A 129,784-nucleotide genomic window follows, 5' to 3' on the forward strand; every position below is an offset into this window, starting at 1 on the left:
AGTGAAGACCTTCCAGTAGCTTTGAATCTATTGCTGAATCAACAAGGACAATTGTCCTTTGTTATAACTTATTCAATTAAGCTATTAAACCTAAGGTTTATTTTATGAGTGATTAAAGAAGGGGCTACATAACTGCTGCTGCAGCTATTATGCATCTTCAGTTGACTCTCCTTCAACTTCCTTGAGATCTGTTCTCTTTTTGTCACCATTGAATGGGAGCGCCTGAGATTTTAGCTTTTTTAACTCGATAGTAGCTAGAAAAGGATTATTTTAACACTTGAACATTTAAACCCATTTTTCAAATTTCTAACTTTCAGTAATAAAAAAATAATTACATTCCACACACTCCTAGAATCATAGAGTACTTTGGTTTGGAAGGGAACTTAAAGATCATCTAGTCCACCTGCCGTGCAATGAGAAGGGACATCTTCAACTAGATCAGGCTGCTCACACCCCTGTCCAGCCTGGCCTTGAATGTTTCCAGGGATGGGGCATCTACCACCTCCCTGGGCAACATGTTCCAGCATTTCACCACCCTCATCGTAAAAAAAAATATTCCTTTTATCTAGTCTAAATCTCCTCTTGTTTAGTTTAAAACCATTACCCCTTGTTCTACTGCATCAGGCCCTACTAAGAAGTTTGTCCCCAGCTTTGTTATAAGCCCCCTTTAAGTACTGGAAGGCTGCTGTAAGGTCCCCCCGGAGCCTTCTCTTCTCCAGGCTGAACAGCCCCAACCCTCTCAGCCTGTGCTCATAGGAGAGGTGCTGCAGCCCTCGATCATTTTTGTGGCCCTCCTCTGGACCCGCTCCAACAGGTCCATGTCTTCCCTGTGCTGAGGGCTCCAGAGCTGGACACAGCACTCCAGGTGGGGTCTCACCAGAGCAGAGTAGAGGGGCAAGAATCACCTCCTTCAACCTGTTGGCCAGGTTTCTGTTGATGCAGCCCAGGATTCAGTTGGTTTTCTGGGCTATGAGCACACATTGCTGGCTCATGTCCAGCTTTTCATCCACCAGGACCCCCAAGTCCTTCTCCACAGGGCTGCTCTCATTCCCTTCATCCCCCAGCCTGTATTAATACTGGGGGTTTCCCCAACCCAGGTGGCAGGACCTTGCACTTGGCCTTGTTGAACTGCATGAAGTTCACATGGGCCTGCTTCTTGAGCTTGTCCAGATCCCTCTGGATGGCGTCATGTCCCTCAGGCATGTCAATGACACCAACCAGCTTGGTGTCATTAATCTTCATCTAATTTAATTTCTTGAATTTTAATTTATTCAGCTATTATTTATTATAATTCAAAGATATTGACTGTGCTTTTTGTCCATAAAGAACAGTTCCCTTTCTCTTAAAATATGATAGCATCGTGCGTATTTGCGAAAGGAACTTAAGCTGCATTCTAAACTGGATTCTTTTGGATAAACATAGATTTGGGATTTCTGCAAATGGAATAAAACTGTACCTGAAAATATAGTTTTGTGTGAGAACACAAGCTGAGCTAGAAAAATATTTTTTACAACTGATGGGAATTAAACTTTAATTAAATAAATCAGAGAAGGAATTGCTAACTGTAATGCACATTAAATTAGCAAAGCATTTGACAAGGATACATAATATTCTGGACCATCTTTGCAATTTACAACTATCTAAATTGTCGTTTCATTATTCAGAGGGCTTAGCAAGGTAAAGACAAGTGACACAGGAGCAGAAAGCTGAAGGAAAAATGTGTAACGGTGAAAGGAGAGAGAAGTGAGTAGGCAGCAGCGAAGGAAGGAAGGAGGCCTGCACCAATTCAGCTGACTACACAGCAGTTTGAAAAAAGTATGTTCAAGCTGTGAAAGGCAGCTTGCTATTGGCATCATAAGTGGCCTTTAAAGACACAAGGGAGAAAGCAGAAAAGCTGTCGTGCATCATCCCTTGCAGTACAGAGTCACGCCTGCTGCTGGGGTCAGCCCAGCTGGCAGTGGCAGCTGCCTCGTGGCAAAGAGGTGCTGCTGTGTCTGGTGCCTCTGCCCCTGGAGGCTGGCAAAAAGAGCTGTGCCACGGCCATGAGGGGCTTCCCTTTCATTGAATGCAAAGTTACTTTCTCCTAAGTTTCACCAGGCTCATGCAGGTGGGGTTTTTTTGTTTTTAAGCTTACAGTGAAAATAGGTCATTGCAGGAAACAGCTATTATGTCGACTCCTGAGACATTATTTTTGGATACCAAAACTCTCAGAGTTTTCAAAAGGCAGCTGAGAGAAGAGCTGGTGCTGCAGTGTGATCAACTTTGTCATTGTCAGAGCTTTCTTCTTATCAACGTCTTTGATAACCTTATTTACAAAGTAGTAGTAAAAGTTAATGTTCAGCGTATGGTTTGAATTTCAGTACTGTCAAAACATTACTTTTTTTTAGCAGACTTGCAGCTACTTTTCAAGTGTTAACATGAAAGATCCAAGGCAAGTGCCAGAAAGCGGATAATCAAAACGCGTATCAAAACGTCTTTTGTAGGCTCCACAAAGGCAGGCGCAGCAATGGCAGACAGTGGTGGATGCAGAGGTGACCAGAGCAGCTCTCGCTGCCCGTCTCTGGAGTCCTCCTCGAGCAGGTCAGCCAGCTCCGCCACCCACCACCCTGTCCCGCTTGCTTTGGGGCAGTGGCTGCCCCTTATCATGTGTTTCTGGTGTCCTGCACCATGGGACTGTTAGAGAATGCAACTGTGCTACATCTAGAGTTTTGGAGGGAGACAAGGCAGGTAAGCAAACTTTAGCTACAGCACTTTCACTGAGGTGCATTATCCCTCTTATCTCTAAGCTATATTAAACCTAAGGACTTCTCTGCCTTATCTGCTGCCAAATAAAAAGGGAGTCCAGATATTCTGGCAAGGTTTATAGGTAAGCTGTAGGATAAATTCTAAAGAAATACAGGCAAAAAAAAAGCTAGAAACAGCATGTACTAGCCCCTTCTTGATTAAGTTGCTTTACTGGATAAAATGGTTTATTTCAGGTCATTCCATCTTTTCTCTGTCTCTTGGACAGCAGAGTTGCAAGCAGTGGTAGTTTTAAATGCCGCCCTCCTCCTTCCACTGAATTAGCAGAAAGGCAACATGTCTGTCAGGCAAGTACAATAGAAGAAATTGCTAAAGTGGTTTTGAAATGTTCAACGAGATTGCAGAACCTGGAATGGCAATGCTTCCACAGGTCCCTTAGCCCTGCCTTCCTGCTTCACTCAAATAAATTCATACTTTTTAGTCTGCTCCTGCATGTTGTGCACAGTGATCGTACCAGGTCTTTGCTACCTGTCTACATCCATTTTTAGCAGCTGAGCGGTACCTTTCTGTTTTGAGTTGGGTTTTCAAGTGGGAGACAATCTTATGAGAAGCTGCAGCAACCTGAAAGTGCAGTAAGTTAGTTAGCAGTCATGAGATGCTGCTCTGAAGAAATGTAATCCCCACAATTTAAATATTCAAAACACGACCCTGCAGTTTTGATCTGAAAACAATCTTTCAATTTAGATTGTTCTTCCATCCAGAAAGCGGCACAATTTTGGTCCCAAGGGAGGGCCACGGTTTTATGTTAGCAGAGATACAAGCAAGGCAGAAAGAAACAAAGCCAAATATTTTACCACACTATTTCTCATTGGGTTTTTAATAAGTCTCCATAGATTTGTTATAGTATGGATGCTGGAATCACCCATATATTTAGCCAGTCCTATAAACCTATTCAAGGAAACAGAATAGACCAGATGTAACTCTTCATACCTTTTGCACTTGGTTGCCTGATAGTAAATAGAAATTGCCACCTATTGTTATCTGATTATATAAACCAAGCCTGATAGTACTGCTAGGCACTGCTTTAAAGCTGAGATATTCAAGGTCACAAATCCACCATTTACTTATGCAGTCTGTCAAGTGTAGAGGCATATTTACGGGAAAGTGTGGGAGGAAGTTAGTGCATTTCCCATGATCTCTCAGACTGTCGGTCAAGGAGCTTTGAACACAAAATTAATTTGATTTTATTTTTAATTCCATTCATTTCTGCCACTGTAGAAATGTTTGTTTCTCAGATAAGCTTTGGAAACAAGCAGTCATACCAAGGGGAAGACATGAGGAGCTTGCATTTGTTTGAGGCCATTGGCCTCCCAGGCTCCCTGTCATTCGCACCAACGGAGGTGTGCAAAGAATTAACTCTAGTTCAAATTTCCATCGTACTTCACAGGATTTTCTTTTGGTAATAAAACCTAGAAGTTGCTTATCCACAAATATCTTTATGTCCTGGAAAAAGCAGATGCACCTTCTTACTGATTATGGATAAAATGTTATGATAAGCATCTCTGGAGGGTTTTTTGTAAGAAGAATAAGATTGATAGTCAACTTTTAAATGGAAAGAGCTTGCTGAGTCAGACCAGCTTTGATGCCAAGTTCTGTAATGGAAGTAGGAGATACTATCATTTCCAAAGTATTACTACTTTATTCCTTAATTGACAGTACCATTCACATGAGTGAAATCCATCTTCCGCATTGGGGCTATGTAATGATTCAGGATGTGGTTTTGTCAGGACAGTGGAGTAGGAGTTACGGAAGCAAAGGGCTTTTTGCATACTTGAAGTAAAATGTAAATATCCAACTGACCTAAAGCAAAGAAGGTACTCGCTCATACTGCAGAGCATGTTCACTCTGGGAAAAGAAGGAAAGTGTCATTGATTTAATTTCAACTAAAAATATTTAACTAATCAATAGTTAATAGTTAATTACCTTCCACTTAAAGCACTGTAGGAGACACTGGAATGAAACAGCATTTAGCTATATCCAGTATAGAGTGATCTAATATAATAGCCTTCAGCCGTATACAGTATCCAGCTGTATACTGGGATTTTTTTAATTTCAGTGTGCAACTTGGGAGAAGTGGGTGACAACTCCAGCAATGTAATTTCCCTTTCATTACTTGATCTTTGAATATATTCTTTTTTTCAGTTACTATCCTATTCTATCTTAAACACACAAGCAAGTATTGGGATCAGCTCCAAAATGCCGATCTGTAATTAGTAGCAATGTCAAGTTTCAGCCACCATTTATATGGGATCACCCAAGAATAATCAGTACTAGCACGCTCAGAGACAGCTATGGGCGCTGTCCTGCAAAAGCAGCTATTTCAGTTCCAGCCACGGTCTTGACTGTTAAATTCAGCTGCCTGCTTTAACTGTGAAAAAAAAAAAAAAAAAAAGATTTTCAGGTACAAGCTGGAGCAGAGTATCTACCCTGTGAAAGTAACATTTTTTTTTTCTGGTAATGGAGCTGGGCCAACAACAGCAAAAATCAGTTTTTTGTTTAAGATGTTGCTGTAAATGGAGGTGTAAAGTGCTGGGTATATAAATTTCTAAATAGCTAATGAAGTGTGCTTGCAAGAGCAGGTAAGAAGGGGCTGGAGTCTCCCTTGGCATGCTGTTCTTGGCAAGGCACAGACAGGACTCCATGACTCAGCTTCCTTGCTCTACTGGAAAGACAGGACAAGTCCTTGACAGAGCCAAAATGTTATTCTCCCTGTGCCTAGATGGCTCCAAAGACAGATTCAGTCTGGCGATACATGCAAGCTTCTGCCCAGACCACAGTCCTCTCTCCCTGCCTGCTTACACAGGAGATGGAGTACTGTCAGCATTGTGTTGTATAACGGGCACCATGTTTTTCCCGTACAGCTACTGCCAAGGCAAAATCGCTACTTATCCATAGACCAAAACTGTAACTCAGGGATCTTCGTGTCCCTTAGACTGCTTAAACTGCTTGCTGAAAGTGAAATACGTCGTCTGTATGGACACAGGCATTTATGACTGACTGGTGATACCAAGTCTTCAGGGAGAAACATTGCACAAGCAGATGGTAGCTGCCTTCAGTTGCCTTTAACGAGGAGATGAAGGGACCAGCTGGAGTCCCTCTAGTGCTCAAAAAGCAAAGGCAGCCACTCACTGAAATTTCCCTGAGCCACCCAGTTTCCAGCAAAATGATTTTTAGTGTCTGTTCTGCAGTGCAGAGTTCCAGCCAGGAGCTACAGCCCAGCGTGCAGAAAGGCAAGAAGAGGTTTTATCAGCAGGGGCTGATACTGTTGTCTGACTGGCCACGAGCAGAGAAGTTGATTGCCATATAGTTGTATGAGAGAGAGACATCTAATTCAGGAATTAGTTCTTGGCCAGGCACCCCACTGACAACCATAAAGTGCTGATGGGGCTTCTACACCAAAATGTGCAGTAGTTCAAAAGTAGCCAGCGTGTGCCTTATGCAATCCAAATTCCCTTAGTGTAGGGTGACTTGCTGCTCTTTTCAGACTGAAGAATAAACAGCAGCCTAATTTTTTTATACGTTACCCAGGAATCTCAAAATTTCTGATAGTTTAATGCTGTTTAGAAATTGTTATGCTACATATGAACAATTGGTTGCTACTTCATTGAAGCTGGCATTGCTTGTAATTCAAGCACCAGGTTATTTCAAGTATATTCTTTAAAAAAAGGGACGTTTTCTCCTTTTAATTTGGACAGCCCCTGCTCTGCACCAAGCATCATGTGTGCCAGGGCCAGCCTAGGAGCAAATCCTAGTCCCTTTCCTTTCTGCTTGCAGTCCTTCTAATGACTGCAGCAGTGTTTTGGCCTCCACTGAAGTACAGATTTTTAAAGTAATAGAATGGATGATTTTGGGAAATGGCTGGCAGCAGTTCACATGTATGTGTGCAAGGACATTGAGCAGTTCTTGCCGGTTTGGAAATACTGCCAGCGTCTGCTTGACTGCTGTCTGAAGAGCATACTTCTGCTCCACTCTTTTGGAAGCTGTGAAGCAGGGGCTGGAGAAGCTTTGCTGCAGTTCTGTGCTCTTCTGTAAGCCTCTCTGTAGTGTGTGAACATCATCACTTGCATAACCAATGCCCAGTTGACCACCAGATGGCCTTCACAGAAGCGAGAAGATAAGGTCAAGATTTTTATTTCCGATTTGTGGGTAGACACTGTTTCCCATCCTGCATAATCAGATTCTCTGTGGCCTTGCTGATTTCCTAAGGCATACTGTAATTGATGAGTAGAAAATTGCTTATTTTATTATTCTCAAAGCACTAAAAAGGTAAGCAACAGTCCTCAGTATCCTTCTTGTTCAGAGGCAGAATAGACACGAGTTGTTAATCGCACAAGTTCTCCATTCACTCCCAACAGGTACTGCAGGGTAGCAGTGTCTCCAGCTGGCTCAGGAGGGCTTAGTTTGCAACAAAGCAGCTAATATCTGTGTGTTGTACCCACAACACCATGGAGTGTAAAATGTGCTGCAAAACAGGCTGGAGAAGCTGAGTAGCAGAGGGGTTACTTCAACAGTGAGTTTTATGCTGCAGTGGTTAAACTGCTGCAGCAGTAGCTAACCTAAAGAGCTGCTTAGTTAGATCTGCACTGTTGTGTCATCATGGCAGTGGTGCCTGCCCAAATGGCAAGGGCAGGAATAAAACCAGCTCATCTAAGTCACTGTCAGGAAACTTATCACTGAGCTGTGCAACATTCAGCATTGGTAATGATAATGATGCTACACCCCAACATTTACTTCTGCTGTAGGTGGAAAATAGGAGCGTAGGACTGCACTGGAAGGAGTTGTGTCTGGTTTCAAGGAACTGGACACTGAAAAACATTCCTAGGTGGTTCCAGTCCCAGTTAGAAGTTCCGTTTCTGTGCCAGATTGGCACAAGGCTCCCACTCCTCCTCCCAATGGTCCCTTCAGGTCTAGAGAATTGCAAATCCTTCTCTGCTGCCATCTCACTTTTGCCTGTGCTGCAGCTCAAGGCCATCACTCTGTGTGTGCGTGTATGTGAGTGTGCAGTACTGCCCCCACAGCGGTGCCAGGTACCCTGGTTGAATAGATGTGCTATTTCATCCGTCGGTTTGCTCAACGGCTATTTCTTTCTTCCTCATTCCAGGTGAGGCAAAGGGTGCTTGTGGCTCTGTGTTTGTGTCACACAGTGCGTCCCAGTGTGCTACTGGGAGAGATACATGGCATTCTGGTTGTGTTCATTCAGCAGATGTGGTGAAAACAGGAACATGCTTGGGGTACCTGAAACTATTCTTGTCTTTTTCATCAATGCTGATGGGTTAGCAGTTTCTTCAAAGCCTTTAGAGTTTCACAGCAAAGGGCAGACTTGAAAACACAGTAAAAAATTAGAACCAGTTGTTCAGCTTCAAATCAGATGGCAGGAATAGTCTTCAGCTCCTCTTCCAGGTGCAAGGAAAAGTCAGACCAAAATACTCATGGATTTTGTCTTCCAGCATCATCAGAGGCTTCTGAAATGCTCTTGTATGTCCTTACATGTCCAGTGGGTTACATCTTTCGTAAAGTAAATCACCCATTTCTGGCCATTGCCAGAAATATGCCACTTTACACAGAGTGCAAATGAGTAGCAGTACTTCTGAACATGTACATACACACATATTCACATCAATTCATGACGATTACTGTATTGTTATACACTTCTGTGCCTTTTCATTCCCCCATTTTCAATCTCTACAGACTGTGATAATGCTGCTTTCTAAATTAAACACTACTTCACTCAATTCCTTAATGCATTTTAGAAAATTAATCACAAAAACATTAAATGCTTCCTTCAGAATTAGTTGACATTTGTTATAGCTGTGGAAACTCCTCAAGATTCATAAAAACAGAAGTAGCAAGCCACAGGGACCAAACTGAAGCAGAGCTGTTTCTCGCAGCATCCTGGCTGGGGGAGGTTTGCCATTCCATGGAAGGGAGGAGTTTCAATTTTACAGGTGCAGAAATATGTTAAAGAATTATACCTTTGTCACAGGACTTCAGAGAGTTGTAGACCTAGTGAGCAGTGGAATGTGTGTGCATGCAGAAAGCTACCGGTCAGGCTCTAGCAAGGCAGTCATGGGTGGTGGTCTCATTGAATATAGCCCCCAAAGAAAGCAGGGGCAGTGGTCTGCAGAACCAGGAGGAGAGTAAGAAAGCTGTGCACCCTGCTCTCAGAATACCGCCATCACAGCAAAGGAGAGGGTCATGGTGTATCTCATGAGACAAGGTGTTTTTACAGCATTCCTTACCACACAGGTTGAGATGTCAAACCCAAATGACGCCTATTGAATCAATGAAAGTGGGAGTCCTGAGCAAGAGCTATGGCAGTGGCTGGATTCACAGGTCAAATCTGCGTAATTCTTTTCCGTCACTAATTGTTGCCTCGTAGGGTGCAATCAAGCTTTGGGTGAATAAAACCAAGAACAGGGTCTTTACTTGACTAAAACAATCACGTGATTTTTGCTAGGTGACAGATCAAAACCATGGTAGGTATTTATGTTTTTTTCCAGCTCAACTTAGAGCCCTGTTTTGGCACAAAATCAGGACATAGCTCATTCAGATCTCTGGGCAGCCAGGAAATTCCACCTTGGTTTCTGACCCAGCCACAGTTTCCATTTCTTTTCCTTCCCCAAGGCAAATTTCAGATAGCATGTCATGGGCAGACCCTTGGGCCCCACAAGACAGCGTTTAGCTCAGTGTGGAAACCACTGGGGATTGCTGGGTGACCAGTGCTGCTAAATAGTCCTTGGGAACTAGGGCAGAAAGAAGAACTGAGGAGCAAACGAGGAGTCTGCGCGGCTCACGTTCACACTGGCGTACACGAGCCCGTTCTCAGTTGCAGTAGCTGTAGTTGTTCTTGCTAACAAGTCTCAGCTGAAACTGTCTGGTTTTACAGCTGATAAAGGTGGTTTGTGCAATGTGACATAGTTGAAACATAACATGTTTGCATAATTTGTTTCCTCATTTTTAGTGTACTATATGTTTTGTGAAATCAATCCCTTACAAAACTCCATTATATAAGGCTGTTTTAAAACACTCTTAAGCTCTGTGAAAAAAATCTCTCTTAATTACATGATCAATTTCTTCCTTTAGTGTGCTTTTTTTGCGCACCACATACCTTTCTTTCTACCACATTATCTTCACAGGATGGTAAAGAATAGCACTATTTACTGTTCTAGGATTACAATTCCATAAATAAAATATATAGTGAGAATTACCATGTCTAAATAGGATTAGCATTATTTTTCTACTTATTTTTATGTGGATTATTTTTATGTAATTTATTCTCACCCACCCTTTCTGTAGCAGCAAAACAGCTTTAAGGTCCTCCCTCTCTTCTCCCTTTCTCCTGCCTGCTGAACATTTTCTTAACATAGAAGTTACTGAATAAAGCCAGAGGCCAGGTCATGGATCTGAACCTTTTATATTTTTTTATCTGGAGCCATAAACTTAAAAGTCCATATGTCTCTTTCATCCTTTCCTTGTGCTTCCCACCAGGAAACATGCACTAAATGGGGCAGTTCAGGTGGGGAAATGTGCCCTTCCCGAGGCTGAATTCCCAGGAGGGGGTTTATGAGCTGTGCCTGGAGCGTGCTGCTGGTGGGGCCACACGCATCCCCGGCCGCACAGAGAGCTGGGCTGTAAGCAGTGGGAAGGGGGTCCTTGCTAGGCCTTGGCCCCAGCTGTGGGGATGGACATGTTAGGGAGTGTGGCTTGAAGCCTTCACCTCATTTTAAATCCAGGCTGGTGGGAATCCTTTTAGAGGACAGCAAGCAGGAACATTCTCTGGAGATAAGGACCGCAGCTAGCTCCCGTCTCACCAAATCAAACCGAAAAGCCCCAAGGAGCGGGTGCCTTTGCCTTTCGCACTTACACACCACTGGCCACCTCCCTGAAAGGGGTGTATGGGAGGGTCAGACCCCACACTGAACTTTGTGCAAGGCCCAGACTAAAGGGGCTATTGGGAGATGCCAGGCGTTTTCGTTCAGAGGACCCCTGCAAGAGCTGGTTTTGCAAGTGTGATACATGAGCAAAAGTACTAGTTTGACTGTTCGGAGAGGAGTAGTCCCAGAAATAGAAGTACAGATGCCATGGGAATACTGCTGCTTCCAGGGGTAGGTGGCAGCTGAGAGAAATCTTGAGGGCACCTACCTAGAGCCATCATTGATAGTTTTGTTAGACAGCCTCGCTATGTTCCCAGACAAGCCTGAGACATCTTAGACAAAAACTTTGTTAAAAATCCCCATTAAAATAGAGAAGGAAACTATTTTGCTTTCTCAACACTCAAAAGTTTTAAATGAGCTGGCTGAGGACCTTGGGATTTCTAGGATGACTTTTAAATAATTCTTTAGACAAAGAGGAATCTCTACTGCTATGCCAACGTTTACAATCAGAAGACAGCATGACCTAGATGATTTCAACTGCTATTTCTCGTTCTGACATTCATTCTGAGTAAAATATTTCAGATGGGGTACAATACGAAAATAGAGGTGAGAATTAATGGATTTATAATTATTACTATTTATTAAAGACCTTAAATGGATACTTTCATATTTGAAATAGATTGCTAGATAAAGATAGGATAAATTTGGATAACACTGGGGATACATTGTACTTAGACTTCTGGTAAGAATTTTACTAGATCTTACATAATATTTTGAATAATAAATAAGAATGCCACAAAATTACCATAGGACATCTTAAAAATAAGATGGATGAATAGTGTTCAGTCATGGCTATAAGCAGGTAGCCACGAGCAAGCATATGTGCTTCTAGAGTGGTCAGCTGGTAACTGCTTCTTGGCCGTTGACTTACTGCCAGTAACAAATAAGATTTACAATAACAGCAATGTTGGGCTTAAAAGCCATACAGAACAAGGTGTTTCTCTGGATAAACTGGGAATAAGCTAAACAATGTAGGTCTTAACCTGAAGTTTATTACACAGATACATGCTCTGGATGCAATTTAGAATAAGAACGAGGGGAAGAAAGCCTCCTGAGTCTCTGAAAGCAGCAGCTCTGTAAAGGATTGGAAAGGTGATTTGAGCTGCTTGGGTAATAAGCTTCTGCTTGACAGGGTAGTGTCCGCTGCGGTCCTTGGATGTATACACAGAGGTAGCTCAAATAGCAACGGCATGATGATATTTGTGTTTGGCACTGGAGAGAACACTAATGGAATACTGTGTCCAGTTTTGTCTTCCACAGTTCAAGAACGATATTGGCAAACTGAAACAGGTTCAGAGAAGACTTATGAGAACAATTAAGAAGCTGGAAAATATTTATTATGCACGGAAGATTCTGGATCTAGGAGCTAGTCAGCTATTTTATAAAAAGAAAGTTAAAGGTGACTGATTTGCAGACCTTAAGAGCTTACAAGGGAGGAAAGCTTTGGTGATAGTTCTCTGCAGTCGGAAAAATGGATCTAGAAATTTACAGGATTTAATAGTGAGACTCTCATTAAAATTTATGGTAGCAATTTATAAAACTATTATTTTTGGGTGGGTTTTTTTTTTTCCTTACAACTACACTTAAATGAGAGTTAATATGGAGGAGTGCTGCTCAAGAGTCATCCCTGTTGGCCTCTGGAGCTATGAATCTGACAAAAATGCTAAGAATATCTCAAACAATACAGGAGTTAAAATTGCATGATCAGTCACGCACTCGTAAGTACAAGCATAAGGTCAGGGTCTTAACTAAAATCAATTCTTTACACTGCTTTGAATGTTGAGAACATTGTTCTAAACTGCTCACAGGTACACAGAAAACAGGCACCTTGCAGCACACCAGCTGTCATGAGAGATAGAAGAAGGTTCCAGTGTTTGAGACTAAAATGAAAAAGGAATCTGATATTGGAAGTGAGAAAGGTCGGTTGGGCAAATAACATGGGTAAGGTGTGGAGCAATGAGAGTAGCAGAGAAGCCCAGTAACTTTCTGCCATGCAAGGAGGACTGAGAAGAGTGGCGTTTCACACAAACACGAGGGTGAAATCAATCCTAAAAGGAAAATGAGTGAAGTAGGGGTTTGTGTTAGGCTCACTTTTTATGCAGGTATCCTCATTAACGTGAGAGTAAGGGAAACTGCAAATGGTATCAAAGTGTAAGTAACTGCCCTGGAGGAAATAGAAGAGACAAAAAAAGCTGTAGGTGATAACAACATGAGCATAGAATAACATTGTAAGATTTGGGGTGAAAATATGTAAATTAACTCACTGAGGCAGAGGAAAAGATGGAAATAATCCCAAGGAAGAAAAATAGTACAGAGCAGCTATGCTGAAAGATAAGAAATGCGCAACGATGGGAGCACAGAGCCAGTGAAATGAGTCTGCAGTGTGGTATGGTGGCATAAAAGATGGCATTTGTTCTGGATTTCAGATGTAAAAACGCAAGCTTGGAACCTGGGCTTTACCTGTAGGAAAGTCTGTTGCCAGTTCCCAGGTACAGCATCAGGTGAAATTGCTCTGCTATTGTTCTGCTTTCCTGGGAACAGAAATACACGCCCTGCAAGCTGATTTATCAATAATACAAGGCAATTTTGGAGCCATTAAAATGAGTTCGAGCTGGACCCAGATGTGGGTTGAAGTATTTTTGGATCGGAATTTAGCTGGGGTATTTTTATATTTCACTGGCTTTAGCTGCACAGGCCTCTGTGCTGCCCCTAAATTGTTTGCAGCTGCTGAAGCAGAGAGATGCATCCGCGCTGGCGCTGAACCAGTAGCAGACAGTTTACACAGCCATCGACTGGACACCTGCAAGATGCAAGCGTCCTGGAAATAAAAAGATGTGGCATGCTTGTTGCACTGAGTTAACAACTACAGTTCACTCTCGTTACGTACCTACCCTTTAGACTAGCTAAGGAAACATGCTTGTAACTGCAGCGTGCAATTAGCAGCTGCCCAGAGGCAGTATGAAATAATCGGGCCTCTGTTTTCTCAAATTCTGTAGCAGCTAGGATATTCCATTAACAGTAATATTTTCATGGTCTTGCTACTCATTCAGCAATTTTCCTGTAACTATTAGGTTCTGTTAGTATTAGTTTAATAAATCCTGGTATTTTATTATCCAAGCAGTGCTAACCACTGGAAGAAAATAACAAGGGAAAATAAAATTATTTTGTCGTCTTTTTGCCATTGTTATGGAGGTGAAATTCTGTTTTGCTATTGCTGATTAACCTTTAAATGGGGGAAAAATCAGGCCTATACAAGCACTCTCCATTTTTAAATACAATATGCTGAATGTAGGTGTTCGCTGACAAGCAGGGGAGTCTTTCATAGTGAAGCCAAGTTTTACCACTGGGGAATATTTCTAATTGCCTTTCTGACAGTCATTCACAAACCTCTTATTAATGTAATGAGTGACTTGTCCAAAACCAGAAATCCATGAAAAGAAATGTAATTCTATGCCTTTGAGGATTTGGAGATTTCACAGTTCGGTCTTGCCCTAATTTGAGTGGAAACCCAAAACGTTTTGAGTCCCACGTGTCAGCACTGAAGGCATCCTTACCCTTGACTAATGCTGTCTGCATGGCAGACTCTGCTAAAGCCTTCGGTCCTGGAAGTCCCCAAAATTTTTGCCTGCCAGGGATCTGTATGCCAGGCAGAATAGCTTCCCTGGCATCTTTTCCCCAGGGAAGAGAGCTGCCAAGTGACTGGGAAGTGGGACTGGCAAAAAACCTGATGAAGAGATCTTGCTTCCTTGCTTTCTAAATTTCACTGACATGGGCACACATTTGCAAAGCATTTCAGGTTCAGTTAATTCAGCAACTTGTAGCAAAAAGAGAGCTTTGTCTGTTCTGCCCTCCCCTCCAGTGTTTCTAATCTTGCCAGAAGATGGATAAAATTACTGATTACCAACTTTCATTAGAAAATGTCAAAGAGAAAAATTCATAGCCTAATTTTTAAAAGGTAATGACTGCAGACTTTCCCACTGGAATTCTCAGACACCAATAAATTAGGTTATTTTCCTGTTTCAGTATCTTCCAAAATAGGCCAAATTCAACTGTGGAGGAAATAACTGTATTTATTGCAGGAGAACTCAGGTTCACGGGAGGTCAGTGTTTCTTTCCAGGACAGTCTTGTGTCATTGTTGTTGTCATCATCGTCATCAATTTATTATTATTATTATTATTGTTGTTGTTGTTATTTCTCTTAATTCTGTATGGCAATCCCACTATGCTAGGTAATATAAGAAAGTACTTAAGAAAAAACACCTCCTACTTCAAAGAAGGTAGATCCCAAAAAGACAAGAGCAGAGCAAGGAAAGGAAGGGAAGGAAGAGGAAGGGAAATTGTTCTTGCATAGGATCAGGTGTATAGACCTTATCGGTCCTTATTGATCATCTCCCAACTTTCCTGCACTGCCACTCAAGTTTAAAACGCAAATGTTTTTGATGGCATCCACCTGCACCTCGGAGTGCCAAGTCATGGAGGCAGCATGTCAGTGCTCTGCTGCTGCATTTCCAAGTGCATTCCCAGGCAGCCAATTACAGCAGACAAGATAGGTACCAAAGGAAAAAAATAAATATTCGTCAGCCACCACCTCGTTACAGATTCCAGGCGCCTGTCTCCTGTCAGAATCACTGAAAGCTTTCTGCAAATGCATAAGTGCATAAATTATGTCTGCATGATTACAGCTACCATTGCTCCTGGAGCAGCATCGTGCCTCTTGCTAGCTTGCTTTTTAAGTGTAATAATTAAAGGCATAAGTGAGGATTGTGCAAAATTTAGAGATACTGAAACTAGAATATAGACTTTTACAATCTTAACTGTTCTGCCATCCTCCACATTTCTTGGCAGATAATCCTATTTTTCCAATTGTTTCCATTCATCTGTTTACTAGACCTGGAACCGACTGGATTCAGGAAGAAGCAAGATCCTTGTTTTGCCTAAGAGTGCAGACCCAATTTCTTACTTGCACAGTCAGGTAAATGTAGCAGTCACATAAATGTTGAGACTTAGATATGTTAAAAAATAGAAAATTCGAAGAATAATATCCTATACTTATGAGGTTCTATACTTCAATTTAACTTATTTATTAGGTATCATCCGTAATTAGCATAAGGGTACATGCTCTGCTTGACTATTTTATCACCAAATTTATGTGGATACTGTGTTTTTATAATAGGAATACTATGTTTTTGTTTTGTTGTTGTTGTTAAAGCCCGTATGTAACAGTATGATTTGTACTGAACAGTGGCTGTGGTGTGTACACCTCCCCTCTCCCACCGGGCAGAAGGTGGGACAGAGGACATTTTGGACCGTGCTTTCTACCACAGCCTTTAATTGCTACTATTTTGTGCTTAGAGGTAGGTTAGAAAGATTATTTATTTATGAGCCTGATAAAAGAAACTGAGATCAAAGGGTTGATTTTTTTTTTCTTTTTAGTGACATTGCTGTAACTAACTAAATTACCTGGGAATGCAAAGATAACAGATACAGAAAATGGATTAGAAATGTTACCAGAGTACTTTAATGAATTTATAAACAAAATAAGCATTTCAGCAACACACTGATCGTCCCTTACAAAGTCATGCACAACAGTGAGTGCACAGTGCAACGTACAGGAGGAGGGAGGGCTTACAACAGTGACCAGCTTCCATTAAGGAGTAAAAACCTGACAGCTGAAGGTGTTTGCCTCAGCTTCACCATTGATGAGTCTTGATAATGTCAGTGGTTTCTCATGAAACTTCAGGTTTCTCAGGTCGTTTTAGGGGACAGCAGAAGGGAAAATCTTTCCATTATAGCTTGTTGGTTTAAATATAATCCCAGTCGCTAGTGACCAGAACCATCACTGCTGGCACACACAGCCAACACTGGCAGCCTGGCTCTGATGAGATCTATGTCCAGATCCCAGAGATCACTTTGACTGGCTTTACTTGCACTAGCAAGGAAGGATTGCAGCTGGAAACTCATCTTCCTTTCCAGTTCTGGAGGGCAGTATGATCACGCACGCACAGTGCTTTTGCTATTTCTTTTCTGGGGACAGATAACTGGCCTTCAGTCCAGCAGTCCAAGGCTCTGAGGGACACCTTGCTGCCTCACTGAAGGGGAATTGCTGGTGCAATAGAAGTGAGAGGAAGAAGTCCATTGTGCAAGAAATCTGGCTATAAAGAATAATACCACAGACCTCTGCAGAATGAGTAAAAACACACTTTCTGTGCCAAAATTCAAATGCCAGTTAGCATTTTGTCTTAAAAGTTGAAATTTAGGAAATACTGACCAATTCCAACAGGTTCCAACTATTATTAAATGAAATGGAAAATAGTTGGCTTCCATCAGCACTTAAAAGGAATTTGGGTGCCCATTAAAGCTACTGCTTGCTTCAGCTCCTACGTCCAGTGGCGACACATGTGGTTTCCCCCATGACCTTTTAACTCTGTGGCTCCTTATAACCATCACCCTTACAGACTGGGTATTCCACAGTAATGCAGTAGGAATACAACGGTACCTCAGTTCTGCCAGTTCCCAGGTGCTTTCACGTAGCTCTTAAAAGCCTGGCACCTTCAGCAGCAAAGCCCTGCTTTGTAAAATCTGGGTTGCTGTTTTTCTGGCAGAGCTGAGAAAGTTGTCGGCAGCCGAGCTGCACAGGAGAGCACCTTATTGTTCTGCTTGTCAAATACAATGCCAGGATCATTGCCTGCACGCTTCAGTGCACTCCTCACAAATTATAGCTGTACCTGCACGCGGGTTTAATTAGGTATGTTTGTGTACAGGGGAGCTGAAACATTTCTGTACACACAGCTCTGGCTGTACCTATTCCCAGTGCTCTGATGTGGAAAGAAAGAGTAAAAGGATTCCTTTTCACAAGAGAGAGCAGAAGAGCCAGAAAGGAAACCTATGCTTAAAGCTGGGCAGTGCTTCCCATTATAATATCTCCAGCGCAGGCTGAAAGACCCAGGGCAGCAGCAGGGGCCTGAGACGTGCACAGGCGGTGGGGAGGGCAGGAGAGGAGTGCCAGCGGCCGCGGGAGCCTAGGGCAGGTGCAGGGCCAGAGAGAGAATGGGAACAGAAGCAATGAGCCTGAATCTGGCTACAATGGTCTTTCTTCTTGGTTTTTGTTGTTGTTGGTGGTGTTAGGTTTTGGGTTTGTTTGTTGTTTTTTTTTAAATAAAAGAATGGAACCACAAATGAATATTTATATGGTTTTCTGGTAACTGAAGCCATTTATCTGGTTTTCTGCTAACCGAAGCCTTTAATTTTACTCTTGAGCTGAGAAGTAAGAAGAAAAACTTTTCAGAATGAAAATTTGAACCTTTAGATTTCAAAGGTGTTGAGATGAAATTTTAGATTATTGGGGGCAGTTATTTGGGGCATGATGAGAGCACAGAATCCAACCTAATTCAGCTGTATTCTTGTGTGATCACCCGAGACTGAATTCTCTATTACACTTACCTGTGCTAACAAAATTTCATCCAGCCTAGCTCTTTTTTTTTTCTTCTTTTGTTTAAAAATTAAAGTTTGTGGTACAACTGTGCTTATGCTGTGGTCTAGATAGGATGTCCATGTCCATGCCTGGCTCTAATGTTACTTCTCATAAATCTGCGCTCCATTCATTTTTTTATTTAAAGTGATTTCTGATCCAAAATCATTTTAGATGTCGAAGAAAAGGTTTTATAAAAATGACATATTACATGACTGAAGATTTGATTTTGGTAAAGACAGACAGGTTTAAAAAGTGTCACCTAGCACTTTGGTCAGATTAGACAAATCTTACCAGAAGATCCATGAAGTGAGGGATACTTATAATCTATAAGGCAGGATCTACCCTTCTGCTTTTAAGGTCTTTATGCCTCTTCTATTTATGAATTATTTGAATAAATGAGATATCAGCCAACAGATATTGTCTTCAGTTCCTTACCAGCTGAGCAAGATCACCATTTGTCAGCCAGACTGAAAATGTGAAGAGAATGAAGAAACAGATGTTGGAGCAAGGTGGTGATTATTATGGCCAGCAGGAGGACAGGCTACAGATACACTATAAAAGCCCAAACCCTGCATTTCCATCATCATACTGTACTTTGACTCAGTCTTCCCTGCAGCTTGAGCTGCCACACAGCTTTTTGTAGAGAGGGTTTGTCCTGTTAGAAAGAGAGGGTGGTGACCTTCCAGGCTGGAATTGCAGATGATTGCCTTCTGAAAGGCAGTAGAACTGTCCTTAGTTTCAGCTGTCAAAAAGAAAAAGTCATGCACATCAGTTATTATATATGTAGGTATATACAGTGCTGAAGCCATCTCTGGTCCTACTTCATTTCAGTGTTACAAACAGGTTACAATATACAAAATACTATTTTATTGCATGTTACATTGTATTTTACAAAATACCTAGGAGATATTTTACATTAGAGGTAGATGTTGTTTACCTTTAATAAGGTGTATGACAAAGTAAGGTGCATGATTGTGTAAAACAGACATGGAAAAGAAATGTATTTTTTCATTAAGTATTTCTATACACAAAATTAGTGGTGACAGAATTGAATGAATAAAGTTGTTTTAATGCTCTCCCAAGAATAGTTCCCCTTTCCTTTGGTTTCCTTTCTCTCCTCTTTTCACTGATAGTAGGTTTTGTCCCTGCTCTCTGTCTTCTAGTTCGGAGCATAGGCCCCCCTGCAGAGAAAAGAAGGATGAGAAGAGTTTTGCCATTGATTTTGAAAGGGACTTTGACTCCAGATCGCCTGTCTGGCCATTGCTACACAAGAGTAAGGGCCAAAAGACAAAGTCTAGGAGCTTTTATGGAAATTCAGGGCTTTATTTTAAATGCACTCAGGTGCAGTGTTTCACAACAAATTTCCAAGGGTCCAGCCAGGCAACACAAATCAGAAGTACGGTCTCACAGCCGGTCTGACCACTTCGCCTGAGACTGAAAATGATGAGGATTTCCTTCGAGCGGTGCTGATCCCAACAAGTGCATCAGGCCTTTGAGGTTAAATGTAGCCCTTGTGAAAGCCAGTCATTAATGTCACTGGAGTTGTACCGAGGAAGTATTTAGGCCAATGTGCTTAGAAAAATTTGTGGTGTGGAAGTACAAAATGCCAAGCACAGTTGAAAGGTTCTGGGGCATGTGTGCGCAGATGGGTATAAAGATGTGATTGCTTTCTGCTCTGTTGGGTATTTGTTTTTTTATTTTATTAAAATTTTTGGAGTAATGATTTATTCTATACATTGTGTAGTGCTGTTTTTCATCTTTATTCCCTCAACTATTCCAAACCCAAGGTCCACCAGTTTTGGGTGAATTGAGAAGGGACAGGTTTCAGGTCACTAAATTGGGAAACAAAATGAAACTGGAAAGCCTGTAGAAGAAAACCACCAGGAGAAAATCCTAAAAGACTGCTATTATCAGAGGACTGAAGAACAAATACAGAAAAAATATGCCTGTGTTTCCTGTTTACCTGAGTGAAACAGTGACTGTGACCTACATAAGCTGTGGGCGCGATACACTACAAGGTCTGTTATCTAGGCACCATAGCACCGGCTTCGGGTCTCCTGAGGGGACACTTTGGATTGTCCACAGCAAGTCAGTCTGGAAGCTTTCATTTATAGGTGCCAGAATGCTATTAATATGGGCGGATTTTCCTGTGTTGCTCTGTAATGGGATCAAAATCTTTCCCATCACTATGTGTAGACCATAGTAATTTGTGTGTGTGCATGAATATTAACTTTCACAGAGCACAATTTCCTTACCGAGAAGTCTGTCCTTGAAAATGCTGAACTATTCTAAGGTAAATTCAAGGTGATCCCACACCCCTTCTTTTATGTAAGAGCAGAAACTATACCGAAAATGCAGATCATGTGCATCAATGGAGGCATCTCAGAGAGACTAAGTCAGTGATACATTTTACTATTCGTTTTGGTCTCTAGGAGGTCTTTGCAAAACCCTTTAATGAAAACATTATTTGGGATATTTGTGCTGGATGCAAAGGTGAAATAGAGTCCTTCCCTGTGTTACTGTCAGCAGAGGAAAAAGCTGTGATGGAGTTCATAGCAGACTTGGACCAGCTGATGTAAACTGCGCTGCCTCCACCGACTTCCATACAGCTGAAGTTGTTAAAGCTCAGTAAAAATCTGCCCCAGTAGTTCTGGCCCTTACCCAAATCTGTCTCTTATTAGCAAGTGAGTTTCAGGAAATACCTTCATCCATCTTGTGCCCCTCTTCCTACCTAACCTTCTTCCAGAGCAGGACATCCTTCAGCAGAATACATTTCACTAGGTTCATTCCCCTAGGATTTATAAATGTTGAAGTCACACAGGCAGAGCATCGTATTTGCTGTATCTGCTTCATTTAAACTCTGTATGAACTGTGTTTCCCTGCACAGAAAGAAATAGCTTGCAAGTACCTAACAATACCCAGGACGGTACAAAAGATGGTACTGAGTAATGAACACAGCACAGCTCAGACATCCAGTGTAGCCTTGACAAAAGCCTCCTGCCGTCTGCACCCTACAGAGCCAAACTCCAAATTACCTCTTGGTGCAACAGTCTTGATTATCCCTGCCAAATTGGGGAGGAAGCAACACTACAAGCTAGTTTGGCAGCAGGACCCGCTTATCAGGGTTTCCCAGTCCCAAGACTGGTACTTGCCTTCCCTCTCTTCAGCACTGTCTCCAGTGATGTCTCTCGAGATGGAGTGGGCACTGAGGAAGAGAGCTGCTAGCAGGCTGGAAATTGCTGTACAGACTGCAGGGATTAGTTAAACCCCCATGGAGCAAAGAGGGACCAACAGAGAGTGTTTCTGCACCCTGTGCCTAAAATCCACCTAGGAGCAGGGTGCTGGAGCTCGGATGCCTGCCTCTGGGGCTGCTCGGGGCTTTATTCAGGGACTGTCCCATAACCAACAGTGACACCATTGCAACCAACGGTGACTTAAAACCTGTGTGGCAGAGCCGATACCGGGCCATCCCTGAAGCAGAAGCCTGGGGGAGACGCTGATGAGAGGGGAGGGGGGCTGTGGATGGCTTACTTGCACTTCAGTACTGACTGGTACCTTTGCCCCAAGCCTGATTTTGGGTCTGGTCCTTGCCCAGCAGTGTCCAAAACGCAGGCTCCACCAGAGGGCACAGCCACCCTGCAGAAGTGGGGAGCTGGGGCAGCGGCAGAGGCAGCAGCAGCAGCAGGAGGATGCTCCTGGGAGCAGAAGTGCCCCAGCAGTTAGCAGTTAGCCTTCCAAGCTCGCCTGCATCCTAAAAGGAGCTGGGGTTCCCCTTTAAAAACGTATTGGTCCCTGACACTTTCAAAAGAGGCGCAGCATCTGCTTTTGGCACCAGAGCACGTGTTTGCCTCGTCTGGGCAGGGGAAAGGAAGGCAGCACAACCAGAATGCTGCTTTTTTTGCAGTGTTACGTTTGATACACGCATCAGGTAGGCTTCCTGAGGTAGCAGCTGAGGGTTACCACTTCTTCCTGCTGATATGGTACTAGATCCAGGGGTAAATGATAAGAGGTCAGGATTTATGAGAGAGATCAGAATTTGCCCCTCATTCTTTGTTTGCAAAAACCTCCCTCGAATTTGGGGGTAACCTGGTGGCCACTGTGCTTCAACGATTTATCTTCTTGCATTGCAAAAAACAGAAAAACGATCAGCTCTAATCTGTAAGATGATAATTTTCTGTAGCTGTTGTGCCTAGCCCACGTGTGAGCCTTGGGGCTGAGGCAGGGGGCACAAAGACCTTTCGTCTCAGACCTGGGACAGCTCTGCCTCTTTCCCTTCAATTAGCCTGTGCAGAATTTCACAGGGGCCAAAGCAGAGGAAGAGCATCAATCCCTTTAGGCCAGCATGTGCAGGGAAACTGATATTCACCCTTCATGGGGGTAAAATCAGGAGATGTGCCCTCCTCGTGTGAGGGATTGCTCAGGGAGCTCTTCTTCTTATAATGCTTCACAATATTTATTTTAGCTCTGCGTTCTCCCCGGTCAGGGCTTGCTCTCCACAGCATAATTAAAAGCAAACTTGAGTTTTCTCTATTTGTCTCAGTAGATCATCATTCAAAGTGCAATCCTTGCATTATACAACATGACAGTAATTAACACCTAGCTACAGAGCTATGGCATATAGATCTTTCTTCACTGATGACCACAAATGGCAAAGTTTTTATACTATTAACGGTATGAATATGATACATTTTAATTTAGTGGACAATGTATGTAGCAGATAAGCAACATAATATTTATGCTTTGTAGGTAAAATTAACACTTCCCTTCTAACGGTCTCCAAACTTTTAACACTCAATAATGAATTTAGTCTCATTGTATCTGCTGTGCTGGGAGAGTTGTTAGTTTTGCTCTTCAGAGAAAAACTGAAGCAGAGAAGAGACTTTAGAAGCATCTTGGAAACTCTGTCACTGACCCATTTGAATATATTGATATATTAGTATAACCATAAATTATATTTTTGCATGTCTGCTTCCGGGGCCTGACTGAAGTCCAACAAATATTCTGTTGATTCTTGTAATGAAGAATAAGCACTTTGACCTTTGGAGTCCAAGCCATGAGTTTCTGGTGACACAAGTTACACATATGTAGAGCAACTGATGAAATTTTCTGTCTTCTGGGTGCTGGTTTGAACAGATGAGGTGGTTGAATAAGAAATGCCTCGATTCACTGTCCTTCCTAAGGAAGCTAGTGAAGAGCCCTGGATGCAAATGCAAAGAATCTTCCTTTGGTCAGGTCCTTATGGTGATCGGTGGTCATATCTGACCTCTGCATATTCAAACTTTCATTTGATAATCATTTCCATTTCATTTCCAGGCATGCTGGAAAACTCACGTCTCGTCTTCAGATTGTCCTGGGGAAGGGAGAAGGAAAAGGAGTATGGTGGTATATTTCTGTATCTTCCTATGGAAAGGTTATTCTTATCCCTGAAAATATCAGCATCTGCACCTTTAAAGATGCTGAAAAATAATCATAGTTCCAGATTTCATCACCCTTTTTTTTCATATTCAATAATACTTCAACATTATGTTCACATCCTACCTTATGTCCATGTGACAATTTACGGCTTAAGCCCTAATACCAGAAGAACTCTGAAACCCATAATTTCCAAACAGGATTACTTCAAATGGAGCCCTTTCCCACCTCAGGCACAAATCAACCAAGCCAAGCAAACTTGAACTTGTCTCTTTCTGGTCAGAATAGCTGTCCTAGGGCTAAGCTGTTTCAAGCACTCTGCTCATATTAGTGAGAAGTTGTTTCTGTGTAAGCTTGCACTGCTGCAGACTTATCCTTGGACAACACCTGGCTGTAGCGATATGCATTTCCCAGTTTACAGATTGGTAGATAGATGACCACAGAAGCAATAAAACAAGATAAAACCAAGAAGATAGCTGAAACTGAGAAACAACCTGTCTGCTCAGGAATATAAAACCCAAAGAGAATCAACATTTCACATTTTAGCACCTTTGCCATACTTAGCAGGTATCTTTTCTTCCCCTGCCCATCCCGCAGCCCCCCAGGCTAAGTGCCCTGTTGAAAGAGTTGGCCCCTGCAACCCGCTGGCTCACTTGGCCCCTTTGGGAGAGAGTGCAAGGGGGCATCCCAAATCCAGCTCCACCACCAGCCACAGTACTCAGCCCCACTATGAGCCAGATGTGACCCTTCAGGGAGCCAGTGCAATTCACTAGGCAAGCTATTTACTTACTTTTTTTTTTTTCCCCCTAAGGTGCCTTGCCTACCCACTGTAGTGAGCTGAGTGAGCTGATGGAGGGGTCAGGAGAGTGCCAGAGGTTTGGAAGCAGTGGGTGCATGACCAGAAGGAGAGCAGCGAGCAGAAACAGCCCTTCCATGGCAACCAGGCTCAGCCTTTCCACCCAGGCGGTCTCTGCCTGCTAGCGTGACAATTGGCTGGAGCAAAGAGAGCAGGATGACCTGTTATTTTGGAACACTCCCCAAATAGCATTCATCCTTCAAACAACTGGCAACCTCGAGAAGAGTCATTCCTGTGGCTCCTCGGTCGGAATGCGAACAGCTTGTGGCACACAGGCATGGCCATGTATCCCAAGTGCAGGTGTCCGCTTCCGTGGGTAGGTGGCTAGGGTATCCATCCAGCACATCCCTGGGGCCAGCAGACAGGACATGGGATTTAGGGGAACAGCTGCTGGAGGCCAGGAAGAATACTGGAGGACATGTCACATGGCAGTACCAGACACCCGTCTCTCTGAAAATGAGTCGAGACTGAAGTAACTAAAGTTAGAGTCCTCAGAGCTCCAGCTACACTGATAAAACTGCCTGGGAGATGGGGTGCTCCTAGGCTTGAGCAGCAGTGGCAGAGCCTGCCCTACCTCTGAAACAGTTACAGCAGGTTGGATATACAGCTGGGTACAAAATCTTCCCCTTGGCCCCGCTGAATTCCTACAAAAATCCTGGCGGTTTCATTATCATCTTAATTTGTTCTTATTTCTTCATGTATTTAATCTAATGCTAACATAGAATACCTTTTTTATGCCAACAAAAAGCACTTCTGAGGCCAAAAAATACCCGTGTGTCCAGATGTTCAGAGATGTGTTTAAAAATTAAAGCCAGCCCTTTAAAAACAGATTCTCTGTGCAACTACTTTTCCATACAACTTTACTTTCTTGTACTCTAAAGTGCATGCAACTCTAAATTGCAAAGTAAAGTTCTTTTATAGGCTATTTTTGCACAGATTCCAGATGGCACAGAGCAAGTGACATTGCTATGTAAAGCTAAAGATTTTAGAGGAGGTGACTATAAAGATTTACTCAGCTTTTATACCTCCTTCCTTACTGACTGCAGGACTGGTCCAACTGATGCAGTGAAAGAAGAAGAGAAAAGCTCAGCAATCATTTCCCATTTTCAGTTTTGAAGAATCAGCCTAGGCACTCGTTTTTTTTTGTGGTGGTTCCCCCCCACCCCCCAATCCCTGAAATAGAATACAATCAATATTTGTATGGCTAAATGTCACATTGTTACATGGAAGAGTGAGACCTTCTTTTTCCCCTTTCTAATCAGTGAGCCTTTGTGCATACCTGTATGATCTCAGCAGCAGGAAGGAGAATATGCAGCGTAATTGACTGAGTCCCACCCTCCAGTCCTGCATTTTAATAACCTCTGCATAGCATTTGTGTAGCACATTCACATTTGATTTAATGACAGTGGTAAGTAATAGTAATCTTAACTGTAATAGTTAAGCAATAATTAACAGGAATTAATCCTGTTATTGCCATCCTACTGAAGAGCCCAAGTGATGGCTTTCATCTATGAATGGGCAGCTAGTGGGCTGAGCACTATTTCCAAATCCCATCACTGACTCCACTGCCTCAGACAGCAAGCGTGCTACTGCATCTCATCCCTGCTGAGGTCAGCAGGACTTTCCAGGGCCACTACAAGATACAGCACAAAACCCTGTAGCAGAATCACTATCTGTATGTACTGCAAGCTGTGACAGTTGAAATAAAGCCTATGAGCCATTTGGCAATACCACTGTTGCATTATCAGTTTTTTAGGGAAGGGAGTGAACTGACTTGTTCAGGAGAGAGAGCAATATCAGTTGGTGCTGGCCCTGGAAGCAGCTAAACCTGCACAGAGCACAAGCAGGTGAAGAGTCAAGGCTTGCTTGATGACACTTTCCTAATTGGAGTTGGCAGGTAAGCTCCGCTCTAGAGGCTGAAACTGTGAAGACAAAAACCCAACCACAAGATTTTCAGGGTGCCCAGTATTTTGCTCTGCAGCCACTTCATCGAAGTGCTTGCCAGCTTTTCGCTTGCTTTCCAAGATAATGAAATATGCAGAAACAGGCTTGCAAGAAATTCAAAGTATAAAAAAAGCACAGAAAGTTAAGGTTGAAGTAGACACAATTACCATTCGTTATCTTTGTACCTCTCCACTCATCACCCAAAATATACACATACCCACCCATAAACAGACAGCTGTAATAACAACACTAATCACTTGAAGCAATGCTTTCTGCTTCTGTGGCTCTTTATACTGCAACATGAAATTAAATTAGTCTTCAGAACATGATTGCACAGACCCCATTATTTCAACCACCTTTTCCATTTTTAAACCTAATTCAATTAAAACGCAATATGCAGGAATGTCAAGCAAATACATGGATTGACATCAAACATCATAAAAGGCAGTTCCTATTCCAACTTCTACTATAGACCTTTAGCATGACCTCGGCATGCAAACTTAGGTGATTCAGTGAAGGCATCCAGCTCCAAACTGATGTGCCCATGTTTGAACTTTTTGTCTTTCACTTCTCTCTCACCTCCTTCCCTTTAAAACAGATTATTTTTGTTGGCCTTTCAGCAATGAAAGTCGATTTATTTTCTCTCAGATATACTGGTATTGTCCAGCCCAAGTTTGTAGGGAAGGAAGTATGCTGTTGGTGTCGTGCTCTCCCCAGCTTGTAGGGGTGAAACACTCCATGGGTCTACAGATGTACTGGCAGATAATGTGGAAGAAACCTCGTGTCTTCTGCCTGTGAATGAATACCACCTGGGATATGCTTAGAACTGCTACTACTGTACGCAAAGATGGCAAATTCCAGTTCTGTGATTCCAGGCTGTAATGAGGGAAGTCTTGCTGTTGGATTATATTTTATGCGCAAGACTTCATGTGCTTCGAAACCACGGAGATTTTCCACTTCTTTCCACAAACCATGGCCTAGAGCTTCAGCATGAATTGGAAAATGTTTCTGCTTCTTATTCTCAGAAAATACTGAGAGGGGCTGAGGAGGTGAACCACGTGAAAGCAAATATGTAATTACCCCACTTACAACCACAGTGAGCTTTTATGAAGCCAATCTAAGGCACAGACCTGACGATGAGGAGGGGCAGATTTCTGTCTGAGCTAACCACAAGAGCTGCACCCTGAAGCTGCTGCCTGGACCCTGCAGCGCACTCTGCACCTTGCTGCTGCCTGTCATTTCTGTTGTAATGCCATAAGCCGCATTCAAAATCCTGCAGCGCACTCTGCACCTTGCTGCTGCCTGTAATTTCTGTTGTAATGCCATAAGCCGCATTCAAAATATTGCAGAAGACTTAGATCTAGGTGGTTTTAGAGCACATGGGTGATTTTTAAGTGCGCCATCAAGCTGAAGTCCCAGGTCACTGTAGCACAATAGAACGGGAGTACATTGCGTCATGGGTTATTTTGTGGACCTGAAAGATAACACAATAATTCTGCTGTAAATTCCCTTATGACACTTTAATTCTCATTAGTGCTTACTACTGATTTATTATGAGCTGAGACTTATTGAGTACAACAGTGTGTTTATAGGGTTTGTTTAGGCTTACCACGGCATCTGTCCAAGCAACTTCCCAGCTGTCCGTGTTTGAGTCCAGGCATAACGCAGTGGCACTGACTAACGTCATTTGCAGGCCTGACTTGCCAGGTAGACTTGGGCTGCCCATAAACATCCCCTGGCTATTTTTTGTTTGTTCCCTGGCACTTGAAACCTTTCTTTTTGTTAGGACCAGTCAGGACTGGCTAGTAGTCCGAGGGAGGCCCCTTATTCATTCTTGGTACAACTCCCATTACCGTATCCAAGGGCACCACCCAACTGTTTCTAGATTATGGTGTATATAGGAGAAACCAGTTTTCCATGGCTTCCATTATTTGTATGTTGCTTTGCTTTCAAGTATGGCAAAATCACAGAGAGATTAAATCCTTTAATGCATTAATTGATACAGCTGGGAAAAAAGCTTTCCAGCACAAGGCCTCCTTCAAGTTTTTGTTTGTTTTAGTTATTGATGTTATGTTTAAATCACAGTGCCAACTCTCATTGCCACTTACTATACCTTATATTGATTGTCAGCAATATAGCATCTAATTTCCCAGCAGCTGGTAAGGGTTTAGTTGAGACTTAGCTATACATCAGTACGACAAACTATTCAAAATTACTCCTTACAGCAATAGAAGCCTAATGGTTTTTGCAATAAATAAACACTGTGACAGGGATGAAAAAGTATTTGCTTAGTAACAGGAATGATAATGGTAAGGTGCCCAACCTGATTAGATAGTTCTTTGTAAATCCTGAATGAATCTGCTTGCATTATTCAACCAAAGGGTCTTGGGTAAAATGGAAAGGGTATTAACATATATCTGGTAGAAAAAGGCAGTATTTAGCTGCTACGCCTTCTATACAGCCTTAGGAGAGATGCTAAATAAGGGGAATAAAAAGTAATGCTCAGTAACTCATATTACTGAATGAGATGGGCACCACATAGGAAAAAAAGATACAAAAGTACACATGAATGACGCAGAGGGACTAAGGCTGTATTCCCTGTCTCTTGAAACCATAGCATTCTCCCTGCATCCTTTCTCCTGAAAGGTATTTGCAACTTTCACTTCAAGTTCCTTCTTTTATGTGAGAATTAATTACTTCAAAAATGGCTACATAAAAGTTATTTCTGCTTAAAATATACTATATGTTTACTGTTCTTGACTGGAACTCATATAAACAACTAGAAGCAGGGTTTACAAACTCCTCAAGGCCAAGAAGATTTTATATGTTCTTCCACTGTCCAGGCAGATTTTGTCGGTGACCCCAAGCTTCATATTAACTTGCAAGTATTAACTTGCAGATAGTTACATGCTAGGGGCAATTTTCAAGTATTCATGTCCCCCATGAGACCAGGACGGGAAGGTGATGCCTTGCAGATTGATTAACCTATGTAGAAGTCCTGTGAGCTACAGAAAACCTGGAGAAATCCCTGGTGAGCTTTTGAGACTCATATTAATCCCAGTAGGATTTTAGCGTTTAGAGGCTGTTACTGTATTTTCTGAAACTGTTACAGCTGATTTTCAAGGGACTTAACTTCTGTGTGATGCCTTGCACGGTCAGCATTCCTGAATGAGCATTGAATGCCACACAGATGCTTTGGGAGTCTGGAAGGCAGCTGAGCTCACAGGGTAGATACTTCCAGACAGAAACCCTGGGCACAATAGTCAACCTCATCTGAAGTGCCGTGGCTGTCCTAACCCTAGAAAAGCGCTTGCCATAGGATTTTATAACCTTCAGCTTTATCCTGTCCACCTCACCAGCTCTGGCACCAACTTCAGGAAGCCACCAGTGTAAGGGAGCAGGTCTCAGACCTTCTGGCTAATCAGCTGCTTCCAGGATTTCTAAAATCCATTTATGCACTCTGGAAACCTTGCATTTGGGGCATCTCTGTTCTCTGAGGAAAACTGTTTTCTGGAAGAAACAAACTCCCAGGCCATAAATTTCAACCCACCAGGTACTCATGAAATAATCAGATGGGATAAGCCATTAAACCACCCAAGTTTCTAATAAAAAATAATTTGGATTGCAGAAAAAGGGATATCGATTCCCCCCACCCCCCCAAATTAAAACTTCTGGTAACAACTCCACTTTTAAGATAGAAAAAAATGTTATGCCGCCTCTCAATGGAAGTAAATGTACCATACACACAAATATTCTCTCAAAATCGGGGTCCAGATTTCCTTGTTTATTTCCTAGTCATTTTTGTCTAAAGAGCATTGACATACACCAGCAGCTGTGGTATCACATGTTAATTTCTCCACATCTCTGTATTAAAGATGTTGTTCAGATGGATGAGCAATATCATCTGAAGCCTTTAATGGAGCAAGTTCTGACACACACTGTGGTGAAAGCACCACCAGGAGATATTTCAGCTGGAGGCGGCACATTGGTGTAAAATCGGCACGTAAACATCGGCAGAGGAACAGGGGATGTGGGCCACCTGCCGTAGGGCAGCATTTATCCTCCAGCATGATGGCATGGAGCAATCCCATGGCTCTGAGCTCAAATATTGCAGCTGCGAGGAGCCCTTCACCTTGTGCTACATCCAGCCACACAATGTCATCTATGACCGTGTTGAAGGTTTCTCCATCGATCTTCCCCCCATCTGCCTTTGGGTCCCTGTCCACTGCAACTGCCTGCCGGTGGGGATTTGGAAGACTAACACATGCTTTTAGGAGCAAATCTTTTGGAGCAGGAGTGCACATGAAGTCGGCTTTGCCCAAACGCCACTCCACCAGCAAGTTCAGTGGCCATGCAAAGCAGTTCTGCAAACCCATGCAGCTCTCCGAGCTTCTCCATGTGGAAAGCAAGGTTAGGGCTGTTTCACTTTCCCTTCATCTTGTCTATACGGACAGCAGTCTCTTTGAGAAAAGGACTATGGGACCTTGATCTGTTGCGGGCCTCTGACTAAAATAGTAATAAATAATAATTTAGCACCACCTTACAGTTTCAGTGTGAGCAGCATGATGGTTGGTGTTTTGCCTAAAACCCCCAGTCAGATGACAATGTGAGAAACTCAGCCCTCATTAGGAAAAATGAAAAGTTCTAATTGGCAGGGGAAAAGAAGAGGAAAGCTGAAAAACACGACTCTGAAGAACATGACAGTCAAAATGCAAGCAGGGGCATTGCACTGGTTAGCTGTTGATGTCCCACAGCTTGAGGGCTCTATTGTTTGTTTTTTCCTCAGTGCTTAGGTTCAACGACATAAAGCACTTCCATGTCAATGAGAACTGAAGTCCACTAGAATCAAGAGCGTGCTGACCTGTGCCAGATCTGCTCACTTATGGCTGGCTTTCTTGACACAAAAGCCCTTTTGCTCCAGCCTTCAGGCCGCAAACTCAGTGGGGGCTGGGACCGCTATTTTAGCCCAGCTCGCACTTTAAAGCACGTCCAGGGTGCTGCCGGAGTCGGAAGAGCTCAGCTGGAGACATCAGCATGTGGCAGATGAGACGGGAAGGCAAAATTAAGGACACGTAAACACCGTGTGCCCCGGCTGCGAGAAAAGCCGAGCGAATGGTCGTTCCCGCGGGGTCTCTGCCCCATGCTCCACTTGCCCCATCCATGCAATACACTTCACGGCGTGTCCGTGCGCAGTGGGGAGCCTGGGGCTGCCCCTCTGCCGAGCACTGCCCCCCGCACGGGGACACCCGGGTGCAGCCCCGCACTCGCAGCAGGTGCATATGGAATTTAAATGCAAAAAGGACGGGCCGGGGAAGGGGGGGGGGGGGTGGGGGCTTGGGGGTGCAGCGTATGCTTTTGCTTTGCTGGCTAAACCTCAGCGGGTGCTGCTGTATTTCCCGGGTGGCCGTGGCGGGCGCGCAGGGCACTGCGGTAGGGATTCAACACAGGGGTGGGGGCTTCCTATTTCTGTAGTTATTTCTGACGGCCCGGGGCGGGGCGTGGTGGCTGTTCCTCCGTGCCAGGCCGCAGCGCAGCCCCGGTGCGAAGCGGCGGGGGGTGTGCGAGGGGCGTGCGAGGGGCGACGGCGAGGGGCGGGTGTCCCGGGCAGCGGCGGCGGGCGGGCACTAAGACCGCACCGCCCCCGGGCGCTGCGCGGCGGCCGCAGAAGAGGAGGAGACCGGCGGGCCCGGGAGGAGAGGCGCGGAGGGGAGCGGAGCTATGCTAAACCCGGGGTATCGCTGAGACGGGGCGGGCCAGGCCAGGCCAGAGGCGGGGGCTCTCCGGCGGCGGGCGCGCAGGGGCCCGGCTCCCGAGGCGGCGGCAGGCAGCATTTCGGCGCGGGGAGCGGCTCCGCAGCCACCGGGCCAATGAACATGTCAGTGTTGACTTTGCAGGAATACGAATTCGAGAAGCAGTTCAACGAGCATGCGGCCATCCAGTGGATGCAGGAGAACTGGTGAGTGCCGCCCCCGGGCCCCGCCGCCCGCCCGGGTCGGCGCTGAGCCCATCCGGGTGCGCGCCCGGCCGGCGCGGTACGGCGCGGTGCGGTGCGGCTCTGCGCCGCCGTGCGCAGGCACACGGGCGCTGCCGCCGGCGCTACCTGCGCGCCCGGGCGGGGGCCGCCCCGCCGCCTGCCCGCCGGGTTATGCAAGGCCGGGGCACCCGCCCGGCGGCGCGGTGCGGGCCCCGAGCCGCGCCGCCGCCCCCGCTCGCCGAGCCCTGGTCCCCCGGCGCGGAGCCGCACACGTGCCCCGGCGCTGCCCTCGGCCTCCCTCCTTCCCTCCCGCCCCCCCGCGCAGCGCGCCCGTTAACACAAGTTGCGCGTTTGCCTGCGCTCCCCGCGGAGCCCCTTTTCCTCCCCGCTCCCCTCCCCCAGCTCCTAATAAAACTTCATTAGCTGCCCATGCGGCTATTAACTTTCCCGGCGTGTGCTTGCGGCCGGGAAGCCGGGCCGAGCGGTGCAGCGCGGTGCCGGGGGGCTGTGGGGAGACCCGGCGGGGCGGCCCGGGCTGCGGCGAGCCGGAGCTTCGCCGACACGCAGGCACACGGCCTGGGCCGGCAGCAGGGGTGGAGGGAGCGTTCCCTGGGCTGCCCTCGGGGTCGGGATCCCCCTCTCCATCATGCCCACCCATACCTTCCTCCCAGCTTCGTCCACCTGCATGGGCCTTGTGTTCACACCTCGGGTTGCTGCTGTGCTGTCCCCAGCTGCACTGTCCCTAGCCGCCCTCAGCTGGTGCCTAGGCTTGTCATTCCTGCTGCTCCCGTGGTCTCTCTTCCCAGCTGGCCCCTGAGTTTCCTATTGCCTGCATGTCCTTGGCGGTGCTGCCTGCTCTCTCAGGCTCCTTCATCACTGTATCCCAAGTGAGGTCCTTCCCCATGCCACCCTCATGTGACGATGGCAGGATAGGACCGTCTGCGGGTCCAAGCTTTGGTGCCTCCATTTGCAAGGCAGAATGGTTGGCAATCCTAGGTAGATCTCAACCAGGGACTTGCTAGAACCCTCTAGTAACTCACCTGGAGATCTTTCAGGGCCGTGTAATTAAAATGACCGTTTAAATGTGTGTCTGTCTCTCTCCATTCTCCTGCAGGTGAGCTCATTAGCTCTTGAGGGGTGCCTAGTGTAACTCATGTTTCAGGAGAAGGGAGACTATATAGATGTTCTTGGGCTGGGAGTGGTGGATGCTTCCCATTTTGTCCATGTTCCAGAAGAAAATTGGCATCAGAGTAGGACAAACTGGTAAGAGAGGGTGATACCTGAGTGTATATAATAGGCAAATAACCCAGGACAAATGCAGTTTAAAGAACACGATTAGGAACCAGGACTCCTGTATCATCTTCTTGGTTTTCCTGTGCTTCATGACATGACCTTGGGAATATTACATAATCTCTCCTAGGTCTCAGTTTCCCCAGCAGGGAAAGACCCAGGGGATGGGGGATAATAATGCTGAAATGCCCTCATGAGGCACTTTGATGACTTGGGTAACATTGGCTGAGTGCCTTGAAGATGTCAGGTACTATATAAATGCTAAGCAGTGTTATTAAAGTCTCCCTGGCAGTCTCATGGGCTGCAGAGGTCACCAGCTGGGGCTCCTGTAATGCCAGGCTTCCACTTCCCAGGTTCAGAGGAGGAGACCGTCAGTTTTACACTGCTACTGTACAGCTGAAGAGACACAGTGATCTGTGCACACATGCTTTTCTGTAAAGTTTCACCTTCTTTAAGGGAACTGATGAATTAATACCTTTGATTCACATGAAATTGAAGGAGAACAATCTGCTTGTGGCCCAGGAACATTTTGGGAAGTGAAATGGAGCAGTACCCACTGAGATCTGTGTTGTGGCAGGCATTTCCTGAAAACGCTGCTGAAAACCTGAAACTGTGAAGAGTCAAATTGTGCATTTTTATCTTCAGGAAATTCACTGTCCTGTTCCAGCACTTGAATCTTGTGAGGGAGCTTGACTGGTAAAATACGGCAGCTAAGGGCCACACAAGGCTTTTCTACTTCATATCAGGGTGACATGATCGGTTTGGTTACACAGACATCAGTGGCAGTATGTGGCTTCTCAGCTTGGTAGGCGTAGCCTTAATGTACACATTATTAACGTAAGAGCATCCTAAGATGAGGTTGTTAAGTAGTAGTTTGTAGGGATAAACATGGTTGTTCATTCTTTGGACATGAAGATGGACTAAGTGGACTTGCTTCAGGAAAGACTGTGGCAAGATTTTTATACTGTAATCTCTAAATTAGGATGCAATACTATTATAGTGCTTAAGATGGAGGTAAACAAAGTCTATAGGTGTGGCATTTGTTGTTTTACTTCATCTCGGAAATATTTCTTGATACCTTACAAGGCCAGCAAAAACAGATGCTGTAGGGTGTTAGGAGGGATGAGTTGGCTCTAAGGAGTTGACCCTGTCTTGGATTTTGAGGAGCGTCTTTGGAGTCTGACTAGGTTGCATATGAAGATGTAGCTCAGTTTCAGGAAGGCCATGAATCCCTTTACATACCCTCTGGGTTCTGAGCTGGTTAAATCACTGACAAGCCCTTTTAATTATAACTGTGTAAGCCTAAAGCTGGAAAAGCTTGAACACAAAGCCTAGGGGTAGTGGCATACCCCTAGGTACCAGTATGGTTGGTCTGGATGGATCATGGTGCAAGAAATGAAGTGGCTGGTTCTGTTCAGCCAAGGCTTGCCCCTCCTTTGCCTCTGTCCTCTGAGCCTCCTCCAAGTTCCATCGCTCTCTGGGGTAAGTGCATGTCCTCTGCCCTCTCCAGTCCCTGGCACCCAGGCTTTTCTCCAACACACCATGGTCCTAGGGTTTGTTTTCTCACTGCCATCTGCCCCTGGAAGTCATCCCTCTGAGGCTGGCATGAATGGAGCCCATCTGACGGTGGAGTGGTCTAACAGCAGTGAACAGGGTCCTCCTCGCTTCAGCCCAGATGTTCCTGCTTCACTTCAGGGAGGCCCCCATCCTGCAGTGTGCATTGCGCTGGGACCTCGTTAGAGCCTGGGCCTAGATTAGCAGTGCTGTAAAGAGGCTACTCTTCTGACACAGAGGAAAAATGAATAGTCTGTTCCCTGATAGTTACGAACTTATGGGTTTATGCCTCCCTGAATGCTTGGCTTTATGTGTGTGCGTGCCCTTATGGTATAGGCCCCAGGCTGCCTGGGCCTGCTGCAGGGAGGCACGAGTGGCAGGGCGAGGTGGCAGGCTGCGGGGGCGGCCTGCTGGTCTCTGGAGGGTGAGAGCCACCAGCGAGTTGCCTTCCCTACACATGCTGTGACAACTCTGCTGGAGGTCAGGGAACCAGCAGGCCCGCTGACTCTCGTGAAACTCCTTTATGTCCCAGAAAAGCGGTCGTTAATGTACCTTTTTGTATAGTGCCATCAGGTAGCTCTTAAGATAGTCTATCTTATCTTAAAGCGATACTCTCTCTTATCATGTTCTGACTACCGGAGGTTTGATTTCAGTGTGATAAGTCAAATGTGTTTTAAAATAAATGCTTAAAATGATTTCTCAAATGAAACCCTCCCGGGGCTGCTCCCAAACTTCTTCAAAGAGGGAAGCAGTAAACAATGTGCAGAGGATTTTTTTCCCTCCTTAAATTGCTGCGTGAGAATTAATGCAGCTCGAGTCCTTTCGCTCTTGTGAATAAATACACTATTATTTTTGCAGAAAATTCACGGTTCGGTCAGACGTACAGCAGAAAGGGTTGCAGCGCCGAGATCCCGCTTCCCAGCTGCAGCCGGTGAGGGAGCGAAGACCGGCAGGTGCTGGGGGAAGGCGGGCGCGCGGGCTGGCGGGGCCGTTCCCGCCGCGCTGCAGGCGCCGGGTCCGGGCATCGGCGCGAGGTGACAGTTGTTCCTGTTATAATTGCCTGGCCAATAATAATTATCTTCAGATGTCTGCTGACGGGGGCTCGCCAATGGGGAGGCAGGAGGCCTGTGCTGACTGCGCCGGGATTATCTGGGCGAGCTGACGTCACGCCAGGGCTCGCCCAAAATCCCAGAAACTTTCCCCGCGCTGCCCCGCCGGCTGCTGCCGAGGTCCGCGCCGCTGCCGCCCGCTCCCTGCTGCCTCCCCGCCCCCCCCCCCCCCCCGCTCCCTGCTGCCTCCCCGGCTTCTGTCCCTGCGGCGCGGCGGTTTAACCCTTGCCGGCCGCGCCGTGCCGGCGGGCAGCCCCGGGGGCCGGGCGCAGCGGCTGCAGGCAGCGCTGGGTCCCCAAGGCGCGGCGGGAGCTCCTGCACGAGCGCGCAGCGAAGCGCCGTGTAAGGGCAGCTGGGCGTTTTTCGGTTTTCAAGGGCTCTGTAAACTCAAACTCGACTCTGAAACTGACTTTGCGAACCTTAGATGGGTATAAATGTTTTGTGTGTTTGACAAAAAAAGCCCCAAACATCCTGGTGCAGTAAGTTATTTTTAACCTTTTGTTACTGAAACTTTTATGTGGCGAGAGGCAGGAACGACAGCCAGTGCTGAAAGACATCTATCCCTTGGTGTGGTTCTCTTTCCAGTCAAAGCTGGAGATGGATATGGAAGAGCAGAGGGTCAGCTCAATGGATCTGGAAATGCACTTGCCTTTTAATAATTCACACAAGCACCACTGACCTAGACAGGTTTGTTTCCTAAATTTGCTGAATTCCCAAGCTTCCCTCACCCCCTTAAGCCGCTCTTACCTCATGCAGAAATTAAGAGTGAGCAGCTGTGTGTGAACCTCTCCAGGCATATGTGTGTGGCAGCCAAAACCTGATGTAAATTACTTTTTGGTTTTTGTTGTGGCTGGCTTTTTTTTTTCTTCCCCTCCTGAGCTCTTGCTAAATGCCAGCGAGGTATGTGGAGGGGACACTGCAGTCACCCTGTCCTCTCTGCTGCAGCAAGGACTCAAAGCGAGCATGTATGCGTTGCTCTTTGCCACAGAGAGACTGTTTAACTCGAGCAGAATTCAGTCAGTCCAAGAATTTAGCCTACCTCCACGTTCCATCCCCCAGAGGGGCTTTTTGCTGCTCTCTGGTGCAAACTGGCCATAAAGCTGCCAGGGCCACTGGTGCATGGCAGCTGTAGTGCTGCAGAGATTAGAGGGTACCTGCTCCTTTGCCTTTCCTCCATCCCATGGGCGTTTTTGAGCACAAGGCCTGTGTATTGGAGCATCACAGAGCTTTAGCTCCTTGAAAGTACAAGGATGGAGTCTATGGGGAGTAAAAGTACATGTCCTTTCAGAGTTCAGGTATTTTCTGTCTCTGTGTGTGGTTGGAAAAAAAAACAAAAGGAAAAAAGAAAAAGATGGTGGCACAAAAATTTATTCTTATCCTGAAGATAAATACATCTGTGTCTTCTGGATTCAGCCCACCATTGCCACACAGGCTTTGGCCTTTTGCTTACTCTGTCCCTAGAGTATGAACACATCTCTCATCATGTTGCTTCATTAATTTTTAAGCCTCTGAGAGTGAAGACATCTCTTCTGCTTTGTGAAACACCATGTGCCTGTGGGAATAATAAACTTGTAAGAATGGAGCAAGAAGTGATTTAGGAGCTTGCCATCATTTTCAACAGTGAATATGGACATTCAGCAGCGTTTTGATTTGGGATGAGATACAGGATGCTGGATTATTTTGGCACTTTTGTAAAAGTAGGTCATCAACTAGGCATATATTGTGAAAGCAGGGGAGTTTGTGCATGCGCAGGCTGAGTGGCAAATGGTGGCATGAACCCCTGGAGTCGGGGTGCATTTTTGTGGAGGGGCAAAGGATCAATGGGAAGAAGCTGATTTCCCCTAGGATTGGGGTGCGGAGTGCCCAGCTGTCTCCTTCCTCCTCTAAATGCCCTGGCCCTGTTGAATCACAGGAAGTTTTTGCCTTGGAAGGTGGTATGTTCACCTCTGTGGTTATTTCTGCTAACTTGTAGATAACAAGCACCTATGCAGAGACAGACAGGCAGACTGCTCTGGTTAAATCCACACAAAGCTGATGGGAGGAGGCAGCCAGCATGCTGGTCCAACTTCCCAGTCTGCCAAGCTTCACAAAGATGCAGTGTTGGGGTGGCATGTGGTGGATATCCTTCCTGTTATGTGGTAGTGTCTATACTTGATCAGTCCTGGCAAAAGTACAACCTGAAATCAACTTCCACGGGCCCCTCTGCACCCCCGGTGAAGGCAGCCTGAGCGCAAAGTACGTCTTTGGCCAAGGTAATTGCCCTGTGTCAAGAAGACAGCAGTTCGTGTGATGGCATGTGAGATATTGTTGGCTGTTTAGCTGTCAGGTTGCACATGCTTCTGGGCTCTTCCTAGGCACCACAGCGGCATTCCTTTCATGGTTGCCAATTTTTTAGCATACCTTGATGATGAGCTACTGTTATTTAGGTTGGTGCATTTTTTCCTCCTGTTAGTTTTTCTGAGGCAGACACTACATATGTATATATGTTGCAACACAGAAATCCTTAAAAAATGTATTCTTTAAAAGCAGTGAATAAAATTTATGTGGGAACAGCTTCCATATTCTCCTCCCTCAGACGGGCACAGTCTGGTTGTCTGTAACCTGGTAAGAGAAGCACTGTAGACAGGCTGAAATCATTTGTTAGATCCTGGTCTTTTAGTGAACTCTGTGCCTTTTATTACTATTAATTGCTGTTAATTATATTGCCTTTTAACGGGGCTCAGAATAATCAGGAGATGCTGCTTGTAACTCACTGCACGATTAGGGGTCTTGATTACTCCCATTTTCTGCAACACCTAACACAGCTGGCCTTTTCCCTGACCCCCCCTGCTGAAAACACAGTGAGCATTCATGTCCAGTGCATTTACTGCTCCTTAAAGAGTTAAACGTGGCCATGTTCCCATTGGTCTCAGCGGAGAAAGGTCTGGCTTTTTTTGAGGGTATTTAACTCTCAAATTTATGTGCTGTGTTTGCCATCAGTCTCTTCTCCACAGCCATCCACAGTGGTACTGGGAATAAAAGGATGTTTTGTAGGCTTTTTTCCCTTTATGTCATTGTGCAACCTCTGCCCCTTGCTCAGGAGTCTATCCCAAGCCCTTTTCACTTGACTTTGATCTGCTGACTCTTAGCAATAAATATGGAGACAAAAAGGGGGAACAATTTGTAAGGGAGAGGCTGTAGTACTTCGGTCTTCATGACTGTGTTAGCAGGCTGGTACCCTGGTGCGTTGGGGGTCCAGGGAGGAGGCACAGACTGATGAGGAATGCAGAGAACCTTTTCCGCAAAGGTGTTGTCAGTACAGAGCTGGAGATGTTGAAGGCTGCACAGTTGGTGTTTCTTTTTTTGCTTCGAGGGTAAATTTTTATTAGTGTTTATGGAGCTTTCCACAGCTTTGAGAATGATTTTGTAGTACAGAGCCCACTGGGACTGCAGAAGACAAGATGATGTAAAACACTTCTTGGAAAGCTTAATCAAGAGAGAGTTTAGATGCTTTTCCTTTTAATGGGTATGGGCAGAGGTTAAAACATTATTATTTTAAAATGTAAATTAGCATCAGCTAAAATGTAAAACTTTTAACTGACTCAGACTATATCAGCACGTGAGTTACCAGTGTAGTGACGTTACCCGCACTCTGCTACCCAGTACTTTTTTTCTTGGCAACCATTTTGTCAGCCCACTTGAGCCTTGTCCTGGGTTGGAGTAGAAGGTTTTGTGTTTACTCTGTGTCTACACAGCACTGAGCACTGTGGTGACCCGTCCCTGACTGAAGCATCCCATACTGTTGCTACTACAAGCCATGCTGCTCCTGCTCATGTCACAGGATCGCATCCTGTGGTGCTGGGTTTGTTGTGGGAGGCTGGTGCAGCCTGGTGGGGTGCTCTGTGGGGACACCCAGCTTAGCATTAAGCAAGCCAGCAGCAGAACAGGAAACAGCAGGGCTGTGATTGCTCCCAGGCTAATTCAAGGAGAAAATTCTATCAGTTCGTGTGCAGTGTTTGCTAATGTGGTTATTGCTGCTTACAGATCCAAAGTAGCAACAGTACCCGATCCTGCCTTTCACTGTGTGTCTTGTACTATGTGTTCCATTGCAAACTTTCAATTGCAAGTCTTGTTGATTTTTGTGAGGACATCTTACATGTTGATTGCTATGAGTCTTACTTACGGGCTAGGAGCAAAGTGGAAGGACTCCAAAACCGACATGACTTCAGTTTGGCTAGCGAATGGACCCAGATCCTGCAGAGCAGACATGCCATGAAATGATGGGCAGATCTTGCATCTGCTGACCTTGACCTCCTGTGGGAAGAGCTGGTATTTGGAGTGGGGAAGAAGAGGGGGTGATGCGCGTCAACGGTTTACCTCACATCAAGGGACTTTGTGCTCTGCAGGGTACATGTACTGGTTTATGTGCTACATGGCATGCAGGGGAATGGTGATCAGTACAACTCTGAGGATGTGGGGAGCCTGACTTCAAACTGAATGCAGCCATAGCCACCTTGCACGAGTCAGGCATCAGTCAGGTGCAGTTCTTTGAAAAGTGCCCGAGTCCCATGAGTTCGATGGAAATCAGGGACCCGTGTCATCTCTGAAAATTGCTCTTTGTGCCTCAGTTCCTCATCTCTAAAATGGGGAATGACTCCCTTCTGGCGATATTTGAAGGTGGTTTTTTTACCATGTCACAAAGGGGATCCTGAGGTGGTAATACTCGTATGAGTAACTACATTAAAACAGTACAGAAAACATCATGGTCTTACATCATAAGTTAAAAAATCATACAGTATTACTGTGCAGCTTTACACTTGTACTGGCACTGAAAAATAGTTTATTCTTGTCCAGGATGTGGGGCAAAGTTTGTCTCCTTGATTGTGGTAACTGAGGAGTAAGAAGAGCAGCTGTAATATCGGAAGCAAGGCAGTTTATTGTTGGTATCATGGGATTAAACTGCAAAAGTCCAGACCATTCTTATTTGCAAAGTTATGGAAGGAACTGTCCTTCACATAGTCCAATAAAACTTCAGACTGTTAACATCTGATGATGATAACTTTTAAATAGAATTTTACCATTTGTTGGTAATTAGTTTCAGCATATGAAGCCTGCAAACTGAGCAAAAAAATTAATGGGACATCATCCGTGATTATGAGCTCCTCAAATCGAGTATGTTGGTTTTGATATCTGATGGCCTCAGTAATCCCTGAACATAAAACTTAAGGCCAGTCAAGAGCATTAGTAAGGGCAAATGTGTTGAGCCATCAACAGTATAAATACACCTGGAAAGACCAATCCCCAACCCCTCTCTCAGGTGTGGACGTGCACCTGGCCCTTGTGCATGGGCATCTCCATGCTCATGGGCAACTGACCCAAACACAGAAAAACCCACTGGTTATTTCACTGTGTTTTCTAGATAAAACCTGAAGCTGTGAGGGTGTGCTAAGTGGAACTGCTGATGAGAATGCACAGCATTGATAGCAGACTCCAGATGAAACAGGTTAACAGGTGGAATTATTTCAAGATGCTTAATGTTGTCTATTTTGTGATGGCGTTGCCCTGATACATTTTTTCATAAGATACTGGTTTTGGCCACTGTCTGAAACAAGATGCTGACCTAATTCAACTTTTGATCTGACCTGATCGCTTCTGTGTGCTTAAATACCCATTTTTAATCACATGCCTGATGAAGAAAACACTATTTTTGGTACCAGTCATGCCAGAACTGTCTGGAAGTGACATTCCCTCTTGCAATGGCTCTGCGTATACAGACCATCAGTTTATTTTGTTAAATCATTATTTCTTGTTTCAGAACTCTGTAAATACTGTGGAGTTAAATTATTTTAAAATCATAGTTGGATTGGCAATTCATGCTGAAAATACACAGCAATCCTACGTACTGCAGCGTTTCTAGGGGTCTGATGATAGGCGAGATTCTCCCCGTGCGAGGCACTGCCCATGGATGCTGTGAAAAACTCTTGTCTTGCTCCTAATAGCTTGTGGGTTTACTTTAAGACTAGTAGTACTCCGGGCAGACAAAACCAGTTTTATTTTTGAAAAGGTTTAAACTGTTGCTTGGACTAAGAGAGCCAGATCCATGCAGCCATATTGCCACCATCTCTGTGACCTGGTGGGGGTTTTGCATCTGTCCCAGCACAGGAGGGACAGCTCCAGACAGCCAAACAGTATGGTAAAAGTAATATTATAGTACTGAAAGGAATCCTCAATTAATGTGTCCTTGTTCACTGACTTCTAATATCACATCTGATTTTTTTTTATTTTTTTTTAACAATTTCCCATCACCTTTCCAGCATTTTCGAAGAGCTCCCCTCCTACATCAGTGCTTACATCATGGGAAAAATTTCAGAATTTAGGTTGAAAGATAGAATCAACACCAGGTGTTCCTATTGCAAGACTTAGATCTAGGCTGTCACAAGGCTGTTGTACCCAGGATGCTTGTGCTTGTTAGGAAATTAAAGAAAATGTTTTACTGAAAAACATTTTGAAAACTCGGCCCTAGATGTTTATAAGAGGTGGTCCTTGTGTAATGGTACCCCTGTATAAAGATGGTAGGTAGAGTGCATGCCTTTCCCAGATTCCTCCACATCGGTCCTTTGATCCTGCTTGGGAGGTTTGCATGTCCGGGATCCTGGTATTTGCTGGTCACATACAGTTTATATTACTGCTCACTCGTTCAGTCCTTTGAGCACCCTGCAGGCACTGGTGATGGGACTCATCTGACCACATATAGGCACCTGCTATGTAAGGTGTCTGAGTCATCTCATCCTGAAATAGGGAGCTGAGAGAGTTAAGTTGCATCCTAAAACCACTCCCTTCTCTGCATCAATACAGTGAGACTCCACGGAGTGAATCGAGACTCCAGGGAGCTAATCGTACCATAGTTTTTCCAATCATCCTTCTTCCTTTCTCCCCCACCATGCATTTTCTTCTTTTTCCAGAATCTATTTGATTTTTCCTTTTTATCGCCCTTTCCCCTTCCCTCTTTCATTTTCTCTAGGTTATTTTCCCGTTTAGGAACAGGCAAGCCAGCAGCGCAGGTGGCTGGGGAAGCCCTGGATGCTTACGCAAAGCAGCCTGTGCAGTGGGAGACAGCTGATGCGTGTGGGCTGATGGAGCTGGGCGGCGCGGGCCTGGCCCTGAGCTGTCTCTGCATGAACAGGAAAAGTACTGCATTGGGGTAGTCCTGCAGCCACCTTCCCATGAAGTGGCTTGGTCCTTGATTTCTGGAATGGGGCAATAACAAAAGAAGAGTGCTTGCTTGTAGCTTTCCTTGGCCCCTGTCATATCCTGGTACAAAAGGGGCCTCTCTTTTAAAAGCCAGTTTCCAGTCACTAGCTGGAAAAATCCTAAACAAACCAACCTCAGGCTTTCCAAATGCTCTTTTTTGCCTTAGTGGTCGCTGTGACTTCAGCGGTTGTGTCACGGAGCATCTTCTCTAATGAAATGCTGGTGGCTTCAGAGTGGGTGTGCGCCGTATGTAAGATACTGAGGGTGGTCCTCTGGTTTACCTTGAACTCTTGCAAGTATGGTGAGCAGTTTTGAATTGCAGCAATTAAAATGGCATATACAATTGAGGGAAGCTTTTGACATACCACAAGTGTCTTGCCTAAACTTTTTACTATTATGTTCCAGCATTTTGTCTTCATAGGCTGTGTCCTGATGACCTTAGTTACGGTCCATATTTATTGCTGGCGGAGAGTTAGGCCCCTTTCCATTAAACTTGATTGTGTTGGATCTGTTTACAGGGGATGTGAATTTAGCTTCAGACATCTTTAACCCATTTGCCTTATTTAACTTTTCAAGAATGAGTCTTGACTCTGGAATTTCAAATAGTTCTTGTGTTGTTAAAATAGCTGTATATCTTGAAAGAGGGACACTTGTGTTCACTGTATTACCATGGAGAGTTACAGCATTTTAGTATCTTTTTGCGCTTTGCTAAGGTCTAGACTGAATCCCACAGTCACATTCTTGGTGAGTTAGATGATGTAATAACAGAAACCTTTTTAATGTAACATTTCTAACATCAGGAGGGATACCTTGAAAGTGGTGGTTTTGCACAGCTATCAGGGCTGCTCTGAGACCTGCCCAAAGCCATTGCAACTGGAATTCTTGCCAGATTAGAATGACCAATTCCACTGACTTTCAGCTGAGGTCTCTGCTCTTAGCTCCCAAGTCCTATACAACATTAAAAGAACGACAGACTTTGGAGAGCTTCCCGCTGCAGGTACAGTAAGCTGAAGTGTGTCAGACATAAGCTTTGTACCATCGCGTGTTTTCCCTGGCTGCTGGGTGAAATTCTGCCCCTTGAATGTCAGCCAGCCTGTGAGGCAACAGGGATGGCCTCCCTGTCCACCCGGGTTGCACAAGGGGGTGATCTCAAGGTGGGTTGCCATGGGTTTGCTGGCACTGGAGTAGCTTCCCAGTGCTGAACTTATGCCCCGTGCCACACAGATGCAACCACTGCTGTGGTTAGGTGAGCTGGCCGCCTGTGCCGGGGCTGCCTGTCATGAATTCTCCTGGGGCTGTGACCTCCCGTGACGGAGGGGAAGGGACCGGCAGAGGTGGTGGATGTCAGACTGCTCTGGCTGGCTTGCCCGGAGGCTGCCTGCCTGGCATTCCTGAAAGCAGGCCCAGAGTGGAGGTGATGTGTCTTTGGTATTCGGTGCCCCTGAGAGCATGTATGCAGAGGTGCTCATGGCTTGTGTGCCTGAAGTGTTGTACCCATGCAGTCTGAGTGGTTTCCTTCTAGATTCACGAGTGGGGGCAAATACTCTACATTGTAAATCCCTCTAATTGCATCTCACAGGCTGCTATGATAATGCCCTGAAGTCTGGTCCTTGGACTATCCTGCTCAACCTGCTTTGCTCAAAAAGTGGGTAAGGTGCTCATCCAGAGAACTACAGACTTCCAAAGACTTTCACTATTAAAATTGGGGTCTGGGATTCATCCAAGTCAGTGGGAGACATGCCTGTGACTTGAATGGGAAGAGGATGTACGTTTTTGTGCATGAGTACATGAGATGGCTCTAGCATTAGCCGTAGCTGTGATTCAGACAGAGATATGAGTGCTGCTGAACTTGGAACAAGCTGCCATCCTCCAGGCTTCCCGCAGGAATACCGATGAAGAGGATGTAAGTGCAGGATGTGGCTATGGAGTGAATGGTAATATGTGGGGGATCACTAGAAAACATGGAGATTAAACTGAGAAGGACTGGTTTATGTGCAGTCCTCCTTGTGCAAGTGCTCCTCTTCCAAAATAAAACTGCCTGTCTCCAGTGTTGAGCCAGTTAATGCGAGCAGGGACTTAAGCTGCCTTCTGCCATGCTCTGGAGTAGCGGCCATAAGCTGGAGAAGGCCTTACAGGACAGAAAGGGGAAAGAAATGCCAGTTTGAGTCAGGGTGTGTTGACTCATAGGGGTCATTTTGAAGTAATTTATGGATAGATATTAAGCAGGTATTAAATAGCTCTTGCTTTATAGATATCATTTACAAAAGCAAGTATCCTTTTCAGGGTTGTATGAAAGTACGAGTTAAGTAGTGTCTGCATTTTCAAAGTGGCAGAAACCCAGGATTTAGATCTGAAAAACTGCAAATAAGTTTGCTGATGACTTGAAATCTGGTGAGTTTTGTAAAACATGCTGGTCTTGTACCTTGCTTCCCACTCACTGCTTCCTGCAGCTCTGTCCATTGAACCTCATGTAGTTGTTTGTGATCTGTGTGACCTCAGAGAGGAGCGATTCAGCTCTGCCATGGGATGGCCATTTGCAGAGGGGCACGGGGCACGTTGCGGGGGTACTCCGAGGCGCTAAATCCCTTGTTTTGCAGGGAAATGTGGTCTGGCAGAGGATGGGCCATACCATTGGCTGATTTGTAAACAAGCTTGGTAGAATGTTGCATGACTTGCAAAGTGACCTGGCTAGTCCTGGAAACTTGGGAGCCTTTATCATGACACCTGACACAGCAGCACAGCTGGCCTCCCGTGCATTACCAGATTTCCATGTTCACATCTTCGTCTCTCTAAACATGGCAGAGATTTTTTTCCCTTCCCCTGAATTAAGGGGGAGGGAGTGCGATGGAAGAAATCTGCATTAAAGCCTTCCCCAAAGCAGTGTGAAGATGCAGAGGGCCCTTTGCCAAAGGTCCCTCGCAGTGGGGCACTGCGGTGCCCGGGGTGTCAGGGATGTGACTCTGTCTGCAGCAAGCACCGCTGCGCCATGCATTCAGAAACGCTCGCCTGACTAACATACCGCTTACATTTGCTGACTCACTCTTGCACTGCCTTTTTCTTTCTTGTTCCCTGGATGTGTTGATTTTTATCTCTGTTACTAGGGCTGTGCCCCAGACACTGTATAATCAGTGTGTTTGCGTTTGGCTCCCGTGGCAGTGGGAGGTATCTGCATTTGGGTACGAATGTTAATATAATTCACCCGCAAGTGAATAATAGCAACAAAATACAGGGGCCTGAATCCCTGCACGGCGTGGGAGGGAGAGCTATGAAATGCTGCTCCCAGGGCAGGGCCATGTCCAGCATCGCTGCCTGGGACTCAGCACCACCAGCTGTCTTACTGTCTCTTCAGCTCCCACTCCACAGTGCTGTTTTGACCGATTAGTTTAAATTCAGCCTCATGCTTTCACCTGTAGAAGACATTAACACAGGCAGCCTGTGTCTGAAAGCATTTTCAGGGTGGGAACTGTACACAGGCATGGCTGAGAACTGCAGCAGAGCTCCCGGGTCCCCACCGTCCTGCTGTTCCAGGAGGCCCGTGGGTGACTAAAGGCCCTGCTTACCACCTGCCTTGGTTGTAGGGTGCTCCTGGAAGGGCTTCATCAGTCTCCTCCTCTCTGGGTGAGCTGCAGCAGCCCTGTGCCCTGGCAGCCCTGCTTGCTTTCCCACTTTGATCCTTCATCTGATGACATTAAGCATCCGTGTCTCTTGCCACTTCAAAGGATGTCTGTTCTTGCTGTGCAGTGCTCGTGTCCTTCTGGCAGTATGGATCATTTCCTGCATGTCTTCTCAAATACCAATGGTCTTAAGTGACACTCCTAAAATATTTGAGTATCCAGGTTAGTATGCAAGGAAAATTATGTCTTCAATTTTAATCCCTTCACAGCCCAGGCTCCTATAGTTTGTTTATGGGTATCCCAGATGGTTGTGACTATCTTGTCTTCTCTTCTGAACAGGCCACCATTTATTTTTCCTGTCCAGCTTGCTTAGGGCTAGTTTGAAGCCTGTCTCATGAAGTCGCCACCACAGAACACTGTTTCCTCTTGTTTTAATCAGATGATGTCCAATGTTTTCCCAGCAATCGTCGTGCAAGAAATGGCATTGCATGGCCAATTACCAGGGAATTAATTAGCAGACAACTTTTTCCCTCACAGTCCAAAGAGTTATGTACGCATTCCCAGGAGATTGTACTGCATAGCATCACCTTGCAGCAGTGTTGCTGCAAATGAAGCCTGCTTTTTGCCTCCATGCCTTTTTCCTGCTCATCAGTTTTGCGTCAGACTGAGAGCAGAGAGGCAGCACTCCCCAGCGTCACCAAGCAGAATCCAGCACCGACAGCGCCTTCGAAACCCTCCCTGTGTTCAAACTACAGCCCTTCTCTGCCAGTTCTGCATGGTGGCACCTGAACAGAGGCACCCTTCTGAGTGCCCGGGCATGGTAGCTTTGCTGTAAGGAACGTCAGCTTGGAAAGGGGCTGCCCTCTTTATTCTTTTTAGGCACAATTGCTTTTCTCAAGCTGAACAGTATTTACAGCATCTCTTAGCGCATGTTTCAGTATTCCAGGTTCAGTGAGATCAGCGATATTTAGCATCTGGAAACAGGAATTCTAGGTTTGAAAATCTTGGCATTTTTGATTGTGACTTTTGTAAGTGCTGGAGGGCATTAAACATGCAGCTTCTCTGGGGTCTTCCCGCTAACCTGTTTCATCATAGTGTAAATGACTGTCCGCTTCTTGAACCAAGCTCTGAAAGCCCTCCAGGCATTTCAGTGCAATGCTAAGGACTTGTGACCGGCTTTACTCGCTTTTGGATTTACATTTTTGTCATTGATTCTGAATACATATTGGACTAAAAATATACACAAACAGTATCAGGAGGGTGTACTCCCTCCACTTTTACTGGTTCTCAAAATCTGGCATCTTGGACCCATGCAGTGAAAACTAAATGATGAGTAGAGCTGTTTTTTACATTAAATTAGTTTACCTTCCCTCTCCCAGTTTCATCTGAATTTGTGTTGTATTTACTGGCAAAGAGCATCTGGCATCACCTATTTGTACATCATAAATTTAGATTTATTTTACCCAAGTAAACAAACCAGTCCCAGAACAGACAATAATACTAGAGCTTTAAAAAAGATGCCTTATCAGTAAGTGGTAGCGTGTACTCTGTTGAGATCTGCTCTACTAAAATATTTCTTCATTTCTGTCACCTAAGGTGAACAATAAGCTTTTTCTTCAGCATGGCACTCTGTCAAAGGACGGGGTGAGCAGTAGTACTGGAACAGATGAACCCTTCTCCACATCCAGGCTGCAGCACCTGCTCCCAGTAACATTTTTATGTCCCCTTTCCATGATAAATTCCTGGGATGAATAGTTGCTTCAGTGCAGAGTTTGAAAAGGAAAGCAGGACTTTGCCACCCAGCTCTCAAATCCCCTCTTTCACAGAGTCGCGGAAGAGGCTTTGTTGCCTTGCCAGAGTACCCTTGAAGGCTGGAAACCCTAAGTCTGCTCCCACCCTGCTTGCTTCCTGAACTGCCGCTTCTATAGCTTCATGCAATATTCCCTCCCCAGCCCAAAGCTGGGCACTTGCTTTTTTGTTTAAGATAAGGGGAGAGACTGGTACCTCTAGAAGATGTTTTGGGCTACAAACAAGAGTCAAGGAAATATCCATGTATTAGTTATATGGATAGTTAGGCCAGGCTTTCCAGCTGTTTATTTTACAAGCATGTTGAGACATCTTAATGCAGTTAGAGGTTATGAAGTCTAAGTTATTTAAGTTCATTTTAATGACTTTAATAGACCTTTAGCATTCATGTTTAATCCAGTACTCCTTATTGGCCTACACTGTATGTTGATACTTTCTAAAGCTTCAGACTTGGCAGCTATCTAAAAGAGTACTTGAATGTCCCAGATATTTGGATGAATTTCTTTCTGCTGTTGTTAACCAGGTTTGCATTTGGACTAAAATTTAAAACCATCTGGGAAAGGGAGCCTGATGCTGTGGTTGTAAGCAGCATCACTGGCTGACTTTGAAAAGGGTGCCTGCATGTGTCTGCTGAGTGGAGGGGTGTGGAAGGCTGATGGAAAGAGAGAGAAACAGATTTGGGTTGGTTTAAATGAGGCATAAAACATTGTACCAGCCAAGGAGGTCTGAGAAGCTGCCCAACAGACCATACGACCTTGCTTACTGAAATGAAGCCTAACTCAGGATTCTTCCAGCTCTTTTCAGACTCCCAAGGAGAAACATCTTGCTGGTTACAGCACAACAGAATAACTGTCAGCCACTGCTTTTTTCTGTGTTGTTTGAACATCTTTTCTTTTGGCGTGAGTGCTTCTCTAGCAATTCAATTTTAAGTTTCAAAGTTTCTGGACTACGTTCACGTCTAACTTGCCCTCTACTAGCTGGCAGTTTCTATCCTGATTTGCAGTGATTAAAAATTAATCTAGCTAGTAGGTTTTGGTGGTACTCTGGGTTTCAGGTGTTTTGATCTTGTGAGTCAGGTTTTAGACTAAATGTACATTACATGTACATCTGTTTTATTTTAAAGAATAGAATCAGTGTTTCATTTTTAAAGTAAAGGTTATTCGTGATTTCCTGGCTTATTCAGAATTGCAGGTGTATCACTGCAGCAAAACAATCAGAGAGCAACTTCCAATTGATCGTGTATCTCTTTGGAGGGATATTTTTTGTGGTTGGTATCAGAAACATGTACAAAAGGAGCTTTTAAGTCTCTGCTTGTGGCTGCTGTGTTTTTGCTATTGTGTTTCAGGAAGCAAGCCCAGCCCTGCTATGCTTTGCTGGGGAAAACCTTCCACTAATGCCATAGGACAAGTTTTCTTCTTTACCAAAAGCAGCCGTAAAAGAACGCAAACTTAAAAAGAGAAGAGATTCAGTCTTATAAAGACTTGATTCTCTTACAGGGATAATCCTTATATGATTTTCCTGAAGAGTACATTGGCACTAAATGCCTGATGACCTTCCTTGGCTCAGCTTTCATCATCTAATAACTTTAGGTAATGTGTGCAAATCCTGGATTTTATGTATTTGATTGATTTATGAGTAAATACTTCTCAGTCTCTGTTTAAATCTGCTTGAGTCGAAGAGGTGCTGATGTGAATACCCCACAGATGTATTGCAGTCATATTGCAGGTACTTGCACGTGACAGATTTTGCTCATTAACCCTTCTCCAACTGTGACAAAATGCTTTTGCACCATGTGGAAGCACTGGTTCAGGTATTTTCCATCAGATCTGTGCAGTTTTTGCAGAAGTTGTACTAAACCTGTTCCTGTGCAAATATTAACGCAATTTTGGGTTTTTACAAGTTATGTTATAATTAGTATCTCTCTGAAGTCCTCCTGGCAGTTCACGAACAGCTACAGCATTTTCACGCAGTGGTTAAGGCATATAGGATGAAACCCATCTAAGCAAAGCCTGGAATCTGGTTCCTGGCCTCTGTGCGCTGTCTGTATGACTTTCTTGGCTTGCTCCTCACTTTTTTCAGGTTATGATCTGTTTAGCTTAAAGCATTTTTTTGATCTTTGGCTTGTAAACAAAAGCAATGAACCCTCTGTAAAGTGTCCAGGGCTTTGTGGAGAGAGGTGTCCAGTTGTGCCATTAGGTAACTGTTCTGTGAAATAGCTTATCCAGTAGACATTGAAACATATTTAAATGGCAAACCCAAGTTAGATAAATATATTTGTATTTGGACTTCTCACCAAAGTTTAGCGCGTTAACCAGCAGGCTGCAGCCACGCTGATGACAGACATTGTTTTGTCACCCTTGGGTAGAAAACAGTACCATCTGTGAGTAGTGCCGTGCAGTGTCTCAATTGTATGGCACTGTTCAAAAGCAGATGTAACAAGCATTGCTTTGTGGAGGCTTACCACACCTGCAGTCACTGACACATGGGGAGAAACCCCCGTTTCCACTTCACTATGCCTTGTGTGTACTCTTTTGTTTTACAGTGTCACATTTTATTCAATACCAACCTGGGCTGTGGTCCTGCATGAGGTCCTACCCTTTCTCTGACTTCTGGGAGCTGCTTCCAGATCACCTCGGGATGAAAATCCAGCAAAACTGCATGCACAAAGTGAAAGATTCAGGCCAAGGTTTCAACTACATTAGAGTTTTTGAATATTGAAAAATGTTTGATTTTGATTCTTATTCATCTCTTACAGTGAATATGAACTAGATCTAAAATCCCAATGTGCTGTACATTTTAAAGGTCAGATAAATTAATTTCACTGAATTCAGAGGTTTCAGACCTTTCAGGTTTACTTTTTCCAGGTGAAATATAGAATAACCATTGTTACTGTTCTTTTTGATAAAATTTTATTCCTTAACTTCTCCAGCAATATGTTAGGACAGTACATTTTTGATGTTGCTTGGGTGACCGTCCTATGTCTGATAAGAGGTTAATTTGTGAGACCTGAAACAACTTAAACTTATGCCATTGTAGCACTGTGGTCTGGAATATAGTAGTAAATTTTTCAGCCTTTCTGCAGGTAGATTCATAAGTCAGGACCAAGTTTTAAGTCAAATAAGTAGGAAGTGGAGCATAAAGTACAGACTCCCAGAAGCAAAAAGCACAAAACCATTTCAGGTTTTTATGAGATGTGAAACGTTCTCACCTTGCAGAAAAAGCTCTCCAAGGAAAGATGATTGTTGTCTTTAGGTTATTCTGTGGATAGAGTTGTACTTTCTCTGCTAACAGTTTATCTGTAATATGATTACTGTTCAGTTATAAAATAATCATTTTACTTGGGGTACCAAGGCTTTCTTCTCTTACTTTGTACTTCTTTTTGCTCTCCATGGATGGGACCATAATAGCTGTCCTAACCATAAAATAGACATAGCAGACCACATATAGGTGTAGTAGTCTTTTCCCAAGCAAAGGTTTTCTGATAGATTAAATAACATAAAATGAGATACTCAAGTCCCTGAGAGCATTGAAACTTCAAAATGTAATGCAGAGCATCAAGATTCCAACACATGGGATTTCACATGAAAGTTACGCATGGTGACAGAATTAGCTTTGTATTTATACAGTAACCTTATAGAAGGTGATAAAGTCATACCTTAGCTTTTGCATAAGCTATTCCTCAGTAACAGCAGGCAGTGCAATAACCTGCATAGGTTGGTGTGACCAGACTGGCGCGGCCAATACAAAATTATAATAATGCTGTTCTTTACTATCTATCAGTAGAGCAATGGACAGCCCCCAGCTGCAAACTCATGTAGACACTGGGTGCCCTTTCCCCAGTCCCATGCTTGCAGAGCTGTGTAGAGATCCATCTGTTCTTCTCTGCGTTTCCGTGTCTATGTGGAGAGAGAAAAATCACAGGTTTGTGATGTTTTTAGGGTCAGTCACAGTTTTTGCAAAAGGCAAATTTTGAATTCATTTTAGAAGATCATAATGAAGGCATCGGCTGGCTCTGTACTTTTAAATTGTTGTTAGGATGATTACATAAATCTGTATTAGATTTATTCCAACTCAGTGTAGTTTAGGCAGCTAAAATGGCTGGGAAATAAGCAGGAAGACTGTAGAATGAGTCCAGGAAAAATTACCACCAAAAACTCCTGGTGAACATCTCAAAGGCTTAGAAAATTAGCTTCTTTGTAGGGGACTTAAAGCTGCCATTTCCTGCAAGGCCAGGAGGAATTTGCTGTATTTGTTCTAATCTTTTTGGATCACTCCTCATGGCTCTCAGGTGTAAAGATGGCTAAACCTGAATGTGCTTCAGTAGAAAAGGGCCTTGCATATTGAAACTTCTTCCTCTGAGTCTGGGACAGAGAGAGTTTGGAAGAGAAGAGGACAGTCTCTGAGGCATAGTCTGGATGTCTCTTTGCAGAACTGATTAACATGGGCAGCTCTTCGCGATTAGGGGCTTTGCCTTTATAGGTCCATGTACTGGGTTTGCATGGCAAGGTTTTGGTAGCAGGGTGGCTACAGGGGTGGCTTCTGTGAGCAGCTGCTAGGAGCTTTCCCCTGTGTCTGATGGAGCCAGTGCCAGCCGGCTCCGAGATGGGCCTGCTGCCGGCCAAGAGAGACAGTGGCAGAGACGGCGTGTGGTGGACTGACCGCGATCCCCACGCCCCGGCCCTCTGTGCTGTGGGTGGGGAGCAGGCAGAGAAATCGGGAGTGACGTTAAGCCTGGGAAGAAGGGAGGGATGGGGGGAAGGTGTTTTTAAGTTTTGGTTTTATTTCTCATTATCCTACTCTGATTTGCATGGAAATAAACTAATTTCCCCAAGCAGAGTTTGTTTTGCCCGTGACAGTAATTGAGTGATCCACCCTGTCCTTATCTTGATCCATGAGCTTTTTGTTACATTTTGCTTGCCCCTGTCCGGTTGAGGAGGGGAGTGACAGAGCGGCTTTGGTGGGCACCTGGTGTCCAGCCGGTGTCAACTGGGTCACAGGTCCCTTCAGTACTGGGTTTCATGTAAACAGGAAACAATTAGAGAAGTCTGGTGCTCTATTTCCATCACATTTCCTTTGCAGAACTGTGGGCTGAGCCATTTGGGAATTTTCCTCTTAATTGCACCCTTGGTTGTGTGAGGTGTGTTGATACGCTTCAGGTGATGCCTCCACACACGCCTGCTTGGAACTGATTTAGGCAACCCACCTTGTGTAATAAAAGGTATTTCAGCTCAGTTTGCTATCTAAAAATCCTGAGGGGCGGATTCCGTCCTTGGTTAGGCAACTGGAGTTGCAGAGAGATTGTGCCCGAGTTGCCAGCTGCAGGCAGGAGGTGGGACGGTACTGGCTGGGCTCCATCCTCCTCGCAGGCATTCCCAGGAAAGGATCGGCGTGATTACAGCTTGTGCCGGCTGCGGGTAGTCATCCTGCGTGGTTGGGGAACCCCAGCAGCCTGCCCCAGACCTTTGGGCACACAGGATGTTGTGTGTGTTGCAGAAATAAATATTGTGTATAATCCTCTGAGCTCTGTGGGGTGAGGCGCCCTTCTTGCCTTGGGGCTCCCTGTTTGTTGTCGTGTCGCTGTAGTAATGATGCAGCTCCAAATCGGAAGAAGAAAAGACCACCTGAGGCAGGCAAAATCCTTTGAAAGTTTAGTAAGTGCCAGCCAAATGAAACTAGGACATCAAGATATCCATAAACCCTTGAAAGTTTAAGGAGTTTGTGCATAATTGATAGCAGTAACCAAAGCAGAGCAGCAGGTGAACATCGGCCTCGGCGTTCTTTCGGCCACTGCTTGGTATGTCCATTTTCTTGACTGAGAGGCAGCAAGACAAGAGGCAGTTTTAAATGATATCACACTTAACTCAAGATGCCACTGCTAAGTCTTATCACTGGTGAAGATCTCGGAATTCTATCATACTTTCATTTGGCCTCAGAGATGCATTAGCTCCGAGGCATCTGATAGAGGCATTTGACCGCGTACACATGAGCCAGAAAGCTTCCAGAATTGCCCAAGAGGACTAAGATCTTTCCAGAACTCCATAGTGCTAATTCAGAGCAAGACACAGGCAATGGTTCTCTAATTCCCCCTGAAAGTCTGCAATTAAAAAACTACAATTTTTTCTAATACTTGCTGAATTATTCATCTGGATTATTCAGTGTATGTAGCTGTGATGTATGTACACGGATGGATGCATACATGTAAACTTCTGAAAGGCAATTTTTATGGAGAAACAATGAATTAACACAATAGGGGGATTAGTGCCAAAAAATGCTTTGTAAGCCACAGAAAGGAAAAGAACAAATAAATACCACGTTGTAACTCTAAATAATTTCTTTTTCTTTTTGTTTGGCTGGTGATACATGCATTCTTTGGCAAGGTGATTCTTCTCAGTATTATTGAAACACGTGTGTCAAGATACTGTGGTTGGGCTTGGAAGTTTCTATGTGAAGTGTCACTTTGCTTTCACCCCATAAATTTTCATTAAAAAGTGGTTTATGTTCATGCAACTTGAAGTATGAGATTGGATTGATAATATATCCACAGCTACAGGAAAGGATGCCTTTTGAATCTATGTGTATGGTGCAGAATTCATCTTTTTACATAGCTGTATTGGAGGGATGGTATTTCAATTGAAGCCTAGAATAATTACAGAAAAGCAAACAATTACATTTATGCATCTAACATTTTAGAAGTTCAGTTTCTTACATGTGTTCTCTGAATAAATGTCACCTTGCTGGAACTTGCACAACTGGGTGATGTGTTCACTTGCACAATCAAGAGCAATTCAAACATGCAAGAGGACAAAGATAAATTTGGTTTTGGAATGATAAAGCCAAAGGCCTTTATTTTTGCGCAATTAAAATTTCACCTTGAAATTGCATAATGAGTGTGCCAGCATTTCGTTTGATTCTTCAGCCATCTGACCCCAAGAAGAGTACATAAAGGATGTGTTAAGCAGGTGCTCCGTAGCAGTTTGTCTGGAGCCCTTCTGGGCCTTGGTGCTAACTTCTGATTAGGCAGTGGTTAAGGTCTTAGGCTGTGCTTTTGGTTGTAGCTATCCTGGGTTTTTCTTCTTTGCTATTTCTTCCCAAGGGCTGAGAATGACCTCCAGTCAAGCATTTGTGGGTAGCTTAACCATTTTTCAGTTTGTCTTGTGCTGCTCAGCCAGTGAGTGTTTTGGTGTTCGTGTTTTATAGCAAAAAAGGAAGAAGTCCCAGCTTTTTGTGATGTTTTTAATCTTTGGTAAAAGTGCCTTATAGAGAAAACAAGCACACACAGCCAGTGTTCATGGGCTTTAATGGCACATGCAGGGATGCTTGGAGGCCCCGTGATTTCAGACAGCTTTTTTTGGAGGTTGAGTCTGTGCATCACTGTTACTGTTTTAGGCAGGTCAGATTTTTCATTCCACAGAACATGCTTGAGTTGATGTGCAGAGAGGCAAACGGAAGAAAGGTGAAAGATTGCTTTGGATATTGAAAAAAATATTATGCATGTTTCCAGCATTGACCATATTATTGGGAAGATTGGAGAAGTTGTGAAAGAGCTTGCAGATGATCTGAGGGCACTGAAGATGCCCTCTGAGGAAGAATTTAGAGTGTTTATCTGGTGATTTCATCCAAAATCGTCATGTTAGCACTAGAAAGGAAAGAAAATTCAGAGTGCTAAAGAGCTCTTCCATCTTGCAAAGAGAGGGTGAACAAGGGTCTGTGCCTGAGAGGTGAGGTTCCTGAGCCCAGCACTGGAGCAAATTAGTAAGGGAATTGGTACATTTGTATCACTGGATTTCTTCCTCTTAAGAGCAGATGTCTCCTTGGAAGATACGTCGTAGCCAAACTCAGCTTCTTGAGCTCAGTGTAGGAGTTCCCAGATTAAATGTGAGAATTTGAGATGCTCAGAAGGGCAGATAGATGATGGCCCCTTCTGGCCTTTTAGCTGTGAATAAATTACTGATTTTGAACCCAATATAATATAAACACACACCAATCAGTTTAGTAAACACGTGGAAAGCTACATAATGAAAGCCCTGTAAAAATGTTTGGCACCTTGGAAGATTTTACCCTTTTTCAGTTCTTGACATGACATTTTTAGAAAAAACGTGTATTCTTATAAGTGCCTGCCTTTAGTGTTGAATTTCTGGAATTTCTTGAGTGAAACAAGGTAACAAAAAAATAAAAAATTAACTGCCATATAAGTTTTTCATTAGTAGTGTTTCATGTGTTATTAGTCTTGATGGTGGCATCTCTGAAAGAGGAAGGTTGTTGCCACGTGAACAGCTGCTGAAGACAAAGCTGCATCCCTTTCTTTGCTCTTGCTCACTGTCATTCACAGGGTCAGCTTAACTGTATGTTTAATCTGTTAACCTGTGTAGTTTTATTACATGCTATGGATGTAGCAATATGTGCGGATACTGTTGCCTTGCATTTCCTACTGGATCGTCATGTTAATTTATTTTATCTTTGCCCAAATTAATCAGCCCGAAGGTGAAGCTCTGAAAATGAGGAATTGAAAAATGCTGTGGCCATTGAATTTGGCTATGGATAGCAAACCTTTTTTTTTTTTTTTCTGAAAGCAAAAAGTGTTGGCAGTAGGCAAAGCCAAAGGGTGACGTGTTTTTGATCAAGTACTGCTCCTCAAAGCTGTCACTTGGGTTTCAGAAACCAAATTTTCAGATAAGATAGAACTAAATCCTTGGAAAGGAAATGATTAGACCCTTTTGAAGTAAGTTTGCACCAACATGCAATTTTCTGCCTGATAGCTTCAACTGAATTGAGTGCTGCCTAGTTTCTTTTTCATAAGGCACCGGTTCTGAAGTTTAATGATAGCAATTTAAAGGCATCTTGCTGATTCCTTTGTGGGCAAACACAAAAGAAGTATGCTGGGGGCATCACATCTGAGTGCTGTGTGCCATCACAGGAGTGATAAACTGAGTCCTGGAAAACAGTTTTGGTTTTTTTTCCAATTAAATGCACTCTCCTCCCAGTATTCCCAATATCAATATATATACAGCGTGTATTTACAGTGTATGTATCCCTTTCACACAGTGAAAGAGACATAGATGGTCTAGATAGTAAATTCCATGCGCTTGTCTTTCCTAAATGTGTCTGCTAGTAAAAAAGCCCATTATTGGCCTCTTCGGGTGCAAAGGCAGGAAAGTTTATGGCAGGCAGAGGAGAGGAGCCTGCCTCTTACGTAAAAGACATTGCCACAGCCTGGCTGAGCTCTGGGCCTTCACGGCTGGTGCTCTGATCTAGCAGCAAGTGACCTCACGCTCTCTGCAGGGACGCAGTGACTCAGTAGCAGACAGATCCCACATAAACACTGTGATGCTGCTGGCTGGCGAGCGGTCAAACACAGCAGCCAGCAGGGGTTTGAACACAGCGTCTGCACTTGAGAAAATGAAGCAGAGGCAAAGGAAACAAAACCTCTAAATTTGCTGGAAATCAAAAGAGAAACCTGCACGATAACCTTAGCACAACATTGATTTGCTTATTGAGATGATGTCTGTGTCTGCCAGTCTCTCCTTCTGGTAATCTGATCCACTGTTCTTTGATAAGTCTGATTTTTGAAAGGCCAGGATTTTTTTTTTTAATAAGAGCCTAACAAAATCACTATGTTAATAAGTCAATTGTTGTGGAAGCAGGCTGCTTAATTTAGGTTATTGTAGGAGTAAAATATTCAGTTAGGTCAGCAGAGACTAGCTAAGCCCTGTAAAGCTGCTTACATTGTATTAGAGAACCTGTAAAGTAAGGGGAGGCTCATTATTTCTTCTTCAAAGTTATTTCAGGAATGTCACTGTGAAGTGCAGAAGATCCCACTTTAGGAGAATCCCAAATACTAAATAAAATAAAAAAAAAAAAAAAAAGAAAAGAAATTATCACTGCAAACAGTAAAAAGATCTGTCAATAGGAAAACGGTGCCATAGATTGCTGTTTGGGGGAAGATTGAAATACAGCATAAAATGCCCTGTTCTAGAGAGCACAGAATTCAAGCAGTGCTATTAAAAGTGCATTTTTTTTCCTGTTGAGTTTCTGAATTCAGGCAGATTCAGTTTTGGTGTATCAAGAAAGCCTTCTGTCATCCTTGCCTTGTAATATCAATATGTTTTCAGAAGCTGCCATCCAATCTGTCTGGATTAAGTATTAGTCAATAAACAAATAATTTGAATGCAGTTGTACTTAAGAAGACAACACTGTCCGCAGCGTGGCTTCCTAGATAAAAGCACTAGCCATAAATAAAGATGCAGTAGTGAGTCGAAGGTTTTTTGGTTTGAACCTTGTTTAGCATCAAGGGCTTTACCGAGAGGCTGTCCCGGGCTGGGTGCAAGCAGGGGTTTCCTTAAGGGCTGCAGGGGTGACTCCATATCCCAAGTGGAGGTGGGCAACTGGAAGCACAGAGCAGCTGGGTTGTTACTGAAGCGTGCATGCCTAACATGGGGAAACCCACATTTGTTTATGTTGCTGTGGCATTTGGAGGGTTATTAACTAATTAATGAATTGTTTGTTTGGATTTTACATGTGACATTCATTTGTCTGCTGCACATATTTGTGTGAAAGCTGGAAATGGAGGGAAAAGGCTGCTCCTGAGTGGGCCGGTAACTATGGAGTTAAGGCTACAGTAAAAGTTTCCCATTGAAATGTGCATGAAGTGAGATGCTTAACCTTGCATATCTACTATTGTTTCAAGGTTTCCAAAGTGACTAGTGGTTATAATACCTCCCCAGTAGGTTCCTGGTCAGAAACACCTTGTGAGAATCTGGTTTGCAAAAGATACCGAGCAGCTCCACTCTAAAAACCAGACTCTGCAAAGATCTTGGCATCTGAAAACCGCAGGCATGTACAGTCACTGTCCCCTGTGAATCTAAACCATCACTGCTCAAGAAATTCTTGGCTGTTTCATGTATTGTCAGTTGGTGATGCCCAGTCATATATATGTAAATATATGACAGCTGCCCTGTTAAATGAGTGACTGATTTTTATCCAAGCTGTGACCCTTTTAAAAAAAAAAACCAAACAAACACTAAGCTAGATTTGCTATCTTATATGATGTACCTTTCAAAAGAAAAATGAGCACAAACCTGAAACTTGTGTCTTGGTCATTAGTTTTAAAAAATCATGGAATACTGACCCCTGCAAGCACTTCATTTATCCTACATCTGCACATGTGGACGCTTGATGACCTTAGCCCATAACTACACTTGAAAGAGTGCTCCCATAATAGCAGCAAATCCACACAGGCCTGGGTGTCACTCAGTAGTTTTAATTTCCTTTTCCATGGCCGAGAAGAATGGTGAGGATTTGTGAGATCTGTCACCAATGATCTCTTGCAGAAGATAATCTAGTCCAAATAAAACTATATTCTTAGAAGACTAAAGAAGGGGAAAGCTAAGGTAAGCTAGGGAATTGCATTTCTTGCATATATTGCCTATATTTATTGCATTTATTGCATATATATCCTATTTGTTTCAAAATCAGTGCTTCAAGAAGGGGCTTGTTCAGGATTCGTTATATGCGGCGTGTTGTGGCTCAGTGTGAAGGCAGGAGTTAGATGGCAATGTGAGCGAATATGGTGCTGGAGGTATCATCCCGTTAGTGAGACACATTGTAACCTCAGTCAAGCCCATGTGCAGTCATAAGAGAAGGGTTGCCAGCTTGAGTGCAGTGTTTGAATTTCTGTTTGAGTAATTACGTTGTGCCTACCCTCCCTAAAGTTCCCCATGAAAACTTAATTCAGTCCCAGTTCCTCTTAATTCCTTAAGCAAATAATTTTGTTACGTCACGTTTTACTGTCTGTGAAGAGGATGCAATAATTCTTCAGGCTAATTTATTAATTTTGGGATGTGCATATGTATGGGCTAAATTATATCACTACCCAAACAGAAGAGCATCATTTTATAAAGAGTGGATGCAGTATGTGTTAGCCGCTGTTGAAGGTCGTGTGTAACCTTTTGGTTTGCTGGCATGGTGATGGGGAGCAATATACCAGAAATAATGTGGTTCATCTCTGAAATGCCTTTCTGAACCTAATTAGTGGATGGCTAAAACTTAGGAACACCAAATACGATCGATTATGAGTTTAGTATTTATTTATTTTTCCAGTTCTCTCTAGAAGTGGCCTAAAAGTAAACACTTTGCCTGGGTGAGTCAGAGAGGCTAATTGTGTCTGTTTCGCGCAAAAAACCCACAAGCTTTTTCAACTGAAATTATTTCTCTTCTACTTTCATTGAATTCATTGCTGGTGAAAGGTGCTGGGTGAACAGTCTTAACAACTGAAATTTTCTGACCGCAGCTGTGTAAAAGTAGCACACTGCAGTGACCTTTCTCTGCTTTGCTTTTCTGCTGAGAGCAAATTGTAAGGCTGTTTCTTGCTAAGCATGGGCTTAATGCTACCAACTTGTCTCATGCAGATTATCAAATAGTCTTCAGGTAGTAATGACCTTTGGTCATGGTGGACATGGGCCAGATCTGAACTAACAAAGTGTAAAAGGATCTATATCCCATTACCAAACCACTATCCGCTCTTACTCATTAACATTTTAGTGGCAAAAGTTCAAATGAGTTATTTCATTAATAGTCATGAAACTAATTACATTGAAGTGCATCTGTCAGTAGTAAAGGCAACTGACTTCTGTGCTTCTGAATAAATTCAGTCTGCATTAGGAAATGTTATTCTGCTGCTAAATGAGAGAAATACATTGCAAATCATGAAGAGGTATTAAAAAGGAGAATGCAGATGTGTCCTAAATGTGATGTGCCTGCTGCTGCAGTTCCCTAATGCAATCAGTTAATGAAATGAATAATCAGAAGTGTGTTTGAGTAGAGGAAGGGTCTTGGGCGATGTTTTGTGCCTCAGACACTGAAAGGTCTGTGAGATAAGAAAGGCCTGGGGGTAGGAGGGTTGTCATTGGCTTGGATAAAATCAAACTCAACCCAGTATCGAGATTAGTTTGCATATGTAGAAATGAGACCTGGGTACACTGAGGGAATCTGACCAGAGCCACAAGGTATCTATTCAAGTGATTTCTATGGGAATTTAGCATCTGATCGTGACTAAGGACATCGTCAGATTTTTGCTTAAGATCACAGGAAAGTTTGTGATGGAGCAGCTCTAGTTTACTGAGCGCTAATCCAGCAGCCTGACACCGCAGTGACTCCAGATTGCGGACAGTGTGCGAACTTGTCCACATCATTCCCGCACCCGGTATAGTGTATCAGGCTAGGTCTGCTCCCACTGTTGCCATGAGGACTGTTATGTGCCATTGCTGCTATCCCTCCTTTCCCATGTCCTCCTGAATTTGCATGTGCTCCAGAGATACCATGGAGGCACACACTTGGAAGTACTTGCTGCCTTTAAGAATGAAAAACAAAGTCGTCCTCACTGTGTGGTCATTTATGGTCCAAGAGGTGTTCAGCGGGGCTGGTGAAACCCCCTGTTTCCTCCATGTGTGTGCAGGTAGAAGGGGGAGCAGCTCCACGTGAGACCCAGGAACAGGTGTAGGCTAAAAGTGGTTTGTAGACAAGTCTCAAGGGTTTCCAAACCATTAAGCTGTTCCCCTGCAGTCACAGATTGCGAGTTGGCTGACCCCAAAGAGAAAGTCCTTTGCTAAGGATCATCCGAGAGCACCGTATTTATAATCCTAGGCCCTATGAGAAAGTAATTGCTCTACGGTCTAAGATATGTTTATCTCTTTCCAAGGGTGAGTGAGTAGAGGAGGAAAGAGAAAGGAGAAGTCATAAATCTGTTTCTGCTCATTCTTGCCAGTGGACAGCATTTCCCCATAGAAGGGACTCAAAAGCCAAGACAGATATGTGGCCAGCTGTATTTTTGTAGGACAGTATCCTGCATGTGAAATGGCACTGTCCTTTTCTGGGGAGAAGTAAAAACATTAAAGAGCATGAGCAGTAACAAGGTTATACAGATATTTAAGGTGAACCAGTTTGTACGGTAGTGGTGGCCTGAAGTTGGCTGCATTTACAAAGAGCCCACTGTTAGGATAAGTAGTGTGTATGAGTATATAGCAAAAGTAACTGCTAGTTACGACTGTGAATCTATCCGTATCAACATATTAACATGACTTTATGTGTTTCATAACGCTGTGGCATTCTGCGCAGGTATGAGAAGTTAAGGGAAAAGATAGTTCTCCCTCTGGGCTTTGCTATCTATTATTTTTATGTTGTTAACAGGCTCTAGTGCAGGTTTCTCCACAGTATGTGCTCCTAGTAAGTTCTGGGTTTATTTCTGTTCTTCAGACATACTGTGGAGAAACCTGCACTAGAGTAACTATAATGAAGGAGTTACTCGATGCAAATTCACAACACAGACAACCTGGCACCAGTGCAAATATGATCTTGTAGTACTGCCATGAAATGCCAATGTCAGCTGTGCTGGACAGGCCAAAAATTAATAGAAAGAGACAACTTAGGCCTTTTACTTCATGTGGAACATTCCTCAGCAGCCTAGGGTCTTCTCAGCTTGTCTCAAGAGGAAGCTAAGCTGTAGTGGGATGAGGGGTGACATCACCTGCTTGCAGTGAGCAGAAGTCACACAAGCGTGATCTCCAGCAAGCAGGAAGGCAAGCCTGCAGTGATATCTGTCCCCGTTTTGCTCCTGGCTAATGACTGTTATAAGAATGCAGAGTTTGTAAGTGGCTTGAATTGACTCCTGTGGTTGACCAAAGCAGGAATATGGTCAGATGTGTAGTTCCCCGCTTCTGATACTTTTGTTTAACTCTCTCCTGGCAGCTTGGCCATGTGATTTTTTTAGATGAGGAGTAGCTTTTTGAAACGTTTCCTTTTCACTTAGTAAGCAGTATATAGTCAACACACCCACATAGGGAGTGGCAGTCTTGCCAACCAAGTCAGCAAAGAACAGTGTTGGACACTTTAGAGGTACTACAAGGTCCCAGGGAAGTGGAATGGATGTTCAGTGCACCTCTGCCCATGAAAAGGTCACACAGAAGGAGAGACCACTGAAAGCTGATCTGTCCTGCAAGAAAGGTTGCTTAATCAAGAAAAAATATTGCATGAGGGCCTTCAGAGAGTAAGAAATAATGTTGTTAAAGCTGATTAATTTTTCTGTCTGAATTAGGGATGGCAAATGACAAAACCAATACCCACCAACTAATATGCAATTTTTCCAAAGTGCTTTGAAATTGTAGGGAATTTTCCATTAATGCCCCTGAGCTCTGGAGCAGACCTAAACATTTCTCTGGCAGTAAGAGAGAGGTGCAGTCTCTCCTAGCTTCTGTGCAGTTTCACCGTGAATTTTGGGAGCGCTTGGCCTCCTCTCTCTGGTATTTCCCACTGGGCCTGTGCAGATGAAGAGGACAGGATGCAAATCTGTTTGTTATTTGACAGGCAGTAGAGCAGCATTGCCTGCAGCATTTACATTTGGATTGGCGTTGCTGAGCTGTATTTCCCAGCTGTAGAAACGGATGCTTTCTGCCCAGCTTATGCCCTCAGCAAGGGTTGTTCCCTACCCTCCCAGCCCAGTAAGTTGCAGTGATCTATGAGTGTGTCCAGAGAAGGGCAGCGAAGCTGGTGAAGGGTCTGGAGCACAAGGTTTATGAGAAGTGGCTGAGGGAACTGGGGTTGTTTAGCCTGGAGAAAAGGAGGCTCAGGGGGAGACCTTACCACTCTCTACAGCTCCCTGAAAGGAGGCTGTAGTGAGGTGGGGTTGGTCTCTTCTCCGAATTAACAAGTGATATGACAAAATGAAATGGCCTCAGGTTGCACCAGGGGAGGTTTAAGTTGGATATTAGGAAACATTTCTTCACCGAAAGGATTGTCAAGCACTGGAACAGTGGTTGTGGTTGAGGCACCATCCCTGGAGGTGTTTAAAAAATGTGCAGATGTGGCACTCAGGGACACGGTTTAGTGGTGGACTGGGCAGTGCTAGATTAACAGTTGGGCTCAATGGTCTTAAAGGTCTTTTCCTACCTAAACGACTCTGATTCCATGATTGTATTTTGTCTTGATACATGTATGGTCACAGCTAGAGAACAATGTGCAAGAACTGGGAGCAAGCACCAGCTTGGCAGCCTGTTGGCTTCCCTTATGTGTTGGTCAGTGCAGGTCTGTCTGCACGACCTCAGCCGTCACCTGGGCTGACCTGACCTGGAGTGAGAGAGTGACTGAATTAATTCCCCTTCAGCCTTTTTAGTGGCTGCTGCAGTGATGGCTGAGTCTGCCAAGTGCCATCAATGCAGTGCTGTCCCTTAGGAAGTCTCTTGGGAAGGGGGTTTAGACTTGCAAAGACTTGTCAACATCAGCTAGTAAAAAATTCTAGTTACCAAGACTTCCAGCTCATATAAATACTGTTATCTCTAAGAGCCAGGCTCCGTTTCTCTCTCTTTTCTGCACATACAATGTAGGACCAAACCCTGAAATCTTTACCCTCATTCTGTGGTGGTGCATAACAAATGCCACTGATCCACACCAAGCCAAATAAAAATGTGCTTTTATTACAAGTGAGTTATTGACTAGAAACGGGTTAGTAAACAGTTTACTCTTCAGTTCCCAGAAATACGCTGTTGTTAGCCAAATCAATGCACTGATGCAGCAAAGCATTTCAGCAAAATAAAAGAAAGAAGAGAAAGCCATGCATGGGCACAGCTTGGTGAGGTTTTCCAAGTGAGGTGTTTAAACATTTTGCTGTGAGTTGCCTTCTGAACTGGAGCCCTTGAAACCATTTGTGTAGCTGCAGGGATGCAGGATGCTGAGCAGAGCCGGGCTTGGCTTGGGGTGCTGTGGGAGCCTGGTGCTTCATCGTTCTGCTGCGAGGGAGACAAGTGCACGGGGCGGGGGGGGGGAGTTGGGAGGGAAGCACAGGCCAGTAAAAAGACTACACTTCTGCTGTGAGTCAGCCCCAAAGGAATGTTAATTTTAATTTATTTGTTTTGGGTTGAGCTACCAGCCTTTATCAGTGCAGCCCAAACCCCTGGGTCTAGAGTGCTGTGCCAGAGGCAGGCTGGGTACCCTGCCAGGGGCTGCCTCGGGGTCCCCGCTGCCCCTCTCAGGGTCCCCAGTAACGGTACATTTCCCAGTCCTCCTCCCGGCTCCTGGGCAGTGTCAGAGTACTTCGGACAGGCCTGGTCCTCGGGGGCCCTGGGGACAGAGACCAGCCTTTGCTGCTGGGGCTGCAGGGGTGCAGAAGAGGATACGATTCTGTGATAGTGACTGGGCTGGGTTGGCAGTCATTGCATGGCTGTGTAAGGGCAGATTTAATCTCTCTGTCCTGCAATGCTTGCAGACTTTTCCTTTCCTTCTTTCCTTCTCTGAATTTCTCTTCCTAGCTGATAACTCTGCAGCTGTGCTCAGGATGGGGTTTGTAGGAAGGTGCCTGTGCAGAGAATGGCTGCATACTGTTCCTGTGTCTCAGTCAGAGTTTCACTGTGTATGTCTTGCTCAACAAGTCCTAGCCTTGCAGCCTGGGGGGGTTGCGTTGGCGCTGCAAGAGCCAGAAAGTGAGGGAAAAGCTTTTGCAAATTAAAGGTGCCAGGTTTGCATGCTTGCTCTGCTCAGTGGTAGGGCAGAGGTGAGGCTTCCGCCACCTCGGTGCATCACACCCGGCTGTACCAAGCACCACTAAGCCCTTCCTCTCCGGGGTCTGCATTCACAGCAACCACTTTCAGTGCAGGCATCCTGGAAGTGATGGGGTGCAGGCAGGAGTGCCCAAGCCCGGTTTTATTTTGTCAGGAACCTGCAGGGTCATGCAGCCCCTCACCTGGTTTGTAATTTTTTTCCCCAAACTTGCCAAGCCCTGTCTTTGAAGCAGGCAAACATTTTTGCACTTGGAAAGCAGAGTTTCCCAGAGTTTGGATGTCCTAATGGTTGGGAGTTGAGTTCCTGCCTACATCTAGTAGTGGCTAGCATCTGTGGGTTTGTTCTGATGCCAAGAAAAGTAGAGAGATTATGTACCTTCCTCACCTTCCCCCTTGCGTGAGAGTAAACTCAACCTGCCAGGTTTTTTTTATTAGGCATGTAGCAGGGAAGAGTTGTGTGAGCCTATATGAGGCCTTAAGAGATTTTTTTTTTTTAATTTAAAGCATGTGTGGTTAGCACACTCTGAGGGTCAAGATAGTCATTCAGACCTTTGCAAGATCAGCCACCTGCTGTGTTTGTTGTGATAATTTGCCCCAGCCTGTGTGTTAGAGACTGTTACTTTGTTAGTGTTTATGATTTAATATGAATGCAGAAATCCTCAGTCATTTAAGACGCTCACTCATTTCCCCTCTCCCTCCCAAATTAAACAAGGCTGAAAAGTAAGACTGTATTTAAGCAGAGGCAGCAAAGCCTTTTCCCAGTCTTAAAAACAGAAATAGCTTGCATAAGGCAGCTGTGGTTTGGTTGTTTTTTTTTTTAAATGCAGAGAAGCTTGTTTCCTTTTCATTTGTTCGTTAGAAAAGAAAATTCCTCAAGGAGAGTCCCAGTAAACATGTCTGTCATTGAAGGAGAGAAAGAAAGAAAAGAAAAGGACCTGCTTTCACTGTGTAGCTGGGTGACCCAACTCACAGCCATGACCTGGATTTAGTTTCCTTCAGATTTTTGTTCCCATGTTTTTCCTCCATTTTTCGGTCCAGTCCTGACAGCTTCAAGAGGTGTGGCAGAGGCCCTGTATTTTGCCCCTGGGCATGCCATGAAAATGACAATTTAGAAACTTAAGCATCAGGTATGGACTTACTTCAGTGCGACACACTTGCAGCCCGGGGAGCCCCAGCAGCAGTGGTGGGTGTCCGTTGCTGTGGGGACTTCCATTTCCCAGCCTTCTTGTTGCCTGGCTGCCGTCCTCTTCCTCAGACCTGTCAGAGCCAGGTATCTCCCCAGCCCGTTTTACTTTTATAAAATGCTTGGTGTGGGGGAAGCAGAGACAAGACATGCTTTTTTTTTTCCAGACATGCTGAGAGGCAGTGAGGGTTGGAGCGTTCAAGCAGTGCTGGATGAGCTGCCCTTGCAGGAGGCTGACCTGAAGTCACCAAAACATCTCATGCAGAGCTTTGACTTGCGTGAGGGAAGAGCTACAGCTCTTGGTCTGAAATTGTGCCCCCAGAGAGGCCGTTTAGAGACCTCATGAGCTTTGCCGGGGAACCAAGTAAACAGTGAAGGAGCCCTCGTCCTGTTGGGTTCAGGGAGCCCTGGCTGTGGAAAGTTTTCCAGGACTGCTCACACTGTCCAAAATGGACTAGCATAGAAGAATAAACCATGCTAGCGTTTCTCAGGACATCAAGCCTGTATTCTGTCACTTTTCAGCTGTTTTAACTGCAGGATGATTCAGTTTCATACCAGGACTCTCACATTTTCATTTTGTCTGCAGGATGTATGCCACAAGGCTGCTTAATATGCCACCCCTACGGTTTAACCCACTCCATGGTTTAAAATGGTTCAGCATAGCACGGTGAGAAAGAAGCAGCTGCCTGAGAGCATTTCTGCATTGCTGTATTGGATAACTGCAGCCACTAAATTCAGATAAGCCCATCATTAGCAGCTTCTTCTTGGTCCCAAGGAGCTCCCAAACTCTTGCTTATTAACACCTCCTGTCATCTGTAGGTTTTAGGAGATCTGATAGAACCAATTCATTTTCTTGAGCCTTCCCAGAAAGGTGTCAGGCTAGCACAGGCAGTGAGCACCAGATTTAGCCAAATCATTTGAGTATAGTTTTACTCAAAGTTTATGGACTTTCTGTGAATGCAAATGTAGCAGTGCTGTTGGGTTAAGTTTCAATTACATGGGGCCACATTCTCATGTACTTACCTGTTCTGTGAGTCAACCCATTTTCTTTAATTATCTTTAATATATTTACCAGGATCACTTAGTGTATTATCCGTAGTAGTATTATTTGGTTTTTATTGGTAGTATTGGTATTATAACAGGAGTGAGTGGGAAGTAGAAGTGGGATTTGTTCTTTCCACCGTCCAAGCAAACAAGAGGACATCTGAGACTGAAGTAAAATGTGTTACAGTGCTATAGGGAGTTTGGTACATATCACCACAAACTCTAAGCACACAGACAGAAGACAAAAGAAGCACAAACTGATTTAAGTAATAAGGACTGGTACTGTTGTGACTGAAGTGTAGTTAGGTCCATCATTTGGGTTGTAGCTGTGTAACACCCTTGTTTTATTTAGGGCAAAAGCTGCCAGGGGTGGGGCAGGATGGGTGGAGTGGCAGCTATAGCACAGATCCAGCATTCTTCAGAAATGTGGATGAGAAGTTCAAAGCTGTATTTGTAAGAATTCAGTCCCCAAAAGAACAAACATCTGCAGGTGTGATACGTCTTTGAACAAGTCACCTGTGTCATCTGAGATTGCTAAACATTGCAGGGAGGTGCCGACTTTTTTTGCTGATACACTGGGTAGCTAGAGGGACTAAAACATTAACTATAAGCTGAAAACAAATAATTTGCAATGAATCACAAAACTGAATATGTTTTTGCTTGGTCCAACCTGTCATGATTGCTCGGGTGAGGGAGGCAGGAGCACTGCTGGGATTGCTGGTCGGGGCACTGGGGCAGCACGCTGGGCTCTGCCCACTCAAGAGGTGCTCTGGACCAGCAGGATACTGCGCTGCCAGCGGGCTGAAACTGCTGAACCAAAAGGCAATTTGAACATGGACTTTGTGCCTTCTCAGTAAGAGGCAGAGGACCTGAGTATTTTTCGTCAGAGACTTTTCTCTGCCATTCATCTCTCTACACATTCAGGCTAGTGAGAAGGAGCAAAATGAAGGGCTGTGCTGGAAATTTCCATGTGAGTGGGTGCACCCCTGCACTGTGCTGACCATGTGGGGATAGCAGCTCAGAGCCCCAAAGCAGCAAAGCGGAGGTCGTGCCCAAGACCATGACTGCTTGCTCTCAGCGCAGGTACAGGTTGGCCCCAACACAGCAGCACCGCAGCCAGGATGCCGGAGAGCACAGGGGCACGTGTCTGTGTTTGTCAGTCACTGTTGGTGCAGGTCAAGGTCTCTACAATATTTTTGTTTTCAGTAGGCTGGAGTCCCAGTGAGCCAGAGAAACTAAAATGAAGTAGAAGAAGCCTTGCAATGGTGCAGGAAGGGAATCACTGGCATAGGTCCCTAAAACATGAGTAAATTCTTTGCCTTTGGTGTTTTGAATTCCAAGACTGGCTGCCTTTTGGGAAACATGCTGGAGTGAAATCTCGGTCCAGATGCTGAGTAATTGTGAAAGTCTGTGCTATGCATTTGTAGTGTGCTTACACTCATGAATCTCAAAGCAGACTACAGCTAAAGGAAAAAAACGCACCAAAACCAAAAGCAGTAAACATTAGCAAACTGCCGTTTGCTTTAGGGTGTCATGAAAGTGGAAAAACTTGTTGAATACGCAGTGTTGCAGTTTCTCCGGGCACTTAGGTTAGCTGGGTGGCAAGTACGCAGTTGCGTTGATCATTACCAACCTCAAAGAGATAGCATTTACCTTTCCCAAGGAGAGAGGCCTGTAAAAGCAAGCTATTGTTAATGTGTACTTAACGCACGCAGGGAAACTGGAGTGCCCAGCCCGTGGAAACTGCGGTAGTGCTTGGATTGCGCTGGTTTAGCACGATGCCAGTTAAGATGCCCAGTCTCAGTGTGTGTGAATTGTGTGATAGGGTCACCAGGCGCAAGGTCAGCAAGGGTGACCGGTGCCTGCATGGTTTTTGGGTTCAGCTGCTAGCACAGACTGGTGGGAGCACTGCAAAGTGCTGGAGTATGTTGGGGCATACTCTGGGAATTTTGTATCTTTGGGAAGATCACTTTCTTCCCTCTCTCTGTGGCCTACCAGATCCTACACGCAGGTGCCAAGGGACCCTTGTATTCCCTTTGCAAATGAAAGAAGAAACAGAGCAACAGAGCATCCTTGAATGAGATACTGATGTAAAGGGGTTCATGTGTAGTTAGGACATCTGGTCCTAATGTGGCAGAGACAGTGGGCAGATGCATGAGGCAGATTTATTGGTGCTATTTCAACAGCCACATGAAAGAAAAGTGGCGAGAACATGAAGGGTAATGAGAATAGAGGGTATTCTACTGTACTAGCTGTGTTATACGGAAATTAGTTTAGGAGTAGCCTGGCTTTTTACTGGAACAGATTATTTTTTTTTTTTTGCCTCTTTTTGCCTCTTTATAGGCCAGTCATAGGCTAGCAAACTGCCATGGAGAGAAGTCTGAGCAAAATAAAATCACAAGTTACAGTTGTAATCAGTGGTGGACAATCCAATTAAGAAAAATAATAGCGAAAGGAATATGTTTGGAGATGTAAAACAAATTTTGGTTATGTGACCTTTGGGAAAAAACAAAGGTCAGATCACTTATTTAATCTCTCAACCTTCATGGAAAGTTACTTTCTGTTTAAAAAAAATCTGGAATAGTATCGCTGACATGCTGACGGGCTTCCCTGTTAATTTGCAGTAATCTGGTTCTCCCTTTTGCCCCTTAATGACCATGGCCATTAAATTCTGACTGTTGTTGTATTTGAATTGTTTAAAAACATACTCGGATTTGTGCCCTTGCTTTGCTCCATTTGTCTGCCTGTCCAGAACAGCTGAATGTCAGTGCTCACTCCTGGTAATGCTCCTTTTCCTTCTCAGTGTCACATATGCAGCCACTTCCACCATAGGCCAGATTCATCGCCTTGTTTGTCCGTGGTTTCTTTGCTCTTGGTTATATCCTATCTTTTATAGGTTCCCTGTGACCAGTACTTGGCAGAGACTAGGACAGGCAGCTCTGTGTATATATAACACTTTAGTGTTACACTTGCTAATCCTTTAGTAACCTGGGCTCTTTATACCACGATGGAAAGTGAAATACTGCTAAGCAGTTTAGTATCCCATCTAATTAGGTGAGGGGGCGGCTAAGGGCAGGGTGCAGTTAACCAAGCCCTGGTGGCTGGAAGCAAAGAGAAAGACCCAGACTCTTCAGTTGGGGAGCGCTGGCGGCTCTTGCCACCTCTCAAGGGAGACGAGGGTGCGTGAAGCTGCGGGCAGAGGTGGAAAGCCAGAACAAGCTGTCACCAACGTATTGCTGACAGGATAGAGATAAGCTACATTAATGCCGTGTACTTTGTACTGCCTTGTGCCACTCCTGCTGGTTTGTTCCGATTGTTTAAGGCTGGTTCAGTACTGCAGGGGGATGTCAGCAGGAAAGGCCCCGAAATCAACCAGGCTGTGATATTTAATTGAGGAGTGGGTGCTGGTGATGTACAGGGTTTGCTATGTTTCTGCGTCCCATCTTCATTTCCACTACAGGTTTAGGAATGTCGTCCCACCTCTTAAATTTTGTCCACATCAGATCCTGAAAACTCTGACAGTAATTAGGAAATTACTTCTATTGGTTTGTTGCTCACAGTATTTCTCACAGTGTTTAGTTTGATTCAGGCCAGTTTGCCTCTTCCTTTATCCTTGAAAGGGCCTCCTTTAAAGGTGCTGGCTTGACTGATTTCAAGTGGACCAATTCTGGATTTGATGAAGAAGCTATAGGTCATGGTCAACAACATGGGAATTGTGACGGATTGAAGGTACCGGGAAATTTATTAGCAGATTAGTCTGGGGACTGAAGTCTCTGCTGGGAATGAAAAGCATAAAATTCTTAGGTAGAGTGGTGAGGTTTAGTTCATGAAAATGCCATTTATAATCCAGCTAATGCACGGAGCTACCTTCTCTGCTGGTGAACGTGTTGGGCAAGCTGCAAAGCATCATGTTGTAAGGAGGTAGCAGCATGTAAACCTGCCTCCTAGCTACTCCAAATTGTTCCCTGTTGCAAGTTTCGAGCACTGCTCTAACACCTTTGTACTTGTCCTGACCAGCTTCCCAGTTGATTAAGAAGGAAAGTGGCTATTTGGCAGGGCTTTATGTTTTAGAGAAGTGGTTGTAAAGATCATGGCAACATTGCCCCATATTTTATCTGGATTTTGCTACTTCCCCATCAGTCAAGAGTTAGGTCCAAGTTTGCTGCAGTGTTTCCATTAGCATCCTTTGTCACTGATCTCTCAGCACTAGACAAAGGTCAGATGTCCTTGAAGATTTTATTAGATACATTAAGCAGTCCTTGACATCATGTATCAAAAAGTACTGTGGGACCAGTCAGAACAGACATTTGTTCTCCAGATGACCTGATTTTTCTTCACTAAGGGATGCTGGAAAATATTCTTTCATTTTCTTCTCTACCAGAATGTCCATTTTTTATGAACTCCATTCACTCCCTTCTCTTCCACAGGGCATGTGAGCATTTAGAGGGTTTGAAAACAAGGCATTTTGTTGTGCGGTTTCATTACTGCAATGTCACTGGTACCAGTATCTCCTTTTTGATCAAACCTAGCCCACAGAATGGCATTACTGGCTTGCTCTCATCTGTCTATATGGTTTTAGGCCTTTAGATGGGGAAGAGAAGGGTGGTAAGTGTGTGCTCTAATTTATTATGCTTTTCAGGCATCCCCTAGTTTGGTTTCTTTCAGTGCTAGAAAGCATTAAATTATGCTGGAAGAGTTACGAAGTGATCCTTTTCCATAAGTGATCACGAAGCCCTAGCTGTAAGGGCTTATTTGTACATGACTTTTGGTTGCGCTGTTGCTAAGGTTGTGCTCTGCCCCACGGGAGAATCTTGCATGTCTTTTTTGGCTGGGAATGCTCTCAGGAAAATCAGAACGATTTTTGTTTGTTTGTGTCTTGCAATCTACTGGCAGTTGTAGCAACATCATTTTATGAGATCATATTGCAGAAGGCTGTAAGGGAGCAATGTCTGCTGCTATGTCTTTTAGGGTGGATAGATAGAAAAACAACTTGCTTGTGATGCCTGCATTTTCCATTTTCATTTTGAATGACTGCTTTTTTTTTACTTAAACATTTTTTGAGATCCAATAGACATTATTTCCAAGATGTTCACAAGCTGTATTTGCAATGGTAGAGACCTGACCATGCCACTGTGGTGCATAGGCTTTCCTGCAGACACAGGGGCAAAGGTAGGTTTAGTAAGTATTTATTGATTTACTCATAGTGTTGTGTTGTGTCGTGTTAAATAAAATACCTATCCCCAAAGCAGTGAAAGAAAGTGGCACTTGTCTAAATAAATAACATTTGTGAGTTGCTTCAGGGATCTTCCTGGATCTGAAGGCCTTATGTTGATGTACTCCTTTAAGTGTAAACTTATTACATGTCATAATCATTGATTGGTCTGATCAGATAAAGCAGGTCAATTGAGTAAGGCAATATGGAGATCTGGTTACTTTCATGCTATGTCTATATGACATCCCTCCACTTGCATCTTCGTTAACCGCTTTCATGAGAGACATGGGTAGAAGAAACAGAATTACTTCAACTGGGAGAGATGTAGGTTAGTAGACCCCAAGTTCAGTTTCAGTTGTGTTTAGTAGCTCCAGGTTTTACTGTGGAGGCCAGAGGCTTAAATGTACCTTGATAAAATTAAAAGTGAAAGTACTGTAGCCTTTCATCAGAACTGCAGTGCCTGTGACCTACATTAGCTTCCCTGCTCTCCGCCATCTCCCCACCGACTGCCTGAAAGCCCCAGCAAAGCCTGGAGAAACCCATGGTCTGTCCAAGGGGACACTGGGACATCCTACTTTGTCACCTGTTATAACCCCAAGAGTCCTGCTATTAAGAACTAGGTCTGTTGTCAGGGTGATACAGGTAGATTTAGCAGAGGCTTCCAGTAAAGAAGGAGTTTCTCTGACTGGAGTGACCTGCTATGAAGACTATTAACAGGGACGGGGATGGTCATAATTTTGCTGGTAGGCTCCTGTCTGTGACTTTTCTGGGGCTAGATGCAATTCTTGGCTCTGGTGACATAAATCTTGGGGGGGGGGGGGGGGGGGGGCGGAGTTTGTGCAAAAATGGTTGTTACTTACAACCAGTGTCAGGAAAAATGAGGTCAGATGCTGGCCCATCCCTGGGGAGCAGTGGAGGCCTTGGAGACTGGGTGATGCAGGCTTACAGTGGAGCCCACCCCAGCAATCTGGCCCACCGGGCTGCAACTTCCACTGCTCTCTGTGTGAGGTGGAAACTCGGGGATGGCTGTTGTCACTGTGGGCACACTGTCACCTGCCATCTCCACTCAGTGGGTCTCCATTAAATTTAAAAGTGGAGGAAATCTGGAGTCGAGCCAGAGATGAAGCTGATTTGCCTTCAGTGATAACAAAATTATGGGCAAGCTGATTTCAAACCTGAAGGTTTTGGAGGTTCTTTTGGTGTTTTTCTGAAGCTCTTTCCATTTGAGTGGTAGTTTTCTCTTGTGACATTGCTTATATTTGGGATTGTAACTTACGGGTTTTTCAGGGTTTATGGTTTGTTCCATTAAGCCTATATAAGAATTATAAAGAACAAGGGACTTCATATACTTCAGAGCTGAGTTTGCATCTTCTATCTGAAAAAAAAATAATAATTGTCCCTGAATCATTTTCTCACCCTTACACTCCTCTTACATTTTCCCACTGCAAAGGGAGTGCAAGAAAAGTTTGCTACTGCTGTTTTTGTCCCTAACTGCACACATTTTATTTAATGGCTAATACTGTAACACATATATTCTACAAGCATGAGTATGACAAACTACCAGCAAACACGTTTCAACAAAACAAATGCAACGACCAGGGAGGTGCAGGACATGAGCCACCTTCCCTCATGTCTCCACACTGCCACACCCTTGTTTCTCCTCTGGGTAATTTTGGGGCTGTTGCCTGCCTTACCATTGGCATGACCTGGGAGCACTTTGCTGCATTGAATGCCATGTGGGGAGAGGCTCAGGTGGGCACAGCCCCTTGCTTCCCAGGGAGCCTGGTGAGGAACTGGGGCTATCTCCAGTTAGATCTCCAGCTGGACCACAGCAGGCTGTGACCTGGCGATACACTGCACAAATACAGTTGCTCTACTCTTTGAAGGTTACTGGCCCTGTAGCTTTCACCGTTCTGGCTCTGACCTGGGAAATGGGGGACCTGGGCTTCAGGCTGTGCTTTGGTTCAGCTGTTAGCACTCATGGATCAAGGAGTGCACACACAAGTCCTTCTCCTCCTCCATCCTTTTCGGCCAAGTTGAGCTTGGGACAGTTCCCACAGCAGTCCCTCTGGCAGCTTCCCAGTGCTGCGTTTCCTTCGTTTCCATGGGATAATGAGTTGGGCTGATGATACAGGTACTGTCTGTCAGTGGTGACATGAATTGGGTGATGGGAACAGGATGCCAGAAAAAGGGCTGTTGTGGGGGAATAGCAGTGCCTGGCTGGGATGTGTTCCCAGGGCCCTGACTCTTCTTCCCTTGCTCCCAGCAGGTAGAGGGATGCCTGGGGAGCTGCCCCAGCCAAGTGGGGAGCACAGACCTGCATATCCGATGGTACCTGTCACGAGGAGGCTGAGATGCTCTTTTGAGAGGCAGGCTTTAGAAATCAAGGGATCAGGTGATTGGTATGAGATGCATCCCTGTTTACTCCCTGATAGCCTGTTACGTCAAAGACCATCATCAGTGAGTCACCTACTCGTGTGTGTGACTGTCATCATTGCTGCTCTAAATATAAATGTCAAAGGATATTGAGCTATAGGAATAAATCAGACTGCGTTGGAGTGTGTGTATCAGCAGGTCTTCCTCTTCTGCATGTCCTTGTCTCTCTGTTATTAAGGCTGGTATGGTCAATGGGAGGCAGCTGCAGAAACTCAAATCAAAGCCAGGAGTACAGGTTATATTTTCATATGCAGAACTGGCATATCCACATGTTGGATCTCTTCTTGCTGGTTCTGTCAAAATTATATCTGGGGAGAGAGAGAGAGAGAGAAAGGTTTGCTTTGACAGTATTCCTGAGGTAGAAACACTGAGAGACTGAGAAGTGTTTTCACACCCTTTTTTATACATACAGAATGTGCGATTTTTAAATAAGCACCAGAGAAAAAGTAACTTTGCCAAGGCTAACAGCTACTGTTTGTGAGCTGTGGACATGGGTGTGCTGCGTGATTTACACTGGTTCAGGTTAAAGCACTTTAATTAGACTCTCAAGGTAGGAGTTTCAATTATGAACACAAGTGGTTGTTGTTTTCTGTTGAAAGCTGGGAGAAACCAGTAAGAAAAAGTCCCATATCTTTCATCTTACTGAGGATTCTTTTTTTTTTTCCTTTTTCCCCAATAAAATCTATTTTTTTTAAAGTCAATAAAATGGTGATGAAGAAGGCCAAAATAAAAACATCGGGAGCCTGAAATTGCCTGTTTACTTGCCAGAAGCACTCTGCTCTGGCAACCACAGTGTTGTTTTTTTACCTGTTATGCTCCCTTTGCAGCATATGAAGTGGTGAGGAATTCAAGAATGAGCTTTGCCTGTGCAAAGTAAATACATCTTGATAAAGAAGTTTTTAAACCCTATAGAATGTAGATAGAGGGGGCTAACACTGCTTCATTTTCGTACTCTCTCCTGAATGCTCTTATGAGGATAATCCTGTATTACATGATAGAGGATAGTTAAAAAGATCTATGATAAGGTTGCCCTTTGTGCGTTTCTGTGAGGATTTTCCATAGTGATTAAACAAGATCCTATGGAAACCTAAAATTTTATAGCACATATCTATATCTATTTCCATTTACACATTAACATCAGAGAACTTACAATAATGACTCAGGCTGCTATTTTCAGGAGAAAAAATTACAACCGTGCATCTAGGCTGAAACCACCTCCTTCAGCGGCACTGCAATATTCAGGGCTGTTTCACTTTGCATCAGAGATGCCGGGATGCCTTGCAGTGCTGTGCATCAGGCTTACCCTTAAGCTCCGACCCCTTATTTTAGAATACTGTGGTAATTCTTATACTTTCAGTATTTTATAAATAACATACTTCTGGGGGAGTCAGGATTTCTTATTCGTTAGCTGTCTGTTTACCATTGCTTTCCTCTTTGGATTATTTGCTGCCCCTTTCTGTGTTGTGTTTTCCTGCCTGAGGCTGGATGGTTGGTCTCTCCCTGTCTCCCCTTGGTGCCCGAGGGGGCTTTCCCGAGGAGAAGCTTTGTTCCTGGTGGGGTGGATTTCCTCTGTCTTCCTTTATCAGGCCTAGTTTCTGCCTCCCTCTTCTCAGTTATACTTCTTTTCATTTTTTTCTTTCCTGTCTCCGTTCCTCTGCTATAGGGGAGACCTAATAAAGGATTTCAGCTACTAAAAAACGCGTCAGTGCCCATACCATCCATCCTTGATAAAACACATCGCCTGCCTATGGTTTACACAGTGCAGAGGGACAAGCAGAACCCACAGGCTGTGGTCCAGGGGATGAAAAATCCATCTGTCCCTGCTGCAGCATTTTTGCAGGAAAGTGACCGAAGCTCTGTGTTCAGCGTGGGCAGCCTGAGCCTGCTGGTGTGCCCACGTGTGCAAGCAGCATCCCTCCAGGGGCTTCAGCAGAGGAAGGACTTCAAGCCTCCTGCCCTTCCATGCTGTCCCAGCTTCACATCCATCTCTTGGCTGCCAGTTCCCCTCATTTGCTGTCATGCTTACCAGTCATCCTTTCTCTTCTGTTTCTCCCATCGTGTCAGCTACTTCTGCCTGTCCCCTTGCCTCACAGCACAGCCACCTCTGTGCTAGCATCCTGGAAGATCTGCCTCACATCTTGAGCTTGTAGCCCCAAACTTTTGCCTTCTTTTCTTGTAGTAACCCCCAGCCTGAGCAGAGCGTTTTAGAGGTTCTCCAGAAAATTACTCTGCCTCCCTTTTGGTGGAAGGAGCTGGCAATCTTCGACAGGGAAACATGGAGTTGTATTCAGTAGAGATAGTACTTAGTCCCTGAAGTCTGAAAATGTAGGAGGGTGGGAGACAACTGTGAGAAACAGAAATGCCAGAAAAATGTGGAGGATTTGGCAACCCTGTCTTTATGTCTACTGTGTTACGCTGCAGAACAGAATTGAAGACAAACATATGAATGTGCTAACGCTGAAGTTATTGGATGTGAGTCTGCTACTGAATTACTTTGGGGGATTTTTAATATTTTTTTAGTTTCAAGGTTAATTTTTTTGTCGTCATTCTGCTCTATTTAGTTTCTCTTCAGATAATAGTAACGAAACGTTACAGTGCTCCAGAAAAACTCCAAGACTCTGTCTTTAAAAATGCTTGTTTGATATTGGCCTCTGTTGGCTGAAACCATATCAAATGTAATTGAATGCTGTCAGATTGCCATTGATTTGTGTCACCAGCCCAGGAACCAGGCTGTAGTCATGAACCTTTCAGGCAAATCCATCATAAAAACACTGGTAGGAAGCTGGTTAATACCAGTCTAATGCAGTTAAACAGATCACCTTTAGAGTACATACTTCTGCAACCTCTTTGTAACTGTATCACCTGAACTACCTGGTCTTTTTAACCATTATTATGCTGCAAAGAGGGGAAAATTCAAAGTCCTTTGGATGCAAAAAGTTACCAGAAGTTGTCAGCAGGTGTCAAAACAGAGAGATTATTTTGAACGTAATTGTTACTCAGTGTTGTGCTTACCTCTGATAGGATATAATACTACTGAGTCCCTCCTTGTCTGAAACTGCTTACAGCTGCTTTTTGCAGTTCATACCATGCGTGCAATCAAATCTTATCATGTCTGCCACCGCCAATACAAAGCCATATTTTGCAGGAATACCATTCACCGTCACTGCAAATAATGCTGAACTCATTACAAAGCCATTAAAACTGACCTAAAATTTATCTGTTCTAATTAGTGTAATGTAACGATTGACCTCAATAGACTTGACTGAACTCATAAAAAATAGTTTCAGTAATAAGCAAAACGAAATGGTTGGACTTGGTGATCTTAAAGGTGTTTTCCAACCTAAATGATTCTATGGTTCTATGATTTTGTGAAATGTTGCTTTATATATCCTGTCCAGGAAGAACGAAGTCAAACAGAGCAGAGACCTGAGCTGTTAACTCATTCAAACTGGTCTTTTTTTCTTGAATTGGAACTGAAGTTGAACCGTTACTTTGAAGTCTTGGCTGTGTTTGATCCAGAACTGAGCTGCTGCCTGCCTGCCTTCCCGCGAAGTCTCTCTAGCTATTGCTCTTACACTCTGACTTCCCCCCGTACCGGCCTGCATGGCCTGTGTCCTGTTGGCAGCTGCATGGCAGCACTGTGTTGCAGGATTTTCCCCTGCACCAGGATGTCATCCTGCACTGCTCTTGGTTGCTTTGAAGCTCCATGCGTGGACCGGTGCAAGACAGACCTTTCCTGCCTCTGGTCTGAGGGACTTCCACCGCAGTGCTGTGAGGTGGGGGGTTTGCACGGGTGTGGGGCTGCGGGGTCCCTCTGTGGGGCCCCTGCAAGTGACCTGGCTCGAGTGGCCGTACGTGTGTATGCATATCTCCCTCTGTACCTTGTGTGCATTGCTGGCTCTCTGCGCTGAGCACTGGGGGCCCAGGATTTTGTGTGATTGGAGGGGCAGAAGCATGCAGAGCAGGGTCTCTCCCCATGCCCTGGGGCAGCCAGGACAGCACTGCAGACTGTGGTACAGCCCATCACACTCCCTCTGCCTTCCTCACCTGCGTTGCTCTGCGTGCTGCTGCTGAAGAGGCTGCAGAGGGAAGGAGACGGGAGTGTAGTCCAACCTGACTCTGAGAGTCTCCTCCTGTCCCATAAATCTTGTCTCAACGGTTAGGCGGTTTGGTATGAGCAAGTTTGAGGTGGTTCATCACTACCCAGACTGGTTAACAAATATTTAATGACCTCCAGTCATGCTAAACTGCAATCGTGCTATCAAATGTGGTAATTCTGCCCCTTCCCTGACTGTGGAATTCAAGACTATAGAAGTGAAAATGAATGCTTTTTTATTTATTATGAGAAGAAAAAAGGGCGAAGCTTTGTGGTTTTCAAAACCTGTTGGTGATAAACATTGCCATGGCAGTTAGACCATCTCAATGCACAAGGTGAGAGGGTGCTGGCTCTGTGGTCATCTTGGTGTTCCTGGGGCTTGTTGCCAGTGCAGATGCTAAAGGTCACCCAGAGGACTGCAGGCACTGGGTCCTCTCTTCTCGGTGCAGAACACCAGTCGGATTTTCATGCAGTTAGTTACCTGTGTTTTGCAACACAGAGCTATAAACATGTCAATAGAAACAGAGGAGTTTCCAAGTGAGCAGAAAATGGCGTGCTGCTGCACGCATACAGATATGCCTCTGTCTCTTTGGACTTCGCTTTCACTTAGCCTTCAAACTTATAAAACTAATTTCTCTCCAGTGAAGGCTGCATGTGCTTTCTGTATACTTCCAATCAGATGTGCTGCTACACCTTTTCTTAGTTTTTGTGGACCTCTTGGGAAGACCCTTGTCCATGGAGGAGCTTGTGATCCACGTACCAGTTGCCTTGAGCAGGCACAGGCACACGCTGTGCTGTGCTGTACGTGCTGCCAGTAGTGCTTGGCCTTCAGGACCATCCTGTGCTGCCCACATACCTTGCCACGGGTACCCTCAGCCAGCTAATTGTAATGGAAGAGCCTGGGGGTGGCATCTACTTGGCACCAGCAGTGACACCACAAGCACATCTTGAGGTGAAGGAACATACTTTCATGTAAGCATCCAGTTGGAAATGCTATGAAAACTCTAAAAGACCACAATGTGGGTGAACCTTGCCCCTGATGGGAAGCCTGGGTGGCGTGCTGTGCCCTGATGGCAGGACTGTCTGATGCTGCGTCATCTCAGGATCCCAGTGTCAGAAGGAACCTAAGATCTGGTAGCTTGCTGCCACCTTTTCTGGAATATTAATGAAGTAGTTACCTTTCTTGAGAGTGTTTGTCTTTTTTCGGGGTCCAAAAGGAACCAGCACCTCTTGGTGCAAAGCCATAGCCCACTGATATTTGTGAATATAATTACAGGTTTTGTAGAGTAAAATCTGTTCCTAAATACACACCCATCCAGTTAGGCCACCATTAATCCTGTACATCGTTATGTCTTGGTGAGTGTAATATTGTGCTGTGTGGGAAGGAATCCGGTTTTGATCTCTAATGGTTGATTTACAATGAGTTGTAGTAGCAGAGTTCAAATGTTTGCTGATTATTTGTAAGCTGGACTGCTATCAGGCAGCTTTAAAAACAAAACTTGCAATTCTAAGAGTATCATTGCAGTTCCTTAGCAGAACCCTGCTTGGCCTTTCAACAAATCCACTGGATTTCCTGACCTGGCACTCACAGGCAGGGCTTGTGGAGCAGGGTGATGCCACCCAGCATGGTTGTTGCTTAATGGGGCTATTGACCTCTCCTGGCAGGTTCTTCACTTTTCATGAGGCTCTTCATGTTTTGTTGCAGCGTTCAAGGTCTGTAAGTGTCTTCTTGGAGGAAACAATGGGAAAATAAATAGCCAGGTAGCAAGGAGCCTGCAGGAGACAAAAATTGATGTGAAAAAGATGAATGAGCCACCAAATGTGATCAGCTGGTTTAAGTATCAACCATGTTGTGCTTGCAGAAGTGTGTCTGGGCTCTGCAGTATCTATTCTGTTTGTCACAGAAGTTCAGTCTTCAGAAGCTGGGGAAAAATGGAAGCCAAATTTGGATCTCCTCTTTCAGAACTTCCCTGGGGTCGGTTTTGTCTGCATCTGGCCCTGGCCCAATGTGCGGGCATGTAGGTTTGTACAGTAATGATCTCAGCTGGGCTGCAGGAGTGGCTTCAGAAGAGTTTCCTTTCAGGGAAACGCACAAGCCCTTAGCAGTTATGTCCAGATGACTCTGTTGTGTATCTAATACTAGTTAAATACTTGACAGGTGTTTTTTGGTTTTGTTTTGCAGGAAGAAATCATTCCTATTTTCAGCTCTGTATGCTGCCTTTATATTCGGTGGTCGGCACCTAATGAACAAGCGAGCAAAATTTGAACTGAGGAAACCACTCGTGCTCTGGTCCCTGAGCCTCGCCGTCTTCAGGTAGGCATTTCTTCATCCAGCTGCCTTTGACAGTAGTCCATGAATAGCGTTTGGGGTTCTTCATATACAACAGCACCGCTAATGCGATAACAAACTCACCCAGAAATGGCGTTTCTTTAGTTCTGTTGTTCAGGGTTATGTCGTGATCTGCTCCTCACCATTGAAATGATACCCTTTGACTTGCCAGATCATACGGCGTTTGAAGAGGAGAGAAATCAATACCCCTCTTGAAGAACAAAGGTGCTTATCATTGCAATAAATTTATGGTGCAAGCTACAAATGGAAATACACACATTGAGATGTTAGTCTTGCTCTCACTTACTGGTTAGTATTACATTATTATGGGTGTATATCTGGAATATTTTTTCAAGACTGATCTCCATTACAGTGAGGTAAACCTAAAGTCACTGCTTTGATGACAGGTAAGTTAGGCCGCTGTAACCGAAATCAGAATCTGCCTTCTGGTTATTCCATTGCAAAGAGCTTGTGAACATAGTAAAGGCATGGCTCCATAGGGAAGGCTATTTTTTAGCGATGCACATCTCTCTAGCTGCGTGTTGACTCTATCTGTCATCGAGTATGGAGAAAGTCAGGTTCAGTGTCCTTACAGGTGCTGAAGTCAGGCGTAGCACTGACCAACCTGAATTGCATTTTTTCTGGTTAATATGCTAATTTTTAATGAGTCTGTAGATGAACAAATGAGTGAACAAATGCTTATAAAAATAGCCCTCACAAACACACAAACTTTTGGAACAATTTCCTAATAACAGTACACAGAAGACCTGAGGTTTATCCTTCATTTCAGTACCTATTGGGAGTGTAAGTTATGGTTCACTCAACAGCACAGAAACCAGTTGCAGGTCATTATCAAACACTGATACCTGTATCTTTTTCTACTGTCAATATAATAATTACTGATTATTTTAGTTCACAAGTACATAAAACAGGTTTGCTTACTGAGCAGCTGTGAATGGTGCATGATTTTTCCAAGGGTGGAGTAGTTTGAGCTGCGAGTTTCTACAGAGTGAAATAAGGAGGAATAGAGAAGTTTGCTTTCTTTTGTGGCTTTTCCTTTTTTCCTCCAAAATTGTTCTATCACATTGATATTCTCTAAAACTCTAGCAAAGTAAAATAACTTGTATTTCTAAGTTCTCTCATCCAGCTAGGACATGCTAAAGAAGAACTTTACATTGGCTTGATTTTAATAGTCCATCAATACCTTTAAAAAATACCCTGCTGCAGACAAAACTTTGAGCAGTCTGTGTAACTTTGAGAGAAAGTTCTGACACTGTGAAAATTTATAATTGTCATCTGGTTGTATTTGGTGCTGTACTTCTGGCTGTGTCTAACATAATTTTGCTGTTAGGGTCCTGTAAGCAATTGTCATCATTTGTTCTAGAAACGGCTGAATTTTAACAGCTGTTGAATTGGTTACTAGGTGGCATGTCATTTGTGGATCAGCTTGTAAAGTGATTTGTAGCCAGCAGGAACCCAAAATGCATATTCCAATTACATTTTCTTATTGAATGTAGACACTAGAAACGAGCTGACTTACACAAAGCATTTCTAGTTTAATTCCCAGTCTGAGGGGGAAAAGCATGATTTCAGAACTGTCCTTTGCAGAATGTGTCTGGGATGAATTTTAAAATCTTGTTATTTTGAGATGCGTCTGTGGCTGACATTCACAGTGTGGGGCTTTTAAGCAATTTCACTAATTTCCTCCCAAAATCATAAGGGATGCACCGATCAATGAAAAGCATGTATATACACTACACTGTGAAAGTGCTGTCTAGATGGACTTTGAAATCAACACGTTCATCGCTTGCTAATTGGAGTTTCTCATCATAATCATACGAAATGGCTAACTCGTGGCCAGCATGAGCTGCTGAGTGATGCTGAGTGAAATCTAAAATACGGACTTCATGTTTCTGAAGCTACAAGTTGCCAGGATGAACCTGCCAAAGAAACCACAGTGCAGGCACTTTGAGGTGAGCTCTGCTTGTGCAGATGAGCAGCAGTGGCCAGAAGGGCACAGTCTGAGAGGGATTCACGACTGCAGGGTTTGCTTCCTCCATCAGCTCAGATAGGACCATTCAGGGACAAGCGTTGCCCAAGCACTGCAGGACTCACCCTTTCCTCTGCATGTTGGGAAATGAGGCGGCAGGGTGGAAAGGGGAGGGATGAACTGGGGTGTGAGATGTTTGGACTATACAGAAGCACTGAGCATTTAAGCTGCTGGATTTGCTAGTGGGACCAGCTGATGATGAAAATTATGTGACTATGCTTAGAAAGTTTTGCTTTTCTGAGGCATTGAATAGTAGGCAGAAGAGTGAAGTGGAGAAGGGGAAAAGGCCCAAAATGTTTGCAGTAAAACAGAGCATGAAACCTGTGTAGCTTCCATAGTAACATGGAATCCCATACAAAACTAACCCAAACATAAAAAGCTTTGACTTCTTGCCTGGAAAACAGAGAAAATGCAGAATATTCATTAAATCCTGAGAGGAAGACTTCTTACAAAAACTATTAATTGGGACATCCAGTTCCTGGTGTTTCACCACCACTGTCCTTTGTAGGGCCATCAGTCACTTCCAGCCTCATTGACTCCCTTAGCAAGCCGTGCTAGACTTTGAATGCTGTAACTTTTCCAAGTAACTTGGATATTTTTTTCTGGCTCCTCACAAATCTAGGTGTTTCATTTACATATGTTTGGCTTGAAAGACATTTCTGCTTCCTCTGAAGGTCGATTCAGATAGGTTTAGATGCCAGTGTTCTGCCTGTAGAGTTACTATGGATCCAGGAAAATGCTCCTTAACTTGTAACTTTCTGGGATGCTAAAATGCTATGACTTCTGTGATACCTTGCAGAAATTCTAAGTAATGTATTTGTCTGCCATCAGTGGTTGTACTGAGGAAGAAAAACCTGCCCAGAGAGCCCTCAGTATTCTGCCTCAAAGTCAGTGTGAGGTTTTTTTTCTAGAGCCCTTGTTTGTCTCCCTTCTAGCACTTCTACCATTTTACCTGTTTCAGATATCCTCAGAAATAATAGCATTTAGCGGAGGCTGGAAAGATGTGTTTTGGGCCTAAAAAAAAAAAAAGGAAATTGCCTGCCAGGCAATGACATGGTCCTTCTTCAGAATATACCCCATATGCCTCACTCTTGCCAAGATCATTTAAATGTGGTAGCAGCTACAGCAGGAAACTTGCCATGCTTATAAATAAACAAAACAGCTACACCACCCTACTGAGCTTGCTGATCATTCAGGAGCTCAGTAAAGAGTGAGTTTTGTGTCAACACTGGCAGCCAGCGGGATTTCTGAGGCAGAAAAGCAGCTTTATTTCCCTTTGGAAGCATCGACTAGTTTTGAACATTTTGTCTCTGGAATAAGGTTACCACTTCTCAGCGAAAACTTCTGTAGAAGCAATGACAGTAAATCTTGCTTTTCACTTGGAAACCACTGAAAATATGATCTTCTGAAATGTTTTGCTGAGAAATTAGTTTGGGATATTTTCCTTGGGTGGTTGTGTTGGTTTGTTTGGTTTTTTTTCCATAGCAGGTTTGTTGACTTGTTTCAAGCACTGAAGATTTATTATTGTCTGAAATGTTTTCAGTCTTTTGTTTTATTTTGTTTTGTACCCTTTAATTAAGTGTTTTCACCCAGCCCGGTTATGTACTGAGGTCCTGGGCGAGCAGCTCTGTGCTTCTCCATGTCTAACAGGAACCCGCTGTTAGCAAGCTGACACGAAAGTTCATTTTTCAGTCTCATAAGACCCCAAGAAAACTGTTGCAGATCCACCTACACAGTCAACCCTGTATTTCTGAATATTTCCTGAGGTTAAAAATCTGCAAAAACACATTGAATATGAGTTGCCAGTTTTATTCATGCCACTTTGAACATAAAGTTAGGATCATTCATTGAATTTTTACTTGGAGTATATCAAATGCGTCATGCTGGCATCTCTAGGAATCAGCAAAGCTGAGACCAGGACTCTCACAGAAGGGTATGAAGTCATTAATTCATGTTTTCATTATATCTCAGCTGGATTTATGTAGTTCCTTTTGTAGGCTGTAGTCTGTGTATGGGTACAAGGAGCTTAAACACGTATTTGATCACCTTGTCTTCACACAAGACAGCAGCGTGGCACCATTTTCACTTTGTCTCCATCCTTAAGGAGATGCCAACAGAAATCTCATGGTCAAGGTACTAACTAATAATAGTAAAAGGTTGTTTTCCCTAGGGAATACTGTCATGTCAGTGCAGGAGATGAAGAAGCTGAAACATCCAATGTGATGCAATCATTCGTAGGCAGAGGCTAAACCTGACCATGGCTGGTGCAGTGAGAGGAGGAATTTCTCTTTGACTAGCCAAACCACCAACCATAACGCAATTGTCATCACCTGAGATTCTAATCCAAATTCAGCTATGCTTTATAGCAGTGGTGGAAATCAGTTGATGTCAATACAGGGTTTCCAAATGTCTTCTTCCTGGAAAACACTTTCTCTCAGAGTGGTAGAAATGTTATCAAATGTAGTTGAAAGGTCACTAACTGCCTGCCATAAAGCCAACCAGAGCCTCAAAAGCAAAGTGTTCCAACAGCAGCAGGTCTTACATTTGAAAGACAAAACCAAAATGTCTCACTGGAAGGAGACTCACTTTGCTTTTATGAGACTGGTGTAATTGATTTGTTACTGCAGGCACAGCAGCATTTTATAGAAGGGTTTGCGCTCGTTCTGCAGAGAGCTCCTGACAAGGCGGTCTGAAACACGTCTGTACGTGAGGAACTCAGTCCTGAGCTGAACTGGATGGAAAAGACTAAAACATAAGTTTAAAGAAAGGATTTCAGTTGCTTGGATTTGTGACTGAAATACATTCTAGTTATCGTGCCTATAAGTAGGAAAATTGATGAAAAATGATTCAAAGTTATATTCTGTCTCAAAAGATGCCACTCACAGATGCTTGCCGTGGAGATTACAACACAACTTAATTTCATGTGTTGCTGAGCAACCCATCGAACTCTTAAAATACTCTTGAAATTTTATAAAGGTCCTGACAGTGCATTCAAAGAGAAAATGAATTACTGAAAAGGGTAATATTTGCCAAATAACATTAAAATTAATAAGCAGCATTTAAGGTGAATTAATGATCTTCTCTCATAAATTTGAAAGCAAGTGAATTCCATGTGAAACGTTCCCTGTATTAGTAAAGCACAAATGCATATTCTCAGTAGGACATTTCTTAGAACCCAAATTAGTAAAATGCTTAATATATACCTACATAACAGTTTATTTCTATTGGATCATGTTCATCTTCACGTATGTACCTGATTTTCTTATATAACAGATATTGGAAACATCTTTTTGATTCCCATTTTGGAGAAGAAGTTGAAAGTTGGGTGAACAGTAGGAATTCAGGCTAATTGGAGAGAAGACAAAGATCCCTTGGATGAGACTTAACAGTTTAAGAAGAAAAATTTCTTTTCTGTAAGCTGAAACATAATCCCAGTAGGGAATTACAAATAATGCTAGGTAGAGTGAATTCATGCATTGCGAAACAAATGCTAGCTGGCATTAAAAAACAGTGTAGAGGTGATAAAAATATATAGACTAAGAGCAGTAACCATGTACTGTCAAGAAGATGCATCTCCAATACGTACCTTACTTTAGGTAAGAAGAGCATCCCGTGACAAATACCTTTATTCCCAGAATTGTAATTGGTGCCATGTGACAAAATGCAGAGCCCATCCTCTGCTGAAATCTCACCTCTTCATTCACTCTGTTGATACTGCTGGGGACTCTGTTGTGTCCATCAAAGTAATTTTGCATGTAAACTGGTTTTACTGTTTTCACCTAATCAAGCCTAATGAACAGTAGACCAGGGATTCACTGTAAGACCTGGCTGATGCTACTTTACAGGAGGTATGGATAGGACTGGCTAAGAATTCCTATGAAAATCTCTTTTTCAGTACTAAACTGGGCCTGCTTTCTTTAAAAACTCCCCTTTTTTTTTTTTTTTTTTGTCTGTTCGCTCATTTGTCTTAGTTGCTGGAAAACCAAACATCTTAGCAAAGTGAATTCAATACATTTATTTGGAAAGCAGCTGTTGCACTTACGTTGCCTCTGTTCTCTCCCCACTCTTACAACCAATGAGGGTGTTGACACTCAGTTTGTCACTTTGAATTATCCCTTCCTCATGAGATCACCCTGTCCCAGCCCATGGGAGCCCTGGCAGGCCACCGCTCTGCATGAATGTCATATTCAAAGCAGGGTCCCCTGCGAGTGAGACTTTTCCTTTCCATTTTAAATGGGGAGCATACTGAAAAGTATATTTAGAGGAATAAAGAACATCTGTGGTGGCTTAAGAAGGGAACTGTGCTCAGGAGAAAGTAGATAATTCATCCAAAAGAAATAAAGCCTCCCATCTGCACCCCTGTGGCAGGCACTTCTGCATTTTACTCAGCCTCTGTACTTGGTTCATGTGCCTGGTAAAAGGTCCTCCCTGTGCAGAAATCCCTGGGGAACAGAAATCTCCATGTATTTTCATCTGCATAAGTCCTTAACAGCTTGTGCTTGATGGAGACAGTGGGAACAAAACACTGAGAGGTGTTAACTTGCATGACCTGTCACATCCAACACTGCGTCTGCGGACAAGCGTGTTAATAAACACTGCCAAACCGAGCAGTGTTCACACGCAGGGTTGCATACGGGTGTCGAGCCATGGTTTATCAAAGTCACTGTTCTGCGACGAGTTTAACTACTTCTAAACAAATGTGCATCCTTTCTTGTGCCTGTACCATTCAGCATCTTCCCTAGGTGGCTCAATATATCAAATATATTTATTGTTTACTAACTGTAGGCAAATCCCTGAGATCTGAACTTCTCTAGATACTTGCAGGAGTACTGCCCTGAGGAAGACAGAGTGAAAAAGGAAGATCAATGGTTCCATGCCTGTAATTGCCATTAAATTTATGGAGCTGAGCAGCTCATTACAGCTGTATTATAACTTTTAGCTTCTTTAAGCCTTCTTTATTCTGTCAAATACTAGTCTTTTTCTGTCTCTTAGATTTTGCTTACTTTGTTATCTGCCTGTTTTACAGCTTTAGTGATGGCTAGCTCCATTGGTTGGCTTGATTCTCTGCTAAATCTTTTACTTAATTAGTTTTTGGCTTTATTTGCCTGGGATAATTTCAAACTCCTGAATACATACATTTTGATGCTTTACATGACAGTTACTATACCAACTTGATACATTTGATCCTGTAAGTATCTTTAATTTATCCTGCAGAAATAGGTATGCCACTTTTTGTGGATTATCATTTAAATCACTGCAATATTACAGTTGTTCTAAAATTTTCTTGAGATAATACGGGATACTGAGAATAATTTCAATAACGGCACAGGAACAAGTGCAGATGCCCCTGAAGCATTCATTAAGGATTGCTCAGGAGGTACACAGTGCTTATGAATCCTCATGGGCTACATTAGAGATCCTGAGATAGATTCCTTAATTCTTACGAGATTTCATACCAAACACAGGGTTTAAGTTGAAAATTGATTTTTTTCATCTTTAGTCATTTTGACACAGTCCAAACTTGCTGAAACAAATATCTAAGAATTAGGAAATGTTTCTTGACAGAAAAACACCTCATTGAATATACAGTCTTCACAGGGTGCCAAGGATCTTCAGCTGCAGCAAAAGGCCAGTTATTATTTAGTGATGGAAGAGTGAGTTATTGCTTGAGAAGTAACAGCTTTCATCAAGAAATACTGTTCCTGCAAGTTCCTACGGTCCACGTGCCAGATAATCAGGGAGGAGCATCAGGTAACAGCTCATTGAGGAGGGCAAGACCAGATGATAGGTAATTACTATTGATTAGCTTGTAACTGACTCTTTGTAGGTAGAGTTGAAATTTTTTTTTTCATTTGTTGGAAGAAAACAGTTACATGTTTTTCAGCAGTGTATGTTTACACGGGCATCCCTGTAAGCAACTTAGGCTATTCTTGCATGTTCCTAGGGTAATGATTGAGTGCAGCTGCCCTGCAGCTTGACCTCTGCTCCTTGTTTATTTCTACCAAAACCCAGTGGGCCTGGTATAGCGACCAAGTGCTTTGTGTAAGACTCTCCATGCAGGTATAACCCTTCCTACCTCCACCAATTATCTTCTCCTCTGTTGCAAAGACTACTTGTAGGAATCTAGCTCTGGCATTTGTTTTTCTGCTATGCTTTATAAGTGGTGCAGGTTCTTCCACTAGCTCATGGGGCTTTGCTTTATAGATTATTTTTGTACTCTGCTCCTCAGGATTGTCTGAATATAGCTAATCCCAGTCATAAATAAGGCAGGTCTGGGGGATCAAATTGCATTTCCTGGAGAGGGAATTCAGGCTCCGTCAGGAGGGACTGGAAGGCGGTAGCTGTGGTAGATTGATTTTTATCCACACATATAAATAAGCCTTCCGAGTAGTAGTCGCAGCAATTGGCAGAACTGTTGATCTTGCCACTTTAGCAAGGGAGAATCAGATGGATTTTACTCTGCTGTGGTGTTAATGTGATTAAAATCACCAGATGACAGTGTCTATTGATCCGGAGCCCTGCAGAGATGTCACTGTTTGGATATGCTTGATGAGGTCCCTGGAGGGGGAAGGAAATAAGTTAAGCCTGGTTTACTTTCCAGTTTTGTCAGTAAAAAGGACAAAGAAATGGTTTTGGGAGCCAGGTGAGTTTCGAGTAGGAAATCTGCCGACGAGAGGGAAGGGCTGAAGGGAGCGGCCCCACATTGAGGGATTTATTGTCGAGGAGAAAAAAAAGACTGATGCAAGGAGCACAGTATCTGCCCTCACTTGAAAACCACAGAGCAAGCTGTCACTTTAATAGACCTCATTTTCCTCCCCAGAATTTATCACATGGGAAACTAATAACCACCCAGGCATGTACGCATATGCTTATGGGTATATAAACCTGCACAAATGATATATTATTTCTTAGAGCCATGTAAAATATTTGCACAATTTTTAAATCACTCTGAGCTGGCCTGGCTTCAGGGTTTCGGTCCCAACTGAAAACTCAAATGATTTGCATTGAAAAGCTTGCTAGGGAGACATCTGGATCCGATACAGTAGAAAAGTCTGAAAAGCAGGGCTTGTGTGTTTGGTTCAGTGATGGGGGTCTTTTTCAGAGATGGAAAGGGAATTGTCTCCAGTTTTGCTTTGTGATTTTGATAGGACTGAACCCAAACCTCAAAGTATGCGTGAACTTACGCAAAGAAAAGTCTCTGCCAAAAAGAGTGATAAAAACTGCAGAGATCAGCACAACTTTTGCTCACACACGTGGTACTGAGAGCTAGAGTAGGCCGTTATAAAACACTTGTAGTGCTACTGACTACCAGCTTTTAGGGTGAGCGCCACACTGAAAAAAACGGATGTTATTCCTCATCTCCCCCATTTCTTACCTTTTTTTTTAACAGCACTGTGGCTTGGGTGCCACCCTGAATGAGACTCCATCACCTTCAAGGAGGGCAAGGGAGGACTCTGTGGGTGAGCCACAAGACCCATCTGTTTTCCCTCCCAGCTGGGAGATGGGCAGGGGGAGAGGCTGAGTAGCGGCTGGGCAGCAAGCCTTCAGAAGGGAGCTTTTGCTGTTGGGGCTTGTTAAATTCTTGGTGTTCTCATGCCCTTGCAGAGATGGTAATGATTTGTATTAGTGTGTTTTGGAGGCACTCAATTCTGTTATTCAGAGGAGTGGCTTATGTAGAGAGAATATGTAACAAGCACGTATAACGTAATACAGTGTTGGTACAGTTATTGCTGCGTTCTTGACCATAGCCTAAGTGTATTTCCAAGCTTTTGAGTCAGCCTTAGGATTTTCTGTTGCCCTGTAAAGGAACTGTATTTGAAGCAAGATCCAGCAGAGAGATGCAAACCAGTGTCTTAAATGCCTTTTCAATGGCTCCGCAGAGCCGAGTAGCTGCTCAGAGCACGGTGCTGCAGTTTGAGCTCTGTAGTGCTGTGGCTGGCTGGAAAGATGCCTGCCTTCCCCAGTCTTCATTTTCCTCACTGTGACTAAGAGCAATGAAATCGTGTCATTAAAATAAAATAATAATAAAAAAAGGCACAGGAGAGACTGTTTTAGCAGCATCGTTCACCAGTCCAGTTCAACAGCAGAGCCGTGTGACCAGAGAGATCAGCAGGTGGGATATGCTGGTACGGGAGCTCAAAGCAGAGGAGAGCCACAGGGAGTGCCCATCGCCAGTAGTCACATCCACCTCCTCGAAGAAAATGTTTTCAAAGAGTTGTAAGTGGGAACAAAAGTGTTCATCATTTCAACCTTTCAGGGAGTTGGGAAAACTAAAACCATGTTTTAAGTCTAAAACATTTGTGAAAATTGCGCCCTTACTTGCAATCATTTAGTCATTAGGAAGAATATCAATACCTTACAGCCTTTCAGACACTTGGGCTGAAGAGGATGAGTTCTGTGTGCTTTTTAAAGAGTGAGATTAACATAAATGCTCTTAAATGACTGTTTTGTTAATTTTTGAAAACGTGCTTTTAAAGGTCTTCAGTTGCCATAGGAAAAAGCTATATCATGGGACTAAGGCTGCTTTCCCGTACTTTTTTCTTGTTCTTTCCCATTGTAAGACAGTAAATAATGTTCTCAAATAATTTTATTAATAGAGTAGGCTTTGGAGGACACAGGCAGAAGGGCATTACTGTGCTTTCAATTATCTGCTAGCAGCTGAATTGTAGTAACTAAGCATGTGCTTGTCTGAACATGGTTACAAAAGGGTAAAATATGGTAGCACAAAGCTCCTCCTCTGATTTTACAGTTTTACACTAAAGTTTAGTTTTACCCCAAAATTGCCATGGCAGAATAAGCATCAAATACTTACCGTAGTTCACCAGCACCAGAGAAGACTTGGTAACGTGTTTTCACGTCTGTGCCCAGAGTTAGTTTTGTTAAAGGAAAATATGGGAAAATGATAGCCAGTGTGATTTTTTTTCCCCCCAGTGAAATGAAAACAATTTAGATCAGGAAGGAGTTCAGCGTAGATGCACAGTAAGGTCATGATAGTCCTAAACACCAAACATACAAAAAACAAGCATTGCAGTCCTCTGCAAATGGACTTTGAAATAATGAGATTTTTTTAATTTCATAGTGAGAGTTTAGAGTTCTGGTTTTGTCTCTAGTTAACTCACTGGTTATGTCGTCAGGCTTTTCCTTCACAGGCTTGGGTAGATCGAAGCCTTTTAAAATGAACTTCCCACAGAATCAGTTGCTGCTGAATGGGATTAAAACCTGCATTTTTGTAGTTCTGTCAACTGAGGGCAATAGTAAAGGAAAACATTTTTTAGGAATATTGGCACTGATTTTTCCACCTCACTAGCATGGTTTTTGTACCTGCCCATGTCGCAAGGAGTTAGCCACTTCCCACTGTGGATTCTGATCCGTACCTGATTTTTACGTGGAGTTCACTGGTGCGAGTGAGGGCATCAGCAGGGAACATTAATACAAAACGACTACAATAGTTGGAACAACTGCAAAGATTCCACGAGGGAGAAGAATCCAAGTATTTTCTCCTGTGGCAAGGTCAGCTGCTGGGGTCTGGTCCTATGTGAATTCAAGGGGTGGGGCAGTGAGGGGGAGATAGAAGCAGGGATGCTTTTAAAACTCACTCTGTGGGCTCATGTTCTCTGTGGCTGGTGTCCAGCTGTGTCAGGCCAAATCCACCCAGGTATTTGCCTCATATGTCAAGGGAAAACAGAGGGAGAGCAAGAGTCTGACAGAGTCTGTGGAAGGCACATCTTCCTCTTATCTTGTCTTCTGGCTAGGTCAGGAATTTTTCAGCTGTTTGTGTTTCTAGGACAGCACAGCTTTGTAAACTTGCACCGTATTTCTGCACAGTGCTCTGTATTTTTAGGTCTTGAAAGCGTACTGCCAAAATATTAGATGTGCAGACAATGAAAATGTGATGTTAAGAGGTGTAACAACACTTTATGTCTATAAACTATTTATCTTTAAAAATGTAAGTGTATCTTGGGTAATTAAGATGGAGGGTTTGGGACTTGAAGGTTTAGAGAGTAACTTTAAAAAGTGAAAAGAAAATCTATGGTAGATCAAAGGACTCTGAAGAAAATTCCTCTGGCTGGAGCGTGTTTACTGTAATTCAGTAATACTGTTTTTACTGATACAGAGTGAGTTCAGATCTCTTTCTGCTTACATCAAATGGACCTCGTGGGTAGGGCACTGAACCACAGCTCGTGATGTTGCACATCATTTGTCATCCTGGCTCAGACACAGATTTTTGACAGGACATTTAAATTTCAGTTTGCCTCACCTCTCTGTCTTTGAAATGGGTCTCATGCTTAGCCACCTTACGAGACTGTCACAAGGGTAAAGGCCATTAAGGGCTGTGAAATACTCACAGATTAAATGCTAAGTGCCTTGGAGGTACCAACACAGACAGAAGTCTGAAGGAAGTTAGGTCTGAACCTGAAGAGACACCAGCTCCTAAGCCTTTGTACATGGTGGTTCTTCACCCAGGGATATCTGATCTAAAGCAGTTGCTGGCCTGAATATTGTTGAGGCATTGGTAACTGTGGGACAGCCCAAGCTGGAGGTGGTAGGTCAGTTGGCTGTTGGAAAGCAGACGAGACCAAAATTTTGGTATGACAGCAAGAAGGTTTGCTCTGAGGAGAGAATGGAGATGTCCTTATCGTCACAAGTGGATTCGGTGAGGAGACAGGGTCTTTCTTGGAGGTTCCTGGATCAGTTCTAAGAGGTAAAACAGGGAAATGCTTTACCAGTGTTTTATAAGAACAGTCTTTCTGCAGGGTTGGGTCTCCCTCGCTCCATCGCTAACCTTGCTTGAAAATTGCGTTGCTTGAAAACACTTCAGAAATGTTGAAGGATGATGAAACAACAGCCCAATTACATTAATTTTCTTTGCCATTTCTTATAAAAATAATGGTTGGGATGATTTCATCAGCTGTAATTTGAACTCTAGGATATTTGAACTAGGATAGAGAACTCTTCTCTAGGATTTCAAGGCAACTTACTGTTAAGAAGTCATTTCTTCTAAATGCTTGTAAAATGCTTCATAAATGTTAGATTTAGAGTTAAGAGGGACCAGATCCAGAGTCAGCACTATTCTTTTTCAAACTTTTTTATCACTTAGATGAATACCATATCACTGAGTATCCTTCACTGACCCAGAGACTGATTAATTTAGAAAATATAACCCTCAGTTCCAGAAACCTAGCAAAATATTTTTAATAACCAGGTGCAGACTTACAAAGCTGGTTCTTCTAGTCAGTTGTTAATACATATGAATATTTCATACAGACTGTCCTTGTGTCACATTGACCATTTAGGATGGTGGGTGCCAGATCCTTTTCTGGGCTGCTTTTCTGTGAGGTTAGAGGACATGTCATATTGCGCTGACTTAGCCACAGCTCTCATTAACTCCTTGAGATCAAACTAAGAGCTATTAATTCCATGTAGGTCACTGAACAACAGCCAAATGATATCTTTCAGTCATTGCCAGCATTTCATTTGTACTTAATGATCTGTTTCTTAGTGTATTCTTTCTCACTGCACAGTAAAAATATCATGATTTTGCAATCAAAGCTAAGCCTAAAGCAACCTGTTTAAATACAAGAAGATCCAGGATTTTATGGAACTGCATTTGAATACAATCAAGGCAAACTAAGACAGGAGTCACATCTGAGATAACGTTTAGGCAATCTGACAGCCTTTTAGTGAAACTATATATTAAAATTTTCATAGGCTTAATTAATTCCTCCTCTCTTTTGAGGAGTTTATTCCATCTGGAAAATCCAACTTTTTTTTTAATACTGCACCATCACGTATTGCATGCTGACCAGTGAAGGGAGTGCTGTTCCTCCCTTCCCCCTGCAAAGCTGGCCAGATATGGATGAATGTGCACATCACTGTTAAAGAAAAAAAAAAAAAAGAGAGAGAGAGTTAAGAGATGATTTGTTTAAAACAAAAAAAAAAAGGGGGGGGGGAGGAACAGCTGCAATGAAAAAGATAAAGGGGGGAGGAACAGCTGCAATGAAATCTAGGCAGTCCACCAACACTCAAGAGCAGCTTGGGTGTCAGAAAGCAGAGCAAAGCAATTGTGAATTCTGGTGGATTGTGCTGCTCCTGTGCGACATTCCTGCCCATGGCCACCCCCGCCCCCGGTAAGGGGGGCCTGCAGGACCCACCTTCACCCTCTGTGAAACTCAGTGAACATGTGCCCACGGACTCTTTAAGTTTAAGGAAACTTAATTAGCCAGGAAACATATTTCTCACTCACCCTGTGCTTCCCTATGCTGGAAGGTTGGTGTGTGATGGAAGGTCTCGCCAGTCACTCCCCGTGGTGGAATGAATGCTGTCTCTGTTGGGCAGGCTCTTGGGGAGGCTACTCTCATGGTTTTAATTCTTCTGCCAGCCTTGAAACAGTCTGGCGTGTCTATCCACATAACTGTTTTGTAACAATAGGCTTAAAATAAGTACCTAGGCACCAGTAAAAGTCAGTAGGCTGTTGGTCTGTAATTCTGGTCAGCACAAACCAGACCCTAATACCCTTTCCTCATTTGATACCACCCAGATAACCACTTTAATCTGGACATCCCCTTTAATTGTGGCTCAGCTTTAAAAAGAAACTAGCCTCACTACAGCCGTGTCCTGGGAGAACTGGAAAAAATGAAGTTTCTCTTTATTTTCCCCCACAGATTATGAGGGCAGACTCCTATAAACCTCCCCATTTAGGTGCTAAAATTTTGTTTGGCAGTCTTCTCTTTTAGCAGTTTCACAGGGTACTCTGATCCTGTGGGACCACTGCGAAGTACAAGCACAGGTTTTAGGTGGGCCAACAGTTCATTAAATCTTCCATCTTTCCCACTGGTTTGATAGTATAATCACCATAGTAATGCAAAGCAGCAAGCACACTGTGATCTGACTACCTCACCTGTCTACATGGAGAATAGTTTAGATATATCTTTAGATACATCTTCTTGTAACAGAGCTGTATGTGTAGTGTGCAGTCGCCCTACAAGTGCATATTCCTGGAACTACTGCCCTGTTCATGAGGCAGGACCTGTCCCTGTGTGCTTCCTCCCTGGAAAGGGCAATTTCCCGATGCTGGTCTGCCGCCTTCATCTGAAGTCATCTTCAGAAAAGGCAAGCTTGGGGAAAAACCTTCCCTCTGCTGGTTTGCAAGGCAAGGGGCCCCTTCAGTGCTTGCATCCTCCAGAGGTGCCTTTGTGCCTTTTGAGTCAGCCAAAACTACTGTTCCTTCTCACATGGCCAAAGCAGGGTTTTGTGGGAGGCAGATAGAAATCTCCTACAAACAGTTTTAATTTCTGGCAACAAAATCCATCAGTTTCTTAAGCCATCACCTAGCCCTGTCCCTGCTGTGTTATCCGCTTGGTTCGTATAATTGATGGGCTGGGACTCTGGGACCACATTTCATGAGCCTGCAGAAGGTAAGAGTGATTTGAGAAACTTGCCCTTACCAGGTGGAGAAGAAAAGCTTTATAAATACAACCAAAAAACTACAGAACAAACCTACCGGTCACGTTGCAAAATCGCAAACTTATTTTTAGGAATTAATCGAAGAGCACAGTGAGCAATGGCTGAAAGATGTGAGACATTCCTTCACATGGAGATGCACTCACCTCGAAATATGCTGCTTGATAATACCAGGAGTTTTTTGAGTTTTGTTACTGATTTGGAGGTAACTGCTCCATTGGGGAGCTCAGAGTTCTCTGATGAAGGTGGCTTCAGCTGCATTTCTTTTTCAAGATACTTAGTTCAGAGAATTGTTTCTTTTATAGATGCTTTCTCTTGCATTTTCCCAGTGTCAGTTCGTATTTTACATACTTTCTGTTGCAGAAATGTTCTGTTGCCCTTTTACAGTAACTGCTTTCTCTAGGGATGCTCTCGGGCTACCCTGCTGCTCTGACCTGCCAGACCGAGGGGTCGCTGTGCATCCCGCACTCCTGTGCCACGCCATCCGCAGCACACCTTGTTCCTCTTTTCTGAGCACCGCAGATTTTAAATCAGAAGGGCCCAGAAAGACCATTTTAATGTGTTGAGACCAGCTCTTCAGCAGCACAAGGGAAGCTTGATATGACAATGAAATACTCCTGCTCAATGGTGAATGCGGTTTGATTTGTTAAGAAGGAAGGTGTAGGAAGCTCCGTGTTCTTCACCTGCTGACCTTTGCACATTTCTTTTGAATTCAGAGTGCTTCCTCTGTAAATACTTTGCACACTAAAATGAAAAAAAAGCCAACAACAAAACAACCAAAGAACCCACTTCCCTGTTTTCTCACTGTTACAGTATGAGCAGGCTGCAGTCTGAGGGCTGTGACTGCAGGTAAGGTGACCCCAGCTGCTCTCCCAGGACCTCTGTCTGTTCAGTGTGGGTTTCATGGAGGAGGGCCACACGCCACCACCCCCCTGTCCTCCCAGGGCACTGACTCACCTGCTGGGGCAATTGTGACTTGCCATGTAAGCAGGTCGGGGCAGAATTAAGATTTCTTCTCCCAGTCTGGGAGCTGGGGCCAGACCCGCCGGAGCTCTGGCTGAGTGCCCAGCCAGCTCGCTGCCAGACCAGCCCAGCACACCCGCGGCAGAGGATGGTCCGACACCTCGGAGACCGGTTAAACCAGCTGGGCGCCTGTTATTTGGGCTGTGCTGAACAGGCCGTGGGCCTGGGTAAGGGGGGCTCTGCTTGAAGTCCCTAGCAACCAACACTTAATTCTGTGCAGCGCAACAGGTCTCATTGTGGGCTCCCTGCTGCTCTCTGCTGTGTCTGTGTACGCAGGGTGGCACGCTTTTGAAAGTCAAGATACTCCACTTTTGACACGTAGCTTGTAGCTAACATATTTTGCGTTCACCTTAGCCATATTCAAGACTTTTATCCCCTTTAAAGCCGTCTTTACTTAGTTTTGCAGGTACATTTACATGGTGTGTTTGGTTAGTTGAAGGGTCTTTTTTAAGGCGCAAACCAGAGCAGAGAATTTCTGCACTGTGATTATCACTGCACTAAAATCCTTTAGGAAATGTTGCTGTATTCTGTGCTGACCTTTTAATTTTATTTTTATGCTGAAGTCACATTCCCTGCTCAACTCTGCAGTGTTGATCCTGGACCAGGATGTCCAGAGGTGTCAGGGGCCAGCTGCAGTGGTGGGTCTGCACAGAAGGCAGCCCTAGCAAAAACGAGCAGCGTCTTCTTCATTGCATGGAGGAGCTGAGCCTGCTACAATGGCAGCTGCAGTTGAAGTCTTGGAACTACCTACTCCCTGAGAGCAGGCTTTTGAGAAACAAGTACTTCACTCCCTTCTGGTAAGCAGGATAGAGGTAACAGAAAGTAGTAACAGACTGCTTGCTATGGCTACTAATGCCTGCTTTGTCTTCCCGTCAGGTAGCTCCCCAGCTCTCATTTCACCCCTTCTTCATGCTGTGCCTCACCCATGCGTGGGATGTATTTGCAGCCCTCTGAACTGGGTTTGCATGGCAAGGTTTTGGTAGCAGGGGGCTACATGAGTGGCTTGTGTGAGAAGCTGCTAGAAGTTTCCCCTGTGTCTGACAGAGCCAATGCCAGCCAGCTCCAAGACGGACCCACCACTGGCCAAGGCCAAGCCCGTCACAGCAGTGGTAGTGCCTCTGGGACAGCGTATTTAAGAAGAGGGGGAAAAAAGCCCTGTGCAATTGCAGCTGAAGAGAGGAGTGAGAATATGTGAGAGCAGCAACCATGCAGACACCCTGGTCAGTGAGGAAGGAGGGGAGCAGGAGATGCTCCAGGCACCAGAGCAGATTCCCCTGCAGCCCCTGGTGAAGACCATGGTGAGGCAGGCTGTCCCCTGCAGCCCATGGAGGTTAAGGTGGAGCAGACACCCACCTGCAGCCCACGGAGGACCCCACACCAGAGCAGGTGGATGCCTGAAGGAGGCTGTGACCCCATGGGAAGCCCGCACTGGAGCTGGCTCCTGGCAGGACCCGTGGCCCCATGGAGAGAGGAGCCCAGGCTGGAGCAGGTTTGCTGGCCAGGCCTGTGACCCCGTGGGGGACCCACGCTGGAGCAGTCTGCTGCTGAAGGGCTGCACCCCGTGGAAGGGAGCCATGCTGGAGCAGTTGGTGAAGAACTGCAGCCCATGGGAAGGACCCACATCAGAGAAGTTCATGTAGGATTGTCTCCTGTGGGAGGGACCCCACACGGGTGCAGGGGAAGAGTGTGAGGAGTCCTGCCGCTGAGGAGGAAGGATTGGCAGAGACAGCATGGATGGACTGGCTGCAGCCCCCATTCCCCATGCCACTGGTGGGGAGGACAGAGAAAATCAGGAGTGAAGTTAAGCTCAGGAAGAAGGGAGGGGTGGGGAAAGGTGTTTTAAGATTTAGGTTTTACTTCTCATTGTGCTACACTCATTTGATTGGTAATAACCTGATTTCCTGAGGTTGAGTCTGGTTTGCTGATGACAGTAATTGGTGAGTGATGTCTCCCTGTCCTTACGTCAACCCACGAGCCTCTCGATGTATTTTTCTCTCCCCTGACCAGCTGAGGAGGGGAGTGACAGAGCAGCTTTGGTGGGCACCTGGTGTCCAGCCAGGGTCAACCCACCACAGCCTTGTTGGAAAACAAGTTTATGAAGGAAAAGTATGTTTTTATTTTACTCATAGTTATGTTTTGATGGTATTATGGACAGTAAAATATCAGTTGGGCATTTGTTAATCTACCAGAGAAGTCACTGCCTGAGGGGAAGAGAATGTAGGACATTTTGAGTCTGAATAGATGAGAAAGCTGCATTAGCCAGTGCAGTTTGTTTCTGATCAGTCTCTCTGGTTGCAAAAGGCTGTAATTGTACAGTAATTCACTGGTACCTTGTTTCTGAAATCCGTACAGATGATTCCCACCAGACAGACTGCTTTGGTAAGCAGTTCATTTCAATACCTCACAAAAGCTAAAGCAGAGAGCAGGGCGAGGACAAAATGAAGCAGAAGTGATTTACTGAGCAAGCAATGTCATAACTCTGCTGCACATCATGTCTTTGCAAGATAGAAATTTGTTGGTTGATCTTACCTTGCAGAATAAACAAGATTAAGTGTCACAGGCACAAAAAGCAGTCCTGGCTCTCTGGGTCCAAGGCACATTTGCAGATGCATGTTAGGTCTTTTTCTGTCTCCAGTGGTGTGTGCTTGTTGGCAAGGTAGTGTTTTGGCATGCAGCACATCTCATAAACAGGTACATGCTCATTGCGTCTATTTAGGTAATTAGAATCAGTTACTTCCAGTTTGCCATCCTCCTTATTTATAAAGCCTTCCCCTGTGAATTATGCAAATATGTAACTTGATTTTTTACGGATCGAAAATCCAGATTAGTCTGACTCACACCATGAAAGAGCAGTAGCTGGAGTCGCTTCTAGAGCCATGGAACCAGAGGAAACCAACATCCTGTGAGATTATAGAAAAGTGTGTGTGTGCGCACATACACAGAGCAAAGTGAAACTCTGTAATCCCCACAGGGCAAATACTCTTTGGCTCTGTTATCAGTCCAGATTAAATCCCTGGGTGTCCCTACTCAATCACTTACAGTTAAGTCAATGTTTGCCTGTTGCTTGAACAAGCACTCTTCTCATCTGAGTTCGTGTTCATGGCACAGAATTTTCTTCCGTTTTAAAACTTGAATAATAAATGACATTTTAGAAAAGCAATACAGCTTCTGTACAAGGAAAGGCATATGGCTCGCAGCTGTTTGATTTCATAATTTTAAATTTCCTTTTTTGCCCCCCATTTTAATGTCAGTACTGAGTTACTTGCTAATGGGAGAACCAGCGTATCTTTAGATGTTCTGTGTGATCTTCCTCCACCCAGTTTTGCCACCACCTAAAACACAGGAGCAAGCAGCAGCCTGCCCTGACTAGCTTGAGGAGTTCACTGCCTCGGGAAGTGATCAGATCACATCTCTGTCAGGATCTCCTGTCTTCTTGGGAATGAGCAATGCAACTGCTGAGAAAAAAAAGGGCATGTGTTAAATGCCAGAGAAAAGGCACAGAACGAGTTGCATCTCATTTCAAAACTTCTGCAGGCTTTGGCACTCTCTGCCGAGTTAAAAGGATCCCTGAATGACGTGAGAAAAGCATGCTGAGGGAGCATTTCTGGGAGAGAACAGCCCTACATGGAGAGGATGCACTGCAGGCTGCATAGATGCTAAGGATACTGCACTGTCTCTTCTGCATGCAGGGGTGGATGGACATGAAAGTCTGCAATGGCTGTCTTGCATAAGCCTGGGAATATGCACATTGCTTTGTGCAGTGCTAACAAGAAAACAGACTCAGCCAAACTCCTTCAGAACACCTGTACCACAGCAGGATGGTTGTTTATTTGCATGTAGCACAAGAGAACTCACATGGAAGTAGAGCCCATGAGCAAATACCACCATATAAATAGCAGATAATAAGCGTAGCTTCCTAAGTCCTCATTGTTTGGCACAGTGAAACCTCAGGCGTCAAAATGTAATGGTGTGGGAGCTAGGATGTAACACTTCTCCTGGGGCATGACCTGGCTGTAGAGCTCCATCTGTGATGCCACTGATAGAGCCTGTAGAGCACGAGGCAGCATGGTGCTCTTTTTGGTTGCAGAGTGCATGAAGTAGACAGGGGAGAGCAAAGTACGTTGCTCCTTAGCATCAGACAGGTTTGACTGGGTATATCAGTGCTGCAGATTTTAAAAATCTAAATACTTTGTGCAAAATCTATAAAAACTTAAGTCAATAATTTTTATCCTCTGCAAGCTTTACTTGAACCCTCTATTCTGACCGAGCGCCATAAAAACTGCCATAGACCTCAACATTTGAGGCTGCCTTGATGATTTTAAAGCACATTTTTTAAAGAATACTGACTTCACAAGACAAGGACAGGTAACAGAGAATCTATAACTTCAGATGAACTGTTCCTTATTTCACACACACTGCATAAATGGTAGCTTGCATTGCCCACACGTGTCTGCACATTGATTTTAGGTGGCTTGGTTTGCTTGCTGTCATGTGATGGTCACGAAATGCACCAAGGCAGAGCAGGAACCAGAGGATTCATGAGTAGGACAAGGTCACAAAAAAGTTGGAGGGGAGATAGGATGGAGCTTGGTAGAGACGCAGGCACATACGATGTAGGCATAAAGTGAGATACCCTCAATCCCAGAGGAGATTGAGGCTTCCTTTGCTCCGTTTTCCTGGAAGCTGCTTGTTTCACCCAGTATTTGTCACAGCTTTTGAGAGGCCAACAAGCTACAATGGTAGACAACGGGCAAACACCTTCTTGCCATAAAAGTGAGGCAATTCCTTCTGCAGAGCTCCTCGCTGCTGAGGCAGAAGTCTTTGTTCCTTACATCAGCTGGATGTCTCTTGTTGTCTGAACCTATCCCCTCTGTAATTGCACTAATTAATACCGTTGCAAATCTCTTGATGTTTCTCGTTTATGGAACACTGTTACCTTGCATCTCTCTTGAGGTTGAGGGTAAATCTGCTGTTCATGACTTGAGTGAACAAGATTCCTCTGTTAGCAGTGACCTGTTAAGAGATGAAGTCAGCATGTGCACCAAAACACCAGCCCTGACTGAAAGCCCCCGTCAAAATCTGTGTGCCCTACCCGGGTTTGAGTATGCTCGGAGCTCCTGTAGGTGTAACAAATGCAGGGAGAGAGGAGAGAAAACTCTGAGGAAATCAGGAGGAGGAACTGGTCCTGATTATGTTGATGACAGCTCTTTATCAGCTCATTTCTTGTAGTTTCCCAGCCATCAGCAATCAAAACTCTGCATGTTGTTTTCAGCTGAAGCAGATGTCTCCTGGTCCTCCTGAAAACTTAAGGGTTATTCCTGTAATAATGAAATAAAAAACGTTGATGTTACCATTCCAGACTAACCAGGGACTGCAGCTGTAGTACAGTTTACAAATCTGAGTTCAGAATAACTTCCTAGAAGCCAGCAGAGTTGCTCCAGCTTTGAGGATGTCTCAAACTTACTATTTCAGCAAATTTATGGCCTTTTTCTCATAATGATTTGAAGCAATGGCATGTAGTTTTCAAGTGTCCACTCAACTTTCTTCATTTTCTCTTTTTATTCTGAAGTATATTTGGTGCTGTCCGAACTGGTGCTTACATGCTGTACATTTTGATGACCAAAGGCCTGAAGCAGTCAGTGTGTGACCAGAGTTTTTACATTGGACCTGTGAGCAAATTCTGGGCATATGCATTTGTGCTAAGCAAAGCACCTGAACTAGGTGAGTACCCTCTCTCTCTTTCCTTCACTGTGAGTATTTTCAGTAGAAATGTCTGTGCAGGAAGCACAAGAAGGGTCTCAGTGCTGTCGAAATCTTGGTTTAGTTTTAGAAAAACTGAGTAAACAAAACCAACCTCAAACTCTGCATGTGTTAGTCTCTAGAGGTTAAGTCCAGCTTGGCTGAAGTTAGAGCAACGTGCAGTTGAATAAGACCGTTCCCAGCCCAGGAATAAACTGCAGTGATTGTACACAGCAGGGCAGTCAAGAGATAAGAGCAATCTGGTCCATACCTCTTCCTTTGCTACTTGTAGGCAAGTACGAGTAGTGTAATTGGCAGTCACTCACTCCACGGTACAGGAGTGAAGGGTGTACTACAGCAGCTGTGTCAGCAAGAGGCTTTGAGTCAGGTTCTGCCTCTATTCTGCAGCATTTGTCCTTAAATACATGTGTAGGCGTACAATTATGAACAGTAATGTGCTTCCTCCCTAAACATTGAAAGCTGTGGCTGTCTGCTTCCTCCAAATAGAAACCAATTTCCCATAATATCCCTAGATTTTCCAGTCCTGATTCTTATACGGTCCTGTGTCTCCAGCAATTTTTTTGGTAGGGATACTTAGGAGATACATGCCAAAGCCAACTTAATAGCCATGTGTCCTCATCCCGTGACGTATTAGTGTGAGAAAGGATTGTTTTAATGGAAAGGAGGAGGCAGTGATTTAGCAGCCCTCCAGTTTTCATTTTGGAGGATGTCCTTACTAAATCTCAAAGGGCTGCAGCACTCCCTGTGATCAGGTGTAAAGCAAAAATAAGTCTTTACCTTTCAACAGAGAATTTGATGCAGCAAATTATAGGACAGCAATTCATCAGCATAAAAACTGGAAAGAGACAGACACCAGTTGCCTTGCTGGGTCAGAATCCCTTGGCTTCTTGCTGCTTAAATGATTGCAAAACCACAGAAATGTAGTTGTTAAAACTGGAAGACATCAGCTAGAACTGCACAGCAACAATAAATTGAACATATGATTACTTATAAAAATGTGAGTTAACATCTTGCATCTGATGAAGTAAACAGTAGCATTATGGCTTATTACTAACCTTCTGCAGACAGTGCAGTTTTGGTTCCACCCATCATTAATATTAATGATTTGGATTTCTTGGTGTATATATATAGGTAGAATTAAGCCCCCAGATTCAAATCTCAGGGAACTTTTTGGAAACACTGTGTCTATAACAATGGAAAACAAGTAGCATACATATATGCATGTGTCTGCTTGAGGTGCTTGGTGCAATCATGAGAAGCAGAAAGAAGAAAAAAGCAGGAAAGAGAAACAAAATTTACTTTTCTACAATAGCAACGTGAATTTGCAGAAACAGATGTGCACTTCAACGTAAACCAAATTTCTTTCTGGAATTCTTTTTTCCTGGCAGTTACATACCTTTCGGTATTGTAGGTTGCACATACAGTAGCTTTTTGCGTAGTAGCTCAGAAGGCTCTACTGAGTTTAACTAGGTTCAGTTTGCAGGTAGGCATTTGAATCAGAGGACGCTGTGCTGCTTCCTCTTCAGATTTTCTGCTCTGCCGAGCTGCACTTCTCTTCTAGTCACAGTTTATAATGGACAGTGTCGCAGTCAGAGATGATGCACGTACATCCACCTATCTCACCAAACGGTCACGGATTACGTTTGCAGCAAATGGCTACCAGGTAAACCTATGGAGTTTTCAAATGGGTTATCGACACAGGAAAATGTGGACACATTGGGTTTCCAGAGATCGCATAGAGATCAGGAGCCAGGCTGGCTCTTGGATCAGACAGGCTCTTGTATTTAGAGCTGAGGTGTTTTTTTACATGCTCTAAAATAGTATATATTCCTGCAACAGCAAAGGGAAGAGAGCACTGAGGTAATTATGGAATTGTTCAATATGTTTCTCATTTCCTCCCCTCCTTTTTTTTTTTTCTTTTTTTTTTTTTGTTTTTGTTTTGTTTGTTTTTTATGTTACAGGTGATACAATATTCATTATTCTTAGGAAACAGAAGCTCATCTTCTTACACTGGTACCATCACATTACTGTGTTACTTTATTCTTGGTATTCCTACAAGGACATGGTGGCTGGCGGTGGCTGGTTCATGACCATGAACTATGGAGTACACGCCGTTATGTACTCTTACTATGCCTTGAGGGCCGCTGGCTTCAGAGTCTCACGCAAGTTTGCCATGTTCATCACCTTGTCGCAGATCACTCAGATGTTGATCGGTTGCGTGATCAATTACCTGGTCTTCTCCTGGATGCAGCAGGGCCAGTGCCATTCCCACGTGCAGAACATCATCTGGTCCTCTCTCATGTACCTCAGCTACTTTGTGCTCTTCTGCCATTTTTTCTTTGAGGCCTATATCGGCAAAACCAGAAAAGAAAGGAAGGTTGACTAGTGGTAGGAACAAGAAGCCATAGCTCAGGGTCATCAAGAAAAACAAAAGTATAAGAAAAGAAAATGGCACAAGGAAACACATTCATGTATGGTGCAGCTAAAACTTGGCAGCTTAGGGAAAGTTAGGTTGGTTTAACCCAGTAAGTTTATGATCCTATCATGGTGAGGACTCACTGAATTCTACTCTATCTCAAAGGACTGCTGATGAAAGAGAACTTCCTTCTTGTACCTGTCTGCTCTAGAAAAGAAAGGAGAAAAGAAAGAAGAGAAAAAAAGAAAAGAAAAAAAGAAAGAAAAAAGAGAAGAGAAGAAAAAAGAAGAGAAGAAAAAAGAAGAGAAGAGGGGGGAAAAGTACAATAAATAAGCAGTGTGTTTCCCCAGGGTGGAAGAGAGACTTTAAAAAAAATAAAGTTTCTAAATCCTTTCTAATAATTTTTCAGCATTAAACTTGAACAAAACAAAGTAGAGAGGTGACAAAAAAATATCTGTCTATGATTACAGTAAGATTGCAAAATTAAAATCTTTTCCATAGAATGTTGATATCTTTAGCCAAAATGAAACCCAGAAGGATGTTTCCTGCATGGGAAGTGGCTGAACTCCACACTGTGGTCATGAATGGAAAAGAGAAGAGATTGATTTCTCCGCTATGTACTCTGCCAGGGAAACAGATCTGGGATGCAAAGTCAGCTCCCTCAGAAGGCGGAAAGGAGCAGTACTTTTACAAGAGTTTAATGTGAAAAGATGTACTGTTGCAATACATATCTCAGAGTGCATTTTCCAAGTGCATTTTTCAGTTAAAGGCAAGGAATTTCTGCAGCAGGATAAGTCATAGAGGGTTAAATCAATCAATATTTGCTAAATTACCAGGGGCTAATAGCAGAATGATGTTCAGGAAGGAGAGGGAGACAACTCCCCTCGTGATTTTTAGGAATTATCTGTTAATCTCAATTTAACCCACAGCAACACCGAATTAAACGGGGGAAATCGGAAGAAATCCTAGTTAGCAAGAAGAGGGTGATACATCTGCCCACTGTTTTCAGAACAGAGCCCTGTGGTACAATACGGATTCTATATTTTTGTGGATGCAAGGCTACCTGCCTGGTGGGAAGAGATGGCAGGACTGCACGACATTAGGTAACACTGTGCTTCTGCATCTGCCTCCTGGGCAGTGCAGAGATGTTCAAAGTGCCCTCCTCTGGTTATGTGGAGCTACTACTACAAAACATACTTGGAATAGGTTTTTCTCGGTTTGTATAGAAAAAAATGAGTCTAAACGGAGTAACTTTGCTGCAGCAGCTTAACTCTAAAGTCCAGAGAGAATTATCCTTCATTAAATATGTATCTCTCTCTCTGCAGAATCTGTACTGTAACATCAGACTGACCACTTCAGGAGACACTTCCTTCTCTGAAGTCAGCTACAGATATAAGGAGAAACGTATTTCACTCTGAACCTTAGAGAGTTAGTTGAGAACAGCCATATTCTTTCAAAGACAAGTACATTGCATTATCTGTGATACTCCAGTCCTTACAAAGCCAAATAAAAATGTGTAAAAGTTCCTAGTATTTCAAAGACGCAAGTATGTAAACTTGATGTTAAATGTGTTAATGTAGTATTCTAAATTGTATCAGTTAGGTAGTTTAACTAAACAATTAGAAGAACTAGATCAACAAGATAGGGACTGCTGTTCTGCATAGGATATACACACACCTATAACTACACCCATATACACATTCTGTGAATTGTCAACAAGAAAAAAAAGAAGCCCAGTGGCAGAGAATCACGTTTCCTGGCTAATGCAAAAGATTGTCATTATCTTTCTTGCTTTAATTTGAGATTGTACAGTACAAAGGGTATTTTTTTTTAATTACGATTTTTAGCTTTAATTGTGCTGTCATTCATGAAACAGAGCTGCTTTAGTATCCTGTTAAAAGATGACAAGGGCTTTCGGTGTCTCATTATATACAAAAGAAGAACAAATAAAGTTACATTCCATGTTATGTGAATGGTCTTACAAGTCAAAAAGCCTTTGCAGGCTGAAATCATGATTACAACAAGCAGAAAATGAGTTTACATTTGTGTTATTTAAGTTATTGATGTGCTGACGTTATTTTATGGTACACAACAAATAGCAAAATGTGATATGCAGTAATGAAGCTATGATACTCATTAATAGGACTACTGTATACGTGGAAATATTAGACAAAACCAATTAAATGTGTAAACCATTTTGTTATACAGCTTGGGAGTAGATAATTATAATGCTGAATAAGCCTTCTTCCTCATGCTTAATTTTGCCCTGGCTAAGAAGCAGGTTAAGACAACTGGTTAAGAGCAAAAAGGCAAAATTAAAGTCGATGAGAAGCATTGGTAGAAGCCCACCACTGTGCCATTTAGACCCTCAGTCCTGTGTGTCTTAGGTCTCTCAAATAAAGCAAGAGTCCGGTGTCCAGAGCTGAAGCTGGAGCAGAAATTTTGGGCCCTGTGAAGTTAGTGGAGGCTTTGCTCTGCTTTGGACAGAGCCAGTGTGTCTGGCTGCCTTTGATCCGAGCAGAGGGAAAGGAGCCGTGCACACCTCCTGTTCATTTGAGGCTTATGGCCAGTGGCTTTTAAGTAATTTATAAATGGTATTGATAAACTTTATCAATAAGAAGTGACACCACTGCAAGGCAAGGACTCGCAGCCCAAGTTAAACAGAGGCAGAAAACAGGATGGGTTGCAACCAACCTACCACGTTTCGTACATTGTTTTTCCTTAATTGTGTAAGAGGGAAAAAAAACCCTACACTTGTGCATGCTGGATGCCAATGCTGGCAGTGCCGACACTGACTTCAGCAGAGCAAGAATTTCACCTGCTCTTACCCCATCCTCTCAAAGCCCTCGTGGGTACCTCTGCACCGTTCCCAGTGCCTGCTCCCTGATGTGCCCACTGCCCCACCAGCTGGGGCTGGGCGAGCGAGGGCCACCTTTCTTACTGCCTGGGAAGTGGCTCCAGTGCAGAAACCAACCCAAGCAAGCTCCTCCTCAGAACGCAGTGCAGGCGTACCTCGGACATGCAGGGGCCACTCGGCGCTGAATTCAGTGAGGGTCCTGGCAGGTGACTAGGCTGCAGGCAAGCATATACGTAGGGAAGAGGCAGCAAGATCAGGCACATAAGAGACAGTGTAAATTGGGGTACATTTACCATCACACTGGAAATTGGCTGTCGCACTGCCATGTGCGTGCTTCAGGAGATGATGTCACTCATGCATTTACACAGGTTCTATGGCCCTACTCTACCATTGGGCTTTTCCTCTAAGGTTTTCCATGGGAGTCAAATGTGGTAACTGGCATTAGAGAAATTGGGGATAAGATGAAAACAACTTGCACTGTATTTCTTACTTTTGTTTCTTCCTAAAACATGCACACATGCTATTTAGACATCACATTTAACCCACTAACATGTACTTAAACACTGAGCCAGTCAACCCCAATACAATACCTCAACAGTACTCCAGCTGTTCAAACATACAAGCCACAAGATAGAAACACAGCTAATTGGGTCCTATTTATTTCCCTTGGTTTGAGCCTTGGGGTCACACTTCAGTATTTTCTGTCCACTACCAGAACCCTTTTTTCCTGTTTTAAATAAAGCTATAATTCTGTTGCATTCACACACACCGTGGGGAACTCAAATTTTATTGAAATTACCAAGCGTTATGGGACCTGTGACAACCATCACAGATGCTGGAGATGCTGTTACAGGATTCATTATTAAAGTCAGGGAAGTTACACTGGTGATAAGGTCAGGCTGCCAGGGTAGAAGTAGAAGTCTGTGTTTTATGTTTTGACACATGAATCCAATGTACTGAAATAAAACCAGAAGGGTTGGTACGGATTTGAGCTTAGGCAGTTGTGAGCATAATTTGGCTCTTCCTGAGTGAACACTTTGAAGAAAATATTTTTGACTAGTTAGTGGAAAAACAAAAAACGTGGGTAATTCTGCAGACTCCTTAAATTGTGCCTGTGATGAGAAGAAAACCCCTGATGCTTACAGACCTTCTGTAACTCAGTCACAAATGATTTATGTCTGCACTCACTGATAACACCAAAAGAGACCTCTCACCAGAATCTCACAGTAAACAAATACAATTTTTTACTTAGAAGATAAGAGCCAAAGCATGCAAAAGGCATCACTAAAGAGCCAAGCTGGGTAGCTGGAATAAAGTTGTGAGCACAAGTTGCAGGAGAGACGAGAGGGGAGAAGGCCTATTCCATATCCCAGGAGAAAGTATTTCCGGGCTGGATGCTCACTCCTTCCCAAGATTTGAAAGGCAAAGCTGGAGGAGGGTGGGTTGCATAGTGCCAGGCACACAGGATAGGGTGGCTGGTGAAATGAGGCTTGTGTGAAGGGGTCACTCCTGCAGAATTTAATTATGCAGTGGCTCCCTGAGTGCAAGCATGGGTCTTGTGGGTTTGTTTGGAGGACCATCCGTGGTCTAACAACTTGCGAACTTCAAGACCTAGATGTATTTCATTTTTCTCTCCTGAAAGCAAAAACCTGGGACAATGTTTTAGTTGAGAGCAATGGTACCTCAGGGATCAATATTCAGGTGAGTTTCAGGCAACAAAGACTGTAAGATACCAATTATTGTTACTGTGAAACAGCAGCCTTTGTAAGCAGTGCCAGATACAACATACCAGCGCGGTAATCTCTGTAGTAGTTGTAGTCTATCCTGTACTTAAGAACCAGTAACAGAAATGTAACATGTTTATATACAAATCATAAATAGAGACGTACAGTAACAGAAGTGGCTTTGATCACAGAAGAAATCAAAGCAAATTGCAGACCATACAACAGTTCAGGACTTAGTCCAATGCCTACTGAAAGTGAGATTGTTGGTGAGATGTCCAGTGACTTCAGCAAGTTTTGCTTCAGCCTGCTGCAGCCCAGTTGCAGAAGGCAGCACAAAACCTAAATCCCCTGCTTGTTTATTTAGTGGTGACATGAGCCACACGGGGCATCACTCAGACCCTGGCATGGGTTGTCAGTCATGTTTTCCAGCCTAGTGTCAGTGAGCCCTCTAAAAGGGAAGACTTACAGCTCAGAATTGGTGGTGGGTTTCTACTGTTTTATTCCAATACATTTTCCATTCCATTTATTTTATTAAAAGTGAGCTAAAGGGCAAGTCCCTGATCCTGCTGTTGTAAATGCCCTGTTGCAGTCAGAGCAGCTACACATGGGCACAGAGACCATTTGCTTATGGGGGTAAAGGCAGGATCAGTGCCTTGCTATAGACTTAATTTCCAGCAGAGCAAACACCACAGGGTAGGATTTGATTTCTTAAATTTAACCAATGTACCAACACAAATAAGGTCAGATCTGCGCAAGAACTCGACAGCTAAGGGGAACCAGGGCCCTCCCCAGTACATCATAAAGCTCAGTACAATGCTGCATGAAGTGGGGTTAAAGTGTATTTCCCAGTGGGTGTAAAATAATACTCCCCTGAAACAGTGACTTTCCTGAGAAGTCTCACTTCTGTCCAGTCCTGGACAGCTTCAAACAGGCCTGTCTTCTGAAAAAACACAGCTCTGATTGACTTATCTGCTTTCTCAAAAGAGCCACTACATGCTTTAGGCTTTTTGGAGCCTTAAAGCTCAAGCTAGATTTATATTCAGAAAAAAAACCAACGTTAAATATGTGTATAATAACTAGGAGAGAATAGTATGATAAATATCTTTATTTTACCATTTTCAAATGGCTATTTCACTACATAAAAGGAAGTTTTTATTTTTATTTTTTTGGGGTATATTGATATTCCAAATAAAATTTTAACTTTTGGTTCAAAATAAAATCTGTCTCTGTGTTTTATTAATCTGTAACATCCATTTTGTTGTCTGTACTGCCACAGAGTCCAGCTATTGAAAGAGAAGCGGTTCTCCAGCTATGAGACTACGGCATGGCTACTCTGCATTTCACTTCCCAGCAAATCTCTATTAAGTTCATGTTTTTGTGTACCACACAGAAGCATTACATTTTTTTTCCTTTGTGTGTATGTGTGCACATGCATCTGTATGATGTGAATGCATATCATACAATCAGTGCTTGAATGTCCTGTTTCTACATGCTTACGCTTTGGAAATCCTAATCTCTGCATCTCTGGTAAGAAACGAAATCCCTGTACATCGTGATACCTTCCAAGCAGGTGGACCATGCAAATGTAGCAGCACCCACCAGCAAACCCAGCCAGCACTGTCATATGGCTCCTGATGACACTGATGCTCTGTGACATTCCTGCACCAGCCTTTTTCCGAACGATGATGTGTCCATTGTTCCCTGAACGTCACTTTTACCCATCCCTCTGCCTGTAGCACAGCTCAAGCAGACTAACACCCATGCTAAATGATGGGCATAACCATCCCTGCTTTGCACCGAAAGAGCATTTAATGGCTTGTTCTGCTCTTAATAGTTTGTTGTTAAGCCAAAGCAATCTATAAAGGAAAATAAAAGCTTTGTTGTCCCATATGGTTACTTGCATCTATTGCAGCACTAACCAAAGACTGAAGCAGGACCCAAAGCATAAATGTTTAGCTGCAGCGTATCCCTGCTGAAACCTCACCACTCTCCCCCTGGAAAGGTTTCCAGCCCCACAACAGTTTCTGAGCAAAGGCAGCATGAGCTGAATGTGGAGGAAAGAGGGTCAAATACAGTGAGAGGCCCATGATGGGCACACATGAGGCTGTAAGAGACCCTGGTAACCTTTGTGAGGACAGGTTTGGGAACCAGCCCGAGGAGCAGCCTGGAAGTGGAGCAACAAGAAGAGGGAATCGGATATACAGACTGGGAAGTTCTGCCTACCATCTTCAGTACCATCACAGGGAGAGTGGGAGAGCAAATGTAGCAAAACAGGCGGATTTCCAAGGTAAGTGCAGCTCTGCTGTTGGGAAGAACTCAATAACTGGGGAGAAAAAAAAATAGGATGTGGTCAGTATAGGATTATTTCAGGCTTATGGTAGAAGCTACATTTCCTTGGCTCCACTACCTACCTCTCTATGCTTCTGACAGCTACCTGTGACCCAGACTGGATTACAGCTGTATTTGAGGTAGGAGCAGAGATGAAGGTGTAAATCCCTCTTTTATTAAGATTCTGTGGAAAGCAAAGGGGTACAGCTTTTGTGGATGTACTACACACTGTGCCAGTACCTTCGGCAAGGCTGTGGGTAGGGAGGGTCATCCTTTATACCCCAAGCAGAAATGAGCTCTCGTTTCTACTTTCCTCTGTCAAGCTGCCATGACTTGCAATGACCTTATGCTGAAAGTCCCCAGCAGAACTCGTCGTGCTGGTGCCCCACCAAATGTAGGCTGCCACTTGCCCAGAAAGATGACCTCGGGACAAAAGAAATTGTGTTGTGCTTGCCCTTTAGCACTGTGCAGCCAGGCAGGCATCCATCATCACGTGGGTCTAGCAGCGCTCTGTTTGTTGCCATTCCAGCAAGAACAAAGGTTTTCTGGCCTGGAGCAGATGCCAGGCATGAATGACTGAAGTAGACCCCGTGCAGGAACTGAGCCACAGCAGAGGGGAACCACGGGGCCATAGCTGCTGCTCTCCTGCTGGCTTGTCCAGGAGCACAGCACAGCCTTGCTTTCAGTCATGCTTTGTCCCATCAAGTGTAGCAATTGCCTCAAGAACAAAGCTGAAGCGTTTCACAAAGTCCATGCAAGCAAACACAGATTTCACAGTGATGGTGAGCTTGGCCAAGGAAGCCCTTGAGGCTTTGCCACACTGGTTAATGTGAAAATGCTGAATAAATAACCTTTGTCCGCTCTTGTTCAAGCAGTTTTGTGCCCTCTTTGCTCTCTCAGAGTGATGTACCCACAAAATCTCTTCTGGAAAACCCCACATAAATGCCTTCAGCTGTGCCTGCTCTGCCACCTTCTAGCCCTTTGAGGCCTCAAAGCTTGGCAGGGAGCAAACCTTTGGTTCTGCTTTGTCACAACCTCACCAGAGAAGGCTTAGAAGGAGTTATTTATAATATCTTTCACAACAAAGGAGTAGGCTGTGTTGCCTAAATTACTGATCTAGGGAAGACAGGTGAACTCTGCTGGGGTATGGTGCTCTGTCCTGCCCCTCATCTACACTGCTCTTCAGCTTTCCTCTCTGCTCTATGCAATGAGCCTAAAGACAGCCCTGGGCCCTGGTACGTCAAGAATTTTGCTGATTTGCCCGTTCAGCCCAGGCTGAGCCCCACTGCTTTGCTCAACACATTTGTCCTTGTTCCTGAGCTGCCCTGGGCTAGCCGCGGAGGAGGACTTTTTCATCCACCTGTGAGAGTACCAGCTTCATTCCCCATCCTGCTATCGCCCGCTGCAGCTCCTTGAATTGCATTTGCAGTTTATTGCTTGAATCCTGTCTGCTGCTGCAGTCACTGTAATTGATGCCCCAGCAGTCCACCGCAGCTGCTGCCACTCAGCACCCCGGCACCTCCACCAGCTCATGGGGCAGGTGATGAAGAAAATTGCACTAAGCTTCTCCATGTCCTATTTTGCACCTCCAATAGGATGAAACTGGGGGTGTGTGGGTATGTGTGTGTTGCCACTTTTTCAAACCATTCTGCCTTAGGGATGTTAATGCAATTCACCATTAATAGAAATATTGCATTTCCATGCAAAATTATTAATGAAGTACCAACCCTTAACTGTGTCAGCTGCAGTGTCAAATGATGCAGAAATTGAGTTTTACCTGTTAAAAATGAGCCATGTAGTTTTGTGTGTATTTTACATCTAAGTCATCTACAGAATTGGTAGTAGGTAAACTTACAATAAAGGCAACGGTAATAGAAATCATTGATTTTGGAATGTGTTATATAAAATGATCTATTTTTGCTAAAATAACTGTAAAGGCTACACATAAAGGATTTTTTGGGGTCAGTATTTTTTCCTTTTAAATTTTACTAGAAATATCAAGGGTCCTAGATTTGCTCAGTACAACTGTGGCACTTACACCCCAATGGTGGCACTTACACCCAAATGGTGGCACTGGAACTGCTGAGGGTGTTTAAATCCTTTTTCCCCCAAGTACCCATTAGACAGACAGCTAAGTGCAGTTAACAAAGACTTTGCTGTTCACCTCTTCTGCTTTCTTACTAAAGCTTTTCTTTCAACATGGCTTTATCTATATAAGATAAACTGAGCACACGTAGGCTGATGACCATTCAGGATATCTGTCTGTAAGATAGGTAAGGTCACAGATGTCTGGGGGAGCGTCGTTTGCTTGGAAACATTTTTTTCAGAGGTTAGGTCTAAGAAGATAAAAGCAGTTCAGGCCTGTTATCACTTAAGGGGGTTATACATTTCATGAATGCAACTCTGTGCCATTTAGAACTTTAACTCATGACTATTGATAGACTTTTAGGCTAGAAGGATGTTAGATGGCTTCAAGCATAGCTCATATAACTATTTCTTCAGGTAGAGCTTTTGCAAGCCCCAAGTAAGCATCAGCTGGTCTGCCCCACATCTGGCAACCAGCATGGTGTGAAAATGTGGTCTGGAGCCGCATGGTAAAGCTGGAGAGAGTATCTGCAGGAGATGTGCTTGGCCTGGCATCCTGCAGTTGTGAGAAATACCTATCCCAGGGGATCTCTATCCTCAGCTGTGGGCAGTTACACCCCCACAGAGGGGAGGTGCTCCCAGGGAGGCTGGAGAAGACCTGGCCAGCTTTGGCCAGCAAGCTGACCACCAGGTATGGTCTAGGAGCTGCTCTTAGTAGGATGTCTGCTCCTTAGCTTCTGCCATACAGCTGGTTTTTTAGGTCACCAGAGGAGGACCTTGACCCACCTGTGCAGAGTGACTGAAGCGCAGTTCAGGTAGGTGACTGCTAATGCTGGTGGTGTGTTGAGGATTGTATAGATGGTCATATTTTTCACAGGGTTTATTTAAAGCAGAAAAGGAGGGTACATATGGGCAACTTGGCTTCTCAGAAAATTCTGCTGGTTTTAGCTAACAGTGCATTCAGGAGAACTGCAAAGACTCCACCCTCAGGTCTTGGTTCTAGCTGAGTTCCTCCAGGCACTCCCACTCCACTTCCCACCACTGCAGCCAGCCTTGTCAGTACAAAACCAGCCAGGGCGATACACCTTGTGGGGCAGGAATAAAATTTGGGTGAGTTAAACATTTTTAATTACGACTACACCCAGGGAACAAACTTCCAGAATATCTGGTCCTCTGCAATATATGCCTCTTCAAGAGGGTGCCGTTGAGCTGATATTTTCTCTGCTTGATCTTAGACTCGTTTGAAATAAATCAGGCAAAACCTGTTCCTTCAAGCAAGAGTACAAGAAATGAGATGTGGCAATTGGCCAGGATCATTGCATGTGGTGTATAATGTTGGTGAGTTGTATGGATTTGTATGCAGAGGTGGGGAACACCTGACTTTGTCAGTGTGAGTGGATCAGTTAGAAATCCCTAGTAGCAACTACCAAGGACTCACACAGCCTTGGCACTGGGTTGCTTTCTTTCCTGCAGCTGTAAGCAGCTTTGCCCTTCATTTGCTAAATTGCACATCCCTGCTGTTGTAGGAGTGGTGGGCAACGTGGTAGCACTCTCGCACCCAGGGGCTGCTCACTTCTTGTGCTGTCTTGACAAAATATTGGTTGGTCCATGCTGTGCAACCTCAAGATGTAGTCTCTCTCCGTGCATCGGTGGGTGAGGTAAAGGGCTTTGCTCTGAGTGGAAAAAATGATTCATTTGTTGCAGTGAAGGAGGTGGCTGCTTTGTTAAAGCTGTGTACTGCCCCAGGGAGCAAAAGGGTGCTGGTGGCAGGTCCTGTGTGCTGCCTGTGGGACTGCTAGGGGCTCCAGGCCATGTGCATAAAATGGCACGGCTCGGAAGCAGAAAGCTTGGCAAGGAAATACTGCACGGGAACCTCAGAAACAAGGACATGTCTGTCTTCTAGTGTCATACAACACTATAGGGAGGATCTATGGAAGGAGCCATCAAAAATCTTAAACGTCTTTTCCAACCTAAATGATCCTATGGAAAACTGGGCAAGAAAAAGGCTGCTTTTCCTTCCACCTCCCTCAATGGAGCAATGCTAATAAGCTTGAGTGTCTTACTCTGGGAAATAAAAGCACTACATTGCTGGAAAAGTTAATCAGCTTCAGGTGTAAAACGGGGAGGGGGGCGGGGAAGTTGCTGGTATTTGGAAGAAGGCAAACAAATTGTCATCGTTACCCAGGGAGTCTTTCTTAAGCCTGCCTTTTTATAACTGCAGATACAGCAAATCCGACCCAGTCTGTCACATGCGCGTGCTGCGGCATCTCTGGTACTGTACACCAGGACAGCCAGAGCCTCCTGCTCGCCCATGTGTCTGAGGAAGGCTGAGCAGCCCCTGTGCTGGGCTCTCCAGCTGCCTGGGGCTGCTGCCCACCAGGGACTGCCAGCACGCATTGCTCCTGGTGGGGAGGGCTTTCCTGTCTTTTAAAGGCGTGAAATTCAATTTTGCACAGCTTCGGTATGGCATTTTTTTAATTCTTTAATTTTTTTCCCCCTTTCTCCTCCTCTGTGTAAGATAGTGACAGTTTGAGGCACTAGGAGATTACTGCTCAAATTCTGTAGAAATCTAGAAAACTCATCAAAAGTATGTGCACCTTTATGTATAAAATACCAATATTTTAACTACAAAGGTCTCATAGGTTAATATTTGATGTATAGAAATTTTTGGAGTTATTTCCATAAAAGGTAGCAACTGAGTTTGTTCTTTGAGTCAGGAGACCTTTAAAGGAACCCAGAAGTTTCTTTTTGAATAACAGCTCACTGCTTGAAAGTATCCTATGCAAACTTTGAATTTGCAGTGTTGCAAGCAGAACTTTGAAATGGCAAAGTATAAAGTAAGCTTACAGAGTACGGTTTTGTTCCTGGTGCTGCCTTCGAAAAGGGCTTGTATAACTGTGTGCAGCATGTGCTTCCACTTGTCCATGAATTCATTGTCCCAGTGGGAAAGGTCTCAATATTAAAAACCCACAGTGCCGGTCAGCTGCCTGCAGTGTGAAGCGTATTCATCAGATGTCAACAACTTGATTGTTTTGCAGCTGTTGCTTTTTCTTTTTTTAAGTTAAACAATAATGGCAGTTTAAAAGAGAAAGTCCAGACTATTGCTTCAAGTAAACTGTTCTTCACTCCTACTGATAAGCCTAATGCTACAGTACGGCAGACACTCTGTGTTGTGCTTATGTGGACTTTCCTTTGCGAACTCTTATCCACTGTAATTCCACGCTTGGTCTCCTGTTACTGAGTCATCCCCTCCTGAGGGGGAGCAAAGCCAGATGAAGACACATCTGGCTTCATGTCTATCACTTGGAGCAAATGCTTCTGCTCTAGCTCCTCTACAACACACTGGCAGGTCTAAAGAAAGGGGAAAAGGGAGAAGGAAAAAGTTGTTCTTCCACATGTGTCTGAGGAGGTGCCGGTACAGAGGCAGCGGCTCATGGTCACTTTGTCATCACTGATGGTTCTGAAATGGGGCACCCGTACCGCCAAAGCAGGTGCCCTGGCTGCCAAAGACCCAAGCTCACTGGCGCTTCTATCCCGTCTGCTGTGAGGAGGTAGAGAAAGTGAGGCTGAGGCATGTCCCCAAACAAACATAGACGTGAAAGTACTAAAAATAACAATAAGCAAAGGCTTTGCGCATGAAGTAGCCTTCAGAGTTGTGACAGTGGTGTTGCAATGTACTGAACCGGTTCGGTTGCCAAACTCTGGGTGGAGGATTATTTATATCCGTGGCTTAATGACTCCAGCTGCGTGGTAAGATGCATACAAGTGCTTGTAGACAGTCAGTTTTGAACCTGCTTTTAGCCACTATACGTTTGTTAATAGATCATTTTTTCTTCTTTTCCTCTTGATAACAGTGAGCTCAAGTGCAGTTACTCATGAGCTCTCAACACTGATGGCCCGTATGTATCAGTGTACCAAACCTGGTTATCTTTACTCTCGCAATCACTGTTAAATAGACAGGTTAAACTTTTCAGACTTTCTATTTTTTGCTGAAATCTCTTAGGTAAGACAGACATCACATGGGTAAGGCAGTAGCTGTAATTCTATAGGTCTCCAGAGATAAAGCTATTTATTTAGCTTTTCCCTCAAAGTTCTGCTTGGGTATCTACAAGCTAGGTCTTTATTTCATCATTTGTTACTCCTTTTGTTGGCATGCTCCATTTAGATGCCTTTTACTGGTTCCAAAAAAGTAAGATAGTATTATTCACTAACTTCCATAATTCTTTACAAGAGCTGCAAAACATGGAACTTCGAGTCCTGCCTGCTGTTTGGTTGAGTTGTTCCACATCACACTTCCCTGTACCTACTCATGTCCATGGCAGTAGTCCTACATTCTGCAAGAGTAGTACAAATAGTCCTTCTTTGTTGACGCAGAAGGCTTGGACACAACTTATCCGACCAATGTGATCAAGTTAATGACGCTTTATTGAAAGACTTACAGCAATTTATACAGCCCACAAAAGATAAACACGCTATGTAGGCTTTGTTATGTAAAGAGTGATAGGCTAAAACCACTCGTTCCATGCTTCCACCTCCCTTAGAATTGGTCCCGGTGTGGTGCCCACATGCTGCTCCCCCCTTGTGCAGGCATCCTGTTTTTTCTCATCTTTCCGTCCAACTCCCCCATCTCTCTGTGAACACACAGCCTCCCTATCTCCCTTGGCCTTGCACATGTCCTTCACAACACCCGCAGCTTGTTAGAGCTGCGGCCTGCTATTACAACCAAGTTATTCAGTCTGGATTGCTCACAATATGCCCGTTTTCTTCCAGCCACTCCACACTTCTTGAATTCATAGAGACGGTTTATACTGTTAAGTAATATATATCTTACAGGGATTGTAACCCTGCAGAGATAGGAATAGTTAGAATAACAAACTCAAGTTAAACTATAAAACTTTAACTTTAGAAAGTAGCATTCATTAGAGTGACTCATCAGTTCATTCTTTAAGCGTCTTCCACCGTTGCAACTTGAGTACTGTTATAATTATTATTGACTGGGAAAGCTTCCAAAGCAAATACATAGAAAGACCCAGAAGAAAATATTTTGTTATTTTTACTAAACCTAATCTCTCCTTTGGTCATGTAAGTGGTAGAATGGGAGCCAATGTTTTCCTTAAAAAACAAAACAAACAAACAAAAAAAACTTCACCAGCAGCACATTTTTATGAATCCTAAACTTTGGAACAGCTATTGCATCAGCACTTCTCCAACTCGTCTTCAAAGACACAAAATGAAAATCTTGTTGTCATAATTAGAGTGTAGTACATAATTACAGGATTTGTGTGACCTGCTGTCTAATCATGAACCTTCTTCTGACAAAATCCTTGCCACTCATTACTTATCTCGTGTTTCACTTGAACATAGCTGTCCTCACTTACCCTGACAGCTCTCCACTTGGAGGCCAGCTAGAAGATGTGCACAAGTGCCGCAAAGAACCTCTTCTGGTTTATGAGAGATCATGCTGGTATTACCAGTCTCCGCTCTGCAGGGCAAAATTGCCGCAGATGCACAGTCCACGTGCAGGCTTTCTACTGACCTGATTTTCTCTATTCCTTTTGGTCCTTCGAAAATGGGATTTGAGAGTCAAAGGCAGTGGATATGTTGCAATCTGCATGTTCATGTGCTAAGCAAAAGGGATAATGGCCTCTGCAATAGCCTGCAATCCTACGTCTGGACTGCACCTGGCTGAGCAGTGACTGTTGCTCTTCACAAGTTCCTTCTCTCCAGAGATGGTCTTCTGGGCAAGAAGCGGGTATTCAACTTCCTTCTGCCAGCTGGACCTGGAAAACGTAAAAGCATTTCTTTCCTCTTAAAACTTTCTGGAACCTGCCATTTCAGGAAAAATGCTTCACAGCTTTCACCCCAAGCTTGGATCCTAAGCTAGCAGGTTTTCAACTTTCTGGGCTTGAATTTTAAGGGAAGCTTAGTTTGGTTCTTGTGCTAACTCCTCCTTCCATTTCTCTGGCACCAGGATTTAAAGGAAGCTTTGAAAAAAACTATCTTTGTTGGAGTCTGAAGGGAAAACAATCTGTATTCCTGCTTGGGACAAACTTTATTCCCATGGAGGAAGCCATCAGGTAGCTGCCAGGATTTTCTTGCCAGAAGAGAGCATGCCTGGGTGAGAAGCTAGCAAGTGGGGCCAAAGGGGACAAAGATGCTTACTTCAGACGCAAAGTATGTGGAAGAAGTTGGCCTCCAAGACTCTTTTTCTGAGATGCTTTCCAACTGAGAAATACCATGCCCTTCCCAGTGTCGGTTTCCTTTTTGCCACACAGCTTGAAGGTGAAGGTGAAACCCCTGTGCCAGCCTCCCATCCCCTGCCAGTGGCACAGGGATGAGCTGGTCAACACGAATACGTGCCTTGGTGTCTGCAAAGCCTTGCTTCTCTCTGCCAAGGCAATGCATGTGGGGACCGTCCCTTGTCTGCAAGCAGAGCCTGTGTCCCCAAGTCCCTGACCAAAGAGGAGCAGCAGCACCAGCAGCTGGGCAGCTTGTAACAGTTTGGACCGCTGCGGGCTGGAAAAGCAGCCCTCGGTTTCAGCAGCCAGTGGTTTTTCTTCCTAGAAATAGATTTTGTTACTATACTCTCGGCTAAAAGTGGAGGGCACCAATCCTACAATGCCAGCGTGCCTCGGGCTTTGCCATCGCAGCGCAGGAGGGGAAGCGAGCGCTCCGGCCCGACTCCCGAGGTGGCTTTTTCGGAGGAGCCGGGAGGCCCAGGGAAGAGGCCAAGCAAGCCAGTGCAAAAGCCTCTGGAGTAGGTATTACAAGGGCTTTAATTTGCCTGCCCTGATGTCATTTCATCCTCTGTCTCACGATGCTCAGGTACAGGATGGAGGAGGCGATGCTTCCTCGGGCTCTGGAAAGGGACTGTCATATGATTGCATTTGTATGAGCTTTCAAGTATGTAAAGGGATATTCACATGGAAATAATCCCTGATAGAAGGAAACACGTGCAGATCCTCAGTGGGGACACTGCCGGGAGGAAGGAGGGTATTCTCTTATGTATTTCTTTGCTTCTTTCACAAGTAAGCCTATTTGACATTTTCTGGATAGAATCTGAAGGAGAAAAAAAAAAAAAGCAGCAAGTTTCCATTGGGAGCACTGTGTTATAATGAACCTGTACTGTGGAGGGTGTGGATGAGATGTAATTCTGAGCATGCTTCTACCACGCAGCATAGCACTCTGATCCACAAGCAAAGCCTGCAGTTAAGTAATGTGCAAAAGCTGGGAGAGAAAATGGTGGAGTACCTGGCTGCTAAAAGCGCATAGCTTCCAAAGGAAAAATACCAGTTTGACAACCCCCTCGGGCAGTCTAATAAGGGGAAAAAACCTCCCATTCCCAAATATTTCTGCTTCCTAGATGTCCTGGTTTCAGCTAGGATAGGGTTAGTTTTCTTCTTAGTAGCTGGGGCAGTGCTGTGTTTTGGCTCTGATGTGAGAACAATGCTGATAGCACACTGATGGTTTTAGTTGTTGCTGGGTGATGTTTATACTGTGTCAAGGACTTTCCAGTTTCTCAGGCCCTGCCAGGGAGAGGGCTGGAGGGGCACGGGGAACTGGGAGGGGACACAGCCAGGACAGCTGACCCAAACTAGCCAAAGGGATATTCCATACCATGGGTCGTCATGCTGAGTATATAAACTGGGGAAGAGTGAAAGTGGTGACATCTAGCATTATGGCATTTGTCTTCCTGAGTAACCATTATGCATGATGGAGCCCTGCTTTCCTGGGGATGGCTGAACGCCCACCTGCCGATGGGAAGAAGTGCATGAATTCCTTGTTTTGCTTTGCTTGTGTGCGCAGTTTTTGCTTTACCTATCCTATTAAATTGCTCTTATCTGAACATTCAGGTTTTACATTCCTTTCCAATTCTCCTCCCCATCTCTCTGGGTGAGGGGGAGTGAGTGAGTGGCTGCATGGTGCTTGGTTGCCAGGCAGGGTTAAACCATGACACTAGACAAGAGAACTTAAGTCAGGTGGGAGCTAGGAGGTGACTGCAAATGAGTGAGTAACATATGTGCCAACGTATGTATCTTTGGAAGAAAGTGAATGTCTCTGTGGCTTGCTTTGCTTGTGCAGGTATATAGCCCTTGAAAGGAAGACAGCAGACAGTTTGAGAGGGGAGGAATCGTCATTTTATTTTGCTATGGAAATCAAAAATGCATGCTGTGTGCTGCAGTTCTGCACTCCTCCCTTACATTTTCTGCTGGGCAGCTGCGGGCTGTGAAGCACTGGCAGCGGGCAGTGCTTGAAGTGTACCTGTGCACTCACGTGAATGAAACGCCACAGGCTCCTGTACTTCCCTGTTATCCCTGGAAATAAGGGTTAGGCAAGCAGTGCTGGAGGGAGTTGTGTTGGGGACCTGAAGGCTCTCCCCTCCAGAAGGAAGCTGGGAGGCACCCATCTAAGCCGCGGGTCTCCGTACAGACACAGATGCTCTCGGGTGGTGCAGGCACAGCACTGCATCAGAAATAGGACCTGCCACAGAGCCGGCCTGCGTGGCGTGCCCAGCGCCCACCTGGCTGATTGCTGGACAAGGCTGAGCTGCAGCCCTGCTCTTTCATAGCAGCGTGGTCGGTCATGCTGCACAATGCAAAAGAAATCCCGACAGTAATTTGGATGCTCTGTGGGACACGAGCCTGAGTGCAGAGACCCTACTAAAAGCAGTGTGGGTCTGGAAAGTGACAGCTGCCTTGTTTTTCTTTTGCTTGCATGAGTGAAAGCAAGACTTCTGAATTTGCTGATCAGACTACTTCACTAGCTAGTAAAACGTCAGTCCCTTGGATAAAAATTTACAGCCTTTGAAATAAAAAAAAAGTCATGTTTCTCCTCCTGCCTGCAAACTTTTCTCAGTGGAGTTCTCAGAAATTCTGCTGGACAAAAGGTTAACTAAACTGATTTTCCTCTCTAAATCCTCATGCAGCAGGACAAGGTGACAGGCACCAAACGTGACAAATCCAGAGAAAGGAAAGCAGGTGAGTGCTGGCTCAGCACCTCTGGCCCCACAGCTTCCCTAAGGACTTTGAAGTTCCATTTTTTCTTGCAGATGGTAAATAGCTGGTTCCTGCTGAATAGTTAATATTTGTTACTTGGAAGACCAGGGAGAGTTTGCAATGGAGCAGCTTACTTGATGGCCTGGTGGATCTGGTTTTCCTGTATAAATGACCATAGTTCACATTCTTGCTCCCATAAATATGTTTTGTATATAAAAGGGAAGGACTGTGCATGCAGAAGTTGTGAAGAAAACCTGCTCTGCTCACTCTCTTTTCCATTAGTAGCCTGAGGGGTTGTCTGGTTGATGAGTAATGCCTTTCCTTACCAAGTCTCATATGAATCAGAGCAGGGTCTGGCAGCAGCATTTCCCACACCTCTGGGAAAGCCCTGCCCAACAGCCTGCTGTCTGGCTCCTGCTCTTGCCCTGTTTGGTGACAACCAGCAGCCCCACATTCCATGTGACAGGCTGAGCAGGCAGGTGGGAGTATGGGAATTTCACCCAGATGGTGCCTCTGAGAGGCTGGATCACCCATCAGGGCTCTGGTGGTGGGAAGTGTCCCTAAATGCCCCCTGCCAGCATTCTTCCCCATCAAGGAAAAGGGCAGCAGGACATGGGTGCAAGTGTTGGCTGCTTGCTTGTAAGGGGATGGACAAAACCATTCGCCAGAGACTATCCTGGCACTACAATTTCTTTGGCAGCGTTCAGAGCGCCGTAAGGAAAACTGCAAGCCAGGTAAACTTGTATCATCTTAGAGCTGACAGTATGGTGGAAACCTCAGCTGATACACCGGTATGTCGGGGCCAGGTTCCTCTATGACTCCTACTAAGACTGTATATTTCAGGTGCACATCCTCACACCCACCTGTCGTCCCTTTTATCCTCGCTCCCTACTCACTCCTCCTGTCCATTGCCCTATGCAAGCAGATGAGAAGGAGATCGCACATACAGAGTAGATGGGTCAGCCCAGTGGTTCCCTTCTCTCATCTGATGCACAAAACAACATTTCAGGTCTCAGACATCACTTAGACTTTTGGGTTAGTCCTCAGCACCTACGAAGTACGAACAAGTACTGGAACATCTCTCCTATGAAGACAGGCTGAGAGGGTTGGGGCTGTTCAGCCTGGAGAAGAGAAGGCTCTGGGGAGAGCTTGCAGCAGCCTTCCAGTACTTAAAGGGGGCTTGTAAGAAAGATGGGGACAGATGTTTTAGTAGGGCCTGTAGAGACAGGACAAGGGGTAACGGCTTTAAACTAAGGGAGGGTAGATTCAGATCAGGTATTAGGAAGAAATCCTTCACTGTGAGGGTGGTGAGGCGCTGGCACAGGCTGCCCAGAGCAGCTGTGGATGCCCCATCCCTGGCAGTGTTCAGGGCCAGGCTGGATGGGGCTCTGAGCGACCTGGTCTAGTGGAAGGTGTCCCTGCCCATGGCAGGGGGTTGGGACTAGATGGTCTTTAAGGTCCCTTCCTACCCAAACTGTTCAATGATTCTATGAAGCATGAGCTAGCCCCAGGGTTTCTCTACATTAAATGTGGTGCTTACGCAATTTTGGGGAGTGTTTAAGAGAGTAGGAGGTGCTCACATAAACCTGTAGTTTAGGAAGTCAGCGCACCAGGCTAATAGCATGAAAGCAATGGACTTGATCCCTATAGCTAGGGCCGCAGCCAAGCCAAAACAGAGGAGGAAAGGTTGACAATTTTTTATCTCATGCTGCATAAATAATATAGGCCAGCCAGCAAGTCAGTGAGGAACTACTCACACAATGTAAATTGGAGAAGATGGCAATATCTCCTTGATAAGATTCAGAAAAATACATTCAGGCAAAAAATTTCCTAGACCAGTTTCTTCCCATTTACTAGGCACTGAGTGCTCCAGTGTCTCTTTTCCTCTTAAAAGTTTTTTTCAGTCAAAACCTTTTGATATTTCATAGATTAATATTGCATACTGATGTTAATAATGCCTCGTGAAACTTTGTCTTTGAAGGAGCTACCCAGAAAGACAGCAGCCCCAAGGGACAGGTCAGCTCCTGGGGAACGGTAAAGACAGAAGTGGGGCTGATCCTCTGAGTGTGACCCTGCTCACCCAGAGTCAAGGCAGTTGCACTGAGACTGAAATAAATGTGGAGAAGAGCAATGTGAAGGGCAGACAGAGGCTCTAACTAAAATCTGGCCTTCAAGTGAGCATGAATTCATCTCACAGCATGGGGCCAACTACTACAAATTGCTATCCAGCGTTTCACATCCCTTTGCATATAACATCTTTCCTATCTTCTTCCCTTTTTCCTTCCGAAGCAGTGGGAAATTGCTAGCAGGGCTTCCCTGGAAAGGAGGAAAATGGTTTTGGTTGGGTTTGGTGGTTGACTTTTTTTTTTTTTTTTTAGATATAGTGAGGGAAAAAAACCCCAACAATAATCGCAAATCCATTTGTGATAAGAATGAGAAGCTCTCCGGAGAAATTAGTCTGCAGAGGTGTGATGGGAACTTGACTCAAATGCTGTGAAATTGTGTTATTTGCCAGTTCTTTTGTTCAGAACTTGTCTATTCCAAGCTAATGGATTTTAAGTTTTTTCATTCTGCCTAAGAGAGAAAGGAAGCAGGTTACTGCAATACCTGCACTGTCTGTGGATGTTATCTCCTTTTGAGCGCAGCGTAGGAGGACAAACCCCGATCACAGCACTAGCAGCTAAAGTTTGATTCAGGAGTTAAAGTCACTAAGAAAATAAATTACTATGCTAACATAAAATGTGGTAAGGAAGATCAAGAATTAATATATGATTGTAAGTGATTAATGACAAAAAAGAAAGTGAAGGAAGGAAAAGAGGACCTTGTTTCCCTCAATTTAGGAGGAGCCCATACATTGTGTTATTAGCACAGGGAAGCACTTATGCAATGATGTAAGGAATATTAGTAGGATTAAGTAATTTTTTTTCTGAATCAAGGGAGTAATCTTTGATCCTTCCCTCCCCTGAAAGGACTGGTACAAGCATGGTAAAATGTCTGCAGAGTAGTGTGAACGGCATGTGTTGTTGTTGTTAGGCAATACATCAGCCAGGAAACCGACCTCCTGAGACGTTGAACACTTGGTTTCTGCAGGTCTATGCTTCACCACTAGAAGAACTGTCATAATCAAATTTCTTTGCTTCAGCTCCGTGTCAGGAGACCTTTCAAAATTTTCTTTCCTTCTCATTTTCCTTTTTCTCCGTTCTGAGGAGTCTTTGTATTGCACAGCTTGCAAAGTTGTTAAGGCCAGAACAAAGCAGAGCAAATCAATCATGTCTCCATCTTTTAATGAAGTGATCAAAGAAAGAATGAACATACACACTCAAAGTGAAGTGGATGCTTAGAGTTTTCAACAAGACAGTCTCTTATTTGGGAATAGAAACCACTATTTTTCTTTCTTATGATGGAGTTATTTATTCTCCAGGAATCTGACATAAAGTATACTGAAGCAAATATGTCTTCTCTAATAGTTTGACTACCACACGGAATTCCAGCAGCTATATTAAAAACAACAGCAACAACAAAAGCTATATTATTGATCCATAAAATAGCTTAAAATGACAGTGCTAAAAATTGAGAAAAAAATCCTGATTCTAAGACGTTATTCAATTACTGTGTAAGACTGTAAAGATCTTGCGAATGGAGCAAGACCAAAAAGCGTTACTTGAATTAGGTTCATAGCATTAACTACAATACCTGTGTGTAAAACACAGGAAATTAGATATGGTTAGCTTGCCCACCCCCAAAACCATTCTTCAGGAATAAACCAGAATTGTTTATCCTTCTATTTTTAATCCAGAGAAAAAGAGTAAGGAAGAAGAGGTTATCTGACTCCTAGGACTATCTACTAACCTTCTAATCCTCCCAGCATAGGGGGTATTGAAGCTATGAGGTAGGAGCTTAGTGGGTAATCTGGGACAGTGGTAACGGAGGCTTCTAATCCAGCCAGGCAGGACCTCCACAGCATGCTACACAGCAGGACTGCACCAGGACAGCAAAGCTCTAAGCAAGTATTTGGCAGTTCAAGTTCTTCCTCCTCCAGTTCGTTGCTCTCGGTGCCAGGCTGGTGGGGTTTTAGTCTGTAGGGTCTTTCTGGCTCCAGGCATGCTCTGCCCAGAAAGCCTTGAGATGCTGAAGGTGCTTCCTGCATGCCTGCACAGCAAACCCCTCTGTTGAACTGGCATTTGCAAGCCTCATCTAAGCTGCAGGGCCAGTTGGGCATTGCCATGAGATGGCCAGGTCTTTAGCTGC

The 129,784-nt window shown here is 44.2% G+C and overlaps 1 protein-coding gene across 1 annotated transcript; it reads left to right on the top strand.

Moving 5' to 3' along the window:
• The first annotated feature begins 32,057 nt into the window (after positions 1-32,057).
• On the top strand, positions 32,058-109,519 carry ELOVL6 (ELOVL fatty acid elongase 6). The gene is made up of 4 exons (XM_080374071.1): positions 32,058-32,375; positions 82,690-82,821; positions 104,940-105,091; positions 107,092-109,519. Exons 1-4 carry the CDS (start codon positions 32,287-32,289, stop codon positions 107,514-107,516), a joined length of 798 nt encoding a protein of 265 aa, XP_080230197.1. The 5' UTR covers positions 32,058-32,286; the 3' UTR covers positions 107,517-109,519.
• Positions 109,520-129,784: the final 20,265 nt, after the last annotated feature.

This window comes from Falco punctatus (genome assembly GCF_963210335.1).
Source record: "Falco punctatus genome assembly, chromosome: 1".
In the NCBI taxonomy this organism is placed as follows: Eukaryota; Metazoa; Chordata; class Aves; order Falconiformes; family Falconidae; genus Falco; species Falco punctatus.

Coding starts and splice junctions, on each gene's coding strand:
- ELOVL6 (XM_080374071.1), top strand. CDS start 32,287: ATGAACATGTCAGTGTTGACTTTGCAGGAATACGAATTCGAGAAGCAG. Junction 82,822..104,939: donor CTGAGCCTCGCCGTCTTCAG/GTAGGCATTTCT, acceptor TTTATTCTGAAG/TATATTTGGTGCTGTCCGAA. Junction 105,092..107,091: donor AAGCAAAGCACCTGAACTAG/GTGAGTACCCTC, acceptor TTTATGTTACAG/GTGATACAATATTCATTATT.